Source organism: Mytilus trossulus, chromosome 7 (assembly GCF_036588685.1).
Source record: "Mytilus trossulus isolate FHL-02 chromosome 7, PNRI_Mtr1.1.1.hap1, whole genome shotgun sequence".
Lineage (NCBI taxonomy): Eukaryota > Metazoa > Mollusca > Bivalvia > Mytilida > Mytilidae > Mytilus > Mytilus trossulus.
In genome coordinates this window covers 17,304,741-17,413,322 of record NC_086379.1, presented here as the reverse complement: position 1 = coordinate 17,413,322, position 108,582 = coordinate 17,304,741, and the positions used below count along the sequence as shown (strand labels likewise).

At 32.6% G+C, this 108,582-nt stretch overlaps 3 protein-coding genes across 3 annotated transcripts; 1 reads left to right on the top strand and 2 right to left on the bottom strand.

Annotated features, from left to right (window-relative positions):
• Positions 1 to 8,089: 8,089 nt before the first annotated feature.
• LOC134726212 (protocadherin Fat 4-like) lies at positions 8,090 to 83,067 on the bottom strand. The gene is made up of 22 exons (XM_063590611.1): positions 82,944 to 83,067; positions 73,201 to 73,290; positions 49,159 to 49,329; positions 47,502 to 47,577; positions 42,591 to 42,754; positions 36,725 to 36,904; positions 34,507 to 34,622; positions 31,835 to 32,006; positions 31,082 to 31,185; positions 29,680 to 29,851; positions 27,724 to 27,857; positions 24,403 to 24,574; positions 23,773 to 23,909; positions 20,352 to 20,520; positions 19,452 to 19,610; positions 18,513 to 18,653; positions 14,713 to 14,835; positions 13,552 to 13,734; positions 12,665 to 12,852; positions 11,815 to 12,181; positions 10,885 to 11,251; positions 8,090 to 8,266 (listed from the first exon to the last, which is right to left on the bottom strand). The coding sequence occupies exons 1-22, from the start codon at positions 82,999 to 83,001 to the stop codon at positions 8,215 to 8,217; spliced, it is 3,495 nt and encodes a 1,164-aa protein (XP_063446681.1). The 5' UTR covers positions 83,002 to 83,067; the 3' UTR covers positions 8,090 to 8,214.
• Positions 83,068 to 88,107: 5,040 nt separating this feature from the next.
• Positions 88,108 to 96,649, top strand: LOC134726865 (centromere protein X-like). Its single transcript, XM_063591268.1, has 6 exons — positions 88,108 to 88,276; positions 89,523 to 89,574; positions 90,608 to 90,661; positions 91,783 to 91,814; positions 93,569 to 93,625; positions 94,568 to 96,649. The coding sequence occupies exons 1-6, from the start codon at positions 88,244 to 88,246 to the stop codon at positions 94,580 to 94,582; spliced, it is 243 nt and encodes an 80-aa protein (XP_063447338.1). The 5' UTR covers positions 88,108 to 88,243; the 3' UTR covers positions 94,583 to 96,649.
• Positions 96,650 to 101,519: 4,870 nt separating this feature from the next.
• On the bottom strand, positions 101,520 to 104,449 carry LOC134724735 (uncharacterized). Its single transcript, XM_063587937.1, has one exon. It carries the CDS (start codon positions 104,026 to 104,028, stop codon positions 103,477 to 103,479), a length of 552 nt encoding a protein of 183 aa, XP_063444007.1. The 5' UTR covers positions 104,029 to 104,449; the 3' UTR covers positions 101,520 to 103,476.
• Positions 104,450 to 108,582: the final 4,133 nt, after the last annotated feature.

Sequence of the window (108,582 nt, the reverse complement as noted above, 5' to 3'; positions counted from 1 at the left end):
TACTGCTTTCCTGATTATAACTAGCTTCAATTATTTAGTGAAAGAGCATCATCTATATAGCGAAAGGGAAAGTTACAGGATACTGCTTACTTCTTTTCTTTCGTTGTATAAAACTTAGAATTCTCATCTAAAGAAATAATATTTCTTGATGTTAATACTTTAAAAGGAACTGGTCAGATTTTCTAATGAAAATATTTTGGATACATGAGAAAACACACTTAAAACCGACAAATGCCTTTCTTAAAATTATCTTGATCATAAAATCTGTCACAGTAGACATGCAGTGCAGGATCTATCAAGGCCGAAGTTATCAGATGAATTAGAACAACAATTAATGATGTTGATTTACAATATATTTTGTTACAGTTCAGATTGAACTTAATAAAGAGACGATACAAGGAGATTGAAATCGAAAAGTACATAACTGAGGCATTATGATGTATTAGATCTGATTTAATCAGAAAAAAGGCCAAACAAAACACAAAAGAAATTCCTTTAGTATTCATGGTATTGGAAACGAAATTTAATCCATGCATTCATAAATTAAAACAATGCATTAGTAAATTGTGATCTACTAAAACAGGATGCAGTTTGCAACGAAATATTTTCAAGCAAACCAATAATAGCTTATAAAAAGCATACAAATATTGCAGATCTATTGACAACGACAAAATTAAAATAAATTGATGTAGGTAAATCCCTGATGATGGCGGGCATAAAATGCTCAAAACCTTTCATAAATGTTATACATTTATCATTAGCATATAATACTAAAACCGCCGAAACGCTATATTAGAATCGGATTGTTTGTAAGCAATTACAAGTCTAGTAATAATACTAGCAACCCTTTTACCATTATATTGTAAATTAATTACAATTGAATACTTTGTATATGGAGTCTTCCGAATAAGTTTGTTTTTGCATTCGGGATTTGGATATATGTTGGAATGCGTGGATGTTAGGTGTCATTTATATACAACTTATTAGATCTAAGCGTCTTATATATCTGAGAGGCATTATCCCCAAAGATATGAGGCTATTAATCCTGAAAATAATAATCACAAAAATACTGAACTCCGAGGATAATTCAAAACGGAAAGTCCCTAATAAAATGGCAAAATCAAATGATAAAACATATCAAACGAATGGACAGCAACTGTCATATTGTCAACAACTGTCAAGACTTGTTACGGGCATTTTCAAATGTAGTAGACAATGGTGAATGGAACCTGGTTTTATAGCGCTAAACCCCTCACTTGTACGATCTTATCTTTTTTGTCTAAATTTTCAAAATGTTAACTTATTGCTGATAAGTGATATCTCTTCTATATTAATATGTAAACAATCATTGTTCATTGAAACAAAATTCTGAACCTTAACTCTAAGGTTTACTGAAACGTCTTTAATGATGTCAATATCATATGTTTGCAATATTCATAACTCAAATTAACTACATGTTGTTATTTCTTTGTACAATTAAAAAGGTGTTTGATAGGAATGAAGTCCTTTATTTTTTCGGACTACAATGTGTACCGTATGTGTGATGGATTTGAATTCAATCAATAACTTTGAAATGTTATCTCATATGTATACACCAAAGGGAGGACTCAGGCTGGTATTTGTATTTCTGTTAGAATATGTCTTCGTCCGTTTCACATGCCAAACTTTTTTCTAGTACAGTTTAAACGGGAAAATTTTGTTGCGAATTTTTTGTAATATGACAAAATAACGAGCAAAACTATCCTTGCAATGGCACACACAGAGAATATTTTTTTAAGTAAAAATCAGTAAAAAAAAAATTCTCCCAAATATACCATGGCCAGAGCCTGACAGTTTTTAGCAGTGTACAAATAAAAGTCGCCCGGAAAACTGCGCTTGCTGTCATTTTGATGGAGCATGCAACATTTCACCTATTACACATAAACAACAACAGGTTCTCAATTACTAAAAAAAGTTCTATAAGATAGTTTCAAATCAGAGTAAACATATTAACTTCCTTATTTTATACAGTCGAATTTGTCTATAGGTTACACAAAGCTAGTTCTTAAAACGTGTGTATCAGGGAAAACATTTTATTTTGACTTTTAAAACATGTAGGAGAAACGGATTTCCTAACCATTCACTTATAATATTACGTATTTCCGATTTTTTGTTCGATAACGTAAATTATACGACTCTTTTTTATGACTACGTGAACTTGTGCCATTTATTTTTGCTGGTCTTTAGGAAGACAATTTGCAATTGTGCAGTGAACGGAGGCACCTATACATAACCTTATAATTCTGTTTGGAAACAAAAATAAATTCCCAATATATAAATATATGAATATATGTATTATATGTCGTGTGCATGATTGGATTTTGTAGATATAACTACCGCACAGAAAAAGAATCATTGATTTCGAGGCTTTCATATTCAAGGTTTTGAATTCTACCCTTGTTGAAAACCTGTGGAGTTCTCTACAGTTCCTTAAAACATCAATTATTTTTTTTTGTAAGTGGGTGCCGTCTCCCTGAACATGCTAACACTTAAGTCATATCTTTTCATTTTCATATTTTTTTTCCCTGTTTGTCTCTGTTTGTCTTGATTGTTGGAACGATTAGTGGTATCTAACAATATTTACGAAACTTTCTGAGAATTATGAACATTTCTTCTCTGTCAGATATGGATCATTATCAATGATAAAATGAAATGCCGCACATCACATCTTATAGAGGTTTAAATTTCAAATATTCGTTCATAACTTAAGATAAAGAGCAATTTTGTCTTTAACATTTCAAATGTTAAAGTTTCTGCTTCGATTTGAAAGAAATTTATTTCAGGTTTTTTTTCTGTGACAAAGTACAAGCATAACCGTACGGTTATCCATAGTTGTTAATGTTTGTGTCATTTAGGTCTTTTTGTGGATAGTTGTCTCATTGGCAATAATACCACATCTTCTTTTTCATATGTCGGTATTGCAACAATTTATGATTGACATAATCCCTGGGATATAATAAACAGATAGGTATGAAAAAGAAAAGATATTGGGTATTCTGTATCGGACGAAAGAAAAACTATTACAGTGTTGAATCCCAAAAATATTCACAGTGCAAGCAGTGTTTAATGAATAATCGGTGATTTCTAAAAACATGAACCTGGATACAGTGATGCAAATAATTCTTTATAACAACTTTCAAAGAAACAATGTATAAACTAAAGCATGTACAGTGCAATTCGTTCTTGTTGTATGTAAACGTAAGCTATATTTGCATTTTCATGGAAACGAAAGTATAAAAAGTATAAAGATTATAGACGATATAAAGAAAAAAAACTTACACATTGGACATGAAATATTTTGTCGATGAAGAAAATTAAATTATGTCACTTCTGAAATAAGTTTGTCGATAACGTAACTTATTCTGACGGTAAAGAAACGCGAATTCGATCACTTCTCTGTTACGGGCTGTATCATTCTATGTAATGATTTCAATAATCGGTCCTTTACGAAACTAGTTTTAATTGGACTATGGTGATCACGCGATTGAGGTTATCAAACATTTAAACAACGATCTTTAATTTATTCCAGGAAACAAATTTCACGGGTGGTTTTCATTTGATAAAATAACATTGACTATGTGATTTTTTTAAATCTTTTGTTACCATAGCTTTCATGTGATACCAGTTTGAAATGAATATAATATAGAACAGAACAGAACAGAATTATAGATTATTTATGTTTTTTTAAACGAGATGCATTTTCTCTTTCTCATCTCATCGAAGGGCGGAGCCCTGAGATGAGATGAGAATGAGAAAATGCATCGAGTTTAAAAAAACATAAATAATCTATTTATCGCTATAATTTGTATTTTCGAATATCACTTAATTTAAATTTCAGTAAAAAAAAGTATCTTAAACGATGATAATGCATTTTCTTTTGTTGTACTATTTTTTTTTGGCGGAGGCTTATTTGATATAAATATGTAGTCGCTCAGGTAATTCATTCATTTGAAAAAAGATGTCTCAACTGACCACCCGGCGTGTTCAAATATGGCGAAGACCATTTTCACTGTTGATAAGCTGTAATTTTGTGTTTCTACGTATCAAAATGAAGTGAACCAAAATGAAGTGAACGGTTGAATATATAATGTATTTTCAAAGCAGACGAAGAAATATACACGTTACACTCATGTATGAAGAAATGTACATGCAGACAGACCTACGATGATTTGTCTAATTGAAGTAGACATATGTAAAAAAGGACATTTTTTATTTGTTAAAAACATGATTTGATTACTTTTATTAACTTCCAATAAATTATTTAACGGCGAAATTCACGGTAAAATATTAAAACAAGAAATCATCTTTTGTTGTTGACATTTCAGCACGCAGTCATCCGATAACATTTTTTGTATAGTTCCGGCTACTCTTTTCTGATTGGCCGACACTCAAGCGCATGAATTAGAATAATACGCTGTTGCTAAGGACCTTAGAAACTCGCGATAATTTTCATTCTCACTCTACACGAGTGATATGAAAATTATCACAAAAAAACATCAAAGGAAAAATACAGATAATAGCGATAACATATTTTATTTCCAATTAAAGGCCCACATATATATGTCGAGACGGGGACATGCTATAGCTGCTAGTCTTTACCAACTAATGTTATTTTTATTGTATAGAATAACATAAAACATGAAATACTAAAAGTGCACATAGCTATTTTCAAAAGGGCACATACACATTGCACAGACCACATACTCGATATGATTATTGAAAGAGGGACGAAAGATACCAGAGGGACAATCAAACTCATAAATCGAAAATAAACTGACAACGCCATGGCTAAAAATGAAAAAGATAAACAGACAAACAATAGTACACATGACACAACATAGAAAACTAAAAAATAAGCAACACGAACATATATGTGTAGCTTACTGTATAAATTGAATCTAAATCTCTATGGCTGTCCATCCATTTGTGCAGATTTTCTTTACACATGTTAGCTTGTTACATTGTATTTGAAAAGACCCTTTTTTCTTTCAGTTCGTAGAATGATACGAGATAGTTTAAAATGACGACAACTTCTTGCGTCACGCCTGCAGTTGTGCAAATCCAAACTCAACACTCCTCACCAGGCAGTACAGATATGACCATCTATGCTAGAATCGGTCATGTAGCACATAAACTTCTGCCTGAATGGTCTGATAAGTATTAAAGTGCCATCAGCAGTTTTACACAGTCATGTAACAAAGAATCCATTTTTATCAAGGACACTTAAGCAACACGATTGGAATATGATCAGCAATGTTATTGTGAATGGATATGCTAACTTTGATGTACCTCTGATATACAAACTTGTAAGGAATTCGAAGTTAGGTATAAAGCCGACTCGGGGATGGGATAAAAAGCCACCTCAACAATCAGAAATCACAGCAGGCGATGATGTCAAACGAATTCGACGTGTAAGAAATGAGATATTCCATAGAGGTAACTAGTCCGTTTCAGTCACTGAGTTAGCACAGTATTTTAATTTTTTCAGAGATATAGCTGGTAGACTCGAAATTTACCTTGGCAAATCGGTAGGTGATTTTGTAAACAATTTCAATGTCTTGGAAAATTGTTGTATGGATGAAGAAACGGAGAAAACATATATCAAAAGATAAGACGATCTTGTGCGAAGACAGAAAGATGTTTCTGAGAAACTAGACAATATGGAGGAAGAAATAAATGTGATGAAAGATAGTGTTACAGATATTAAAACCAAAGGTGAGTGCATTTATTGCAAAGAGCCATAACATCACGCATGTTTTGTGGTTAAAAACCAACGGGTCCTATAATTATTAATCACATACCATACGGGTATACTCTATATGGATAAATGTAATATTTTTCGTATGCATGCCAAAGTAAAAAATGTTTTGTTTTTGTTTTTGTATGTGTGTATGCATCTCTATCAGTATACGCATGATTGTTTTTATATACATGTGGTATGCTAGTATATGAAATTTCTGGAATTTTTTTTTAATATAAATTAACAGAAATCTATGAAATTTTAACATAAGGTTTATGACCACAAAAAGGAAGGTTGGGATTGATTTTAGGAGGTTTGGTCCCAATTGTTTATGAATTAGGGTCCAAAAGGGTCCAAAATTAAACTTTGTTTTATTTCATCAAAAAATGAATTATTGGGGCTTTTTGATATGCCAAATCTAACCGTATATTTAGATTCTTAATTTTTTAGACCTGTTTTCAAATTGGTCTACATTAAGTTCCAAAGAGTTCAAATTTAAACTAAGTTTGATTTTAACAAAAAAATGAATTCTTAAGGTTCTTTGATATGCTGAATCTAAACATGTACTTATATGTTTGATAATAGGCCCAGTTTTCAAGTTGGTCTAACCATGTATTTAGATTTTGGATATTGGACCATAATAGGTATATGTACAATTTAAAATTTTAAGTTTTTAAGTTAGCACATCATAAAAAATCAAGTGAGTAATTTGTGTTTCAAATTTTATAACAATAATCTCTATTAAAGACTGTGGATTTTCTATACAAATCTTGATTTATTTGCCACAAAGTCCTCTTTTTCTATTAAATGCAATGAAACAGTAAAAAATAATTCTTTGCATCAAGTTTCCCCTTAGAATATGTACAAAATGGCCTATCTCTATTATTCATTGTATCTGTAGTTTTGATACAATTGAAGTTTGAAAAGTTTGTACCAAAATGGCTACAGTAGGGCTCATAAACCTTAAAACAGATATTCTACATTATAAGGTGTCGACATTAAGTTCGTAATGGAACTTGAATAACTTAGGAAAGTTTAATTTGTTTTAAGACTTAACCAGAAGGACTAAGGTTGCCACATCTGAAATATGATAGACACTCCAACCTTTATAAGCAGGCCTCTTCCATGTTGCCTAAGCCTTGGACATCTGAAATATATTCTCATTACTTATTGCTTTCTCCTAAATAAGCTGAAAACAATTTAAATAGTTCTGCTTTAAAATTCATCTTTTCTTCTAAGTATACGAATGTTTTAGAAGGGGAAGCTTTATCAAGTCCAGCTGAATATATTAGTCATTTCCGAATTTTTGTACACAAGCCATTCAAACTGCACTTCTATTGCGTGAAAACGAGTAATATCTTTAATCAATATTCTTTAATATTGTAAAAAAAAAGTAGTATAACACCATAAAAAAAGTAGCATAACACCATGAAAAAAGTCTTGTTTTCGGGATATATATATCAGTTTGTTTTGGGAATATTTTAAAGGTTCTTGTATTTCTCGGGAAATCGTGGTACCGATTATACGATGTGGAATATTGCTACTGTCAAATTCAATTTCAAATCAAAAGTAAAATCACAAAAATACTGAACTCCCAGAAAAATTCAATTGGAAAGTCCCTAATCACATGATAAAATCAAATGACAAAACACATCAAACGAATGGACAACAACTGTCATATTCCTGACTTGGTTCAATCAAAAAGATTTTTGTTTAACCAAATTATGTTTATATGTGTAGGGAACGTCTAAGATCTGCAATGATTGATATGTTCATTATTGGGTATTTCATGGCAGCCAGTTTTATTTGTTGAATAAAGCTGGAACGCCCGGAGCGAACCATTGACCATCGGCACGATTCGAACCAAGCTCCCACGTGCGGAGTTTCACCTCTGAAATTAGCATTGAAGTAAAAAAAAATTACTAATAAAAGAAACTCGCTTTTTTAAATTTTCGATTGATAGATAGTTTTTTTCTATTATTCAAATTAAAGATACCAAGATGTTTTAGAAAGAATCGGAGAAAAACGTCATGTTCACATTTCTTTAACGCCACTTTATTATTATTGCCTATTTCATGGCAGCCAGCTTTATTTGGTAAAGAACGCCGAAGCGTCCGGACAGAACCATCGACTTTCGGCACGGTAAATTGTCGACCCTAATCAGTCAAGATAGGAGTCGAACCAACCTAACACGTGTGAAGTTCCAACTCTGAAATAAACACTGAAGAAATAAATTTTGCTATTTGATATATAGTTTGGTAGTCTATATATCACTAAAAAATCATACAATTCAACAAACACCAATTGTACTGATAATTTATTTTAGGCAAAACATAATCTGAATTAATTCTAAAGAACATCATATACATTGTATATGAATTTATATATTTGTATTTGTACAACAAACATAGTTATTATTTGATATCTTTCTTGAATCAATATATTTGAAATGATTTCTTTGGTCTTTTCCGCTTCTTACTACGAATGCTACAAAAGAAAAAGAAAAATTAATTTGATAACTGAAAATATCTTCCATGGTCATTTATAATTAATATGTTGATCTTTGATTCCTAAACAATGAGCAACAATAATCTGTCCATAGTACACGAATGCCCCATCCACACTATCGATTTTCATTAAACCGTTAAAATGGGATAAAAACTCTAATATGGCATTACAATTATAATAATCATATCATAGGGAACATGTGTACTAAGTTTCAAGTTAATTGGACTTCAACTTCATCAAAAACTACGTCGACCAAAAACTTGAACCTGAACAGGAATGAGGGACAGAGGGACGAACGGACGAGAAAACATAAAGCCCATAAATGGGGCATAAAAACGTGAAGTTGGTAATTCAATCTTATATTTATTATATAGATATAAGAAGATGTGTAATGAGACAACTCTCAATCCAAGTTACGATTTATAAAAGTAAACCATTACAGGTCAAGGTACGGTCTTCAATACAATGTATGCAATGAAGGATCTAGAGAAACCAATTTCACTTGCTTGTGTATCATATCGGATAAGCAATGATCGAGTTCTGTTAAGAGATTTTCGATGACGTTGCTCCAAAAAGAAATTGTACTGCGTAGAAAAAGACGAACTTCCTTGTGTTTTATTTTTAATCGTCATTAAAACGGGCACGTTCACTGTAAAAAAGATAAATTAATCGAAGAATTATTCGAATGAATTTTAGTGTGTCGGTAAAGCCTCGGTCACACCTTACCGGATAGCACGAACGGACGCGCATAACGGATGAACATAAAAGTTGTCCGTTGACAAAGTTGTTATCCGTTGGGAGTCCGTTGATGTACTGACCAAATAAAACGGACGCGTAACGAATGCATAATGGACACACATCGGATATGCAACGTACAAAGAAACGGAAACGTACCGGACAGAACGGATGCCGAACGAATGATCCAACGGTCGAGTACCTAAAAAAAACGGACACCTAACGGAAGCGTACTGGATAAAACGGATAACTAAAGGCTCTCAAGAGCCTGTTTGGCTGACCTGGCTTTACTTGGATTTTTGAAATAAAAAAAAAAAGATGAAAATTGGCTACAAAGTAACAACACTTGGTCAGTACCTCATAAGGAACATTCATGCTATGTTTGGTTTCATTCTAATTGGTGGTTCTTTAAAAGAAGTCATTTGTATGCATTTCCCTTAGTGTCCTATGTTAAATTAAGTCCCCTGCTGGCTGTCATCTTGAATGATGGATTGGCTTCAAAGTTACAACACTTGGTCAGCTCCTTATAAGGAACATTCATGCCATGTTTCGTTACATTCCATTCAGTGTTTCTCTAGAAGAAGTTCGGGCGAGGTGAGCTAATAATACATGTTAATCGCATAAATATTCAAAATGTTTCTCTGTAACTGCTTTTGATTTGTTCTTCAAAATGCCACCAAATGGGCAGTGTCTGGCCTAAATAAAAACTGCTAGAAGGTGAAGACGTGCCTCTCAAGATCGATTATGAATAATAAGAATTCATGATTTTTTAGAAATCTAATTGGCATTTCTGACGCGAAATGTCCAATTGACATATACTAGTATCTGTTTCGAATCCGTTCATCATCCGTTTTATCCGTTTAAATACGTCCGGTAGAAGTCCGTTTCATATTCGTTCAACATCCGTTTTATTCGTTAGACGTCCGTTAGAAGTCCGTTGGTGAATTTATCTGCCCGACCTCCAACGGATGTATAACGGAAACGAAACGGAAACGAAACGGACAAGTACCGTACAAAACGGACGACTACCGGATTTTCATTCGTTGGACGTCCGTTCAAAGTTTTGAACATGCTCAAAATTTTCCACCGGACAGAACGGACGTCGACGGATAAAACGTACGCTAAACGGACATGCAACGGATATGGACGGACGTCTAACGGATAAGAACGGACGTCTAACAGACATGCACGGGTTGAAAAAAATGTTATCCGTAAGGCATCCGTACGAGCTATCCGTTATGGTGTGACCGAGGCTTAAAGCTAGTACAATTGTATCTTTGATTAGCTTGCTTACTAGCTGAACAATGAAATCTTTATTAGCCAATATCATACCTTCCTTTGGTTTTCATCATTTAGTTTAGTATGTTCAAGTCAGACCGTTATTTTGTTAATTGTGTATATCTTTGTCCGACTGGTCTTTGGTAAAAAGCCTTCTCATTGATATGCATACCACAGCTTCAACTATCTCATAACAGCCGGGCATTTGCATAATGAAAACAAGATATAACAAGCCAATTGCCTCAGATCAAAAATGATAAATCAATTATGTTATTAAAGTATAAAAAGGCATCAGTATTGTTAGATAAGTATGTTCGTGTGTACCAGTTTTCGTTTATTGAGAACTTGTACAAAATGCATTTTTTGTATATTTTTATTTTGTTGGTTTACAAACTTCTGCATACAAGCCTATAGAAAATGTATCTTTTGTTTGAATTTGAATTCGTTGTTCTCCGTTACTTACACAATTGGTTTCCCGTGAATTATTATGAATCTCAGTATAATGGTCGTACAGCAATCTATCATAGTACACAACATTACACACTGGGTTAGTAACTTAATATAAAATTGTTTCGGCTACTAACCTCTGTTCATTTTTTTTCAAACATGAACAATTTGATTTGTAAATAGTATGTGCAACAACACAGAAGGTGGCAAAAAGAATAAACATCAGAGGAACGAACCAAGCCATGTTCGGGGAATATCGGAAGAATGTTAAGTACTGGATACCATCCCCTGAAGTTATGGGCGCCACATGAGTCGTTGGAAATACAACATAAACCATTGTTTGACCCTCCCTGCCTCCTGGATCAACACCATATATGGTAAGATTCAATGAAGAACCTTCAGCATAGTGAGTCAAACTTTCGCTGACAAATATCGAACCGTTTTGGGCTACATCGAACAAACCGTAGTTGAAATCTTCGAGTGCAATATGGTAAAGGACATTTCCTGAAATTAAAGGAGAAATGTAAAATAATAATTTGTTTGTACTAGTAGTAAGTACAAATGATGTTTACGTATCCAGGAATTTACTGTGCATGCAGGGGTATGGCTGAAAAGGTAAACTTCAGGTTTTTCAAAATATAGTGTTAATCTATTTCACACACCTCTTTTGTTATATGTGGAGCTGGATCTGTTTACCCTCTCGCTTCACTTACCACCCCTCCGGTTTTACTCAGTCTTTAGTTTTCTATGTTGTGTTACGCATGATTTTGTTTTTGCCATGGCACTGTCAGTTTATTTCTTGTGTGCTTAAATGTCCCTTTTGGTGTCGTTCACCTCTTTTTCCAATTCTTACCTTGGGTTCGTCTCACTAATGTTGGCATTATTCTAAACAAAACAAAAACATCAAAGATGTAATAGGAAATAGTGCTGGCATTTAGCCTCTAAATCAGTTGCGATTCTGTTTTCCAAGCCGAAACAACAAACTGTATCAACAAAAACACAAAAAAAGAAAAATAAAACACAAAAAAAAAAACCTCACAACAAAATCTACTGAATGAAAGACTTACCATAGTTTCCAATATCATTATCAACTGCATGTACTTGTCCGACAAATGACCCAACACTTGAAGTTACTGGTATGTAAAACGTGTATTCCCTATAGACAAACACGGGGGAATTATCATTATCGTCCATTATTGTTATATTAACGTACGCCATATCTGTATATTCATCATCAGTTATAGTAACCTTACAGTTTATCTCAGATGCTGTGCCGACCATGTCTAGATCATAGTCTACCGAAAACGACAGGAGACCTGAGGACGAATTAATATCCAATCGGCCTGTGTCAGCACCACAGTCAAGGAAAAACTTAACAGTGTCACCATCTACGTCTGTATACTGGTAATAGGGATTCTGAATAATTGTTCCACCCTAAATAAATATTATTAAAAAATCATTCACAGGAATGTAAGTTCTAGAACGTGTTTTGTACTTGTGTGATGTTGTTTCTACACACATATTGTCAACGTTATAATCTATAAACAAAATTCCGTAATGCATTGCTTTAAACACGTTGATTGTTAGAGGACGATCAGATTTCGCGATAGAATTTTTGAGAAAAAAATTGAACATCGTAAAAGAAGAGGAGACTTTAGCATGTCACTTTAAAAAGGACGAGCGTAAATATATTTAATTTTGAAACTTACTATATATACATTGTAAAGAGTATTGTGTGTTCACTTGAGCTTTAACACAGCATAGTAAGAACAGAATATATAAAACACAGTAAGTATTTTCAAAAACACTACACAAATATGAACATAAAACCATAATAATAAGAAAATCATACAACAGATCATCAATAAATCATTAAAAGCATCAATCGTATTGTAAGTTCATTTTCATGGAACTTACACTATTTTCTGGAGTTGTAAGTGAGTAATACTTCTTTGTAAACACGGGAGCCTCGTTTACATTCTGCACATTCAATGTAATATTCGTAGTGTCTTCCAACAGGGAATCTGAGCCAGTTATCACCAACAAAAATGACTTGAATGGAATCGTTTCGTAATCAATATCAACTAAAGATGCTATTAATCCAGCTGAAAAACAACAAGCTAAAGTATTATTTAAGGGAGTCGATGAACTTCACAATTAACAAGGGTATATATATATTTGGGCCGCCAATAATACAGATTGGGCTGTACTTTTTGTCATTTCGAATTACTCATCTCTGCAACGTTTGAATTAGCATTACGTTTAGGAATTTTAAATGTTTCGGTCTCGAGCATCACTGAAAATACATAAATTGTCGAAGTACATTCAGTGCAGTAAAATACCGTATTGATTTTGTAGTTTCAGATGCTTGACACAATATAAAGCCTTTTAAAACTCATTTGCCGTGCTCACACGTAAAGCTTTATATCGAGAGTCGCTGCTGATATATATCTTACAGTATCAATATACTGAAAACATGATAAACGTTCCATTAATTATAACATGCTTTTCTATACAATATCATGGAATTTTATGCGACTGTCACACAAATGAGAGCTTTAGCTAGCTATAAAACAGGTTTAATCCACCATTTTCTACATAAAAAAGTGCGTAACCAAGTCAGGATTATTACAGTTATTATCCATTGATGTGTTTGAGCTTTTGATTTCGCTATTGATTAGAGAGTTTCCGTTTTAAATCTTCCTAAGAGATCTTTTTTTTTATATTTAAACTGTTTTTCTAGAAGCATATCCAGTGCTGTAAGCAAGGATCTGAAATCGAAATATCACATTAGGATATCTTACTTGATTTGTCGACGCCGAAATAAACAGCGCCATCTGGCGGAGAATAAACGACAGAAAACGTATGAACATCAGACAAGTCTTCATCTGTAATTGTTGGTTGGAAAATGGGCGATCCAGAATTTATATTTTCTAAAACAGTTAATATCTGCGCAGGAACTTGAAAATGTGGCGGGGAATTAACATCTACAAACAGACAAAGCAAGTAACTCAAATTTCAAAGATGAGGTTATACATCACAAAAGTAGATACTGAACGATACATGCCGTTATAATAATGAAGTGTTCACTGGAAAGACTTTGTAAGCGTTTGTAGATTTTGGTCAGTTTTCAATAGAAATCATATAAAGGAAATTATTCTCGACGATGGTTGTCTGTAAGAAAAAAAACGACTCTATGTAAATATTCATTAAGTACATCTATATGCTCGAAATTTTTACAAAATATATGTGTAAAAATGTGCATTTTTTGTCCTTTGTATGGAAAAATACAATTAAGCATTTTTCGGCCGTACAGTATAGTTGCAAATTCTTCATTTTCACGGATGTCACCTACCTAATTAGATTACTGGTAGTTACCAGATAACATGAACAACACACAGGTGCCACACGAGGAGCAGGATCTGCTTACCCTTTCAGGAGCACCTGAGATCACCCCAAGTTGTTGGTGGGGTTCGTGTTGCTTAGTCTTTAGTTTTCTATGTTGTGTACTGTTATTTGTCTGTTTGTCTTTTTCTTTTTTTTTGCCATAGCGTTGTTATTTTATTTTCGATCTCGAAGTTTGACTGCCCTCTTATACTTTCGCCCCTCTTTTGTATTTCATATTCGATCCATTTTATACTCATAAATAACAATAACCTATTTTAATACGTCATTATTGTGTAGTATTTCAATTTTCAAGCCAAAAATGCAATACGCACATCCATGTTACATTGTCATATAAGCCAGAGGCTAGGCTAGTCATAAAACCAGACTCAACCCAGCATTTTTGCTTAAAATGTCTTGTACCAAGTCAGAAATATGGCAGTTGTTATCAAATATTCTGTTTCTTTGTATGGTGGAGCTTGTTTTTGTTGCACTTCAGTGTTTCTCGTGCTCCGTGGTTTTCATCTTATAGTTGATGTGTTTCCTTTGGTTTTAGTTTGTGACCCGGATTATCACTTTACCTGTAATACGAACTGATAAAGATCGTGCAGCCACCACATTTTGTCCATCTGATACACTGATGTACAAATCATAGCCGGCTACTTGCTCAGTCTGTATAGAGCGGGTAAGAGATATGGCACCAGCTGAAATATTATGAGCCATTCTCTATAAAATTACTTAATACAAAGAATTTGATGAAAGGAATTATCATATTAATGTGTGTATTCTTGGTAGTGAGTACGAGGCGCCGAATGGGACTCTTGTGGTTTTGTACTCAAAATTCAATTTTGTACGGACAGACTTGACTTTTGTTACCTAATTTGAAAATTGGGCGACAAAAGTCATGTTTGTATTCAAATTAGTTTAGTTTGGTTTCTGTGAACTAATTTGAATACAAAATCGACTTTTGTTACACCAAATTGACTTTTGTCTCAACAAAATTGACAAAATTGACTTTTGTCTCAACAAAATTGACAAAATTGACTTTTGTGAGACAAAATTGACCAATGTGAGACAAAATTGACTTTTGTCTCAACAAAATTGACAAAATTAAATTTTGTCTCAACAAAATTGACAAAATTGAATTTTGTCTCAACAAAATTGATTTTTGTCTCACGAAAGTCAATTTTGTCTCATAAAAGTCAATTTTGTTGTTACAAAATCGAATTTTGTTGTCACAAAAATGAATTTTGTCGTCACAAAAATGAATTTTGTCGTCACAAAATTGACTTTTGTCTCAACAAAATTGACAAAATTGACTTTTGTTTCAACAAAATTGACAAAATTGACTTTTGTCTCAACAAAATTAACAAAATTGACTTTTGTCTCAACAAAATTGACAAAATTGATTTTTGTCTCAACAAAATTGACAAAATTGACTTTTGTCTCAACAAAATTAACAAAATTGACTTTTGTCTCAACAAAATTGATTAAATTGAATAATGTCTCACAAAATTGAATTTTGTCTCACAAAATTGAATTTTGTCTCACAAAATTGAATTTTGTCTCACAAAATTGAATTTTGTCTCACAAAAGTCAATTTTGTCTCACAAAAGTCAATTTTGTCTCACAAAAGTCAATTTTGTCTCACAAAAGTCAATTTTGTCTCACAAAAGTTAATTTTGTATCATAAAAGTTAATTTTGTCTCACAAAAGTCAATTTTGTCTCACAAAATTGAATCTTACCTCACACAATTGACTTTTGTGATTTAATTTCCATATCAGGTAACAAAAGTCAATTTTGTATGCAAATATGTTTATATTTGCATACCTTTTAGACAAAATTGACTTTTGTCATGAAAAATATGAATTTTGTCTACAAAAATGAATTTTGTCTACAAAAATGAATTTTGTCTACACAAATGAATTTTGTCATCACAAAATTGAAGTTCTCACAAAACAAGTCTGTAGCACATAGTTTTGTAAGACAAAAATGATTTTGTTATGACAGAATTGAATTTTGTACAAAACCACAAGAGTCCCATTCGGCGCCCCGTAGTGAGAGAGTCAGTGAGCATTTCAATAACCAAGGTTATATGGACTACCAGTTTGATTTAAACTAAAACATCATTTAAAGACACCAAGGAGAAGAAATACTGATCCTCATCCCAGAGTATACGTATAACGACCCTTACATATATTCGGTTTAAAATGGGGTCGTGTTGTTCAATCTCTATGTAATTTTTATACATGTATAACTTGTTTTTGTGTTTTGACCTTTTTTCTTGCTTTGCCATAGTTTCATTTTTTTTTAATTTCAATTGTCTCTTTGACATCTCCCGCCTATTGTTTTAAATCGTTGGATACAAGTTTTCATGCTTTTTGCGATAACAGTCGAATCACTAACTCAGATGTTTAGCGAATTACTGATTTTCTATAGAAATGTAGACTTTTGCAAACCCACGAAACTAAATTTCCACGAAAATGCACGCTTTCATCAATCCACAAAAACAAGTAACCACAAAAATTAACAAATCCACATTATTTGGATTTATTTGGAATCTTTGCACTACACTACAGGGAGAAACTCAATTTTATGACTTTAAATCGGGAGATTTGACTAGTAATTAAACCAGGTTCAACCCACCATGTCTTTCTTAAAATTACCTGTACCAAGTCAGGAATGTGGCAGTTGCTATCAAATAGTTGCAACCCTTCATTTTTTTTTTCTAAAATCAAGTCAGGAAAATTGCCATTGTTATATTATACTTTGTTTCTGTGTGTGTCAAATTTTAGTGTTGTGTTTCTGTTGTGTCGTAGTTCTCCTCTTATATTTGATTGTTTCCCTCAGTTTTAGTTTGTAACCCGGATTTGTTTTTTCTCAATTGATTTATGAATTTCGAACAGCGGTATGCAACTGTTGCCTTTGAAATATATATAAAAGTTTGCGTGTGTTTATGTTGATCTGTTGTTTTCCTCTCATAGTTGAGTTGTTTTCCTCGCTTTAGTCTGTAACACGGATTTGTTTTCCCTCAATCGAGTTATGACTTTTGAACAGCGGTATACTATCCCAGAGGAACCAGTAATGACGCACTTAACGTCATGTTTGTCTCTGCATTTAATCAACCATTTAAAAGAAGTAGAAAAACGGAATGGAATAAAAGATTGATAACTTGTTAATATATTTCAATCATTAAACAGTAGATATTTGAAATATTAAAGGCAATAAAAATCATGTTTGCTAACATTACAAACGGACTGTCAAAAAATTATGGGTACCAATAATGACGCACTGTAAACAAACCAGTAAAAAACACTTGCTCGTACCTGATAATAGAAAAATTGCTTCAATCTGGATTCTTTAAAGTTTTTTTTTTGTAATTATTTTATTTTTGATGATGAAACATGTGAAATTACATACTACAGTATTCGATACACATTTAAAAAATAAAGTAATACTTGATAAATCAATTAAGTCATATGGATATAATAAGATATAGATATAAATATTACAAAATCTTTAAAGTTAACACTGTTCAACAAATTCTATTTTATTTACGAATTTGGAAATTTTCATACACTTTAATGATCATAGGGAATGAAGAACAAAATGTTTAATTATTTTTTTTTCTTTCAATTTTCTTATAAAATTGTACAAATTTATAAAACTGATATATATATTCCATATATTTGAAAATAAAAAGTAATTGCATTCATAAAACACCAATGACAATAATACATTTATCAATCTTAACCTCATACATTGAATGAAAAAAATCGATAAACCATAGCAAATTATATAAGCGACGATCATTTGTTCTACTGTGATTCCCGCTTAAATGTAAAACCATGCCACATGACAGTCATGTGATTTCAAAAACACAAAATGGGGAAGCATGCCGTTACTTATTTTTATTGGCCAAAGAGGATGTAGGACTGATAATCATCCAGGGAAGGGTCGAATGTTTTTGACCTGAATAAAATGGTGGAAATTGCATTATCTTTAATATTTCAAGTAATAAAAACATTTCTGGGCAGAATTTTAGGCATCTTTGATGAAGTCAGATGACCTTCACCAACATGTTATGAACGGTCAATTTTGATGACGTCATGGCTTTTGTTTAGAAATATAAAACCGAAAACTAAATTGGTGCGTCATTTCTGGTCCGCGTCAAAACAGGTACCAAGACGATACTGTTGTCTTTATGTTTCTTCTTTCTCTTTTTTTTTAATTATTTTTTAATGTTCCAAAAGTTTTATCAGTGTGGAAGGATCAATATATATTTTCGTGTTGCCTAATTATACGGATATAAAACAGAAAAACTATAAAAGTCTGTGTTATCCTCGGATTCAGTAATTTTGTGATTTTACTTTTACTCACTGTTTTGATTGATAATAAATGGCGCATTCAAAGTGTTAGATGACAAAGAATATTGTACGTTGTCACTCTCTGGATCTACACTTTGTACAGTGTAAATGATTTGACCAACAGCTGATATCCGTGACAAAACACTTGTTTTATCTAAAGGAAAACATTATATTAATCAAGATTGCAAACTTTCCATTTTTAATCAATTACAGTAACGATTATAACTCATTTTGCATGGAAAAAAAATCAAAGATAAAATATACAACTTATTTATCTTTTTATTGTGTTCGAATTATTATAAGTTCCTGCAGTTACTGTTATGTTTAGTCTGTCGATTGTTTCAGGAATCTGTCTTCTATTTACTATGTAACTTGTTGTGGACTTCTGATCTCAACAGCTAGAGGCCAGTATTTTGTTTTGATTAGCATTTTGATTATTCATTTTTATATATTTCACTAACTATTTCATTGATTTGTTATAACAAAAAAATGTTCAGTGACTGCATGTATCAAAATTAAAATATATAATCTTATCTGATGGTTTCTGTATTCTTTAATTTTTTATGCCACTTTTCATTATTCTTTATATTTTTAGCCCATTGTTCTCTATCTTTTTTATATATATTTTAGCACTTCTGTATTCTCTTTTCTTTTTGTTTTTGGTCCAATTTGTTCTATTAGTAACCTTTTTAGTCCATTGTTTTCTATTTTGTTAACTCCCCTCCACACCCTCATATCGGTAAACTCAAAAAGGCAACACACACAACAATGTTTATGTACCGCTGCGTTCAATATTTGTATTTAGTAAATTATTCGTGACAGTTAATTGTCAATAAGAGTTAACGTGCCCAAATGACTAAAGAACTGATTAAGATGTTATTTTGTGCAGATGATAAAGTTGCATGATACCTTAACACCGAATACTCATTCACAGTTACCATACTATTATTACCTTGAAGACTGGGGAAGTATGGAGGCATATTTCGAAGAATGTAAACGTAAAACACTGCAGAATCATTTTTTCGGTGGTCAGCACATTCTATATTTAAGGTATATTGTCTTTTAGTGTCATACACGAACCCTTGATTACCTCGAACCCATATTTCGGTTTCTGTAAATAAATATTTTATTTTGTTGAGAAATCAGAGAAATTTCATTTCATACTCATATTCTTTCACCTCTTTTCTTTTACATATCAATTTGAAAAACTTTTTGATTTGTGCGTACAAAATAAAGGAAAATAATGAAAGATAACAACCAGCGACAATATTGAATTAAAGGTTCTGTTTTAACAGAATGAGAAAACCACGGAGTTTTCGCATGTTTTGAAAGTACTTTCGATGAATCATCATCTAATAACTAAACCTTGTTTTCCTGTCTAAACCAGTTCACATACAAGTATGCATAAAAAGTACAGCTCTATAACAATCTTTTAGATTTATTTACACCTTCTGTTTGCCCACTGTAATATGATAATGACTTCAAATAATTCATAAGTTAGTACCGTCATCTTGCATTTTAAAAAGAAACTAATGTTTCAACTTCTGCGGTCAAAGTTGACTTTGAAGGTTTTCTGTAATCTTTTCTGACCACAATGCTCTCCACCTGTTCCGATTCTTGTTCAGCATTGCCTTTCAAATATTCGGCTTTGAGCGTACCCGTTGAAGGTTAATTCAGAAAAGAGCTACGGATGCATGATGTCATGAAGTGGGAATTTTTTTTCTTCATTTTTTTATGACATTAAAGTATAAGAGAGTGTTTTTTTCTAAATTATTTAAAAGGTGTAACTTCATAAAGTGCTTAATTAAAGCATATATGTAAAGACAAATATTTCAAACTTCTTCAAATTTACCAAATTGCGCTGATGTGGTTTGGAGGTAGAATATAGAAGTTGCTTGAGTAATAACACATGTTACTGTATCATTGGTCGGATCTGTCACCGATATGGTATACACCAAACTTTCTAAAGTAATACTTTCCAATATGTCTGCACTCATTGGTAGGTTTACAATTGTTGGTGGCTATAGTAAACATCAGAAAAGAAACACTAAATTAAATGTGATGATATAATTGGGATTTGTTCTGATCTAGTAAACAAATTTTGCTTCAAAACCATTTATGTTCTTTTCCTTTATTATTATGTTTGTCCGATCATTCAATTTCCAAATCATAGGAGTTCAATTAAGACTAACTATAATGTTATACTTTACATAACTTATAAACAATTTTATTGCGCAATAAACATATTAGTTGAAATGAAATTATTTGGTTCATTTTCATTAAATACAAGGAAGGCAAATAGCATTACAATTAACAATGTGCGATGAATTATTATATTTGTCACCGGAGAATAACCTTTTAGTCCTTTTGATTAAATACGAGTTATATCCAGGATGACGTCACTGAAGTATGTTGACTCACAATTGCAACATCTAGTGGTAATGATAGCCTTCACAAACCTTTTTTGCTTCCTTGATAAATATTTGTTTGTTTTTGTTCTAATTGATATTGTGACACAGTGATTACTGTTGTATTCATACTTTGACAGTTTTATGATGTCTGTTTTGTTCACGCATCCTTGTAAACACAGTGGAATTTGTTGCGACTGTCATACAAGTGAGAGGTTTAGCGCTATAAAACCAGATTAAATCCACCATTTCCTACATTTGAAAATGCCTGTACCAAATCAGAAATATGAGTGTTGCTGTCCATTCGTTCGATGTGTTTTATCATTTAATTTTGCCATTTGATTAGGGACTCTCAGTTTTGAATTTTTCTTGGAGTTCAGAATTTTTATAAATTTACTTTTTTCGTAATATTGAGGTGCAAAAGAAAGTGTCGGTCTTTGATATACACCGCTGATGAAAGTGTTTCGAAAATATTTAACCACAGTAAGACATGTTCTGCTTTCACGGATATCTTCCATGGTTAGAAACTACATTTGTATTGTTAGTTTGCTGTAATAACATAATTTTGTCCCGGTAAAAGCTATGCACTTAGAGTAATTTTGGATATTCACCTTTTTTACGGACCATACATGTATATTTTAGTCTGATGTTACCATAATGCTCAAGGATATCAATGATATCAAATGTCAACACCAAATTGTTCAAAAATTGGCCGGTGATACCCTGGAGGACGTGCGGTTCGTCTTGATAACAGTCATCAGTGGTATGATATGTACTATATTTCTTTATACAGCATGACAGTCAGCAAAAAACAAATCATCTAAGATACTAGGTTTATAATTTGTACGACACGCGCGCGTTTCGTTTACATACTACAATCAATGACGTTACAAAACACTTTACTTCTTCTTATCGCAGAAAGAAAGTGCAATATTTATAGTTGACATATCAGACATACATGTATGAAGTTTACTGTAATAGCTATAAAGCCTCTAATTTTTCATCGTTTAAAATATCTATATCTATTGAACATTTTGTTTTGACCCAAATAAAGTTCGCCTAACTTAACAAATGTGATTAAATCGATAATATATTTATTACTTTTAAACTTTTAATATAAAGGTTGTTGTTTTTTTCGAAAATAAAGCCTCTATATATAACAATGTTCTTCACATTTTTATTAACATATCTAATAATTGCTTAATAAACCAAAAATTCTAAAAGACATAATACCAGAAATGTGCATCTTGGAGTTGAAAATCTTTCGATGTCATACGCCTTCCATATGATATATAATTTTTAAACATTCATAGGAAGATATCGTGCTAGATATAATAAACAATGTATTATCAATTTATTTATTTTTTGCTTCATGTTTCATTTTGGTGTTTAGACTGTTACACTTATGTTAATCACAAAATTCACCAAAGTATGACGACTACAGACAAAATATTCTAATTTATAGGATGGATGTTATCATTTACAAATACAGAAGCCTTTAAGAAGCGGTAAACATGTTTTTGATATTTTCTTCTATTGTCACTTAAGGCTTTAAAACGTCTTGCACATCGACATGCATAATCTTTGATATGTTCATACTCATAAATTAACTATTAAAAAAACTTTTGACTTTTTGAAATACTAAGGTTTTGTTCTACCTCAGGAATAGATTACCTTAGCTGTATTTGTCAATTTTTTAGAAATTTTGGTCCTCAATGCTCTTCAACTTCCTACATTATTTGTCCTTTTTTTTTTAACTCTTTTGGATTCGAGCGTCACTGATGAATCTTTTGTAGGCGAAACACGCGTCTGGCGTAAAAACAAAATTTAATCCTGGTATCTATGATGAGTTTAGTTGCATTTAGGCAAATATTCTGCTGAAATAATTATTGTCCAAATTGACTCCTTTTGAAAAATGTCAAATATCATTTAGATATGACCAAATTTTACTATTTGTTTTGTTGCATATCTTATTTTATCATGACATATTTTGTGAAATGACAACTTTATAATATTAACACACAAACTTTACAACTTTGGTATTTTATTTTTGCTCTATCATCAAAGATGTAATCATCATTAAAATTATTTAAAATGTGCATCCCATTACAGAAATCAATACATGTTCGATAATGGGCGGTGTTGGAGACAGAATTTGTTATATAAATTTCTGATTATTCAAATGAAACTTTCAATACGAGATTAATATCATTCAGATATATTTCACTAAAACACTACATTGTTGTTAGAAAATACGTCGAGAAAACAAACTTTCTGTTTATGGATCACACAGATGATGCACACCAATACTGTACAATGAGCTGACATTGTTTACATACTATGGAAACCATTTGTACCATCATTTGTCTTTACAAGCACCTGTTATCTATGGTATCTATGATGAGTAAGTTTACAACCACTGGGTCGATGCCACTGCTGGTGGAGTTTTAATTCACCGAGGGTATCACCAGCCCAGAAGTCAGCACTTATATGCTGACATGAATTATCTTTGAAATGGCCATATTTATAAATTAACTGTTAACCAATCTTTTGGATTTTTGAAATATTGAGGTTTTTCTTCCTAAGAATAGATTTCCTTAGCTGTGTTTGGCATCAATGCTCTTCAACTTTGTACTTTATTTGGCCTATTTAACTTTTTTGGATTCCAGCCTCACTGATGAGTCTTTTGTAGACGAAACGCGCGTCTGGCGTATTACAAAATTTAATCCTGGTATCTATGATGAGTTTATATACATCTGATGTCGTCTGTCAACAGAATAAAATAAGAGTTACTTTATCATAGACTAATCTTAAACTTTATCATGTAATATTTTATCAAAATTTAGGTGCCATTTTGTTAATTACCTCGTTTCGAATGAGTGCAACTGTCAAGACGTCGGAGACAGTTCTCCTGTGATCAGCACAATCAATATTTAAGGTATAAGAAGGAGTGACATCATATTCCAAAACTGTCCCTCCAACTAGGAAAACTCCGTAATCAACTGTAAGAAGGAGAACTAATTACTTGATTATTAAACCATTTATTTTAATAAAAATTATTTGCATATAACGAATCGATAGGATTATAAAATTTTGAAGTTAAATGAGACTGCAGATAAATAAATGACAGCATTGCAATTCTCATAAAAATCCCCTTCTAGCCAGAGGAAACTCTTAAAGAAATTAAAGTAATATTTTTTCTGTCTATTTTGAAATAACATAACAAATGAGATGCACACTAAAAAATAACCCACGTAGCGGGTTATATTAAAGTGTGCACCACATTTTTTATGTTATTTCGAATAAACTGACAAAATATTACAGTTATATTTTATGATTTAATTATAAATTCCATTTAAAACATGCGTAAATAATGAAAAGATGTTGATGACGTCATGGTAAGTTGGCAAAATTGTGTCTATGATATGATAAACAAAACAACGTCAGCAAATCAGAAGACGCGTTACATCCAAAATTGAATTATTAAATACAAACCTAAGGCTGGTGGTAATTTACTTAGTTCAAATAAAGCATTGTTTGGGTTAAATGCGCATGTCACAGTATCAGCTGTATTAACATCTGTAACGTTCAAACTATGCACTAATGTTCTAGTATAGAGGTCTTCTGATATACTTTCGGTTGTTGGTAAACTGTTTATGACTGGTGGCTGCAATTATAAGATATTTCAGCGAATCTTTTACATTTACATGTTTTAAGGTTTTGTTTGACATGTAATTTTGTTCAGATATATTTGATAAAATCACCACCGTACTTTCTGTTGTTGTTAACGATAAATTCGATAGGCAAAATTTATACGATCGGTTATATCTCTATTTGATATCTGATTCTCCTTTATAGCTTTAAAAGAAAACTGCACATCTTTGGATTAATTGAAGAACAATACTTTTTACTTTTATTTAGACGTTCAGTTATCAACACAAAAACAGTTGTGCCATGGAATACCTAGAACCATAACATAACCATAGTATTATAAGTATTATGATAGATATTTCAAACTTACACAATTATAACAAATGCGATAATTTCAGTCGTTTCTAATAAACAGTCATCTCATTAAATAACCACTAAATGGGATTGGAAGTAGAAATAAAATATATATTTTAAAAAATTATTTCTTTAACCATGTCATGCGTCCGAAACTCCTTCCTAGATTTATCTTCATCAGGAACTTTTACGGTTAATGATTTGAACGCTTATGGTGTTTACAATCGTATAAAAAAAGCTATGAATGAGGCTGTTAAATTTGATGTAGGCCTTTTTGTGCTTCCTTGTTACATATGTTTGTTTTATAGCGATTTAGATGATGTCGACTGCTCTATCCCCCTTTTTTGTTACATTTTTACCAATTGTGTCTGTTTGTTTTGTTCACGCATCGTTGTCAATATGATGGAAATTGATATGACTGTCATGCAAGTGAGAGGTTTAGCTAGCAATACAACCAAGTTTAATCCACTATTTGTAACATAAAAATGCTTTACTATGTCAGGAGCTTTCGAGTTTGATTAGGGATTTTTTCTTTTTTTAATTTCCTCAGAGTTCAGTATTTTTTATGTGATTTTTAAATTTTATATACGTAAAAAAGTTAGGAGTTATACCGCCAAATTCTTAGTAGGTTAGTTGGTCGAAGTGAGTTCGAACCATAGCTTTTTATATCAAAGTGTTGTATTGCGTATATGCATCTACTATCAATTGGTGTGTGTGTGCATAGTTTGAAACTGTCAACTGTTGAGACATTTGACAACTTTATTGTTGAAAAACATTTAGCAACTTCATGTCAAAAGTGAATCCTTAGTTGAATTAATAAATGAAAACAAAACAGTTCAGTGTATTATTTAAAACACTTTTAAAAATCTTATGTCTGGAAAGCAAAAGTTGTATGCATTATATTTTGAAGTAAAAAGTAACATGAAAAGATGATTGATCAGAATCCGCCTAAGGTTTTCTTTTTTTCACGGAAGTTGGAACCTTTTTTTTTTACAATTTCTAAATTAAATACAGGATACCTAAGGACACGTATGTCAAAATGTCATAACTAAAAACACCGACTCCCAGAAAATTGACAAGAACGGTTTCTATTAATGCCTATTTGAATTTGCGTGATAGGAAATTGATGCAACTGTCATGTAAGTGAAAGGTTTAGCTAGCGATTCAACCAAGTTTTTTCCAACCATTTTTTATTTAGAAAATGCCTCCACTATGTCAGGAATATGACAGTTGTTATTCAGTCGTTTGATGTGTTTGGGCTCTCGAGGTGAGGATATTTATCGGTTGCAGTAGAAACTCGCTGCATTCAATCAAAAAGCGCATATTACATGATCACGATTGAATGTAAAAAGTGTTTGTAAAAAAATGCCACGTTTTAATTGTGCAACAAGTCTTTAGATCATTAAACATACGACTATATTTAGTGACAACTTGAATGTTTTTAATCAACTAATAGAAGTTTCATTGTATATTTCCGGCTTTACCAAGTGTGAAGAATCTAGACGCTAACGTGTTTTTACCTTTAAATTGAAGAGTTCAAGTGCTACCACTGGTCAAGAATATTGTTTTCGGAATGGACGTGACTTTAATCTTCCGATAGATGGCGCAACATTGATATCACAAATGTTGGCTTAATCTGCCAAGTTTAGAGAGAACGGGAGTGGATCGTAACCCTTGGCTAGCGAAGATGCTATCTTCTATTTTCTCCCATTTATTTGTATTGAAGTCCTGTCATGTAGAATTGTCATTTTAATGTTATATTTAACATTGCCATAAAAGCAGGAGGTTTAGCATGCCACAAAACCAGTTTCAACCCACCACTTTTCTCTTACAAAGTCAGGAAAATGGCCATTGTTATATTATAGTTCGTTTCTGTGTGTGTTACATTTTAATGTTGTGTTTCTGTTGTATCGTAGTTCTCTTATATTTGATGACTTTCCCTCAGTTCTAGTTTTAAACCAGGATTAGTTTTTTTCTCAATCGATTTATGAATTTCAAACAGCGGTATGCTACTGTTGCCTTTACATAGGGTCAAACCTTTGACACCAGGTCAAATGATAAATTCGATAGTATAACCATTATAAAATAAACGCAAGATATAAGTATTAAAATCATAAGCATTTATAAGGAATCTGCCAAGTGGTGTCAAATTACAGAGTCGAAAAAACAAATCACAGAAAAACTGCGTTGCAGTGCTCAAAACACAACACAGTCAACTTGATAAAAACGCAAATGAATCCCACCTAAAAAAAACTTGATAAACTCAAACAAAAGATTCTTTCCTTAAAATAAAGTTTTACAGTTATAATGCAGGTCGCTTCATTATTGTCCTGTGAAATATTGTCTGACTTTAGTCCAAAAAAGTAAAATGAACAAAATTTACTAACCAAAAGCAAGTTTTGTACCAAAATGAAACTTTGTAGTCATTCCATCATGAGAATGTGTTGTTGTATATTAAGTCTAAATATGCTAAAGATTTATAGGCAATGGTGAAAACATGATCAACAAAACCCCTCTTAAGTTAACATTTAGTACGTTCAAAAAGTATTAAAGATGCACGAATATAACATTCGTTTCCTTTTCATGTTCTGCTAATTCAAGGTATAAATTGGTTGAAATGCACTAGAAATTATCATTTAAGTGGACTTAACTCCGTAATTTATCAATCTAACCAAAAGTGGTATTGAGATTTCTCAAATAAAAAGAGACGCAGAAATGAAAGTCCAAACATTTCTTACTCGGGATGAAGGTATGCTGTACTAAATGCGATTGTATTTGTCGTATTTAGAAGAGTCAGTATGAAATATTTACCGTGTTTCGTATTAGATTGGCTGTAAAACTCTCCGTATCACTCCGCCTAACATCTTTACACTGCACTGATAAAGTGTATGACGAAGTTGTATCATAATCTAAAGTTGTCCCGCCTGTCAGATAGATTCCATATCCTGGATTTATAAATGATAGCAAACATAGGGAAAATATGTATACAATTCGGAAATACTTTTTTCAATGATTTGACATATTGTATGTACGAAACGTAAACTAAAACAATTACTATCTTTTAAATCTTAAAATGTGTTTTCCAATTTACTTTTTTTTTTAAGTTAGCAAAGAGGGACGAAAGATACCAGAGGGACAGTCAAACTCATAGATTGAAAATAAACTGACAACGCCATGGTTAAAAATAAAAAGACAACTAGTAGTACAGAAGACACAACATAAAAAAACTAAAGACTAAACAACACGAACACCTGAGGGTGATCTCAGGTGCTTCGGTAGGGTTAGCAATATATGAACAAGATGAAAATGTCTTCATATACAAAAATCTGAATATACATGATTTAAATTTAACACTGACAATCATACAACAATGGAAAATAAAATTTTGAACAATATTTTATTAAAAAAAAAAGGCTTACCATCTGTTTTTGAAAATAATAATAACTAATCATGTACAAATCTGACTCCTCGAACCCCTCATAACAACAACAAAAATCTGGTTATGCTGTAACATCCGATAGGTCAATGATTAAATTTGTTAATACCGGATGAAAATATCAGGTGATTGTTTTTCATGTATACAGCTCTGCTCAAATTAATGTAGCTATAAAATCAGCAAGCAATCTTATTCAAAGAGAGGCGACTTTAATAAAAAGTAAAATCACAAAAATACTGAACTCAGAGGAAAATCAATTAGGAAAGTCCATAATCACATGGCAAAATCAAATAACAAAACGCATCAAAAACGAATGGAGAAGAACTGTCATATTCCTGACTTGGTACAGGCATTTTCAAATGTAGAAAATGGTGGATTAAACCTGGTTCTATAGCGCTAACCCTCTCACTTTAATAACAGTCTCGTCAAATTCCGTTATATTTACATGATGCGTTAAATAAACAGTCACAATTAATAAAATAGTCAAAATATGGGTATCATATAAATTACAGAAACAGACCGATATTCAAACTAGTCCAAAAGTTATAGGTAGAATTTATGAGAATTCAAAAATAGTTAATACCACTACGCGATTGAATGATTTTGACGTTTGTGGTTCAACGTATATAGTAATTCATAATAGAAATATATCATAATGACATATAATAGACCAATATAATACTGACGGGATCTTTTAAATTACAGAGTCACGTAATAAGAACAAAAGAAATACAAAAAGTCGAATATACAAAACAAGCCACAAAAAAATGAAAGCCAATACAAACACATTGACGAGATGTATAAGTACCGAGCCACGTCAAACTGATATCACATAAAACCATTCAACAGTAAAAGTAATATTAATAATAGAACAAAGACAAATGAAAGAACAATAAAACATGTTGTAAAGATGATAAATAACATCAGTACGCAGAATCTATACATCAAGACCTTCGTGAATTATTTGAGAAGTTGATACGGAATATTTATCAACAAGGTCTTGATACCTTCCGATGAACTTTTTTAGAAAGAACATTCATACTGTTGGTCCTGTCATGCCATTGTTATGCCCATTTTGGTAACAGACATAGATATTTTCATGTATCATTTTATGGTATTGATTATCAACAATATTGAAAAATAGATAAAAAAATGTTTCGGAATACAAAAAATACAAAGTAATTAATCTGGTATGTACATACGCGAGCTTGGAATGAATCTCTTTAGAATATTTTAAATGTACGAACAAAACGCATCGATATTATAAAAACTCGCTAATAAGAGATTTAAAAACAAGGAAAAATGCAAAACTAAAGCAGGTTAATTCATACCAGTATTTAAAGGAGGAATAAGCGATACATCATATATAGTACTGGTTGGATTAAGTGTGCATGTAACTGTGTCACTCTCCGCGTCAGTAACATTTAATGTATGAAGTAAAGTATTGGTGTTGATATCCTCCAGAAAACTAACACTATCAGGTAAATTCTGTATCACGGGAGCCTTAAAATAGAAATCATGAACGTATTAATAAATGAAGTCATAATGTTCCAATATATCTTTTAACTTTATGTAAAAATATAACACCATATACTTCTTTAAATGAAATTCTAAAGGCGGTTTTAATTATAATTTAACAGTTTACAAACTTTATATTTTTGAAATACTTTTCTGCCTCAGGAATAGGTTATTATCTTAGCTGCATATGTAAAAAAAATAAGGACTTTTGGGATACAACAAACTTTCTGTGTCATTTTGGTCTTTTGTGGATAGTTGTCTCTTCTTTTTTATAATTTCAGCAGTAAAACTTTCCGGTATCTCTGAATTCATCGGTAGGTTAACAATTGTAGGTTGCTTTAGCAAATGTTGGTATTTAACTCTAGTTTTAAGCACCAATTGTTTGGCTTTTTCGTGGTTGCCTGTTTTTAAATGGTGGAGAAAGTCGAAGTGCCCGGAAAAAACCACTGACCTTCAATAAAAAAAATGACAATCCTAGTCAATTAAAATTAGAGTCGAGTGTACCCGCAGGAATGGGGTTTGAACTCACAACATCAGTGTTGACTGGCTAGTGATTACATTTAAAGTAGAACTACTTAGACCACTTGACCAACTTGATGAGTCAAATTATGAGGCAGACTATACTGTATCTGTTTTTGAATAATGATTTTGATTATTTGTACGATATCAAATAACTCCGTTATTTTAAGTGTAATTAGAAATTGATCCCTCTTTTATCTAGACCCATTTATTCTATGTTTTACCAACGACAATATGAAGTAATCTAAAAAGTTTATATGCGTTTTTTGTTTTATTTACGATTTTTTTTACATGAAAAGGGGAAAAACACGCGTCCTTAGTACAAAGTTATAAGCCTGGTAATTTTGATTATATTTTTTCTATTGAATAGAAAGGTGAGTGTCTTTTTCGTTGTTGTACTTAAAGAAGGTTCATGTATTTTTTCCATGTAGAACTAAACCGTTTAAAGGTTAAACCGATAATTATGATTAATTCCAGCGTAACTAAATCAGAAAAATCAGAATGACATCACTTTATAGTATTTTACTCTATAAGATATAGACGGTAGTTTATTTTGATTTAATCAGATGTGATAGGAGTGCCAATGAGACAACTCTTCATCCAAGTGACAATTTTTAAAAGTAAACCATGATAGGTCAAAGTATGGTCTTCAACACAGAGCCGTGCCTGATTTAGGATTAAGTTTATAGTCAGCACAGCATCGACTTTATCATCTCCGTCGTCACATTCTACTGTAAGTGTGTATGAAGCTGTGGTATCATAGTTCAGCAAGACTCCAGCGTTCTTATACACTCCATAATCTTTATAAAAAAAATCAAAAAAATAATGAAAACATTGAATAGTCAAATTTTTCCTCCAACATTTTAGAACTTGAAGCAAATGCCGCTACTCTTTATTAATAAAAAATCTCATCATCATTCGTCCGTCCAATTATATAACTTTTTATTACATTTTAACACAATTTTCTTAGACCGCAAATTATGACCAAGAAAACGTTTGATTCAATATAATCCTTGACACTTTAGTTACAGAACATTTTGGATCGCATGGTCAAGGTTTTCCTTACGCATCCATCTCCAAAATATGCTGACATTGGTGCCTTAAATTAACTCACATTAAGAGATTTGTTGTACAAAATGCATGAATTAAAGCTTCTTGAAATTGGGCCATTTAAAACTAAAGCTGTTGTCTATCGTTTGAAGATTAAGTTGAAATTCAAGAACATATTTAAAAAACATTAATTGTTATCACAGGTACCATTTGATATGCCAGATTCTGTGTCGTCAACATAAAACTCATCAGTGACACTCAGCTCAAAATATATAGAAGCCAAACAAGTTCAAAATTAACCTTGTTTGTTAGGCAACAGCAGTGTATCAATGATGATCAATTGTCATAAATAAATTGAAACGAATAACATACTAGTATATGTATTCATTTATGTTTTACCTGTTGTAAAGGGTATTTGGATAACAGAAAATGGCACAGTTCCTCCCCATTTCTTTGCACAAGGTAGCGGGTCTGTGACTGTATCTGTAGCATTAATTGTAAATATCAATGTATTGTCAGCAGTATTCTCTGGTATAGATGCAGAATCTGGGAGGTTATTGATAACAGGAAGCTGAAATGACATACATGTATAATATCAGTATATAATGTCTGCTAAGTGCAACTATAAGTTTGATAAGATTTGCAACATTTGTCGGTTAACAATTTACAAAATTATCAAAATATATGTAATAAATAATGGTCAATATGATTATGTTGATACCTTTAGGAACCAACAGTGAAACATACATTTTGTAAACCTATTATCAAAAAAATGTTGTTTATTTTTCAAAATGTGTAAATTCATGAATTATACGGACAATCAGCTGTTTTGAAAATATTTGAAGACTTCAAGTATCTTTCATAAAACGACATTTTCAACGTATGTTAGATGTAGATTACTTAAGGTGGTATGGGTGTCTTTCACCATCATCGAATGCAAAAACAGAGAATCTAATGTCCATAATTTCAATTGGGCAAAATGTGTGGTTGAATGCAGATAACTGATGTAAATGTTCATTAAACTTTTCAGGTAACTCTGAAATGGTACATTTTCTGAAGGAATCGACATGGAAATTTTCTATTTTGATTTTAAGCTGGAAAAAAACGTACAGCGACCCTATCTTTTCTTTTGATATTCAAAGAATTTTATAAAAGCTATCTGCTCGTATTTGATTTACAATTAGTTTAGATTTTATCACATAATGATGCTTTTTTCCTGTATAATCCATACTAAATGTGTCATTTTGTTCTAACCTGTAGCTTGAGAAAATGCACGGTGATCTATCATTTTTATTATCTTTTTGAACATATATCAATATATACAACGTTTTGAAAAAAAGTATAAACAAATTCTATCATTTCTAATTTAAACTCCCATACCACCTTAAATAGATGATTCGCAAGTGCGTTTTTTTATTTTGCAAAAGCATTGAGGTTATTCTCAATAGATGCTTTATAATAATATTTTTGAACAACTTTCAAATATTAGAAATTTATAAAATTAATATACAATTTATGCCTAGAAGATTATCAAAGTTTTAAATTTAACAGTACAAGAAATTGTGTGTCAATGAAAGTCAAGTGTTATTATGCTAGACCAAGACAAATGAAAAGGGAATATCAACAATTGCTTAAACAGCACAGGGATTAGAAAATGCTTACATCACAAATCAGAAACCTAAGGTTTGACTCATATTATCCTTCCTTTGAAAAAATAATAATAAATTACTTTCACGGTGTAACACCACTAATCCTGTCCTTATCTTTCTTTAAGTACATACCGGGAGTAGTTTATATTAAAAACAAAATAGTTCTGACGCATAAAAAGTAAAAACACAAAAATACCAAACTCTAAGGAATATTCAAAACAGAAAGTATCTTATCTGTCACATTCCTTACTTGGTACAGGCATTTCCTCATGTAAAAATGATGATTTCAACCTGCATAAACAATAGTTATCAAAGGTACCAGGATTATATAATTTAGTACGCCAGACGCGCGTTTCGTCTACATAAGACTCATCAGTGACGCTCATATCAAAATATTTATACAGCCAAACAAGTTCAAAGTTGAAGAGCATTGACAAATGAAAGCTGAATGACTTTTTTACTGATAATTTTCAATAATAAAATGTTTGTATGAAATCTAAAAAGGAGGGTATATTTTGCATGTTTCTCAGATCTTAAGTACCTGCTCTTTTGGTTCTTAACCAATACTCTCTTATCAATACAATTAATGGTTATGTTGATTTCTGCGGTACAAGACACCATTAGATGTTGATTTGACATGCAATGATTATCACTTTATGTAAACCTAAGACAAAAAAAGCTGTGACTGCTTGAAATTGAGGACTTTGACAAAGAAATGAATTGGGCGAAGAAAAAGTAGTGTTCGTTCCCCTCCAAGAGGTGTAAGCACAACTGCCTTCGTTTAAACATTATCGTTATGTTTTATATCATTTATATAATCCAGACTATTATCAATTATAAAATGAAAATATTGATTGTAAAATGGTATCACAGGGATACCAAAAAGAGTGACAGGAGTACAAACTATCTTTTAAAATAATTGTATCACTTTATGTAAACCTAAGACAAAAAAAGCTGTGACTGCTTGAAATTGAGGACTTTGACAAAGAAATGAATTGGGCGAAGAAAAAGTAGTGTTCGTTCCCCTCCAAGAGGTGTAAGCATAACAGCCTTCGTTTAAACATTATCGTTATGTTTTATATCATTTATATAATCCAGACTATTATCAATGATAAAATGAAAAAAAATGATTGTAAAATGGTATCACAGGGATACCAAAAAGAGTGACAGGAGTACAAACTATCTTTTATAATAGGGATGATTTTCGTGATAATTCATCTCTACAAATATTTATATTTATAACAAGTACGTTCTAGTATTACGTTCTTTTTTTGAAAGATGGAAATAGATATAACGCAGTCATTAATTGACATACTCTCCCAAAAAAAACATTATATTTAAATACAAAATGTCTATCCTGATATGATAAGTTTATTAACTTTTACTTAATTTTTTATTTGAACTAAAAGTTCTAAGACTTACTCTATTAATGATATCAATAGTTTCTATTCCAGTTGATGACACAGTGCATGGATCCTCTACTGTCATTTGTAGATTATATGTATTCACGGGAGGAATCGCTTTTATTCGAATTTCGTCTAAAATCAATAATAGTAAATGTATTATTAAATATGTGGTTGATTATAGTTTATACAGTAATTGATGACATTTGCATCTACGTACCCAAAATATTTCGTTGCGACTCAACATTATATAAACACGTGCCCGACCAACTAAGACCAATAGGCAATGCCGCTATATTCTGAGTTTAAATAACAGTATTCTTAGTCGGAGAAGAAGATGGACGCATATACACTGTGTTGCAGTGTGTGCCGAATGCTTTTTCAATACCCCTCTTAATTTAACAATATTATCATACTGGCCCGGGAAACATTTACTCTATATGTCAAAAGATTAAACGTTTTATTTTATAAAAAGTCATTATTACATATATTTGAAATAGGTTCGTTTTTTAACAACAAAAGTCAGAAAAAAATCAAATATATATAATGGAACAATTTAAGTTTTAAGTTATTATCAACGTAAAAAATGGTGTATTAAACATTGCTTTCTAACTAGTTTCACGTTTCACTTGTATAACAGTCGCAAAAAAATACATTTTATTGTCAACAATGTGTAAACAAAATAAACAGACATAGATACAGTCGAAATTGGCACCGTGTTTGTGTTGTTTTGTATATATTGTTAGCTGTTTTAAGGCGTTGCAATGATCCTTTTATTTTAGTGTGTGGTTTCTTTTTTATCGATTTAATCTATTTCTAAATATGTAGATGATATTAAAATATTTATTGAAATCTTCTGTTTTCATTTCCTAACCCAATTATTATATCCATCTCACGTTTTTGGAGAAAAAAGTAAACGATCTGTTCATTCAAAAACTTAAATACACTTGGGCAGATTCAAAGCTTGATTAATCCTGGTATCTATGATGGGCTTATTATTAATATATAGAGACAATAGTAATCAAAGGTACCAGGATCATAATTAAGTACGTCATACGAGCGTTTCGTCTACATTTGACTCATCAGTGACCCTCATATCGAAATATTAAAAAGCCAAACAAATACAAAGTTGAAGAGCATTGAGGATCCAAATTTCCAAAAAGTTGTGCCAAATACGGCTTAGGTAATCTAGCCTGGAATGAGAAAATCCTTAGTTTTTCGAAAAATTCAAAGTTTTGTAAACAGGAAATTTATGTAAATGACCACATTATTGATATTCTTAATGTTCTCCTATCGCACAAAAAAGGTCTTGTAACGTAATTGAAAAAAGGGCATCTAGAACGCACAAAAACTTATTAAAAGGGCACCTAGAGCGTATGGAAAATGAACAAAGTGGCACGTATAGTATGTACTCCAAATAATTATGACATTTGCAAGGCTATTCAAATTTTTTTTCTGGGACGCCTTGTCACAATCGGTATTCTTTTCGGTACTGAGTACGTACTCCTACTGTAAGAATTGTTTCTCCTCTTATATTTAATGCGTTTCCCTCAGTTTTAGTTTGTTTGGATTTATGAGTTTTTAACAGCGGTATACTACTGTTGCCTTTATTTACTACCCATATTAAACAGATTTCTTGCAAAACGTCGCAACAGTAAAGAAAAGAAAAATTCAAAAGTTGATCTACTTCAAATTTATACAAATGTAGATACATTGTCACTCCATCACTTGCAAGAATGAGAAAGCTTGTAACTCATTTATAACTTGCCATAAAGTTAACAAAGGAAACTAGAAGGTAAATGTTTTATCTCTACATACCTCACTTGAAATTGGTACAGATAGACGACTTCAAGATAGGATCTGTGACAAACGAGATTATTATGAATTACGTATACGTGTTTCATGATATATTATACAGGACTGACCTTTCTGTAGACTTGATCAGATGGATTAGAAATTAAAAAAAAGTATAAGTCACTGTACGGCCTCCAACAATGAGCAAAACTCACTCATGGTCAGCTATAAAATACCTCTTAAAACGAGAAAGATAACGGCATGATTGAAGAAAATAACACAAAATCAAAATATGATATACTGAAACAAAAGGAACCCGATTGAATTGTATGCTCCTGTCTTTTGACTGGCACAACTGTAGGCGTTGTTTTACATGTAGTGGGCGCCCAACCCCACCTAACCTAGAAAAGTAGTGTAACAGTACAAAGTTCATTCTTACTAACCTGCAACAAGCTCAAAATAACTTGTTCCACTGTTGGAAGCTGAATCCAATGTCAACATGAGGTTTCCAATATCCTCTTGGTCATTATCAGTATATGTTATTGTGGCTAAAACCTTTCCAATCGAGACGTCATCGTTATAAACTGTTATTGTACCTAGGCCAGTCAACTGTGGAGCTACACCTTCAGCAAAAACATATCAAACCATGTTAAGATTTAACTTAAGTTTCACCTTTCCGGGACAATGATGACCTTAAATGGATTTTATGTCCAATTTGGTCATAAAGATCTCTTATTGTTTCTGATTTATAATCCTTTAAATATTTCGTTATCTGAATAAACTCATCATAGATATCAGGACTAAAATTTGTATATACGCCAGACGTGCGTTTCGTCTACAAAAGACTCATCAGTGACTCTCGAATCCAAAAAAGTTAAAAAGGCCAAAAAAGTAAGAAGTTGAAAGAGCTTTGAGGACCAAAATTCCTAAAAGTGTTGCCGAATACAGCTGATAGACATAATCTTGAATAGTGCTTTTATAATCCTTGAAATATTCTGTTTTCTGATGGAATTATTCTTGAAAAGCGCTTCGGACGCATGAACTTCTATATTTTCATTTATTTTCACAGCACCGACGTGATACTGCTATAAGTAGACTATCATTCCCCTATGGTATCAACACTTCCATAACAAGTATATCAGTATTGACAATATTTTTAAGAAGCCCTTCTTAAATTGGTCGTTTATGATTTAAGAAATTAAATCAAAACTAAGATAAAATTGTTCTTAGTTGAATGTGCATGTTTGGCTTTCGAAATAATCAGTTTTTCGTTCTTGATCAAGGTAGATCGAGAAAAGCGCTTCGAACGAATGATTTTTTTTTTTTTTCTTGTATTCTTATATTCTTATATTTTAGATGAATGGAAATGTCTTTACCATTTGCAATGTATCTAGTTTGTTTTAAAGTGTTACGAGATCTTTGAACACGTGTCCTTGTGACAATGTCGATTATTTGTCAAATAATTCATTACGTCAGTTATAATAACCACAATGTATCAGGGACTTCCCTTGAATGGGCGTGAATAGACTGATTCTCTGTCCTATATCTGTTTGTCCTTTGGATACCCGTATGCTGCAAGATAGAGGACCAGCCTAGGGAGCTTTAGGACAACCTTCTTCTTAAAAGTCTAAGACATTTATGTAAAATAGGCATTTATGTCAGGTATTCACAACATAATACATGTTATATTGCCATGTAAAATATTTACAGCCAAGCTGAATTTTTTTCATCCAAAAAAAATTATCATATGGCCACCACGCATTTATTGTTGGACAGACAGAGTTTGTGATACACTGCACTCAATAAAAGTCTTTTTCGTTGTACGGTAATATAACAGAAAGTATATGGGGTATTTATTTCAGATAAACGTTTGACCACATCGACTATATATTATATGTTATTCAGGTCTCAGACAGGGTATATACTGTGATATTCCCGGCTTATCGGGGCCTTTTATAGCTGACTATGCGGTATGGGCTTTGCTCATTGTTGAATGCCGTACAGTGACCTATAGTTGTTAATGTTTGTGTCATTTTGGTATTTTGTGGATAGTTGTCTCATTGGCAATCATACCACATCTTCTTTTTTATATTAGAGCTTATATCTATATAAGCCCTTAGCCGGGAATGTCACAGTATATACCCTTTCTGAGACCTGAATTACACATTTATTACGGATTACTCCTGAGTTAATGTTATTTTCCAGTGCAGGTATTTGTTGACAAAACATATATAAGTTGAAAACACAACCTGATATGTTCGGCATACGTGAAGGATTTTCTAATTTGCTGTGAACATAATTTTATCGTGTATGTAATAATTTATAATAACACTTTTAACATTAAATTTAAGTATTAAAAGTGTAAATTGCGTGATTTTGTATCAAAAATGTACTATTAACTGAAGCAAGTCATTATTTTCCCTCTGTGAGCCTCGGACAGTTTGATAGCTTTTGACTACGTCACATAGTAACTGGTGTTATGATGACGTTTTTGAGGTTCAAATTGTGGATAAAAACGTCGTATATACCTGGCAGTTTCCTGAATATATACTGACATCTCTGTGCTGTTATCCAATCACAAATCTTGACACATTTGTAATCCGTAAAAAATATATATATGTCGTGTACATGTTATTATTTTGTACAGGTTATTACTTGTACAAAAATTTTGTAGAAGTTATTACTTGTATGATGCCATTATACAAGTTATTACTTGTACAAATACAATTGTACAAGTAATTACTTGTCCAATTTTTATTGAGAAAAAGATATTAACTTGTACAAATCATTATTCTACCTTGTCATATTTGCTGACTACAACAAAACTTTCCCTTTCAACAAATAATATACCATAAGTGCATCAGTAAATAATTCTTAAAAAGGGCATGATGTTTTGAATGTAACAGGAATTAAATTAATAAACTCATTTGCAAAGGAGACGAAATTATTCATTATTGTAAAGACAATAACAATCAAAACCAAGGAGTAAACAAAGACTCACAAAACCAAAGGACATTTACATCAACAGTTATAAATAATAATTAAGAAACAACACTAACTCTTCACTAAAAACCGGGAGTGAAATCAGGTGCTCCGGAATGGTAAGCAATTCCTGCACCGTATACGGCACCCGTCGTGTTATTTCTTTGTTCAGTTCGGTAATGATGAAAGGTTATTATGACTGAGGAAGAATATCAGATATGATTTCTGACACACTTTTGTCATAATGGTCAATCAGCTCATGATGACGACCGTAAAATTTCTTGAGTGATGACTTTAATTTGATTGATTCATAGCCCTGTCTTAGCAACTTTTGAAAAAGCAGTATTTATCGTTCAACAAAATCAATGTACTTTGAGCTAGCCCTAGAGTAACGTATCAATTGAGACACATATACTCCATACTCTGGGATGTTGCTACATAGAAATACAAAGTTGACTATAGGAAAATTAAAATCATCGCGTTTGTTATAAATTTTGGTTTTTAACCTACCATCAGTAGTCATTTCGAGAAAAAGGTCTAAATATGAAGCAGATTTATCTGAGTCGGTAGTATCTTTAATTTCAAGATCACTTGAATATATTAAATGTTAGTCATCAACTTAACCATCTGATTAGAACAGGAGTTAAAGTTGATCATGGAGGCATAAAAATATTACTAATATAGAGTTAAAAAAAAACACAATTTGCCAATATAATCAGAGAAATTATCTGGATGTTCACTCATATGTGTGTATATTTTGAAAAAGGTCGCTCATCCTATCATTACTACAGTACAGTCTTTAATGCTTGTTGTCAAGTAAAAGTCAAAGATGTTACTGTTAGGTAGACAATGTTGATTATCAATCATATACTATCAGGATCACTGTACCAAATTCAGTGGACTGCGCCCGTAAAAAGCAGAAGTGGCTTACTAACTCACTGACATTGTTTTTTTACTTTTTGGAGCTCCACATACCCTGCATGGTGTTAATTGAAGGGATTTTCTCCCTTGGCTAGAACTTTAATTTATGATTAAATATCATGTATGATAGACAACTTCCATTTCAAAGTCATGTGTCCGTAAAAATATAGAATGCTGACATAAATAGTATGATGAATTCATGAACACACGAGAACAACTGACACTGGTCTGAATGATTAAGATTTGTGCAATTTCATAAAAAAAAAAAAAAAAAAAAAAAAAAAAAAAAAATAAAGTAAATAAATAATTATAATTAAAACTTAACTATCAGAGAACAATTGAATATTTCCCTCCATCGACAAAATAATAAATCAAAATAATTGGAAGAAGAGTTTCATTTAATTTATTCCTTTTACTGACTTTGTGGCAGCTACTTGTTCAACCCAATATGTTCAAAGTGTGATTTTTGCTGAAATTATTACTTAAAAAGCAGATAGAAGGAACAAACAAATAAAACTAAAAGATAGCGAGTTGTACAAGTTATTATCTTTTTCTCAACAAAAAATGTACAGGTAATTACTTGTACAATTATATTTGTACAAGTTATAACTTGTATGATGGCATCATACAAGAAATTACTCTTACTCTTACAAAATTTCTGTACGGGTAATAACCTGTACAAAATAATAAAATGTACACGACATATATATATATATGAAATGATGCTTGTCACAATGCAAGAAGTTTTGCGATTGGTATCTCTGTTATATATAAGTATTTCCCAAAGATATTCTACTTATGTCGTCCATTGGTTCAGTGTAAGATATTCTGACTGAACCCACTGAACCTATTTTTAACAAACTTTATCTGAATGCTCATTCTTAGGTTATATTTTATGACAATATTGAAACATAAGCCAACATTGTGCCAACAATATGCCAACGTATTAAGTACTTATCTCCCCGTTTTATGCCATAGATTTTTAATTGTTTTTTTAAATATTATTCCAAAGTGCAAACAAAAAGATGTGCTCTTCATTCTCTTTATCTAATATTTTCAAAATTGTGTAGTCATCTAAATATATTTATCTTAATGTTTGAATATTTTTTTGCGCAATTTTTTTTAATTTAAAACCAGCCCAAAAGAATAAATGAAATTTTAATATAGTTTCATTTTCAATATACACAATATTTCGTTTGCTTATTTGACACTAGTGGCATTTACCCACTCTTTGAATGACAGATGATAGTAATTTTTCTATGTACATTACAGTATATACTAGAAAATACTAATTACTATATTAGAATAATAAGGAAAGCATAATTAAACATTGAAAACGGACATTGGCTATCTGTTGTACGACCAACAATGACCCAACATCATTTCAAAACTAGTTTACATTGGTAGACTGTTGGCAAACAGTTAACTTTGTTGGCAGATTGTTGCCAACGAAGGGCCAATGAGCCAATGAGCAAAATGACGTTGGCCCAACATAGTTTTCCAACGTTGGCCCAACAATGTTGCCAACAGAAATGCCAACAGAATGCCAACGTGGGCCCAAAACATGTTTGCTATCTGGGTTATGACAAAACTAAAGAACAACGATCAAAAGACAGACACAAAACACTAAATAAAAGACCAACAACAGACAACAAAACACTAAATAAAAGACAAACAACAGACAATAAAACAATAAATAAAAGACAAACAGAAAACAAAACACTAAATAAAAGACAAACAACAGACAACAAAACACTAAATAAAAGACTAACGACAAACAACAGACAACAAAACACTAAATAAAAGACAAACAGAAAACAAAACACTAAATAAAAGACTAACGACAAACAACAGACAACAAAACACTAAATAAAAGACAAACAGAAAACAAAACACTAAATAAAAGACAAACAGAAAACAAAACACTAAATAAAAGACAAACAGAAAACAAAACACTAAATAAAAGACTAACGACAAACAACAAACAACAAAACACTAAATAGAAGAAACACACTGCATACAAAAGACTACATAAAAGACAAACACACTGCATACAAAAATTCAAAATTAACGTAGATTGCAGTCGAATCAGGTTCTAATTGCAGGCAATGAAGAAGACAAACAATAGTACACAGAACACTACATAATAAAGTAGGACAAACTAAAGTAAATTGCAGTAATCTGGTAATTGCAGGTAATGTAGAAGGAAAAGCAGATCAGGCTTCCCATGTCACTTTATAATTGTATATAAAAATAGATAACTAATCACAATAAAAGTTTATACCTTTAAAGCAAAATAAACCGAAAATAAAAGAAAAAAAGCATTGATGCAAGTTCTTCTCTGTCTTGAATTCATTTTTAAAGGAAGAAAAGTTTGTATTGATAGTTTTATAGTGTAGTACTTACTTGGTGTATAATTTGAAATAATGGAATAGTCTGAATTAATTGCTGATGCACCTGAAGTATCAATTGAAGCCGACACAGCGATTGATGTTGTTATACCTGTTAACTTCTTAACATTTTCTGGACCTCCATTTTTAAAAGTTACGAACAATCTTCCAGTTGAATGCCTGAAAAGAATATATTCCTTTAATATTTAGAACTGTTTAAAGATATCTGCTTCAGGGGAATCAACTCAAATCATTTCTTCTATTAAACATAAAAAGGATAACAGCACGTGTAAGACATTTAATATGTTAATCACGACTCTGAAATATGTTAATCATGACTCTGTGATATGTGACTCACGATTCTGTAATATGTTACTCACGACTCCGTAATATGTTACTCCCGATTCTGTAATATGTTACTCCCGATTCTGTAATATGTTACTCACGACTCTGTAATATGTTACTCCCGACTCTGTAATATGTTACTCACGATTCTGTAATATGTTACTCCCGATTCTGTAATATGTTACTCCCGATTCTGTAATATGTTACTCACGACTCTGTAATATGTTACACCCGACTCTGTAATATGTTACTCACGATTCTGTAATATGTTACTCCCGATTCTGTAATATGTTACTCCCGATTCTGTAATATGTTACTCACGACTCTGTAATATGTTACTCCCGATTCTGTAATATGTTACTCCCGATTCTGTAATATGTTACTCCCGACTCTGTAATATGTTACTCACGACTCTTTAATATGTTACTCCCGACTCTGTAATATGTTACTCCCGACTCTGTAATATGTTACTCACGACTCTGTAATATGTTACTCCCGACTCTGTAATATGTTACTCACGACTCTGTAATATGTTACTCCCGACTCTTTAATATGTTACTCCCGATTCTGTAATATGTTACTCCCGACTCTGTAATATGTTACTCCCGACTCTGTAATATATTACTCATGACTCTTTAATATATTACTCACGACTCTGTAATATGTTATTAACGACTCCTGATTATTTCAGTGATTAACTTCTTTCACATCTTTATCCTCCGCTGGGGTTAATTTACTTTAGAACTACTCTTTTTTGCCCTGCCTGTTAATTTTCTTAAAATTTTGACAGAATGTGCACTGGTAATATATAACCTCATCCTAGATACCAGGATTAAAATTCGTATATACTCCAGACGCCCGTTTCGTCTACAAAAGATTCGTTAAAAATGCCAGATAAAGTACCAAGTTGAAGAGCATTGTGAACCAAAATTCCTAAACGTTTTGCCAAATACTGCTAACTTAAAGGTACTCTATTCCTCGAGATGAAAACCCTTAGTTTTTCAAAAATTAAACATTTTGTAAACAATTAATGTATAAGTATTACCATATCAATGATAAGTCATGTCAGCACAGAAGTGGATGCATTAATACATTTTCTCCAACATACAGACTGGGTTATCATAATATTTGATGTAGCTATTTTCTTTCTTTTTAAAATCAGTGAGATCGGACCCTTTACATGAAGAAACGAGGAAATTATTTTCTGTTTAATTTGCCAATAAAGGAATTGATGCTATAAACATGAGGAACATTCTGTTGTGTAGATAGTTGTTTTACACTAACATCTGAAACATAATAACATATTTAATACGACACTTGAACATCAACATACGTATCAAGAATAATACAATGATAATTTGAAATTGCTTTTATAGTCAAATATAAAACCGGTTGCATGAAATTCACAAGAAGTGCTTACATTATAATACAATTACCGGAGTCAAATTCACAAAGGACGGAGAAATATCTAAAGACACTTAGCAGAGTAAAATACTATTTAGCGGAGATTAATAAAACCATAAAGTCCATAAATTTGAATAATAAAGTTTTCGCTATTCGGGACACATTCTGCATCACAAGAGGGTAACACCTAAAGTTCTGCTTTATTTTAATAACCAGTCTGTTCCTAATTTATTATACAGGTACACCAAAACCATTGTACCTAACGTATTTAACTTTAAATAAGCATTGCAGGACATTTCTTTAGATTAATACCTAAAAATTCCTCTGGCATGCGACTGTTCCCACTCTGCTTCTATTCACAGCTCCTTCTGACATGTTATTACTGGGGGATTTTAGCATAATTCAACGTGAACATCTCCGAAAGATGATATAGGATGGTTCTAAGTTCAGAGAAACCCAACACATCAATTGGAACAATAACTTCAAAAACGCTGAGGAATACGCTAGAGCACGGAGTAAACGAGATGAAGTTGAACTAAATACTTTGTCCTAATGGGTCAAAACAATCAGGTCTCTGAAAAAATGTCGCATTCGCAAGTTGAAGAACTGTGTGAATGGTCGACCAAAATCTATTTCAGAGACAGAGAGGATGTAATATGACTAGCATCTTATAGTAGGTTGTTGTTCTTGCGGACAAAGCTTCAAACATTATTGTCTTTGTATGTAATCATACTACTACGAGGGGCGCACTACGTTTGCGCGCATTTGGAGATTAAAACATTCTACGTTTGCGCGCAGCTTTTGATTACATGTGCGCGCATTCATTTTACAGGTAAACTCAGGTAAAAATATAAATAAAAATAAATTATATCATAATTTTCATAATAAATATGACTATCAACTGTACACTTTTCGTGGACTTAAATTGGGACATTATGTACCACTAGTATTTGCTCTGTTACCATCCAAACTAGAGGAAATTTACACTGTTTTGCTCAACATGATATCTTCATTGTGTACAGACAGGAACATTATGCTTAAACCAAGGATCGTAAAAAGTGACTTTGAAATTGCAATGCACAATGCATTTCTTAATCCTACAACATTACGTTATAGTTTTGCAGGGGAAATGTCTTCAGATAAACTAAATGATCCGCATCGTGGGAAGTTTGCAGAATATCTAGTCGAAACTTATATTACATCAGAATCCATATTTCCCCCAATGCATCACTACCATCAGCAAACAACCCTGAATTATTTCATGTTCACTGTTATGAGCAATTCTACTCTGCACATCATGTATCTTTTTAATAAATAAGTAGTATTACCTGCATTTTACCTCAGTTTACCTCAGTTTTTCTGTCAAAAAAATGCCCGCAAATGTAATCAAAAGCTAAGCGCAGATGTAATGGTAATTCGCGCAAAAGTAATGCACCGACTATGAGTGTCTTATAAAAGAATTAGGAATGCAGAGCACTCTCCTAATCCCAATCCCATATACAAAATATTTTATTTGACAAGGATGAGATTTTGGCGAATCGCATGGCTTCAATGAACATTACATTGTACAGCAAAGCGGAGGACTTATATTGTTTGTTTTAAATACCTAAGTTTCACAAAATTCCAAAATTCCGTACAAACAACACTGCATTGCCGGCTCATATGCATGTTCCACAAAAGAAATGTCCATAAGATTGACTAAAATTATGTACAAGTAGTATTATTATACTTCACGTTAAAATGCCATATTTTGATTGGCTAATACGAGGGTGTCATTTTACTCTATCACATAGCTGAGAGGGTGACAATTTTTTTGAATGTTACCCTCTCGTCTCAACCAATCAAAAATCGACAATTTAAAGGACAATGGATTGAATTTACATCAAGTAGTTGAATACAATGCTTAAGATTTACGTTTTGGATCAAATTTTATTATTTAACTGTCAAAATAAAAAAAAAAAAACATCTTGTTGTTTATTTCTAATACTCGTAACGTTGTTATGTACGTGACGTCATAGAAAATCCTTTTGAAATAAAATTTATCTGTAAAAGACAAAAATGGTAGGACGTTCAGTATAATAAATTAAATAACACATAGCTGAGAGGTTGATAGAGCAGATTGGTACCCCTTGAAAAAGCATTGTCAACCTTGGCTTCGCCGCGGTTGACAATGTTTTCTCGGGGTACCAATCTGCTCTATCACCCTCTCAGCTATGTGTTATTTATATAGTATTAACCATGTGCGGATTCTAAAAAACCTTCTATTTAACTTCTGGATAATTTTAATTATCGCTATTTTGTGCATTTTTCCTTTGATCTTTTTTTGTGATAATTTTCATATCATGCTTCTCGCTTGAGATGGAAAAATTATCGCTAGAAACTAAGGAGGCCACGTGGCGTTACTAACGAAATTGACATTGAAATTGACAACGTCGTCATAGGTAAAATAGCGATAAACAGATTATCATTGGTCATCTCAACTCGATTGCTTTTCTCACTTTCGCTGTACCAGCTCAAGCGAGAAAATCAATCTCGTTGAGATAATCAACGATAATCTATAAATCTCGATCATTGAAATTATTTCTATCAAAATGTTTTATTTTTCAACCATGTATACCACCATTCCACATGTGAAATAAAAAAAAATGCCTAAAATAAATAATCCAGTGCTTTTCAACATAAAACAATTGAAAATTTATTACTTTAATGAACTCCGGGAAAAATTCAAAACGGAGAGTCCATAATAAAATGGCAAATTTGAAAATCAAAAGCTGAAACACATCAAACAATATTGACGCACAAGTATGAGTTGTCAGTGAGCCTAAAATGCATAATTTTGGTATGAAATTATGTATATTAATTGTTGTATAAAAATATTAAAATCACAAAAATACTGAACTCCGAGGAAAATCCAAAACGGAGAGTCCATAATCAAATGGCAAAATCAAAAGCTCAAACACATTAAACAAATGGACAACAACTGTCATATTCCAGACTTGGTAAAAGGATTCTCTTATGTAGAACATGGTGCATTTATAGGAGGTTTAGTTAGCTATGTTTACATTTAAGTACAAAAAGGACCGAGTTGTAACACATATTAGAACAAGTAAAAATAAAAAGAAATACCCCCCCCCCCCCCCCCCCCCCGATGACTATTTTGTGCAAAGAAAAAACTTACAGTCCAGGATAATCATTGTTATTGACTCGGATTCTCTCACCATTGGCAATAGTGCGAATTTCTTCTGTACCAGGATCTAGGAAGAAAAACAAATTATTACTGACTGTTATTTTTGTTTTAACCACTCAAACGTACCCAACGTATGTATTACGTACATGTAGCGGCGAACAGGTAAACGTTTGACAATCGATAGAGCTAGATGTATTTTTTGTGCTGCATAAAAAATCTCTGGAGTTAAAGCGTTCACCAAACGTGTTTCGTTGTAATTCATAATTCAAACTTATGCAGCTTGTGGTTCAATGTCGGTCTATACGCGAATGTGTGACCCCAGCATTTTATCAAATATAAAATGTATATGCATTTACAGAAGCCAGCTATTATTTTTCAAATGAAAAAAAAAAAATGGGGGTAGTCATGTATACTGAATGGAATTTTATCTGTGAATACTTTTTTCTACGTTGGGGTTTAATTTTTAGCTACTATTGACTTTAATCTACCCTTTTCGTGTTTTATTTAAAAGTCATCCAAACCCACCCAAGCAGTGTTAGTGTTGATGTGATACGAGTTCAGTCCTTCCAACTGTTTTTTATAGTTTGTTTTATCTTCTGATGTTACACCACTACTCCGGGTAAGGTATTCCATAGATATAGGAAGATGTGGTGTTAGTACCAATGAAACAACTCTCCATGCAAATAACAATATATAAAAGTAAACCATTATAGGTCAATGTACGGCCTTCAACACGGAGCCTTGGCTCACACAGAACAAAAAGCTATAAAGGGCCCCAAAATTACTAGTGTAAAACCAAATCTGTTAATTTCTGTATCATTTAGTCCCTAGTGAATAGTTGTATCAATAGCAATCCTATCACATCTCCTTCTTTTCCAGAGTAAGTGGATATTGTTTGGCATGAGGAACCATCGTTTTGCTTATGTGTGTATATATCCGGTAATACTCATAATTCGGACGGTCATAATCGAGTATGTTCAGTTTGATAGCGCATCAATAATATCGAGATAGCAAAATATGGGTTCTATTTAAAATGCTTTGTCTTATTCTCTTTTTTTCGTCTTGGTCACCATTTTTCACCATTGCAGTAAAGTGAAATACATCCTAAATAATGTTTGTATTATGTATGTGTCTCTTGTTACAGTGTTTAATGTTTCGAATTTAAATAATAACTTGATGAGCAGAAGTAAACTTACGTGTGGGCGTTAACGTATTATTTCCCACCAATATGTACGGGTGAGTCGATTGGGGTCTACACACCTGGGCAGAAGTAAACTTACTTGTGGATGTTAACGTATTTTTTCCACCAAAGGGGTCTCCACACCTGGGCAGAAGTAAACTTACTTGTGGATGTTAACGTAGTATTTCCACCAAAAGGTACAGGTCAGTCGATTGACGTCTCCACACCTGCGCAGAAGTAAACTTACTTGTGGGTGTTAATGTATTATTTCCCACCAATAGGTACAGGTTAGTCGCTTGACGTCTCCACAACTGCGCAGTGCATGGTAAACTTACTTGTGGATGTTAAGGTATTATTTCCCGTATTGCAAAGCATGTATGGAACGGATATGAACTCTGCGCCGGAGATTGACCAATAGGTACAGGTCAGTCGATTGACGTCTTCACACCTGCGCAGTAGTAAACTTACTTGTGGATGTTAACGTATTATTTCCCACCAATAGATACAGGTTAGTCGATTGAGGTCTCCACACCTGCGCATCAAATGATCCTGCTGTTGTGCTGTGAAACCTCCACTGATACACGAAACCGCAACAGTCATAACCAAATTCAGTAGTTTGAGTCAACACAATAAGAACTCCTAAATAAAAAAAATTTTAACGGGAATCTAATATTATTTTTCTTCATTTTTGATATCTATAAATCATCGTCTTGTTCGCTAAAGTTTCTCGGCTTTTTTTCTCAAGTTCTGCGTACTTTCTTTAAATGACGCATGACAAATGTCCCTTAGCTGTAATGTTTTCACAATATAGATATAAGAAGATGTGGTATGTGTGTCAATGAGACACCTCTCAATCCAAGTCACAATTTGTAAAAGTAAACCATTATAGGTCAAAGTACGTTATTTTTCACAAGTATCTATACTGCAACTTTGTTTGTGTTTGCGCTATTCAAGTCCAATGTATACAAATGTTAAAAAAATAATTTGTAATGTATGTATGCTTTTGGGAACAATATGAAGCTCGCCTCCTGGTACTGGACTTTCTCGTTGTGTTGAAGACCCATTGGTAGCTTCGATTGTTTTCTGCTTTTTGTTATGGTTGTGTCTCTATGACACATTCCCCATTTCCATTATTTTTATAATTTTATATTTTTTTGATTTCTTTAATATTTTAAGTAATAACAAAATATAAAAAAGAAGATGTGGTATAATTGCCAATGAGACAACTCTCCACAAGAGACCAATTGACAAATTAACAACTATAGGTCACCGTACGGTCTTTTAAAAATGAGCATAGCATATACCGCATAGTCAGCTATAAAAGGACAAATGTAAAATAATTCAAGCGAGAAAACTAACGGCAAAATTTATGTACAAAAAATGAACGAAAAACAAATATGTAACACATCAACAAACGACAACCACTGAATAACAGGCACTTGACATTATGGACAGGTACATACACACGGAATTAGTCTGTTTGACTTGTCTTATCCAATTCGTCTTTATACAAATAAAATATGTTTCAACTCAATTTTAATTAAATTATAGGTGCATATTTTCGTGTGTATTCTTAGGTTTTAGTTTTATGATGTCATTTCCAAACATATAACTATTTTTGGGGTTATTTACGATTTAAAAAAAAGCTTCAATTTAGAAACACTTTGGCAAATTTTGTTCATATTCTTCGAATAAAAAATGAATGTGTAGCACAAATAGTTGTTTATAAAACCATATTTCTTTTTAGCAAATTAATTTCGTTAAATTCAGAGGGTATGTCAAATAAAATGTTGCTGCAAAATATGGAAGCTGTGCAAAATTGTATAACAATTACTTTGCCGACCAACGGTTTATTGTTCGGTCGATTTGTGAAACAATTGTTCAGATTGTAGTAAAAGCATCAAACTTTTGAAATGGCCGCCATACAATTAACAGAAATCATTATTATTAAATTACCAAAAAAATGGCTTTACCAGTTTTGATAATCTTTTGTACATAAATCACTAATGACGAAGACTATCATCTGAGGACTTCAGATATTGAAGTGCTGGTGGTCATCTTGCATGATGGCCCTTTTGAAAACAAAAATTTTCGAAATATCAATTTTTGCATTTTTTTCATAATTTGCTATTTACATTTACACTAAAGTTGTGATGCATTTCATATCAGACATGCACATGTTGACAAATCAAATGTATCTAATACATCATTACTTTTACTTGCAAGTTTGTTAAAGTATTTTTTCCACAGAACATAACGTACATAACATATTATGTATGACAATACTATATCAAAAAGGATAAAAATTGTAGATATTGAAACGCCATGAGGACACGTGAGGATTTATAATTCCCGGCAGATACCAAAAAGAACACTCAGACATAAGCTTCAGTCCTTAGATGCTACCATACAAAGATATTGCACTTCGAATTACTTTCTCGCATCACTCAACATGGAAGTTGAGTGAAAGCCATGGAATTGAAGAAACAAGCCAGCATCACTTGGCAAAATGGTATAAATCGTATAAATTTTGAGATCTCAAAATATTTCGTTTAGAAGTTGAAGATGAGTCATTGATTGAAAAAAAGAGTAAAATAACCAGACACTCTGAATCAACAACAACAATGAATGCATGACTTTTCTTGTGGTGATATATCTGACGGTCTCCATAAAGCATCAACATTCATGAATATGATCGACAAAAGAGTATGTGCATGAAAGTGCACTTGACCTACAAGCCATTATTCTCTTATCCAAACTTAGTGCCGGATATTTAATGTTGTTTGTTTGTTAGGACTGCACAACAAGGCTATATGACAGAATCCAAAGACACAGAAAGAAAGTCATGAATCTGTTAATCGTTGAATTAATTGTGCTTGCCGAATTAATAGAATACAACGACGGCTCACAGTCTGGAACAGATATTGCGTCAATCTACGAACTTGCTTCTATCGCTAAATTGTACAGGTAACGCCTGAAGCAACTTGAAGTTGTCATATAAGTAATGATTAGTACAGCGAACCTAAAAAAATTATACTTCTAGCTGCTAAAGAAGATATGCAATCACACATGAAAGGTATCGTCATTAGCCTGATTTTCAACGAATATATAATATTGGGGATGTCTGAAACAGGTAATCCCTTATATGCCGATTAAGGCATTATCATAGCCAAAGCTGTAGTGTAGAATATTTCGAGGAGATATGCATGATAATATTTAAAGAATAGTTTTCAAAGGGACACCCAATGGAGGCTTTCAACATGAATCAGTTCCACAAACACCGAGACACGTGGTGCTCGATCTATCTGAGGACTTATGAGTTGTTAACTTGTAGTTGTATCCTTTAGACGACGAATTGCACAATTGAACTGTTATAGCTGCGGAATGGTAAGTGCTCTCTTTCATTCAAAGTATTAATGGAATGTGTCTCGATGTTTGGCCCACCTAGAACTATTTTTCCAAAGGAAACTAATATTTACAGAACAGATTCATAACGACAGCTGGTATTGAATGTACTTGTAAAGTTATTATTAGTATCTTAGTATCAAACATATTCCTTCAAACTATTTTGACTACTTGGCAATGATGATGTCTTCATTTTTATCTTTTGTCCTTTTTCAGAGTTTCACCAACACCCTTGTCCAAAATCAGGAAAACAAATCTACCTTACGTATATCCTTACAGATCTGCTATGGCAACTAGTTTCCATCTTTTTTGTAGATGCGTTGTATTATCCTTCCTTCCATGACAACTCTAAGTTGTTTGTTTTAAAAACGTTTACTATACAATTTAGCGCGATAGGCAAACCTGAAGATTGGAAACAATATCTTTTCCGGACAGTGTGTCGTTGATGTATTCTATTATTTCGGCAAGCACAATTCCATTGATAACAGATCCCTGGCTTTCTTTCTGTGTCTTTGGATTCTGGCTACTTGTCATATTGTCAAGTTTTCTATAAAAAAATAAGAATGATACTTTGCGTCCTGTGATATTACATCGCCAGTACTAAGTTTGGCAGAGCAATGTCTTGTTGTACAAGTGCAAACGCACGTACTCTTATGTCGACCCTAAACGAATCATTGCGAAGATCGTCAGATACATCACCACAGAAAATACGCTGAAGTCATTGTTCTTGATATGACAGCCAACTTTAAGGTGACTGGTTATTCTAAGGGTTATTTTTATCATTTGGCGACTTATCTTCAACTTCATAAATACGTTTTCTTTTTTCTTGATCTGAAAGTGTGTTTCAACAGGATTTGGGTCATTTTCCCTTGTGATTCTGAAGTGTTTCTGCAGTTCCATAGTCTTCAATCAACTGTTCCAAAATTGAGCAATGGGAAGAAACAATTCAATGCGCAACATCTTCGTATGCTAGTCATTATAAGAAATTACGCCGTTCCCGCCAAATTAGACTTTCGAAGTGATAGCTAAAAATGTTTTCCATGACATATACTACTACAATGCCAAATTTTATGCCGCTTTACCACGAGCTGAGGAATTTTGATAAAATTCGCATAAATCGACTAGACTAATAGGACTGATATATAGATAATACCTAGTATATTTGTATGACTCAAATCTATGGAAAAAAGGGGGGGGATTTACGGCGAAGTCCTAATCTATAGCAAATTTAGTGGAAGATATTAGCAGGCAAAATCGAGGGAATTGTACAAATGATGATACAAGCATGAAAATTACCACAAAGTATCATTAGTATTTACTTTTTAAGAAACAACTGCTGGCCATTAAAAAACATCATTTTTTCAAGATGGCCACCGCCGTTTTCTAAAATGGCTGTTTTTTAGCTACCTTCCTTACATGTGAATAATTCACTAGACATGATTATTTGACATATACAGGGTTTGCGCATGCGCGAAAATATAACAAAATTCATTAAAAAACATTTTAACTATTTACTATAAAATAATTGATTTGGGATTTTCAATGATATGATTTTGTTTGATAACATTTTTCAAGGTTATGACACCCATGATTTAACAATTTTGCGCATGCGCAAACTATTGATATACATAATGCATGATGTGTATGCACTACCAGGGCAAACTCACTGGTATAAATCGTAGTTCATCTCATTACTCTAAAAAGTAAGGCTCTTGTAGAGCCGTATCAGTAAGTGTAAAATCTATAATGCCACTGTTTAAAAACAAGCCCATTCAGTTGCAATGATCAGGTATTTGATGGATAAGACGGAAAATGTGGTTAAAACGAGAGAAACATCAATAGTAACGGCAGATCGGCCACTTTTGGTAATGGATATTCAGTGGGAATGGCCTGATTTGTACAGAGAAGATAAGTTTATCGTCATGTGAGGTGGATTGCACATTGAAATGACTTGTTATAAAATTCTTGGTGATATATTACGGGATAGTAGATGAACATGTGTCCTCACTTACCCAATATTGCAACACCTGGAACGGCATATTCTTTGTATATATGGTCAAATGTACCTATATAGGACTAGAGACGCGCATCAGATAACTCTATGTGTTTTAGCTTGAATGGTATATATCGGCTTAAGAAAGATAAACACAGAAATTATAATCATGTCATGACTCTGTAACGTTCAATGATTTAATAGACTGGTGTATTAAGAAAATATAGTCATCTCGACCACAGTTTTATTCCTGGCGTTCAATTATAAAATAATAGGAACTTCTTGTGAATTTGGTAGTATGCTCATTTTATGAGTCAGATTTTGTACAAACAGTCCATATAAAGCATGATACTGCATTAACATAGGTCTTGGTCGTGTAACATATTCTCGATCGTTACCGACCTTCTCCGAGATTTGGCTTCCCTTCTCTTATATAACCCACAGGTGGCAATTGATTTTGAAAATGATAATTTCACTGTACGTAAGACCAGAAAATATTTTTCCTATAGAACAATTGATCTGGCAAAAAACCCAAAATAATGCAATTGTAAAGGGCGATGTGTTGTCATAGGTTTAACCGAAGACCCCATTTAGACATATTGATGGTAGCTGGACCAGAAGTCAGTAGACTATCAGATGAGTTTGCAAGATCTAGTGATTTGATGCATTCTATAACAGATGAACGACTTAATGAACACAAAAGGATTTCTTTAAAAATATCAAAGGCAAATAATACGAAGATCGTTTGAAGCAAATGCAAAACGAAGGATAAACTGTTTCTCATAACCAGATCAAAAAGAACAACTTCCTTTTTAACATACTATATAGTAAAATAACTTTTCTATCGATCACCGTAAAGGGAAGTCGTCAAGAACACAGTATTATTTTATTTAGGGGGTTCACTCTATACACGCAAATTTGTATTAGTCTTCACTTCAAGGTTAATCGAGCAAATTTGAGAAAATTTTATAAAATAATGCTTTTTCCAGTGTTTTTTTTACTTTACTACGGGCTCATGAGGATCTGATTTTATTGCTGTGTCCACAATTATTATTCTACGTATTTCACCTGTATCGGTTTCGACAATTCCATGGACTATTCCATACACCATTATCGGACCACAGATGAATTATCACGATGAGATTGGTTAAACGCCGTCACGTGGTGCCCCCCTATGAGACCGTGCGTGTGGGGTTAGTAAGTTGCATATGGGGTTCATGACGCGTTAATGGCGACGTCATCGATTAATGTTGTTGTGTTTCATTGTTTATTTTTCAACAAAACGCCACAGAAAAGTCCAGCGTCCGATAAATTCGTTATACGGTTAACTACTGCCCTCCTACGGATCCATAGAGGGTGAATAAAATTCATAGGGGATTCGGCCTTCGTCCTCACCCCCTATGGATTTTCCTAACCCTCTATGCATCCAAAGAGGGTCAGTAGCTAACCATATAACTTATATCATGATATTATATGCTTAAGGGGTTTTCATATGTCATGTCAAGATAAGGTATGCTATTACATCTATAAGTTATATAGTTCGTTAGTGACCCCCTACGGATCCATAGAGGGTTAGTAAAATCCGTAGGGGGTATACAGAAATATGTCACAATTTTAATATTTACGCTTTGGTGTGTCTAAATGACCTCCATTTTACATGTAGCTATAAAAATGGTATATTCAAATTGCAATTTACTTATGGCATTTAGTGTGAATGGATGAAATACCATACTCACGGGGGTAACTTCGATATATTTTTGGTAGGGTGTGCCATTTTTGCCTCAAAATACGTACCCATTTTAATATAACATTCACTGAAATTTAGTACCTATAGTTATATAAATATTTAAGAAAGAATGACCTATACTTATATACAATATTTAAAATATGATGTTAAAACGTTATTGAAGATCAAATCAGGAGACAAATTTCCGGGGTTCATTTGGGAACTTATTTGAAAGGTGAAATTAATAATTGACCATTAATAATGTAAGATTCTCAATAGCATATTTATATGATATGTAGATTATACCCCAAGTCAATATACAGTTTTCAAACGTAAATGCATTCTAATATAGGATGTCATTAAAAAGGAGGGTAATTCTTATATAAAATCTCGCAAAATAATGACCCATATTTTTGACACATCCCCGTATACCCAATAATTGGAAGTTACCCCCCCCCCCCCCCCCCCCCCCCCCCCGTGACCATACTGCCATATCGAATTTAGCAACTATTAAAAATATAAATGATACTGGGATACATCTACTGCATTGGCGGATCCAGGGAAGGGTTCCGGGGTTGGAATCCCCCTTTTTTGGACGATCAATGCATCTTGAATGGGACATATTGTTAGAAGCCACCCCCTTTGTCATGGGTTGGGACCCCCTCCTTTTTAAAATGGCTGGATGTCCCTGTATAGTGTTTTATTTTACAAAACCAACAGATATAGTCCCAGGAGTGTGAATCCTAGCAATGACAGTGTAAAAATATGCCAAACTCTTATCACAGTAGAATTGAGAAATGGGGAGGTACAATGTACACCACCCAACTCCATCCATATTTTGATCAAGAAAAGAATGCTGATTGTAAGGTCCTTCAAGTCGTTCTACGTTGAAGAATTTCAATCCTATTCATATTGATAAATGACGTGAGTATATGTCAATGAGGACCGAACGACATACATGTATACTACAGACGGTACAATCAGTCTTTAACAATGGACAAACTAAAGAAGAAAAGCCAACTGTTTTGAGAGTATTATAATTTGGACTCGGATATTTTTCAACAAATTTACAGTTTTAAACATGCAGTGAAAATTAACATATATGTATACAAAATAAATTGGCATTATGCTTTTATGTTGTGCTGTCACTCAAAAGTAAAAACACAAAAATACTAAACTCAAAAAGGAAAATCAAAAATCAAAAGGCAAAATCAAAAATCCAAACACATAAAACGAATGGATAACAACTGTCATATTCCTGACTTGGTACAGGCATTTTCTAATGTAGAAAATGGTGGATTGAACCTGGTTTTATAGCTAGCTAAACCTCTCACTTTTATGATAGTCGCATCATATTCCATTACATTGTCAACGTTGAATGAACAAAACAAACATACTCAATGAGTAAAAATGTCAAAAATAGGGGTACAACAGTCAATAATGAGTTATCATCTAAATATCACTGTAAAAACATCAAACGAACGAAGAAGCACAAAAAGGCATACATCAAATTTAACATACTAATTTTGTTATTCTAATACAACTTAATTTATGTATGTAAAGTCTTCCCGTAAAGGATAGAAGGTTTCAGTACTGGTGTAAAATTGCGCGCTTGAAATTCGCACAGGTAGACATAAAAATAATTTTGTCGTTCAAAGTATGACGGCTACATACATGTAATGCCTCCGGGTGCGGGAATTTCTCGCTACATTGAAGACCTGTTAGTGACCTTCTGCTGTTGTTTTTTTATTTGGTCGGGTTGTTGTCTCTTTGACACATTCCCCATTTCCATTCTCAATTTTATTTTTTACAGAGTTTGTCTTTAGTGCCGTTTGGAGGCAGTAGATTGCCTCCCCGTGCTTCAGGTTTATGCTCTTATAATATACTAGATTATGGAGTGGGTGTCCGAGCGAGAACTGCTCTAGTTCATTACTTTAGGAATTTTTATCAAAAAGTAGTTCTATATTCAGCCCCATTCTACTATTTAGTCAGCCATCAGTCCTACCCTGATATACACTATCTTTTTCGGGTAATTAATACTGATAGCGTTTGACACTTTCAGCCGAACAAATTTATCACTTTTACATAACTTAAATTATTGTATGCTGGTTCATATTCTGGACGCCAATCTTTGCTCCTTTATTATGTAATTCACTTACAAAACAATTATGAAACTTAGAAATGGAAAAATACTAAATACTAAACTTGTTCAAAGGGTATCTACACGTCTAAATCTTCAAAATCGGTTATCTAAAAATACTACCATCGCTAACTTTTTTAACAATAAAAATCGTGGTTACCCTTCTATCGATAAGTGTCATGCCAAAAAATGACTTACATGTCCCCGTCTTTCCACCAACAATACGGTAAGGTCCACGTTTAATGGTCGCACATTTTCTTTAAATTTTGAAACTGATATTACTTGAAAAACAAACAGTATTATTTATTTACTCACATGAAACAAACCGGGGTGTAGTATTCAGTACGTAGGAGAAACTGGAAGATATTTATCTAAACGCACTCAGGAACATCTGTATCGTTTTAAAAGACCAAATAAATTCAAAAGTATCATTTACCAACACCTTAAGAAGCACAACCATCCTTTTAAATATTTAGCAGTTCAACCTTTAGAAGTAGTAAATAAGCAGCCTGGTGAATCGCATTCAAAGTTTGTACGATCACGGAAAATAATTGAATTAAATTGGATTAAAAAATTACAGACAGTTTACCCTTTCGGTCTAAATGATAATATCATGGGAATTGGTAATATATCTAGAACCAATTCCGTTAACATTTTGGATATAGTTTCTTAAAGTGTTCGTAAAAACCGTTCTCACGGTCGTAGAACAAATCGCAATCAAAGAAAATTTCGAGCCAATTATACCAATATATTTCGGACCTAATTTCTATTTCAAAAAACAACGGCAGACATTATCTGTTAACAAAACTCTGTTCGTTACCAGTTAATAAGTTAAATAAAATTTTGGAGGATTGCAACACAATTTCATATCACAGTCCTAAGTATGAAATTGTTCAAATTATTATGGCATATTGTTATTCTAAATTATTTCCCAAAATTGATCGCCCTGAAGGTCATAAAAAACATTTTATCAAAATTAAGTATGTCAATAAAGGCTTTGATTTGTAAATATTGCCGGTATATTTAACGACCATTCTGTTAAAGAACAAATACCTGGATATTTTGACAATACTGAGCTACCTCTTATTTGTTATATTTACAAAAAATCTACCCGGAAATTTGTGTTTAATTATAATCAATTGTGTAAAGATGTTAATATCAGTACCTACTTCATGTAATTGCAGTAATTCCGAATATATTTATGGACCCATTTCCCATGTTATAACAGGAGATCTTAACATCGTTCAAGACTGAGAGTTAAAATCATTCCTCAGTAAAGGACCTAAATATCGTTCCCCGTCAATTATTAATTGGAATGAGTGTCGTAATATCATCCACGACTCACTCCATACTTACTGTATGAAATGGATAAAACGGGAAAAAGCTGACAAAAAATCTTTGGACTCTTTTTTTAATTCAGTAATGAATATAGTTGATATACGTATTCAACATTTTAAAGAACATTTTACTATTAACAATAACCACCATAAACCTATTTCTCGTATCAAACATAAACTAAAAGAACTAGCCAAGGAATTTGTTTTTGTCCCGGCCGATAAAGCTGCTAATAATATTATTATTGTTTGACGTAAATTTTACTTTGAGGTTCTGAAAAAGGAAATCACCAATTCACCAACATTCCAACTGACTCCATTTTCAGAAAACGAAATCTGTAACAAACATAATCTTTTAGCCACCGCTTTACCATCAGAGCCAAATACAATGAAAGTCCCAACTATGTATTGGCTTCCGAAGCTACACAAAACCCCTTACAAATATAGATTTATTTCGTCTTTAAGCCATTGTTCAACTACTAAATTGTCTATAATTCTTCTCACCAGCACACTTGGTACAATTAAAAAGCTTATAATAAATTGTTTAAATAAGGCCTTCGAAAATAGTGGAATAAATTACTTTTGGAGTGTCAAGAACTCGTTGGAAGTACTTGATATCATCCAAATATCTAAAAGTATTATTAAATTTGTTTATCAGATGTTGTTTTGATGCATGCTTATATTGGTGATTTTGAATCTGTTCAAAGTTTTGATTTTTCTACCCTGTATACCACATTGCCTCACATTCTCATTAAGAAAAAATTCACACACCTAATTAAATGGGCATTCAAAAAATCAGAATGTGAATATATATGTTCAAACTCTTTTAGGTCATTTTTTAGTAGCAATAAACAAAAAAACTATGTTAATTGGACATGCTTTGATACTATATATGCCCTTGAATTTTTACTAGATAACATTTTTATTCGCTTTGGGGATTCCGTATATCGTCAGATTATCGGAATTCCAATGGGGACTAACTGTGCACCACTTATCGCGGACCTCTTTTTGTATTGTTATAAGTTACAGTTTATGACAAAAATAAGCAAAGACCCATCAAAACAACATCTGATAAACAAATTTAATAATACTTTTAGATATTTGGATGATATTTTGGCTCTCAATAATGACGACTTCAGTACGTATATTAATGAAATTTATCCTGGTGAACTTTCTTTAAATAAAGCTAATACTAACAATGACCACTGCCCTTTCCTCGATCTTGATATCTATATCACTAACGGAAAGCTGAAAACTAAAATTTATGATAAAAGGGATGATTTTTCATTTCCTATCGTTAATTATCCGTTTTTAGATGGTGACGTTCCCTTGTCACCATCTTACGGTGTTTATATATCTCAACTTGTACGATTCGCTCGTGTATGTAACAATGTTTTAGATTTTAACGAGAGAAATTTATGTATTACTGAAAAATTATTACACCAGGGTTTTCGATATCACAAACTAGTCAAAACATTTACTAAATTTTATCATCGGTATAAAGACATCATTCGTAAATATAGCTCAACATGCAGACTTCTTATACGTTCAGGTATTTCACATCCAATTTGTTATGGAAATATTCTTTATAAAGCACAAAGGTGTCAGTATTCACCTCATAAACTTACAAAACCTTTGAATAGACTTATTAAGAAGGGATATAATTACGATACTGTTGTCAAGTCATTAAAGATTGCATATTTTGGCGTTAATATTGAGTCACTGATAAGGTCTTTGCGTCGGAACAAAACACATTTGTTCTAAAAACAGTTGTTGGCATGACACGGGTTATGTTCTTCTCATATATGCTATGATGGTATGATACTAAACCCCTAACGGGAAGGATTGTGCCTGATGTTCATATGATGAAATCATAATCTTTCAGTCAGTTTAATTGAAGTCTGGAGCTGGCATGTCAGTTAACTGCTAGTAGTCTGTTGTTATTTATGTATTATTGTCATTTTGTTTATTTTCTTTGGTTACATCTTCTGACATCAGATTCGGACTTCTCTTGAACTGAATTTTAATGTGCGTATTGTTATGCGTTTACTTTTCTACATTGGTTAGAGGTATAGGGGAGGGTTGAGATCTCACAAACATGTTTAACCCCGCCGCATTTTTGCGCCTGTCCCAAGTCAGGAGCCTCTGGTCTATGTTAGTCTTGTATAATTTTAATTTTAGTTTCTTGTGTACAATTTGGAAATTAGTATGGCGTTCATTATCACTGAACTAGTATATATTTGTTAAGGGGCCAGCTGAAGGACGCCTCCGGTGCGGGAATTTCTCGCTACATTGAAAACCTGTTGGTGACCTTCTGCTGTTGTTTTTTTATTTGGTCGGGTTGTTGTCTCTTTGACACATTCCCCATTTCCATTCTCAATTTTAGAGTCACTTAAAGTAGACGTAACAAAACAGATTTAACAGTAAAAGTAATAATAATAAATAGAATAGTTGTGTGGTTCAAGGTATGACGGGATACATCCACTGATCCTAAGGGTTACATGCTCAAAACATTGTAATAATCCGGTGTTGGGGTATGAGAGGCAAAATATTAGGAGCTACATCCTTTAATGGCTTTTCAATATATATATGCACCAACTCATATACCATCTCAAAACACAGCATGAAAAATGACAATTATCTGAAGTTGTGAAATCTCAACTTTTGAAAGTTAGTAGTTAAATATATTTTTACAGATCCGAAATTGTTTCGTGATACATGTATCATTGAGTAATAAATTAAACAGAGCCCCTAACTCTTACAATATTGTGAAAATGTCCTATAATTATCACATTTCATAAGTTGCAAGTTTCAAAAAAATATATCAACTATCTCTCACAGAATCATGGTGCACCTAACCCATTTACGCACACACACTCTCATAAAAAGATATAAAATTGCTAACAGATAAAACATATCAGAAAAATACAATTCACGGGGTTTATTTTTTTGAAATTATCTCGATATCACTAACATAGATCCTAGATAAAACACTCCTCATAAAAGTTCCAAAAGGACGTTAACTACAGATTTTCGTCTTTATACCATGCAAAAAAAAAAAAAAACATTCTCTCTACATTTTCCTTAAATTGCTCGCTAATGAAACATGAAACTGTATATCACTATCATGTTGTCTTAAAAATCCACTAAATACAAAATGAACCATATTCATACGATCTCATCAACATATTTCAAAAATAGTAAAGATCGACGTTCAATATAAACATACAAAAATCGGCATTTCTCATAGAAAATAATTATTGAATTACAAATCTGAAAACGCAGTACCAACTTTCTGCTATTACGTTACACAATTAAATAAATCAAATATTAATGACTAGATAATTCAAACTTGATACTTATGTAAATGAAATTGAAATAAAAATCTACATGTATAAAAATGCACAAGTGTTTAGCATAGTGTCATGTATATGCAATATCAACAATCGTTTATTATTTTCATCAGAATAATAGAAAAAATCAAGCAAACGTACATAATACGAATTGTTCAAGTATTTTAAAAAGATAAGTAATATCAACATACGCAAAATAAAAAACATCTTAGTACATCATAGTAGCGGATTGTCATGAGATAAATCTCACGGACAAAAACATGAAAAGTTCGCCAGAAAAGTCGTTGTACCATCATCATAGGGCATTGTCATGAGATATATCTCACGGACAATACGTTCAAGAAAAGCATCGCTGTACACAGATTAATAAATTGTCATGAGATGAATCTCACGGACAAAAAGTTCCAGTAAAGCATCACTGTAAACATCCGGGTAACTTGTCATGAGTAAAACTCAAGGACAAAAAGGTTCAAAATAAGGGAGCTACCATTTGATTTTTATGGGGGGCTAGGATGAAATTTGAAAAAAATAGGCAGGAAAGGAGTTTTGAGAAGAAGAAAAAAGGCAGGATGAGACACTTGCAAATCATGGGTTTTCTTGTCAAAATCGGAAATAAAATGAACTAATTAAATAACTCATTGTTCCGTCAATAATTTTCTTAGCAAGTATTCGTTTAACTTTGTAAAAACGATTTTCATCACTCGAAACAGTTTTGTCTCCTGGATCGGTGAAACTTTCATCTTCAAAACGAGCTGGTTTCTTTTTTAATCAGGTTGATTTCCGGATTGGAGACTAAATGTACAGAAAACTGGGATTTTGATAAGGCAACTTGAAGAAAATCATAATCTGCATACAAAACACAATTTAAACACACAAAGTTTATTATTTATTCAATAGTAACATACCAGATAATGAGATCAATCTCACGTATCTGAATCATGAAAACTGGAAATGTAGAAACTTATTGACAGTCAGCAGGCAGACGCAAGGCGCCGGATTCTAATAACCCACAACCTGGCTAATTCTGGTATAGGATTAATTCCATCGATATAAAGTGCGTAATTTAAATATTGTCAATGAAAAACTCTATTTTCAGTATATCGGGCACATAAAAAAATTTGACCACCCACGTGGTTTTCCCACTTCAGTGAAAAAATATGGGGAAAAAAATGTCAGTTCACATGGTTTCAGTTCAGTTTTAAACAAATAAAGTCCTTTGAAATTATAGTTAGGGTCCTCCGCCATGTAATAATCTTGTGTGGGGGTACGAGAGGCAAAATATTAGGAGCTCATAACATTACATCCTTTCATGGCACTTGCAAAACGAAAAAGAGACAGTACATGTGATTACGATTACATATTGTCCATTTGACTTCTATATATACTGAGTGCCAATGAAAACGCAACACTTTTGTTTTTTCAAAAAAATCTTATAATTTTTATTTTATCTATATTAGAACTTTGCATAGTTGGTTTAAAATGACTTTTAAGACAATTGACGACAACTTTACGGTTGAGTGATTTTTGGAACAAATGCGAAGTAAGGGTTATTTTGAACGGAAATAAACCGAGTTCACCGCTTTTCAACCTACGCACCATTTTCACGATTTTGTCATTTAAAGCTTGGCTAATGTCATGAATTTTCCCGCCTTTATTGTAAGGAAACTGCAATAAACATTTGAGTAAATGCCAGGACTTTCTGACAACCAGCGACATGCAGTTTTGGGCATGATCCAATGAAGCCTTTCACTGCATACAACTACGAGAAGACTGAAGTTGTAGCCTCTACAATAACCCAAATCATCCACAAATTCAACCAAAATGGACCATTTAATGATAAGCGACATCCCGGGGTACACAAAGCAAGAAACGCTCAGCCAGACCGATACATTTGGTCTTAAACATATTCGATATTGACTCTGATGGGTAAACAAAGGTCACGAGAGTTCAATGGTGGTCATGGTAGATCCTTTGGAGCAATTCCAGTAAAGCATCATTTGCGCAGAAATTTTTAAAGAGCACCAAAGTCTTTCCTTAGAGACATCTTAACGGCCGTAAGGCGTAAATATCGAATTCTGTAGACCAAAAATCATTCATTGTGTACCAAAACCGTCAGTGGTGGTAACATAGACATTTAGCACCCATCTTGGCCAAAAGTCATGTGTTTCGCCCGATTTTGGTCCGATCGAGCAAATTTTGCATCAGATTGGACATGGTTTAGACGATGAAAATCACCACCAATATCATAAAGTCAGCTTGAGTTTGATATACGGGATAGGTGGAACAACATTCCTTGAGATCACATTAAACGTCCGGAATGATTAGTTCCACGGCGTTGTCGAGATTGCGCTGCACAACGGGGTTGTAACATGTTTTGTTAGGACTGTGAGTTGATGATTCGACATTGGATGTTTCGTTTACCTATAGCGTCGGAAAGATGACAATGAAACATTTTTGTTTCATATCGATCTATTGTTAGAATTGTTAATGTTCAAGAACAATTTATTTTGAAAGATTATCATTTCTAATATAAATTTTATTTTTAAAAAACCAAGTGTTGCGTTTTCATTGGCACTCAGTATATTTGCAGAAAAACATTCTTAAAAATTCATTTTTATGAATTAATAATTTTTTCCTTGATATATGTTAATATATGGTATATACGAACTCTGGCTATTAATTTCATAATTTTTGGTCAATATTTTAAAAAGTTTCCCATTAGGTCTCTATGTTAATTTTATTTTTTGAAGTGTTGATTACCTGATGGAGTAAGTATAAGTAGTGTAACGGCCTTCTAAACAAAACAAAAACAACATACATGTGCTTTTAATGTTTGTTTATTTGAACCATGTGACTTTGCATATTTAAATATTAAGATGACCTCTACTGACCATCAACTTAACTTAGATTTCATGTCATGTGATTGTAATAGTTGTTCTATCTATGATAAGAAACTGCAATTTCCATTTTCTTTTAAAAAAAAACATTACTTAGATATAGTATAAACTAGTAAAATAGTACTTTATAGGGAAAGGATATGAAAATGAATATTGACGCTTAAAAAATTTTTTTTTGGTTCCGGTAAAAAAAAAAGGGTTGCCTAGCAACCCTTTTTACAACATAATTTAATTAGCACATACGAATTGATGTATCTGTACAAATAAACATATTTTCCATAAAAGATGGTTGGTTTGAGAATAACTTGAAGTTACAATTGAATATTTACTTCACAATTTTCTGATCAACTACTTAGCTACAGAAATATTCCTGAGCAACGGTTAATAAAAGGTGATTTGTGTCCTCTGAAGTATGAATCTAGCAACATAAAAAACAATAGTCCTTATTTTTTTAATGATTTTTTTCTTTTCAAATGAGCCATTTGAGGATAGATTACTCTTTCAGTAAAAAATTTATACTGGACTAATAGGGAATTTTTTTTTTATTATTACTTGAAGCGAGAAAACTAGTTCAGTGGCACCATTGTTTCTTTTTATTTCTTAAAACATATGATGAAACCTATCTTCTCACAATTTTTCAAAACTATCTGAAAGAACTTTTTTATGCACACAAGTGTGTTTTTTTCAAAAACAATCTAACCAAATTTAGGCAATTTTCAATGACCCGTAGCATGTAAAATAGCACGGTGACCAAACTTTTTTATTATATTTAAAAAAAAAAAGCATAGTAAAATCATTATTTTAGCAAATAATAAGAAAATTCTGTCTCAACACGCTTTCTCCTCTCTTATAAATAGTGTCAGAGTTTACTTTTTAAGCAAATGTAATAATTCTATATTTAACGACCAAAAGGGGTCCTGATTGGCCTAGTCTGTTCGATTACTAAATCTCAATTGGCATGAGACTCGGTTAAAATAAGTATGTTTTAATATTCTTTCTTAATCTTCCACTGTTGATATACAAAAATAGCAATGGATAGATGCAGGGTAGTTATATTAGTTAGGAAAGAGCATTTTATCTTTTGTGATGGGGAAGATGGAAGTTTAACGAAATGAATGTGATAGTGTCTTGATCTGAAGATAAATAATATTGCCCAAAACATGCTAAAACATTTTTTTGTTCATTTAGATGCACATTTGAAACTATTTAAAATACAAAATCAGTGTGTATGCAATAAAAAAAATTGACGAAAAATATGAAATAATCAAGCCTTATAAGTTAAAACGATTGAAAATGAATATATTGTATATGCATACATGTAACTTCTCTTAGCAGTTATAATCCTTTTCTCTTCTTCTTATTGATATAAATAATTTGTCTTTAAATAACATTTGATTGTCTTCTGGAGAGTTGTCTCATCAGACGACATCTTTTAAATTTGTGTATATACAGTCATTGGACAAAAGTGAAAAAAGTCCTATTATTTCAACTAAAATCGATATTTTTCGAAAAAATATTACGAAGTAACCGTATGTGCGATTTTCATAATAAAGATACCAAAAGATGTAGAAATGTCTGAAGTTTTATTGTTTATTTGATTATAATATTACTGATGCTCTTTTTAATTATCTGACGAGATGAACACAAAGAAAAATATTTCTTGAAAAGTTTGCAATTATTTTAACCAAATTAAAATCGTAAAAAATTGCATTTGTGTTTAACTCATCAGATGATGAATACGAAACTCAAGAAAATTGTAACCACACATGCCAAATAAACAATAAAAATTCAAGCATTTCTTCATCTTTTGGTATCTTTTTTATAAAAATCGCTCATACGGTTACTTGGCAATATTTTTTTGAAAAATATTGATTTCAGTTGAAATAATGGGACTTTTTTTGGAGTGAGAACTCACTTTTGTCCCATGACTGTATGTGTAATCAGTCTCATGAAATTAAATTTGCTATATTATTTACTTTTCCGGATAAGACATGTGTTTTAAATATATTTTTTTTTCTAATTTTTGTCCAAATAAAATCTTAAATAAACTGTTGCTGTTAAGTTTTTCTAAATAATTAATTGGTTGCTATGCATTTTTTCAATATACAGCAATGGTTTACACTTTAAATGAATGATTGCTTACATCTTATGTGATGACACCCTCTAGACCTTTGAAGTTAGGTCTATGTAATAGTTTATATAGTCCTGAATGTAATCATGTATGGTTGCTAGGTACATTTTTTATCAAATAAGGGTGGTTGCTAGGCACTTTTGAAATGACCTTGACTTTTTATTTTTCATATGTTGATAAGAAGTGGCTTAAAACATCCTGATAATTTTCTCCATGTTTACTAGCCTCTTTCTATTAATTATATTTCCATTCAAAATCCAATTAATAAACACAAGGTCAAAGGTCAAGGTCATCAATGACCTTTGACCTTTGAAAAAATTCATGGTAATTTAATTTCCAATAGTTTGCACATCATAGTCAATCAATAAAAATTACTTTTTGTGGATTATTTTAATAAAATGGCAACATTTTAGAGGTAAAAAGGCAAAAATGACATATTTTTGTTTCCATAGCAACCATCCTAGAACCTAATTTCCCAAACATTTTGTTATAATTTTTTTATAAGAAACATCGATACTTTTCATTCATAACCACAAGTTAAATGGAGGTGGATGCAAAAATGTCTATTTTGTTCATACAAAATGTGTAAAATTTGTCTTCAGAACTATATTGAAAAATATTCAGCCAAAATATTTTTTATATATGACATTGCTTTTTTGTTTGCTAAGTTTCATTTTTCTTAAAAATATTTACAAATATCATTAAATAAAACCTAGTTTTGATTACAAATGACTGCAAAGTAGTTGTTTTTTCGATGCTAAATTCCTCAAAATTTGTGGGAAATCTAATTCACTTGGTTGCCATGGCAACCATGACCTAGCAACATTTGGGTGGGCATTTTTTCTAACTTTTTCACATGATCACATGTTTTGGCTAAGTTTCATAAAAATCGGTAACTATGCGTGCCGGACCCCCTATATAAAACGGTTGGTGGTTACAGAGAATGGCTCTTAATATTATAACTGTCAATGCCAATCAAGGACAATCAGTCAGGCGCGGATCCAGAAGGGGGGTGTCGGGGATTGGAACCCCCCTTTTTTGAACGATTAATGCATTTGAATGGAGACATGTAATTGGAACCCCCCTTTTTTAATGGCTGGATCATTGAGAGGGAGCATTTGAAAGATTTAAACCACTTAATTAGAGTATTGTTATGCCATCTAGAGTAACAGAAAAAGAAGCCCATCAAATTAAAAAAAGTCATCTTCCTGAGTCATCTTTCTGAAACAAAACAAAAATGCATTTAACTTGTAAAATCTAAGAGCGGCCAGCTTTTAATCTTTTAATGCGATGTGTTAAATTGTACTCGGAGTAGTGTTTTGAGGCTGTAAATACAGGTATATATTTTGTTCATTTGTTATCATAAACCTTAATTTAAAACTAGCTACACGTGAACAGATTAGTAATAATTTGATATTCTTTTACACATATAAAACCATTGGAGTTATCACCCCTTAATATGCTCGTTTCTAATATTCCAAAATATTTTAAATAATAATGTTTTCAAATCAATTAAACTGAAAATATCTATAGAATGACCAAATCGCAACATAAAATAAAAGCAAAGTAACGAAAAAAAATTTTGGAAAAATATTTAAATGTAATAAGTACTATTTTCAAATACCAATATGTACATTTTTTTCATTGAGATAAACAGTTTCTATTTCATTTGTCTGAAGTTGTACCGTAACCTAATGAAGTTTACTGAAGGTAATGGTACCGACCTTTCCAGGTATATCGGTATGCAGTATGGTTGTCCCCGAAGGAGTGTGTTAATTCACAGCCCTGACGGAGTAGAACCATTACTACCACTTAACCCTTTCACTATATCAATAGTGCACTTAGGGTTTGGAAAGGAAGAATACTCTCTCCCACTTTCTATTATTAAATTTCTTTTAGCATCTCTCTTCCCCTCTCTATCCTTTCTCTCTGTCTACCCTTTCTTCTCATTTTCTATTTCTCTAACCATTCTCTCTCCAACCACTCTCTCTGCCTCCTCACCATTCGTATCTCTGCTTACCATTCTTTACTTTGTCCTTTATCTTTTTTCTTCCCCGACAGTGCGAAAAACGGTAAATGTGCGCGAGATAGAGATTGAGAATGTGAGAGACAGAGAGTGAGAATGTGAGAGACAGCGAGGTGAGAGAGATAAACGGTTAGAATGTGAGAGAAATAGACAGTGAGAGAGATAGAGAGTGAGAAAGATAGAGAGTGAGAAACAGTGAGAGAGATAAAGAGTGAGAAACAGAGGGAGAGATAGAGAGTGCGAAACAGTGAGAGAGATAGAGAGTGAGAAACAGTGAGAGAGATAGAGAGTAAGAAAGTGAGAGAGAGAGATAGAGGGAGAATGTGTGAGACAGATAGAGAGTGTGAATGTGGGAGAAAGTGAGAATGTGAGAGAGATAGACAGTGTGAGAAACAGTCTGTTAAAGAGTGTGAGAGAGAATGTTAGCGAGAGGAACATGTGAATGAGAGGAGAGAGAGTGCAGGCAAAGTGGCGACCCTGTTAGTGAGAGAGAATGTGAAAGAGTGCCAACGAGAGAGAGTATTAGCGAGAGGGAGATAGTCCGTTTGAAGAGAAGGAGTGTAAGGGAGAATGGAGTGTGAGCAAGTGAAAGTGATCGACAGTGAGAATGTAAACGTAAACAAAGTTTAGAGGGGAAGAAGGAAGTAAAAGATTACAAATAGAAACATTTTCTTTTGTTTACTTTAAATATCTTGAATTAAGAACCTAAGGTACAAATGTACATTCTCCTCAAAACATATTATTGAGGAGAAAAAGGCATTAAAAAGAAGGGCGAAAGATATCAGAGGGACAGTCAAACTTATAGATCGAAAATGATCGACTTGCAGAGTTTTTTTTCTAAAATGTTCATCGGAAGATCGAACCTTGTATGTTAGGAAAATAAAACTGTAAACGTGTTTGTCAAAAAAACAAAGCTAGAGAACCTTACAAGTGATTGCGATATCTTTTCTTGACTTTTATTTCTTGTCGCAGTGGAAAAATTGATTTAGAATATTTCTAAATCCATAAAGACAAACTGCTCCTGTGTTTTTTGTCTTAGGAAGTCATTTTAAACAGTGGTATTAAATCGGTGCACATGGATAAACTTGAAACATTTTGCAATTTGCATATCCAAATTCTGACGCATTTATCGTTGATGGGGCAGCAATGATTAATTCCAGGTCACCTTGTTGGGCAACAATATTGGATGATTTTGCAAATGTGTCATACTGCCTTAAATAAAATCTTGCATCGATAAGTGTTCAAGAGTAGACATTGTGTCAGAAGTTTACTAAATGAATAATTTATAGGTTAGATGTGACAAGACAAAAGTTGGTTCTGGAGTAGTTTTCTCTATGAAGATGACAACGAAACAAAATTTTTCAAGTGTCTTGCCGACAGAAATGCTTTTTTAGAGACTAATAAGGATACTTTCCAGCTACTCCTTTATAAGCATGGAAAAGCAGATATACGAATGTTTGTCCATGTTCGGCATGATTATGAAAATTGTTGAAGACGATAATTTTAGGTAGCACCGACACAGATGTAGTAGTGTTAAGAATTGCAGCTCTCCAAAAATATGGTAGAACAAACTGTGAATAGGTTTTGGCAGGAATGAAGACTTTTGATGGCTTCCTGTACGTGATATATCAAATGCGTTTGGTCCTCGTGTAGCTACTCTTTCTTTCATTCTGTGGATGTGACACTTTGTCGGATTTTCGTGGGAAAGGGAATAGGTCAGTTTGGATGACATGGGAAGTATTTCAACAAGTAAGGGACGTATTTTTTTCTTTGCTGAGGTATAAAGACACATACATGGACATAATAGAAGCATTTGTTTGCATCATATATGACAGAACAACATCACCATTTGCTGTAAACAAGAATTTTTACCCAGGAAGCAGCGGCATTGTGATGTAGTTCCGCCTACAAGAGTTTTTTCCGGAGCACATCCAAAGAGCATCGTATCAAGGAGGACAAGTTTGGGCTCAACCTGATTTATGTACCAATTCATGAACACTGGGGTTGGATGAAAGAAAAAAAATGATGACAGTTGGAACCCAAAAAGGACTTCTTCGGCTGCCGTTAAAGTTGCATCCTCCTGTCTGGAACTTTTGAAATGAGGAGGCGAAAAATCCAGATGTGTTAGCGACTGTAAATACTACCGTTCTGTCATTCCTTAAACGGTTTTTTTTTATTGGCTACTATCAGATAATTATAAGATTACCAACCTGTCTTTCTAACAAAACTAGGCATTTAATCTTAACAAAGAATGTGATATCACTTGTTAAGTTGATGGAAATTATAAAAAAAAAAAATCAAAAATTTTGCCGCCATTTTGGAACCGGAAGTCACTCTTTTTGTCAATTATGTGGGTTTTTTTTCGTAATTTAGGAACTGTAATTTACGTTTAATAAAACTTACATTGGATTATATACCTATAACACAGCTTTCAAGGATTTCCGAATTGTAGCCAACTGGATATGATGCCATTTGCAAAAAGTGCCTATCTTAAAAAAATGGACATTTTTTATGGCCAGCATCTGGTTTCTTTTAATTATCATTTAGCCCATCTTTATACCAAATTTCATGCTTGTATCACAATTTGTACAATTATGTCCATAATATCTCCCACTAATTTGACGTAATCAAAAAGTATGTCTGTTCAACAGTTGACTAATTCAAACTCAGGAGCCTTGTTTACAAGACTTATATGAGATATGGGTTCCGCCATCGTTAGCGAACGCGACGATGTAATGTGGCCTTATTCAATTGTGACTTTATATGTTATTCTTTCCCACAAGATCTGCCATAGATTTGGAGAAAACAAAAATCTGCCATAGATATGATTTGTTTGACATCGCATATTTGCCATCGCCATAGATTTTCAAACCCGCCATATAATTGATTAAGTCGTGAACAAATTACTTAACTTCTATTAATTAATCTTCGTCGTAAGTTTTTTGTGAAATTGACTGCAAATTGTCAATCAAGTTAGCACAATTTGGTGCTGAAGGAATCTACATGGAATTTTCCTATTTTGTATTTTAGACGGAAAAAATGTACGTTGACCCTACCAAAAAGCTATATGTCGTATCTTATTTTATAATTCTATCATTTAGTTTATGGATTTAAAAAAAAGGCTTTTCTTATCCCAGGAATAGATTACCTTAGCCGTTTTTGGCACAACTTTTTGGAAATTTGAGTCGTCAATGGTCTTCAACTTTACTTGTTTGGCTTTATAACTTTTGTATCTGAACGTCACTGATGAGTTATGTAGACGAAGCGCGCGTCTAGCGTATCAAAAAGTAAAATCACAAAAATTAGTACAACAGTTGAACGATTGAAAAATCCTTTACTTTTGTTTCTAATTTTACAGGACATATATTAGCTCCTCTATTATATCCTGATATACTATATTTAAAAAAAAACATTTTAAGTTTATCATTTTGGAAACTTATCATGTATTCTAATACCACATTGATACAATGTAACTTTTAAAGTGAAACATGTTATCCTAGGTTACCTGTTTCAGCGTTGACAGAATTTTTGTTGGTAAGTCCGTGTTGCTCTCCAGTTGATAAGTCTTTCGTACATACAGTTACAGCACTTACAACTACAATAAACATTCCAGGTTATTAATGAAGGTTACAAATGGGGTATATTTTATTGAAGAACAAGAAATCAAATGACAAATTCACGGCGAACAATAAATAACATAATATACATTTACGATGCTTTTGACAACTTGCAAGTTTTTGATTTTTAAAAGCACAAAAATACTAAAAGTAAAAATATGGAAACATGTTGCACAAAAATTACACTTTTATACCCACATGCATAATTAGTGTCTTTCGCTGGGGAGAACATGTTTAGAAAATCCACAACTAGGCTTTGAAATAGTTTTGTATCAAGTTTTGTTTGAATTTGATGTTTTTTTTATGCAAATAATTTTTATAATAAACTACATCCGAAAATTCAATATAGATACATTTGTGACTTATAGTTTTGGTCTAGAGCTCATCCAAACGAAAGGTGATCCTCGAAACGTGTCAAGTACACGTCAATCGGTATGTTTGAAAACATTTGTATGTATTACAATGAAGAATTATTTTTAGTGTTGCTTTTGTAACAGTTTTGATTGAATATAAATATTTTAGTTAAAAGTTTTTATTTTGCTCCTTATTACTGTGACTTGACTGTAAGTGTTGCTTTCCACCTATTGCAACTTATTCAAAATTCTGACCAATTGCAATTTGTTTTATAAAACCAAACTGTTCAACTGGTCAGAAATTTGAACAAACTGCTGGAGAAAACCACAGCCAAGTCATGAAAGTGCAAGGTGATATAATAAAACATACTTACAATCCTATAAGACTTTCATTCCACTTTAATGTTAATGTGGAAAATCAGTCTTCCAGTTTATATAAATATTTTGTAGTCATTGTCATGCTAAAGGTGAAATGTTGAAATTTTGAATTGCTATAAAAATGTCCAAACTAAGCTTTCATATAGCTTTTCTTTTGAAAAGTCCTCTTTATTCTATATTAATGTGAATTAAAACATTTCATATTCAGTAATATATGTGCGATATTACAATATGTTTGAAGAAAGTTTCCATGGGGTGATAATATTTTTTCTTTTCTTTTAAAAAGTCTTTATTCCAAAGAATACTGTTTTGGGGGTTATCTCCCCATGGAAACTTATCAATAAAGAATTGTTATTTCACACATAATTTACTGAATATATGACATTTTAATTCAAATGAAGTCTGATTCTTATGAATATAGAAGATTTTTCGAAAGAAAAACTAAATAAACGCTCAGTTGGGAAATCTTTATAGCAATTCTAAATTACAACATTTCACCTTTAGCGTGACAATGACCTTAAATAAAGGCAACAGTAGTATACCGATGTTCAAAACTCATAATTCGATAGAAAAAAAACCAAATCCGGGTCATAACCCAAAACCTAGCGAAACGCATTAAATACAAGAGAATGACAACACAACATTAAAATGCATGTAACACACAGAGAAACGAACTAAGCATTATGGACCCCTTGGGGAAACTACTCAGCTAAAAAAAATATTTTTTGCTCCATGCCTAAACCAAGAGCCTAGCTATGTGCATACTGAAAAGTAGCAAAGTATAGACAAAATCCGATAAGAATAACAAATGTAACATCAAAACTAAATACATGAATTTGGGATAGAAAAGTACCGTGACACGTTTTATAAAATATTTAGACAAACTGGAAGACTGATTTTTCTGACATGATTAAAGTGTAATTAAAGTCTTATAGGATTGTAAGTATACTTTATTCTATCACCTTGCCCTTTCACATTTTGACTCAACATCGGGGCTTTTTATAGCTGACTATGCGGTATGGGCTTTGTTCATTGTTGAAGGCCGTACGGTGACCTATAGTTGTTAATGTTTGTGTCATTTTGATCTTGTGGATAGTTGTCTCATTGGCAATCATACCACATCTTCTTTTTTATAATATCAACAGTTTGTTCAAAATTCTGACAAAATTCTGACCAGTCGATCAGTTTGGTTTAATAAAATAAATTGCAATTTGGTCAGAATATTGAGTTGCAATTATAGTTGGAGAGCAACATTAACAGGCAAGTCAATGTAAAGTGTTCATTTATCTTTAAGGGTGGGTGGGGTTTTTTTTTTTTGCGGGAATCAAAATAAGAAAATATATATATTTATTACTTTTAACTTCTTGATAAATAAGCAACACTATTTTTTCACAATTTTGTTTTAATTTGTTTCTTTCAAATAATAACTATACTCAATTTTTTTAAATAATGATATTCTTCTTTTTAAAATATTAGCGTATTATTACAAATTTTAAACTTGAATTCACCAAGGAGGAAATACAACATCTACAAATCAAATTGCGAAAAGAGCAGCAAAAGTACTATGTTCTTTTTAGAAATATTTTTTTTTAAAATGCACCATTATTCGATTCTACGACTAGGCAAAAATTAAAGTATCAATGTTTTTCTTTCCAAAGAGTATTGATTTAGCCTGCAGGTAGGTTGGTCCATTGAATTTGAAAATTTGATGGCTTGGTTACTCCACTACTAGTTATATACGCCATAGTAAACGATTCTTTGAATGATATTGTTGTATCTCAAAATGTAGTAGTATCCAACTAACAATTTAAAAATTAGTCATGTGATCATTCACTATGGTGGAGCAACTTCCGAAGCAAGGTTGTCGGCTCTCCGGACATTCCCGAAGTCCTGCGTTTAACACCCTGCCGAGTTTATGAGCTTCAGTCCTTGCTTGGAAGTTGGTACGATACAGCAGAGGGAAGACGTAAAAAATTGGGTTCCGTATGAATGAACTAATGTTTGTTTCAAAAGTTATTCAAATTATAACAAATTTGGTTGAATATTGAATTTTATTTCTTTGATTTGGTATATGAAATGGATGTCTTTCAAAAAATATTATTTTACTGAAAAGGTTCGGAAAGTTTGAAAGATAGAAAAGCACATGGTTTTGATCCAGTATAAAATAGTGTTGAAGATTTTATATATTTTGTTGTTTCTTCTGTGAAGAGTTTCTAAATATTTCATGGTAAATTTTAATTGTTGGTTTAATTCAGTGGAAATCATGAATTATATTTCCAAAAATAGAATTTTTGAACAGACCAGTAATTTCTGATAAAAACTGGGCACATGGTTTTAAAGACACGTGTCGCATGGACGTCTGCGATTTTAAAACTATCGTTATATGAAAGGTTTCATCTGCTACACAGCAAGCAATTTAAAGAGAAACCAATAATAAATAAATGTATGAAGTTTATAAAAATGAAAATATATCTATTTATAATTTGCGAAAGCAAATTTACAGATCTAACATTGTTTGGTCGATGTTTAGACGAATTGTATATCTATTATAACTTTTCAACGGTCGTTTCACTGATATTATTGTAGTAATTTTTCAGTTTTAAAAATCAAACATCTTATGGAAATGGGGAACACTGTACGTATGTCAAAAAGGCCCTCTAAAAGTTATAAATGCAGCCAAAGGTTACAGAAGAGGGACGTAACCGGCACCGTTGGGAAACAGATCTAGCAATGTCGTTGGACAGCATACTTCCACGCAAGTTTCAGCTACATGTATGATGACTCTAGAACTTAAAAATGAAGTTGTTCAGATTGTCAATGCCCTTATGCACTCTCCAGCTACTGTTACATCTCCCGACTCAGTCAATGAAAGGCAACAATCGAATACAGGTATAACACAAAGTTCTAATATTTTGCCAATAACTAGTGTAAATGATAATCTATGTTTAAATGTTTCACAAAAACTCAGAACAAAATATTTAAGGATGAATATGTAGGTTAAGTGATTGCTTTAATACAAATTCAGGCACAGAGCAATCAAATTCTCTAACTGTAGATACAAATGGACAGCTGATTATCCAAACTAAACCAAGTAAAAAGATTACTGATTTTTACACATGGATAGATGCTTTCCTTATTTACATAAGTATTTATGTTGGTGTACATTTAGAAGATACACAAGATATTTTAACATGTATGTATTCGGTTAAGTTGGGTGCAAGTCGTTCAATATTGGGCCAGGTTCGAAGGACCATTTAATTAACAGTTTCGTTTAAAGAAAGTTAGAAATTCAGATATGTCATGGGCTACTGTTGACCAAGAACTTTGGATGTTATATATTCATACAGTGCAGCAAAATGCACCTAGTTATGGGGTTAATATGGTTAACACTAACAGAAATGTTTTACGAGTTTAATAACGTAGATGCATGTATGTTACCACAATGTCGATACATTCATAAATGTTTGAGATGCAATGGTCCCCATCATGCCATAAATTGTAGGGTCCCTCAATATGAGGCTGGTTCACGATTGGGTAATTTATGAAAGGTATGATATTTTTGTTCGTTTTTAGAACTTGTTCCAATACTGGCCATAGTTATATTATTTAAGTTCAAATTGAGGGACAAACAAGTTATGTTTTACATAGATAACTGTTCTTTGGTTGCTATTTAAGATAAACAGTCGTCAAACCTGACACAAGCTATGCAGTTGGCTCGACTGCTCGTATTGCAAACAATGGTGTATACTATACAATTCAACAGTATGCTTTATCAAAGGACGGCTCAACTCTGATACAATCTTTCATAACAGTAGGAAAGACATTACATTATAAACTGATATTGATACCATAAACTTATACATCATTAAGTTACTCAAATTTTCATAAATTTACTTAAAATACACAATCACCTATATACGATATAAGAATTAGGTGTATATGCACGAATTACTGTAAAAGATTTTTCTCTGATGAAACGGTACGGTGGTCTCTCATATGAAGAGCTTCTTCAATATACATACAAATATATTTTTATCCTTTTTCAGACATAGGATTTAACATTTTGGAAAAATGTTCATCCAAATCATTTGAATTAATATCATTAATTTTATATTTAGACCTAATTTTGTTATATTGCAGACATCCACTCAAGAAATGAATCTCAATTTCAGTTTTTCCTGTACAAAATTTACAAAATCCCGCATTAGAGAGTATTTTTGGTCTTGCATACCTACCAGTTTCTCTTGCTAAAGTTAACCACAGTTTCCATCTTTTTTCTTAGATAGTTCAAATTCAATTTTATTTTTGTAGAAATCTTCTAGTTTCAGTTTGAAATTACTATTACAATGCTTGTTAAAGGGTATTCCAATATATTTCATTAATTCAGATAATTTATTAGACCATAAATTTTCTCTGTACCAAGTAGATATTTTAATAGGATTGATTGATTGTTGGTTGATTAACGTCCAGTGGCAAATATTTCAGGCATATCTATCAGGACGAATATTTACACAGTGTCTGTAAATTGTGTCATTTTAGGATAATTTAGTTTGTATCAAGTAGGTACGATGTTATGACACAGTATCTGTAAATTATGTCTTTTTATAATAATTCAGTTTGTATCAAGTAGATATTTTGGTAGGACACAGTGTCTGTAAATTGTGTCTTTTTTAATAGGATAATTTAGTTTGTATCAAGTAGATACATTGTTAGGACACAGTGTCTGTAAACTGTGTCTTTTTAGGATAATATAGTTTGTATCAAGTAGATATGTTGATAGGACACAGTGTTTGTAAATTGTGTCATTTTAGGATAATTTAGTTTGTATCAAGTAGATACATTGTTAGGACACAGTGTCTGTTAATTGTGTCTTTTAAGGATAATTTAGTTTGTATCAAGTAGATACATTGATAGGACACAGTGTCTGTAAATTGTGTCTTTTAAGGATAATTTAGTTCGTTTCAAGTAGATACATTGATATAACACAGTGTCTGTAAATTGTGTCTTAAGGATAATTTAGTTTGTATCAAGTAGATACATTGATATGACACAGCGTCTGTAAATTGTGTCTTTTAAGGATAATTTAGTTTGTATCAAGTAGATATGTTGATAGGACACAGTGTTTGTAAATTGTGTCTTTTAAGGATAATGTAGTTTGTATCAAGTAGATACATTGATATGACACAGTGTCTGCAAATTGTGTCTTTTAAGGATAATTTAGTTTGTATCAAGTAGATACATTGATAGGACTCAGTGTCTGTAAATTGTGTCTTTTAAGGATAATGTAGTTTGTATCAAGTAGATACATTGATAAGACACAGTGTCTGCAAATCGTGTCTTTTAAGGATAATTTTGTTTGTATAAGTATATACATTGATAGGACACAGTGGCTGTAAATTGTGTCTTTTAAGGATAATTTAGTTTGTATCAAGTAGATACATTGATAGGACTCAGTGTCTGTAAATTGTATCTCTTAAGGATAATTTAGTTTGTATCAAGTAGATACGTTAATAGGACACAGTGTCTGTAAATTGTGTCTTTTTAGGATAATTTAGTTTGTATCAAGTAGATACATTTTTAGGACACAGTGTCTACAGTAAATTGCGTCTTTTAAGGATTATTTAGTTTGTATCAAGTAGATACATTGATAGGACACAGCGTCTGTAAATCGTGTCTTTTAATGATAATTTAGTTTGTATCAAGTAGATACGTTGATAGGACACAGTGTCTGTAAATTGTGTCTTTTTAATTAAATATATTTTGATTTGTATCAAGTAGATACATCGATAGGACACAGTGTCTGTAAATTGTTACTTTTTAGTAATTTTGATTTGTTTCAAGTAGATACATCAGATATATAGTGTACCTGTCTAGGGGCTTTCGAAGCATTCCGTAAAATGTATATTTATGATATCATTTGGCCACCACTTTTAGAATCACTTAAGGCACTTTTATTGCATGTAACTATATTTATTGCTTATATATCACTTGAAACAAATTAAAAGGGTTTATGGGACGGTTAACTGTTATCCGTAAAGAAAGATCATGTTGCAATTTTGCTAATATTGTTGTCTCATTCTCAAAAACGGATCAATGTTGTCATGGTACATGTATAGAAATAACAGAAACTAAACTAAAAATATTGTCTAATTTATTGATTAAAAATATGAAATGCAAAGACCAAAGGTTAAAGTCCCCTTATTCTCAGACTTTGGTGACAAGTACCAGTGTTCATGGGTTCTAAGTTTTAAAGGTTTGAATACATGTAGGAATAATGGATTCAGTTTCAATTTTACTTTGTCTCATGTGGGGAATTGTTTTTCTTATTTCATAACAGGGTGATTTAGATATAAATATATGTGGTCGTTTAAAAGTACGGTCACGGCGGGTGTGTTGTGTCGCTACCGCATTTGTGGCGGTGGTCGAACTAAGTGTCCAATAAATCTTGGCATAGCCACTGAGTTCGACCATGTGGCGAAAATAGCGACACAACATCTACAAATATATTATGCTTCTTATAATGGAATTATGTATCCGCTGAGCTTCTGTTTCCCAGGGCCAGCATCCGATATATTTTGGAAGCAATAATGTTAATAAGGATATTATTTTGATATATAAGGAAATGACATTATAAGGAATAACAATAAGGTGGAAATAAGGAATAAGAATAATGTGGAAATAAGGAATAAGGAATGGACAATAATGTGGAAATAAGGAATAAGGAATGGACAATAATGTGGAAATAAGGAATAAGGAATGGACAATAATGTGGAAATAAGGAATAAGGAATGGACAATAATGTGGAAATAAGGAATAAGGAATGGACTATAAGGTTTAATTATATATACTAGGGACTTGCCAATAATGTTTCTCGGCAGTCCCATTCTTTGTCAAGCCGTGGCCGTACAATTTTGTACTTTTGCCAAATAAAATATTTCTTACTTTATATGTGTATGTCATTTGGCCCCACGTTGTCTCAGATAATAAGATTTATTCCTATGAAGAATAAATCCGGTTATCGGAGGAAAGTGGGCTTACGTTTTGGGAGTTGTCCCGCTTTGCACACGTGGTGGAACTTGTTATGTATTAAGAGTCACGTTAATTATTTTAACCTTGATAACTCTGACGTCATCATTCTTTCTTTACAACGTACGATACAGCAGAGGGAAGACGTAAAAAATTGGGTTCCGTATGAATGAACTAATGTTTGTTTCAAAAGTTACCCACCCACCCACCACTTAGATTAAAGACATACTCCTAAAAATGTAGTTTTATGCACGTGTTAAAATGTTATATCATGTTGTTCGTTTTTCTGCTGTTTTTGTTCTATTTTTCAGGTTGAAACGACTGGTAGCTTATTCCGATAGTAATCCCAATCCTTCGTCACGGGTTCAGACAAAGACTCCGACCATTGTAATCCCAATCCTTCGTCACGGCTTCAGACAAAGACTCCGACCATTTAATGGCGAAAATAGCGACACAACATCTACAAATATATTATGCTTCTTATAATGGAATTATGTATCCGCTGAGGTTCTGTTTCCCAGGGCCAGCATCCGATATATTTTGGAAGCAATAATGTTAATAAGGATATTATATTGATATATAAGGAAATGACATTATAAGGAATAACAATAAGGTGGAAATAAGGAATAAGAATAATGTGGAAATTAGGAATAAGGAATGGACAATAATGTGGAAATAAGGAATAAGGAATGGACAATAATGTGGAAATAAGGAATAAGGAATGGACTATAAGGCTTAATTATATATACTAGGGACTTGCCAATAATGTTTCTCGGCAGTCCCATTCTTTGTCAAGCCGTGGCCGTACAATTTTGTACTTTTGCCAAATAAAATATTTCTTACTTTATATGTGTATGTCATTTGGCCCCACGTTGTCTCAGATAATTAAATAATATGCAATTAAAAATTGTTAAATATTACAATTAAAATATTGGTACCCAGTCAAATTACTGACTTATGAGACACTTTAAAAATATAACACATATTATAAAACAATTAAAACTAATGTACTAAAATATTACTATACACAATACCTTCTTCGATAAAACATTTGATATAAAGTTCTAGCTAAAAATGGTTGAATAGAATCATTTGACATTAAAAAAAAAAATTCCTGTAAATCAAGATCGTCAAAGAATCGCAAATATCACCAGATTTTTTCATTAAATCATATCTTAAATCTTCATAAAAATCGCACTCTAATAAAAAAATGTTTTTCATCCTCTACACAATTATCTGTACAATATATACAAGTACGCTCATTTAAAGGAATATTTAGCTTGGTGTATCTACCCGTTTCAACTGCCATTGGTAAACAGCCACTTCTAAAATTTGACAAAACACGTCTATGCTGCCTGTTGCGAACTAATTTTACATAAGAACTAAATTCTAAAACATGTTTATACTCTCTATAAATACGTAGTTTATTACCATTGATTTCTGTCATTAAACAATTTTTCAACCCACTCATTTTTATCTTTTTCACATAATTTAGATTAGATCTAAATATTGATTCAGAATTATATACTGCTGTGACTTTGAAATTTTTGTATATTGTATTTCTTTGGAGAGAAAAAATAATGTTGCGCACGCTGTTCCTACAACCCCTGGGATTTAGAAGAGAATCTTCAAAATTTCCTCTGAAAAATGCTCATTTATTGAAATTTGTATCCAATCCTATTGGCAGTATTGTTTTTATAAACAATAAAAGATGTTTAAACTAAGTAACATGTAACAAAATTGATAATTATGTGAACATATTTTAATTGCATATCTTTTAAGACTGTTGTCAGTTATTTATTTCAAAAGAAGAAAAGAAAAAAGTAATACATAATATAAAACAAGAAATTTATCTAGATCAATTTAGGTCTTACCATATAATTTCCATAACAGGAAAAGTGCTGCAAACACGATGCTGTTTTTTCTAGTCATTTTTATAAAATATGATATATTTTCTACGGATTATACATGATTTTGTGTGAACGCGTTCTTAGGTCTCTTATTCCTACATTTGAAATGCTGTGAACGGAAAGATTCGTGTTATTTATTAGTGGGACAATTTCTTTCGTTCAAAGTTAATATTATTAAACATAAAATCAAATAATTTATGTTTTGACATTGTTAAAGTAAACAAATCTTATTTGCCTTTTTCTGTTAGCTAGAACGGTGTAATATACAATATAATTTAAAGTAAAAATAATAATCTCAAATTAAATTTATTATATAAAATTAACACTTGTTCCATTATTGTCAGCACATATAAAAATCTACGTCATGATATTGTGTTACTGTTTTCAATTAATAATATTTTTTCAACGTATTACTTGAGTAAACTTATTTACTTTGTTTGTTTATTTTCTCCGTACTACTAGTAAAATATAATAACAATCACGTGGAGGCTTATATATCATTGTTGAGGAATTGTTATCAGTGCACGTGGCATTCTAGAAAGTTATGAAACGTTTCTTTATAATAGTACATGCTTCGAAAATTAGTGTAATATAAGGACGTTTTTCAATAAAAACGTATTTTCCTGTCCCAGCCACTTTAAAAAAAATGTGCTTGATTTTTGCAAGTATTTTTTTGTGCAGTCAGTACATTGAATTAGATTTAACATTTTTAAGCAAAGAAACAGTTTATTTTCAGAGGGATTAATAAGATATTGACTCCTGAATGGTCCAAAACAACCAAAATGGCATGTTCCTAGACCGCCTGTTCAACATTCATACTCTAAAATATCATAAAAAAAGGAAGAAATAAATGTTATTTTTACTTTACATAAGTTCTTTAATAATTCAAAAGTATGTTCAGAGCCAACATATTTTAATAAACAGCTTTCAATATAGGATGTTTAATTTCAGAAGGTGTGTCCCTCACAAAATGTCCACTACGAAACGAAGTAATTAAAATTCGACAATAAACAGTTTTAAAAATCAATGCAATTTTTGTTTGCAAGAGATATAAACATTAGGGTCTTTATACAAAAGAAGTGATGCTTTTATATCGGCAATTAAATGGTTGGTAAGAAAAATTGCGCACATCAAATGGACCAGAGTGACACCGTAATTTTGTTAATGTCCACTACGAAACGGGTCAAATCTCCTTCAGTATCTGGTTTTAAAATTATGAAAAAAATATCAGTGAACAGCTTAATAAATGCTTTGGTGAATACAATCAGTCTTGTTACTATTGCAATATAGGGATTGTGGGGGAAAAAATAAAACATGCGAATATGTCCCCTACGAAACGGTTCCCTACGAAACAAGTATGGGAGAAATACGTTTCGTGGTGGACACTTCCACTACCATGCAGTCTTTTCTTTAATAATCTTTTTTTAATTATATTCGTGCAAAACAAATAACAAGGGTTAGTTTCATGTAATTTTTATTATGTTTTTATTAACATATAATAGGGTTGATGTCAACTACGAAACTTTTTGTCCACTACGAAACGGGTTTGTCCACTACGAAACGCACCAAAATGTCCACTACGGAACAAGAGTTGTACCTTCATATGTGAAGTACTGTCTAATCTTTATCGATAAAAATGGTTTTCCAATTCAGAAAAAATTTAGACTTTTCTAGTATTTAAAGTAAACAAACTGGAATGTCTATAGGATACATTTAAAATTGCAAAACATACGTGTGTTTAGAAGAAGTTTCGTAGGAGACAAAAGTTCCCTACGAAACAGTACACAAATTTTGAAAATAATATCATTTTAAGAATATTTAAGATTGCACTTTTTGTTTACAAACAGGTCTGTAATAGAGGTATTCAGAATAACTCTTGAAATTAGATTTTAGACAAGTTGATTTTCCATTTTTTTTAAGTCTGAAAGTTACGCTTTTAATGAAAAACGCCCATATGCAGCTTACAACAAAACAAGACAATACAGTTGTACATAGGATAATTGAGAGATGTGAATAAATGGAACGTAAAAACAGCAATCTTGTTGGTTTATGTGGTAACATTTATTTCAAAGCATATAGTTTTATTTTAACCTATTTGTATGGCTAGGGTCGCCGGGTAACAAAATGCTCTCTTAGCACTTAAGAGCATCATAAGACTGTCTTAGTACATAAGATTGTAACAAGATGCAATCTTATACCAATCTTAGAATGATTGACAACCCTTAAGACATTCGAAATTCCTACGGATTTATAAGAGAATTTTTGTATTCCCTTTTCACACACTTATCAATTCGGGTAAATCAAACACGTCCTAATGTTTTTGTCCTTTGGTAAGAATTCTTAGCATCACCTAAAGCATTAACGGGCGTAACACGATTCTTACTTAATAAATTTTAATGTAAGTGTTGTTCTACCCACCCCTAAACTACTTTTTTTTTTATACATATGATGAACAGGCGAAGAAATCAAGATATCTTTTATAATACAAGACGTGGATTCCATGAACGCTGAAATATTCTGGATTTTTTGACAGATGGACAAATCATCAAGAACTATCGGTTAGACAGAGCAAGCGGTATATAACTTATGATTATATCCATCCTCCCTAATTTTCAGATTTCAAATTTGGGTAAATTTACAATTTCATATAAAACAGGCACTAGTGTATAGGTTAATATCAGCAATATCTCGGACCATTCTAAAATGTGGACTGATTTTAAAAAAAAATGATATTCACCGAGGCCGTCGAATAATCTTTTAAGAATCTAGATTTCCCATGAAAATTGCGGGGTTAAACATGTTATGGGGATCCTAACACCCCCATCCCTCCCTAACCGGGGACAGTAGTATATAAACAGTACAACATGAGAACTTAATTTGCCTCAATCACAATCACAATCTATGTCAGTTGATTCAATTGGTTGATGTGAAAGATTTTAACTGATTTAGTCATTAATAAGGGTCTGATTCAAGCTTTTATCATCAAATACAACTTACATTTCAATATTAAGAATGAACACAAATGCGGCCACTTTCATATAAGATAGAAACGGTCAAATATTTAAATAAAATGCTTCAATATGTAAAGATTTCAGTAATTTAGCATGACTTTATGATGCTGGTACCCAATTAATGTGCATTGTATTGTTAAAAACAGTCCATATTTATGTAGCAGAAACATTCTACTTTCCAATAAATAACTAAAAGTTTACACGTTAACAATTTTGTAAAACTGCTATATTTTGGGGCCAAAAGGTGGTCTCACTGGAACTACTCCTTTATACACTACTATCATTACAACAAAACACAAATCAGGTTCGAATTTTGATGGTGTCACTATAATTGTTCTACATATATTCAAATAAACTCATCATAGGTACCAGGAGTTAATTTAGTATATACGTCAGACGCACGTTTCGTCCACAAAAGACTCATCAGTGACGCCCGAATCCAAAAAAGTTAAATAGTAGATAAATTACGAAGTTGAAGAGCATTTAGGTAAAAAATTCCAAAAAGTTTTGCCAAGTACAGCTAAGGTAATCTGTGCCTGAGGTAGAAAAGCATTTGTGTTTTTAAAAAAAATCAACAATTTGGTAAACAGTAAATTTATAAATATAACCATATCAATGACAATTCATGTCAGCACAAAAAGTGCTGACTACTGGGCTTGTGATACCCGCTCGGGGATCATACATGTACGTACCTTTATTTCAATTACTTAAAATTTACTATGAAATGTTCATCTGATTGTGGCTAGGCCGATAACAAATTATAACATATAATGCATGTATAGGGGCGGATCCAGTCATTTTGAAAAGAAGGTTCCTAACTCAGGAGGGTTCAGTCAAACCAATTACCATATATCTACACTCAACCTTTATATATGTTATGTAATTTTATCATCAAATACAACTTACATTTCAAACTATACATCCCCATTCAAAAGCATTGATCGTCAAAAAGAGGGGTTCCAACCCCCGGACACACCTCTACATATCCCCTGGGTCGATCACTGCTGCATATGTTTCTTGTTTCAACTACCAATAATTTAAAAGAATATATATATGGAAGTGTTTAACGACCTTGACTGGCCTTTCAGCCCTCGCACGGTCGGCTCGGTGCCCGAAGGCGTTTGGTGAGCTTTAAATGATTTGATGCCATGGGTCAGGAACAAGTAGTGGAGGTCGCAATATGGAGGCCGCCATCTTGGTTTTGGTGAGTAGATTTTGGTTTTTTACTATTTTGATGTTTTTCTTCACTAACGGCTGCTTTCAGGGCCAGTTTGGTCAGCTTGGCAGCCCGCTAGCCTCGATGATGGAGTACTGGTAGATGAATCGTGGACGTAGTTCTAAGATGACAGGAAGCGTTATCAGGACCAAAGCCCTGAGGCAGTGAAATGTAGGTCGTATCACCCAACAGCCTAGGATACAGCCCTCGGACGTTAATCGGCATGACACTCCCCATAATAGACAATGGTTTTGGAGGCATGTTAACGCGGGTACGCCTACTACTACGTCTCTCTGTACGGCATGGATTGGTTTCTGTCATCTTAGTAGTAAGTCGTTGAACATCTAACTGTAAACCCTCATCGAAGATAGCGGGTAAAGGAGAGCTGACCCAGCACGTCCGTTCAGCTGTAAGGACTGAGACGTGACTGAGTGAATGATGTTAAAAGAATAGAAAATAAATTAAAAGAATAGAAAATAAATTGGTGCTTAAATATAGAGATAAGGCGGAGGAATCGGGTCCAGTGCAAAATTATTTAGATTTTTTTTAAATACACAATTAAGCATAGGAAATGACAATTCAACATCTATTTCATATATAATCAATGGGAAAATTGTAATCTTTTCTGTCAGAGCTTTTTTGTGCTTTGAGTTATTTCAGATTTTTTAAATATAATTTTGTTTGGAGGGGGGTTTACTTTATTCTTCTTCTTCTTCCGAATATGGGAGTAGAGGAGTGTAAAACTTATTTGTCATGCCTATGTTATTGAAATATTAATTTTTCTGTTCGTAAAATCCCTGGTAGTGCAACAAAGTGGACAAATTTAAGATTGTGCGGCTGTTGAAAAAAAATCTCCGGATACACGAATCACAACCGAAATTGAGTCCAAAGTTATTATAACGATATCCGGTTAGTGGCGGAAAATTCGAAAGTCCTCTAGACATTATTTGGATTTGATTATTTGTTTCGAATGAGCAGCTTGCAAGTGGATGGGCACTGAAATATTTTAATCAAACATTTTTCTGTATAAGATTGCCATGACTGAGGAATACGGGATCCTTTTTAAAAAAGTATGAACTTGTCCCAAATTAGTCCAAATAATTATGACGTCTTGAAAGGCTATTATAATTTTTTTCTTTGACGCCTTACTTCGACAGGCGTCAAAGAAAAAAATTATAATAGCCTTTCAAGACGTCATAATTATTTGGACTAGTCCCAAATGACTTTTGAGTGTTGTACAGACTACTTGTAAGTACTGTTGAACAGTGCAGAATAGCATGACTACTCAAAAATCTGGTTCTTGAAACATTATATCTATATTTATTATACCTCAGTTATCATTTTCTGTGTAAAATAAGTACACACTATTCTCAATATTTTGCAAATTACAAACTTATAACTATTCATCTATTGAACTGGTAAAAAATTTCCAACTATTGGACCAGGGTGAAACTATTTGACCACAAGCATCATTATATTTCACAGAATTTTAAATGCAGTTATGCAATTATTCCGAGATAACTCTGATGTCTGACGGCTGTTTTGCCAGACAAGAGGGGCTGTGGCAAAACAGCTGTCGGACGTCGGAGTAATCTCGGACTATTACGCAATTGGAGGATTTTTGAAAACCGCAGGAGTAACAACGTCGTGTTTTACCTATAATCTCGTATAGGGTTCACGCCAGTGTAAGACATAGCCTTAGCAATTGAAGATATCTATGAAGTAAACATTATGGTTTCTTCTTTTTAATATAACGATAGTTGATTTATCACTGCCATTTATTGTCTGTTGTCTTTTTCAATATAATAAAACTTAAACTGACTGTATATTCGGGGAATAGTAAGTTTATTGTCCCTCAAATACAGCTACACCCCAGGACAATACACCTTATCACTAATCACGGCTGACCCCGCCGCTTGAACTTTTGACGCATACAACAATCACTTTTCTATTGTGGCATCAGATATTTTGCTTTGTGACGTCAAAATTTTACGGGAACCTGTGTAATTTCCAGTAATGGCGGACAAATAGCGATAATTAAGGTATATAGTTGCTCCTTGGGACAATTAACTTACTATTCCACTCATACCCAGTCAATAAGTACAAGTGCATTGTAAATCTTGGTAATATTTCTATTGATTAATATAATTACACATATACATGTACAAAAAATGTATTAGAAACAGACAAAATGACAGATATTCTGTTTTAAATACATTGCATCTATGTATCTTATGCTTATAACAATATCCATCAAGAACATAACCATGATGATGATGAAGAAGAAATTAAAATCAAATAATTGTTATATTTCAGAAAACAATACAGTGTATGTTACAGTCATTCTTCAAAGATGAGAAGACCAAGAGTAAGTTTCTTAGTGATAATTGCAAAAAAAGGAGGTGTAGCTACAAAAATTTTCTGATGTTATCCATTTATGATTACTGTACATCATGAAGGTTCCTGTAGGCTGTAAAATATTGACATCATAATTATGAATAGAAAATGTCTGATGTACATACCACAAAGAATGAATAATGAGGAAAAATGATTGGTCTATGCATCACATCAATAGTTCAAGTGTTGCTGATTTCAAAATAATGATAAGTTCTATAGCCTTCTAGTTGACTACTAGTATTCTGGCTGTTAAGTTTTCTGTGTTATTAGAGTTATTGATAAAAACTTTGCCAATGTTGCACACACTTCTTTCTACTTATCAATATACAACTCAGGAGATGTGGTATGACTGCCAATGAGACAACTGTCTACCAGAATTTGAATAAGTGGTTATAAGCAATTAAAGGTCACCATACAATGGCATACATGTCCATCATTCAATAATGATTAAAACCCATACCACATTGTTGGCTTCAAAAGGCTGGACATTAAAAAATGTGACTGTGAAACATCTCATAGAGAAATCTGATAGGAAATGTATAACAAAACAATGTACGCAAAATTAAATATGTCAGACCTAAAAAAAAAACTCTTAAAGGCTGCTTATTTCTTACTTGCCATTGGCGGATCAAGGAGGGTGGGGTGGAACCCCCTTTTTTTGGCCGATCAATGCATTTGAATGGAAACATATAGTTGGAACATCCCCCCCCCCTTTTGTCCTGGGTTGGGAACCACCCAATACTTAAAATGGCTGGATCCACCCCTGCCTACCTGCTACATATGTACACATGTACTTAAAAAATAGGCATGTTAGAGAAAACACAACTTTTATCAATTTTGTCTTTGAGTTTATATTAACATTGCCAAATGATTGTTGTATCAAATGTGAATAGGAATCTCATTATAAAACTCTCACAATGCTACAAAATATTGTAAATAAGAATATGATAATTAGAAACCTGAAAAATATTAAACTTTAATCGTTTAATCTGTTTTTATTTCAGTGACCAGTGAAGCTATACATTTGTCCAGAGAGTTGATTGGACTCTTTATAACAGGTAGGTACCAGTAGTTTTGTTCAGAGCTAATGAACTTTTTATATAATCATTCTTTTACCTATTCTTAGATTGAACTCGACCTTCTTTTAAACTGAGTTTTATTGTACATTTTTTGTTAGTCTTGTATTCTAAAATTTTGGTTCATTGGTACATTTCAGAATTTAGTGTGGTGTCAATTATACTGAACTAGTAAACACTATGTTTTAAAAGAGGCCAGTTGAAGCCAGTTACAGCATTTTGAGGGATTTTCTTGCTGTGTTAAAGACCCAAATGATCGCTATGATTGTTTTATGCTTATATCAAGTTGTTGTCTCTATTCTAGAATAATATGTTGTATATACTTCATTTAAAGATCTTCACCTTGTGGTCATTCTTAAAGTAATAAGTATCTGTATTACATTTAAAATACATGCATTTACAGAAGTTGAAAGAAAAGATAATTATACATTGTAGTTAGTAAGCACAAGCCTCAATTTGATCCACTTTCTCTTCATCTCTTGTATATGTATATACATGTAGTTCTATAATCCTAAGTTCTAAGCACACAATACTCATTTATTATAAAAACCTCAATTGAGACATGTTAGAAGCCAATTACCTGGTGGCTTTTTCTTTGGAAAGATTACCCGTGCATTGAAAGCATTAGTTGGCCTATTCTATAATCCTAAGTTCTAAGCACACAATACTCATTTATTATAAAAACCTCAATTGAGACATGTTAGAAGCCAATTACCTGGTGGCTTTTTCTTTGGAAAGATTACCCATGCATTGAAAGCATTAGTTGGCCTATTCTATAATCCTAAGTTCTAAGCACACAATACTCATTTATTATAAAAACCTCAATTGAGACATGTTAGAAGCCAATTACCTGGTGGCTTTTTCTTTGGAAAGATTACCCGTGCATTGAAAGCATTAGTTGGCCTATTCTATAATCCTAAGTTCTAAGCACACAATACTCATTTATTATAAAAACCTCAATTGAGACATGTTAGAAGCCAATTACCTGGTGGCTTTTTCTTTGGAAAGATTGCCCGTGCATTGAAAGCATTAGTTGGCCTATTAAAAACAGGTACTTTTATATGATCAAATACATGTACTCTCAATTTATTTGCTTTTTTCAGAGGCAATAATGAGGTCCTGCAAAGAAGCAGAGGTGAGTTATATAGTATACTTTTTGATTATAAAAAAAGGGACAAACTTTATTGCTTTGGAACTTTACTTATCATATGAATCAGATTTATAAAAAGTGAAAAACTTACTCATTTCTTAACCATGTTAACATGCTTTATGGCTTATTATGTTGCTTTACACAAATCTATGGCCTGCATGTGTAATATATTCAAAGCCAATGAGGTTCACTTTACCGGCATCAGTTTTAGCTTCCCTTTCTGATCAATTAATGTCAAAAGATTTTAGAAAGAGTTAAAAAAGAATCACACTAATTTGACCAGACAGAACTATCACGCTTCATAACTGAAATAAAAAAGGAAACAATTTTCAAACAATTAGCTGAGTGCTAGGCTAGTTGGAAGTGAGACATGATTGTGTTAACAGAAATGACAAGTATGTTGACACTTTAATTAGGGCCCCGACTAAAAGTCGGGTCGCCCTATAGTGATCAGTCTGTCCGTCCGTCCGTCCGTCCGTAACACTTTCGTGTCCGCTCCATATCTAGAGAACCATTATGATTTCATACTTAATACTTAACATGATTATCAACCAACACCAGAGGGTGTGTCATGTTGTATGTACAAATTTCTAGGTCAAAGGTCAAGGTCAAAAACTTTGGTTTTACTTGACAACCCCGTGTCCTGTGGTGAAGATTGTGTCCGCTCCATATCTAGATAACCATTATGATTTCAAAGTTTATACTTGACATCCATTTTAACAACCACCAGAGGGCGTGTCATGATGTATGGTACAACTTCCTAGGTCAAAGGTCAAGGTCAAAAACTTTGGTTTAGAGTTGACAACCCCTTGTCCTGTGGTGAAGATCGTGTCCGCTCCATATCTAGATAACCGTTATGATTTCAAAGTTTATACTTGACATCCATTTTAACCACCACCAGAAGGCGTGTCATGATGTATGTACAACTTCTTAGGTCAAAGGTCAACGTCAAAAAAACTTTGGTTTCAGTTGACAATCCTGTGTCCTGTGGTGAAGATTGTGTCCACTCTAGAACTTGAAAACCATTATGATTTCAAATATTATACTTGAAATCCATTTTAACCAACACCAGAGGGTGTATCATGATGTATGTACCACTTCCTAGGTCAAAGGTCTGTCTGTCTGTTGGTCTGTCCATCGCTTACAAATTTGATCCACACTATATTTTGAGAGGACAGCTGTTATTATTTCATACTTTATACCTGACAAACATTTTCAACTTAACATATATATAAACCAACACCAGAGAATGTGTCATAATGTATGCATCCTAGGTCTAAGGTCAGTCTGTCGGTCTGTCCATCCGTTCGTTGTTCTTAACAAATTGTGTCCGCTCTACCTCTCGAGAACCGTTAATATTTCATACTTTATACTTGGTGGGTCATAATATATTGAAGGCATAATTCTAAAAATATGTGACAAATATCAATTGGGCAGCACCTTTAAACATATTGTTCAAACATCAATCCATATATCCAGAAGTCACCTTAGAGTAGTCAACAATTAGTTCACATCATGCAGTCATATCACTATTATACTATGAAAGTAAGATAAGAATATTTATCAGTTTTAACTTAAAATCTTAGATTGAAATCACACATGAGACTATGTAATAACTTCAAATAATGCTTCATATCAGATTATCCATATAACTAATATTTACCCCACGTTGTTGACAGCGGGGCCCACAGAGATGGCTTCCATCTCAATGATATCTAGTTTAAAATGTATTTTTTCAGAAAGACAGCACTACCACAGTGTCAATTGAACATCTAGAGAAAATTCTTCCACAACTTGTAAGTTTAAATGTATTATATCTTTTTACAGGCATAAATGTTATTGTATAACATTATGTATATAATGCAAAATTCTTCATTATAATCTATTAAAATACTGTAAATTATAAAATAGGTTTCTGAATGGAAATAGAGAATTTGTCAAAGAGAAAAAACTTGAGCAAAAAGCAGAAAACTGACTAAGGCCGCCAGTGGGTTTTCAATGTAGTGAGAAAATACCACACCCAAGGAAGGGCTTCAGCTTGCCCTGGAGCAATATGTATACCGGTACTTCTACAGAGAAATGGATGCTACACTGACCTATAAAACATATAAATGAACCAAAATTTAAAAAACATAAAAGACAAACAAAGGCTATAGGTTCCCGACTTGGGACAGGGATAAAAATGTGGAGGGTTTTATGAGCTCCCAACCTTCCCCTAGACGTCTATCCAATTTGGATAAAACAAACACACAATAATATACACAGAAACCAGAACTTAAACATTTCATTTTACACTTTATCTTGGGGTTAAATGTTTTAAAACTACAGTATAACATTAAGTGGGTGAATAGTTGAATACTGTTGATTCGTTATTATTCGATGGATACCATTTTTTGTGGTTAACAGTTTACATGGGTACAGGTCAACCATGAATTTCAATGTTCAAGGAAAGACAAATTTTGTATCAGGTTGTATGCATACTTTGGCAAAACTACAAAATCAAATATCCATGAAAAGACAAGTTTTCTGCATTCAACAAACATTGGTACCCATGGAAATAAATTTCCCCACAATAGAATAAAAAGAAAAGTTGATTTGTCCTGAGAATTAATCATGAATAGTAAAACATATAATAATTTACCTTCAACAGTTTAACAAATATATTCTAATAGGTTTGAAATTGTCTATTGTGTGATTATTTTGTTATGTATATTCACAAATAGATTTTTTTTTGTCAGTTGCTGGATTTCTGAGATGATGATATTGCCAGAAGATGAATGGATACCTTGTGAAGGTGTTATATGGACTGTTAAAGATTATAAATTTCATAGACTTATGATGTTTTACATTATTATTAAAAATATTATACTTAATCAAAATATATTTAGACATGCTTGATGTGTGATGGTCAACCACCTGTGTGGTCCATTTTTTCTCTTCTGATGTGAGAGGCGCTAGTCAGTATTCCTGGTTTGTTCAAGACTCCCAAAGCATTCAGATTTATACAGTAAAAGCAAAAACTGGTCAATTAAGTTCAAAGTCAAAAAACTGTCTTTGCCATCTCATTAACATGTACTCAGTGAGTACATTAGGTTGTGATTTTGATCCCCATAAGATTGAACCAAATTTGAAAAATCGGTAAAAAAAAATGCACCTCCCGCAATCACACTGTATTTAGGAGTAAGAACAAGTACTAGTACTCTCATAGTCTTGGAAGGTTGACATCTTTCTGCAACCCTTTGCAGAAAAAGGTTTCAAAACCTACTCAGTGTAACCATGGTAACAGTCTGGAACAAAAATTCATATAAAAATTTGTTCTTTTCTTGCATACAATCATATGCAACCATCCATAATCAAAGTCATATTTTTCATCCCTATCTCCCTCCTCCTCCAACTGGTCATCATCATCATTGGTGTTGTTGCTCCTGACATGTTTTTAGCAAATTTCAAAGTTTTGGGTTATTATTAGCTTACTAAAGCTTTTGCCATCACTTTGGGACAGTCATCATCGTCATTCGTTGTTCATTTATTGTCATAACATTTAAAAAAAAATCATTTATGAAATACTGGGCCAAGTCTCATTTAACTTGACCTGTAAATTCCTTAGGAAATGTTGTTTGAAATTGTCATCGGGATTATGTACATCAACAAAAATAGCCACTTGCTAAAACTTGAACATAGAGAATAAAATAAAGTTTTTGGATTAGATCTCTTTTTCTGACGCAGTAATTGCAGGTTAAAAATCTATCTACGGAATTTTCAAAATTCTCTGACATCTTAATTTGGATTGAAATGACTATTTTGCCCTGTATTATCTCAAAGAATAACAGATGGAGAGAAATTCTAAAAGTAAAAAAGACAAGAACAATAAGATCTTCAGATTAATCAACTTGACAGAAAGTATGAGGATGGATTTCATGAAGACCTCTCTAAGTTCTAATAATATTCAGTTTTTTCCCAGAATGTTGTGAAGTCTAAGATTCCCGTTTCTCTAATCTATGGCCTTTGAATACCAACATAACTAAAAACTGTTTTTTAGTTTGTGATTTCTAGTATGTAAATTTTATTAGTGCTTGGTGTCTGTTCAATTAGGAATTATTGCCTTTTTGAATTTTGATGTTTACTTTTTATGTATATTTTTATGCCCCACCTACGATAGAAGAGAGGCATTATGTTTTCTGGTCTGTGCCTCTGTTCGTGCGTCCGTGCGTCCTTTCGCTTCAGGTTAAAGTTTTTGGTCAAGGTATTTTTAAAAACAGTTGAAGTCCAATCAACTTGAAACTTAGTACACATGTTCCCCATGATATGATCTTTCTAATTTTAATGCCAAATTATAGTTTTGACCCCCATTTTATGGTCCACTGAACATAGAAAATGATAGTGTGAAGTTCAGGTTAAAGTTTTTGGTCAAGGTAGTTTTTGATGAAGTTAAAGTCCAATCAACTTGAAACTTAGTACACATGTTTCCTATGATTATGATATGATCTTTCTAATTTTAATACAAAATTAAAGTTTTGACCCCAATTTCACGGTCTACTGAACATAGAAAATGATAGTGCGAGTGGGGCATCCGTGTACTATGGACACATTCTTGTTTGTTTTAAAACACAGAAGAAAGTCTTTAAGAGTTCTCAAGTTGTAAGATTTCAGCAAAATAAGATCTGGCAATATAAGTGAATTGTAAGTTTACATGAGTTATTGCCCTTGAAAGATCTGTGTTTACTAAAAAAAATGAGAAAAATGTTCAAAAAATTAAGGTCTACAAATTAGCAGGAATTGTCAATTGATTCATTATAGAAGTTCATTAAAGATGAGTTTTATGTTTTTTTGTTATCGTATAAACGGTTTACAATAGCAACAAACGAAATAACCACAATGAAATCTACACATTATTTAAATGATGGACATTGTTAACTGAATCCTTATAAAGTTATTGCCCTTGAATAATATTAAGTATGGATTAATAATATAAATTTGTCTTTTGGTTGTAGTAAGCAAAATGTACTTGTTATAAAGGTGTATTTGTAAATCGATTCTAATCAGGCCAAGTACTAATTTACATATTAAATATTTTATTCACTAGGAAATTTGATATACTATTTACACCTTTACCATTTTAATCATGATACTATGGAAGTAATTAATATGGTGAAATGTAAAACACATTCAATAATTGATACAGTAAATCGTTCACTTGATTAATTACCGTGTTGCTGTGTCAATATATATTGAAGGGGCAGAAGGAACTGGGTGATGAAGAGCAAACCTATGGATATTCTGGGGGGGGGGGGGGGGGGGGGACTTAACAGTTTTTCGTCTTCGAGTAAAAGGGATATGTATGGAAGTGGGAAAAGGGTAACCCCTGTCAACACCGTCATAAATCATAATTCACAGCTTATATTGGTCGATTACCTTCTTTGTTGAAAGCTTTAAATTGACCTTTTTATATTTTATTATGTTCAAGGTAATGACGATAAATTTACTACTCTGAATTAATTATTAAAGTTCTGTAACATTTTTGCACTGGTAGGTTTTTGAAATAATTTGTATAATAGGATATAGTTATCGTACTATTAAACTCCTTGAACTTTGCCGGTCAATCATTCCAGTAGGTTATTGAATTCATTAATACATTTTAGCTAGATACAGCCTTGTAAACATTTCAAACATTTGTGCTATAGGTATTTGATATTCTTAGATAGGGTTTCTATTCTTTTTATTCATGAATGTATAATAGATTTAAAAACAAATGCACAGACCGAATACATGTCTGTGTCATATATTACACAATAAGACGTTCATTTTATAAAAAAGGGGGTTTCAAACCCCGGACCCTCTTGATCCGCCAATGGTTGATTGAAAAGTCTCGAAGAACGCAGGAAAACCAATAGACGATAGCTGCGTGACCAGAAGGAAAGGACGTTTTTATTAAGAAAGATTAAACACGGATTCCTAAGACCTTCAGGAATGTGAATCAATAATTACCATCCAGTCTCTAACAGATCTGATGAAAATCCAGATCTATTGTAACTTACCACTTACCCATATGACCCTAAAACAAAATGGTTCATCTTTAATTTGCTACTCCAACTGAGAGGTTCAGTGCTACCATGAAGGCTTGTTGGCAGATGACACACGCCAGTAACCGTTAAATAAGTGCAAGTTACAATTATTTTATGTGTTTTTTTGCCAAAAAAAGTCCCAATTTGTTTTAATTCTTTGCCCCTTTCAAAAATACCGGGTCCATTTCCTCTGTGCCCTGAAAGGAAGTACGACAACACAGCCTGTATATATTTTAAATTGTAAATTGGAGACAATTTTGATATCGTAATATGCTTTCAACAGAGAGGACCATTTCAGATTCATCTTTTTTTAATATGGTTCCTTACTTGAAAGATAAGGGGTATAAATAGAACAAAAAACTGTTGCCATGTGTTTAATAATGCTGGTATATGTTTGCTGTTGTGAATCCATTTTAACATCTCAGAGAGTCAGAGACAGGAGACATACTCTTACATATAAAAAAAGATGATGTGGTAAATTGAAAATTAGACAATTTTCCACAAGAGACCAAATGACACAAAAATTAAAAAAACATACGCCACAAGCTACCAATGAGCAATACCCATAGTCGGCCATAAATAAAAAGCCCCGAAATGACAAATGATGCAAATCAATTCAAACTAGAAAAACTAATGGTTTTTTTTCCGATTCGAGTTGATCATTCTCAGATACTAGTAGTTTTGCGTGTTTTCATCGGTTATGTGCACTGTTGTTTGATTTCTTTCTTCTGTGTTTGCATTTTCTCCTTTTTAACTTATTTTGAAATTCCTGATATGTTCCTTGTTTGTCATTTTCACCTGGATTTTAGTTTGTCAATTGAGGAAAGTGGTGTGTTAATCGGTTTATAGTTCTACATTTCGCAGATCGGTCAATCCGGATTATGAGAGAAGGCATCTCTCTATCCACCACTGTATTAATATGTTTCTTTCAAAATACAATCCCATCGCAATATCTCTATATTTGCATATCAATTACTATGACTATTGATCCTTACGCATAAACGTCCCAATTGCAGTATGCACACCTGTATATTTTGGTATAGGCAGTTGTTATTTGTCCGTTTAGCCGGACGAATAGTACCAGGACTATTTGTCCGGCCAATACAATACGCATGTCACTATAATATTTGTGTGTGCGTGTAATATTATCTTAAGCAGCACCAGGGGGTAGCACATGTTTGTAATCTTCAGTGTTAGGGCCTAATCTTGTTACTGGTAATTGAAATTATGTGGTGTTTTCTTCATACATGTCATACTGGTATATATAGTCCAATATGGATAACGAATAATTGCCTTAAAAATCATACATATATATGTATTCCTTATTTGTTTATTTGTTATACATGTTATATAAGAAGAGAGAAGAAATTACTTGTAAAACAAACTTGACTCGTGCATTTGAAGTTAACGCAATTTCCCAAAGGATTTTTTTCTGACTGAAAAAAGGTACAAAATTATTGTGTCTGTAGCTGTCAAAGAGAATTATCGACCCCTTGACATAAAGTTATCCATATTTTGAATGAAAGGTGAGAGATTTTTCTATAATGCCCACCCTTTCCCCCCCAAAAAAAGTTAAAAACACTGTTTTTTAAATTGTACGTGAGGGGTTCGGGGTGAGCGGCGTTTTGCATTTGCGCCGATCTGCATTTCATTTGCGCCGATTTTTTCTTTCATTTCCGCCGATTTTTTTACAGGTAAATAACAGGTAAATTACAGATGAAATGATATAAGAAGATGTGGTATGAGTGCCAATGAGACAACTCTTCATCCAAGTAATGTTATTTCATTTATCATGAAAGACCGTTAGCCAGTTGTACATATGTTGTGAATTGTCAATCATAACATGTATATAACTGTTTTCTCCTGCTTAAAATCAAGAAGTAAAAACCTAAGATAAAAGCACATTATTTATACTAAAATGACGAAGTAAAATCATATGTACAGCATTTAAATTCATAAAAACGGAATAATTCAAATCATACATCTGGTCTTGCCAAGTATGTATAGGCAACACGTCTAATATATTCCTTTCTTATGATTTCGTCTCTTCTATATTTGGCGTTATTGTCGATAACGAAGGCTATCTTTTCTTTGTCTGGCATACGTACTGGTAGCTATTAAACCAAGAGTTCCAAACTATGAAGTTGAAATCATCCCTTCGTTAATTTTATGGACGCCATCACGAATTGGTTGACCGTTATTGAATGTGTACGTGTACGTTGTCTAAGAATGTATGACATTTGTCATCAGAAGGAGCGGAGCTTCAGACAATGTCAAACGTGAAGCAGTGAGTCGTCGATTTCATTTAGGGAAAGGAATGGTAACCCGAAACATTGGGAAAGCCATTTACCAATTGCTACATGTATGTCACTTGATTTGTCTATATACTCTGTGCTCTGCCAATGTAAAAGTATGCATTTACCTGCAACTTACCTGTAAATCCAATGAGTAAAAATATAAAATCGGCGCAAATGGAAAAATGAAATCGGCGCAAATGAAAGAATGAAAATTTTCAAAATCGGCGCAAATGTCATACGCCCAAGGGTGACACGGTGTGCTCCTTTCCCCAAATTTCTCTTCTCTTTGTTTCTCCAAATCCCATTTTTGTTGTTCCGTGTATTTCATTACCCCATTATTTATAATCTTATTTTTGGAATATAACTAAGCTAGATTCCATTCAGCTATACGGTCCCAGTTATACATGCAATTGTAAATGCCTCTCCCGAGTGCCTCTCTCGGCTATACTCTTGCTTTGAACATCTTTTTCACCATTTACAAAGCTGTAGCGAGTCAAATAATTTTGTTAAACTATAGTTCTCCGATCAATTATCTTTTATTTCCCATTTTCCTTTTATAAAATTATATCATTCTTGGAAGTTCATAGTATCGTGTTGCATTGTCAAATTCTGCAAAATTTATCACAAATATTGATATCACAGTTTTCAGCCATGATCTTAAAATTGAAAATCAGTGATCAAGTTACACGCGCTCCCTTGGTGCTACTGAAGATAATATTACACACACTTTCGAACGCACATTATATGACATGCGCATTACAATGGCCGGACAAATAGCCCTGACACTCTTCGTCCGGCTAGCCGGACAAATAGCCACTCTGTTTGGTATATTGTATCAGTAATGTCCACTCAATTTTTTATGTTTTCATAACTAGAAACAGTTGGTGCGCATGAGAAAGTAGTACAAGTGCACGTGTCATCTTTAAATATGTTTGAATCTGCGGCATAAGACCAAAATACGTTAATATTTGACATATTTTTATCAAAATTTCCCCTACGGCCAGACGACTACCCCAATCGACGAAAAGTTCAAGTATAATATTTTGAATTGATGTGATGACATGTTGAAAGCTTGTACATGTATAGTTTTTCTATTTGTATGCGATTTCCAAAATTGACGGATTTTTTTACCATAATTAAGGAGGTTCGCGGGTATAAGATTTTCCAAAAAAAATTAAACTTTAGTTTTTCATTACAAATTTTATTTACTACCTTTAGTAGTTGTTTCTTTATCAAACGATCCATAAATCATTCAAAAAAAACAATTCGTGTTGGTGACTTTTAAAATTTTGATATCATTGAAAAAGCTCCAAATTATCTCCCTTTGGTGCCATTTTTTGGCATTAAAATTGAAATATCTTTTTTAACTCATCGGTGACCTATATTTTTTTATTGCTGTTTTCGAATAAAGCTGTACATAAACTAAATAATTGTAAAATTTAAGCGATTTCTGTAATTTAGTTCTTTTTATATTTCGATATTACCGATATTTCTCCTATTACTTCAACAGAAAAAAAGGACATTAACAAAAATGTATGCATCTTTCGAAGGCAGACTGTGATCGTAAATGAACGGTGACCCCATGTTTTTATTTCATTTTTCTATTAGGTATAAGATAAAGTTCGTTTATAGAAAAATATATAGAAATCCTATATTAAATAAAAAAAATGATTTAGACCCGCGAGCCCCCTTAACACAACCATTTACGAACTATTGCATTGTTTGAATATGGTGTAACCAATAATTACTTGAACCGATAGAGATGCATTAATATTGTCTACCAGGAGCAAATAAAGGCGGGTCAAAGCGGACATGTGTCCCTTTATAAATTTGTCAAAACATAGGTTGTGAGTACAAAAAAAAACAGAAGAAAGAAAATAAATGATCGGACGGACGGGCGGACGTGGGTAAAAGTGCCCCCCCTCTGCTACGGATGGAGTTAAAACATTCAACATTATTAGGTAGGGCCTACAAAAAGGGGTCGACCGGGATACTTGGCAAATTTTAAATGCCACAGGCAAATGAAGGCATATTTGGAAAGTCACCTATAGATCCTTCTTATAGTTGACTTGTGGCAAGAGTTCTAAACGTGCAGAGAGCGTACTTATAAAAAAGAAGATGTGGTATGATTGCCAATGAGACAACTGTCCACAATAAGAGACCAAAATGACACAGACATTAACAACTATAGGGTACCGTACGGCCTTCAACAATGAGCAAAGCCCATACCGCATAATTGGCTATAAAAGGCCCCGATTTGACAATGTAAAACAATTCAAACGAGAATAGTATTCATGGTATTTGACATCAATTATGATAGGACATGGCCGCGAATTGATACATCTCGCACATCCAAACAGACACCCTACTTTTGCAAGAGTTTAATGCCGGTCGAAAAGTATTTGACCAATAGCTGATCATAATTCTACACCCAAGGCATCCCTTTGGGTGTTATTTTACGCAACCTCATCTAACTAGAAGGGATTGCCAGTGTTCCAGCCAAAATTATATTATTTCTATGAGTAGGCTACACCGGCCTATAAAACATTTCTGTTTTATTTACGATTAATTAATAAAACCAAAAACAACACACATCGTTTAAAAAAAAGCAATCTTCAATGAATCTTCGTAATTTTTATATATTGTGATACTAGTATGAGGTCTTATTAGATCTTATTTCAGTAAGAAATCAACCATGCCCTGCCTTACTTTGATGTTAACAATGAGTGACTTTGGCATAGTATAACTATGTCAGTGGGTGACTTTGACACGTGAGCGAATTATCGTCAGTAGCATCAATTATGGCAATTAAGTGCATCAAGGTAACCGAATTAACCGGAAATTTTTTTCTTGAAACACTTCAAATGAAAATTTTCAATTACACATTATGCATGTGTTATACAAATAGTATATTACGGAGATTTTTATCACCCAAGACAAGTCTAATAGTAGTCTCACATTATTATATTCTAGCATGTTGTATATTTCTAGGAAGGAATGTGATAATTCTGTGCAGAGGACAATAAAAAGTAACGTAAATTCCCGATTAGATACATTATATATATATTTACTCTGGTGTCCAATATGACGATAAAAACAAACTTTGGTTAACAAAAAAACAAAACAAATAAATTATTCTAGCAAAAATATACAGACCATTATAGGAAGGTTAGAAAAAATTTAACTCTCCAATAATAAATAAAATCTGCAGCCATATAAAAATCACTTCTATGATTGAAAAATCTGAAAGACGTGGATGAAAAGATGTCCTAAATACTTTAACCTTTATCAATCACTAAAATGTAGTCCTTCATTTAAAGTAGTGGCAATATCGTTTATAATAAAATCGTCATCGAAATTGATACAACGAGATAAAATGAGTGTTGCCTTGACAGTGATGTCTCCAAATAGAACTTGAGAATGTCTCACAAAGCTATCCTTTATGGCTGTCTTTGATTCTTCGGCTTCCTCTTCACAAATTGGCTTCGAAATGAATGTATGCATCTTTTTCCCGCCCTCGACATATTTCCATCTTATATTTCCAACCTGTTCATTCGCTAACACCCCTGCTCCTAATGGAATTCCATTCACAATCCTTGGAAGTTTTTTGAAACATGAGTTTGGTATATCTGCATCGCTATACACTGGAAAAAATGCTATTTGCAATAAAAAGCAACGTCTTTCGTCCTCCCGCTTTCTTTGAGAATGTACCAGTTTAGCTGCATCTCGCGGACTTATAGTAAAGTGCGAGTTTGAATTGTGAAAATGTGGAATAACACATTGCTGTTCAATATTTATATTATTTTGTATAATATTCCGATGATTCAATAAATCTCCCATGATTAACTATAAAGACACTGAGCGGAAACAAATCGGTGTTGCCTATCACAAAATCATTTACTGAAAATTTTCAGTCTACTTTCAATATCCTTGAAAAGGAAAAGGAAGGTTATTATATCGTCTTTGCTTCGTGTTTACACCCGTGTGCATGTAAACAAATACACATATCTATTTATACTGAACGGTGGTTATCAAACTACACAATGCGTTCCATATGCTGAATGATATAGTCGTACGTATAATTTGGCAGGCGTTTATCTATACAATATTCTTTGACGTAATAATAGTTCAATAAGTTATTAATTAGCATGCAACCGGCAAATTACACTGAACGTGTCCAAATATGTTGTATTAAATTACACGGCCTAAATAATTCCTTTTGATCCGGTATAGTCTGATATATGTTTCATACGTAAAGAAATCAATTGTAAATGTATTCCGAATTATTTAAATAATGACTATACATTTGTTGATATGAAATTGCTTAATCATATAAGCAATAACTACAACAGTACAACAGGTATAAAGGATTGCATTTGACTTACTTTGGATTTATTGAATTTAAATTTTAAATATCGGCGTTATCAGGTCAGTTGGACAAGGTTTGAAGAAAACTTTGAATAAAATAGACAATTATTTAAATTGCACCTGTATGAATTTGACATTTTCGAGACCTAGATAATCTTGCAAGCACGTTTGGACTTGAAGAGAAGCCTGATTGATTGACGATTGCTCAAACGTTCAGTGGCAAGTATTTGATGCAACAACTGGATGAGACCAAATTGAAAATATAAATGACATCGGTGTTTCAGCTGGGCAATTTTTCATGGTACCGGTTTGCATATATGACATCTATAATCTGAATTTTACTTAGTGCAAGTTTCTTCCAAATATATGGCGCTCATGGAATGCGATTCGAGGAAATGAGAGAACAGATTCAGCCTTACAAAAAGTGTTGAAAATTGTACTACCGAACAGGAAATAATCCTAGATTGATATTTTTGCTAAGATGCTTGGTCACCGTATTGCCTTCAACAATGAGCAAAACTCATACTGCAGAGTCAGCTATGGTAGGTCACAAAATGACAAATGTAATACAATCCAAGCGAGAAAACTATAACGGCCAAATTTACGTACAAAATAGGGAACGAAAAACAAGTATGATATACAAACGACACAATATTTACTTTGGAATTTATCACATACTTTCTGCTCAGTTACCTTAGAATAATATCGTGAGATGACGACACATAATCATATTCCGTAACCTTGTATTCTCTTAGATTGACTATCAAATCTCTAATATATGATGTTTTTTTAAAATCTATTCCTTTGTGAATCTGACAGGACTAATGTAGAAAGCATTTACCAAATTTGGAATTGTAGTAAAGTTCTCTTAACGACCCTAATTTGAAATTTTTAATACTTGTTCTCATTTGTCCTTACAGAGACCAATACAACATAGTGTGAACCATGGAAGTATTGTATTAACAAATAGTCAATAAATACTTCCATGTCAGTGTGGGCCGAATCTACAATAATCATAAAAGACTGATTTACTTATTGTGAAACAAATGACCCAGATGTACTAGTCTCATGTCAAGGAATTGTAACATACAATTCCTTGCTCATGTGTACAATACGTTTAAAATGACAAGTATACAATACGTTTTAAATGACTACTTATATACAATACGTTATATCACTTCAGAATATATACCATTGTCAACTACTCAAATATTAGTTTTTAATTAACATGCGTCATATATATCTACCGAGGATCTTCGCAATAATCTGAACTCGAACCCCTAAATTGTTGTAAAACCCATCGATACTAGCATAAAAATACGGATATTTGGTTTTACAAAATTTTATGAATTAATTTTTACCTCAACCCTTTGATTTTACGTAGCGGTTAGTCTATGCAAAGGTTTGTACTATATGAAATTTACAGCAACGGGCTTGCCAAGAAGGAAGCAAGAAAAAAATTAAAATATTCAACAGTTTTCCGAATACATAAAATAATACATATGAGTGATAGGTCTACCCACTTGACAAAAAACAAAAATGTATCAAAACGTTCAATATTGTAGCTAGTGTATAGCTAACATTACGTTTGAGACCCAAATATTTACAACTTCAGCTGCAAGAGTGAAAAGCTAACTTCACTTAAACAAGAGAACACACACTGAAATGTCTCGCCCTCATTACTTACCATTAATATTTATTGATGGTCATAAATATAAAGTATTACTACAACTATCACATAAACTTTAAAATACTAAAAGAAAACGAGGTCAAGGTTAGATAAACCAAACGAGATATACATGAACACTTACAATCATTCACGAACTCAAAAACCTTTACTTTGACGACTGAACCATGAAAATGACGTCAAAGTCAGATGACACCTGTCAGTTAGGCATGTACACCTTACAGTAACTTCATACACCGAATAAAGTATACCTATTGCATACAGTAATAGAAAAGCAGAACATAACACATCCAGATGATCGCAGGGCGCAGCTTTATACGACTGCAGAGGTCGAACCCTGAACAGTTGGGGAAAGTATGAACACAACATTTAAGCTTGATTCAGCTCTGAATTTTGATTGAGATTAAATAGTTGACACACACAACATCGGTTTCTGACACAGAATGAATGTGGTCTTAGATATTAAACTTAACCAGATGCTCCACAGGGCGCAGCTTTATACGACCGCAGAGGTTGAACCCTGAACTGTTGGGGCAAAGTACAATATTCAAGCTGGATTCAGCTCTAAATTTGCATTGTGATTTTATAGTTGACACAGCATAAGTTTCTGACACAGAATGAATGTGGTCTAATTAACTTTAAAAAAAAATTTGCAGTTGAGCAATTCACTTTGCTGTTGAATATCTATCCTCTCAAAAAAATGTCTGAAGACATTTTTCTTTTTATTTATGAAATCTGAAATGAGAAGAAATGACCCCCCCCCCCCCCCCCAATTTTTTTCACATCCCCCTTTCCCTTATTCCAAAACTGATCTCAATTCAAATTTCTTATGTAATTTGCAAAAATAACTGCTCATTTAAATTCATCATAAAATATTAAAATGTAAAAAAGTGCTTGTTATCACTGTGTATCATCGCCACCGGAAATTGGGTACTAACGAAGCGGAGAGAAATAGAAAAAAAAGTAAACAAGTTAGGAATTCGTTCAATTTAAAGCATTTCCACTCATCTGATGAGGGTGCCGCTTAAGAAATGATTTTCTGATATACAATTCTTTGAATTATTAGACCGATAAGTACAAAATAAATACAAAATTTTGTGTAATACTCCAAAACTTGCCACTTAGTACCGGAAAATTTCGAGGTCTATCGTCCTTTGTGGCCCCATTCTCAAGATATTGAACTGTTTTTCATTATTTTTCCAGACACGATTTTAGATTATTATAGTGTGGCATCATATTTAATGAAATTTGTTGTCTAAAACATGTTTTTTTAAGAATATGGACAAAAACATTGTTTGTTTGTTGTACGGCGAATTGCAAAATAACAACTTTTGTCTGTACGGCGTCTTGCAATATATTTTAATTTTAAGAGGAAATTGATCACTGTTTAGATAATATCAAGTGACGATATTTTGTTGATATCAAAGCTTTACAGGCTTACTAACATACAACATGTCTTACTTATGAAATATTATTAAATATATGCCGTTAATTCAGTTCAGGAGACCTCGTTGCCTTCCGCTTTTTGATTTTGTAAAAAAGTTTTTTTTTTCAACCATATTATCCTAAATACATTAATATATATATATCGTTATACTACTAACGACTGTAAATGTTGTCTTATTTGTTATTAGGGTGAAATTTTGTAAGTTCATTAAAATAAACCGTCCATTCATCTTTTGTTGGTGCTAGTTTTTTTGTTGTTTTTTTTTTTTAGATAAAAACAGTTAAGATGTGGTATGATAGCAAATAAGATAACTATCCATCAGGATAAAATAAACTCTATGTAAGCAATTATATGCTATTGTACGGCCTTCAACAACGAAAACTCGTCCCTTATAGTCGGCTACCTGACAAAGCACCGACCGAAAAATGTAAAAGGACTCAACAAGAAAGCGAACGGCCTAACTCAAAACAAAACAATTTATGAAAACAACAAATAAGATAGAGATGAAGCAACGACAACCACCGAACCACAGGATCGAGAATTCGGACAGACACATAAAATTGTTTAATTATTTAATTTCTGAAATGACTCATTTGTAAAAATAAACTTTGAATTAAGAAAATACTTTGTTTTCATCGAAAGTAAGGTGAAACAAATCGTGAATTGCATTTCGAATTAATTGTTTTGTCTGTTTCTATCTAATGCATTTTATCTAATGCATAATTATATGAGGGAGGGTATGGGGTCTGTTAACATGTTAACAACACCTCGATTTTGGCAAAAACAGTTAACAACAAATGTTAAATGCTGATAAGAGTAAACAGCAACTTTAATTACACATGGACAGACAATTGAACGGATAGAAAAACAGACGGAGTGATTGACTCCAAGA

Excerpts from the sequence above, each read along its gene's own strand:
- LOC134724735 (XM_063587937.1), bottom strand. The coding sequence starts at position 104,028 with ATGGGAGATTTATTGAATCATCGGAATATTATACAAAATAATATAAAT.
- LOC134726865 (XM_063591268.1), top strand. The coding sequence starts at position 88,244 with ATGACTGAGGAATACGGGATCCTTTTTAAAAAA. Across the intron at positions 89,575-90,607 it reads CAAAGATGAGAAGACCAAGA|TGACCAGTGAAGCTATACAT; the intron begins GTAAGTTTCTTA and ends TTTTTATTTCAG. Across the intron at positions 90,662-91,782 it reads GATTGGACTCTTTATAACAG|AGGCAATAATGAGGTCCTGC; the intron begins GTAGGTACCAGT and ends TGCTTTTTTCAG.
- LOC134726212 (XM_063590611.1), bottom strand. The coding sequence starts at position 83,001 with ATGACTAGAAAAAACAGCATCGTGTTTGCAGCACTTTTCCTGTTATGG. Across the intron at positions 12,853-13,551 it reads TTTCGGCGTCGACAAATCAA|CTGGATTAATAGCATCTTTA; the intron begins GTAAGATATCCT and ends GTTGTTTTTCAG. Across the intron at positions 12,182-12,664 it reads TTACAACTCCAGAAAATAGT|GGTGGAACAATTATTCAGAA; the intron begins GTAAGTTCCATG and ends ATATTTATTTAG.